We start from the raw sequence: 144,179 nt of genomic DNA on the forward strand, positions 1-144,179 counted from the left end.
TACCAACAGCTTAGTGTTAATTTGCAGGGGGTAATCAGGGTAGTCTAACACCTACCCCCTGCCAGGCCTGTAGCCAACTAGCAAACAGCTGCAACATGACTCCCGGTCAGTCAAATCAGCTGCACCCCTAGTTATGCATAACTATTAGCCTTTATGTAATCAAAAGAGATTTGTTATAATAAATTAAACCATGTGTAAAGTTTTTACAAATAGAACAATTATTTATAGAGACCACAGCATGTTTCATTTTGCAGTAATTTTTGGCATTTTTAGACTGGGTTTAATGGGGTTTCATTGGCTTTTGGAGACAGGCTCAAGTTGAAACTTGAGATTTTTGAGTTTTTAGTATTTGCTTCATTTTAAAACACTGTCTGTTGCTGCTTGGTTTGGGGTGAAAACTAACACGGTATCTCTTTAAATATTTTTTAAAAGAGCCAAGGTCTACACTTTACAGTTCCATGAATGTCAAATTATAGTCTTAACTATGATATGATTTAAATCAATGGGACATTAAATTAAGTTTCATAAGTATGAAACAAAATTTTAATCATATGTGCACTGATACTTGTAAAATAATAAAGAAAGCACTTTTTTAGGAGAAACCTTACCGTCCTATCTGAGTTCAACCATCGACCACTATATTCTTTTTATAAAAATTATTTTCTAAGAAATGTGGTTGTTATTCTCAGAGTCCTGCATGTGTACATGCACGTGTATGCTTTTACGTGTGAAAGGAAGCAACAAAACAACACTGTCCCCATATTTCCAGTGTGAGAGGAAGTTTGAGAGCTGTACTTTGTATTTATGCAGCACACACTGTCTTCCTGAAGACAATACACCTTTCCCCCTGAGTCCTCACTGCAGGGGGGAGCTGCCACATTGACCTGACCTTGACTGTCCTAATGTATCTGCTGTGCCTCTGTCTCTGGATGTGTTGCTCTTGCTGTCACCCTGACAGAATGTGGATAACGCTGTCACTAACACATCCTCTCAGGAAGGGCGTTCAGGTTCAAGCCCGTCATGCTACGCTCCTCCTCGGCTCCTTATCAATGATAAAGCTAATCCTTTAGCCCTGCACATGGCCTCCTGGCCTCCTGGCCCCCCGAACTGCCAACAATGTAAGAAAAGGAACATAGAGGGAAGGGTAGGAGCAAAGGAAGAGGGAAACTGGGAAAATGGGGAGGGGTGGGGGACACAGAGGTCAGCAAAGAGAAAAACAAGGAAAGAGAGGAAAACGACAAGGGCAAAAAGTAATATATAATATATATAATAGCAATTCAGATTTGAAAGTGTCAAGAAAGAGAGCAACTGATGCATGGAAAGAGAGGAGAGGGCTGCAGAGGTGACCCTGGCAGTCTAATCTGTTTATAGATAAGTGTGTTGTTGTCCATGTGTGGGAAAACAGGGCTCTCTGGGATGTGTGTTTGACCTGAGGAGGTGAAGTGTCTTTCTCATAGGCCAGGGGTGAACTCACAGGGACACACAGCACTCACGATGGAGCAGAGTGCAGGGGCAGAGGCCGGGTTTACTGAAGGGTCCTGTAGTTTAGGACATTGTGACATGAGATATAGATGTCTGAAAGAGGAAGTCCTACATTTCCCCAGAAAAATAAACTGCTTTATGTCTTACCTAATCTTCAAAGAGGTCAGAGGATTCACTTGGTCAGCAGGCTTTATAAGAGCAAATGAGGAAGGATGTCAGGGAGAAGGTGATGTGTTTAAATGGTGGCTTCTGTCACGTGTCCTTTAACAACCTCACAGCAAAACAGAGACCACTGTTTAATCTGGAGAAACCTTTTTATTGAATACAAAAACTGTTCAATGAAGCTGCATCTCCTGATTATCTGATTATTTGGGACTTTTCCAGTCCCAGCAACAAAAGATTATTTTTGGCATAAATGCTTAAAAACAGAAAATTGTATTTAGTATGATTTTCTCACTGTACATGTGATTGTATTGGTGAATTTCTTAGTCAAAGGACCTGACTCAAAAAAGATTGATATAAAATTGTAAGGCAATCAATTTGACATTGATATAGCTTTTCAAAAGCAGTATAAAAGAGCTGTGAAATTCTGTTCTCTTCATAAATGGTCTTACTTTTCCACAAACCCTGACTGAAAATTAAGTAGTCCATAAAAGGTAAAAGACAAAAACAAGTATATAATGAATTTCAAACATATGTGACAATAGCTTATCAATGATAAGCACAGTAAAACTCCAGCGTGTATCTCCATACTTAAGTTTTATGCTGTGTTTAGTTAGCTCTTCCTTACATGGTCATAAATCACTTATTCACGAGCCTTGAGGTAAATGAATGTGCCAGGAGAAAAGGGAAAAGTAGAAAGTGTAATTTTAATAACTGGAAAACATACAGTTCGATTCAAGGTGGGATATGAATGCCCCTGTTCTGCTTTGTGTGTATGTCACTTTTCATCACTGCTAATTAGCATGTGATGAAAAGTACAGTTATGACTGATGCAAGGTTAGCAGCTAAAGCTGTCAGCTTTGTAGCTGTGCTTTGTATAACTACAACCCCGATTCCAAAAAAGTTGTGACACTGTAGTCATCATTAATTCTGGTTTGCAAATCATTGAAACACTATTTTTTAAATCAAAGACTTCTTTGCTCCCAAGTCTATTTGAGACAGATTGAGGCGAGGTGGGAAACTACCCTGTGGGCTGATAGATCAAAATTTGACATTCCTTTAGGAAATCATGGATGCCACTTCCCCTGCTTTCAAGAGGAGAGAGACCACACAGTATTTTATCAGTGCACAATTGAAAAGCCTGCATACATGATGTTACAGGGATGCAAAAATTTCCATTGCATGGGTAGCTTACACATATGGAAAGATAACAGTTATGCTGAACAACATATACAGGTTTTGTTTTGGAGCAACATATGCTGACATCCAGACAATGCATTTTTCAGGGAAGACCTTGCATATTTTCAGCAAGGCAATGCCAAACTACATTCAGCATGTATTATAACAGAATGGCTCCATGGTAGAAGAGTCAAGTAGTAGAAGGCCTGCCTGCAGTCCAGACTTGTCACCCACTGAAACCCCTAGCGCATAATTTAATAAAAAATATGACAAAGGAGACCATGGGATGTTGAGCAGATGAAATCCTATACCAAGCAACAATGGGGCAACATCTCAGTTTTACAATTTTAGAAGCTGGTTCCCCTTCTTTGGTTCCCCAACGTTTAAAGAGTGTTCTTAAAAGAAGAAAGAAGAAGTGATGCAACACACTGGTAAACATGCCCCTGTCCATAGAACATCAGTGAATATAATTAGATATCAGGTAACAGTCACTGTTCATTTACTCAAGCATGATGTAGTCTGACTAGATTTTGAGAAAAAGCCCCGAAATACTACAGCCTGTCAGATGTCCCCACACCCACTGCACCTGTACAGGAAGAAGACTTGATCTTGATCTTGTTCCACAGACCTGACACAGGGTAAGCGTGAGAAGACAGCACAGTGTTTTGCATTATATATCTGAACCTCATTAAGTTATGAAACATTTATTTTCTTAAGATATTTTGTGCAGATACACCTAATTATATAACTTCCCTTTTGTCACTGATAATACGTACCCATGTATCCTGTTCTGTGTGTTTTTGTACACTCCCATTCTGTTGTCACGTGTGTGCAGAAGCTTTTAATGAATAAGACAGATGATGTGCAGTTCTTCCACATAAGGGGAAAAAGGTGTGGGCCCTTCGTTGAAATTACAACATGTATCAAAGTGAGTGTATAGTGATGGTGTGATTGAGCGACAACAAAGGAATCAGACAGAGATAGAGAGAGGCAGTTGTGTGAATCACTAATACAGGGGGGTATTTGAAGAGGATAATCCTGGAACGTTTTGTCTGTGTAAGCTCATGACCCTCTCTTTGGTGGACAAAGTTGATCTCACACACAAACACATACACACACACACACACACACACACACACACACACACACACACACACACACACACACACACACACACACACACACACACACACACACACTCACTCACAGATGCCCTCGTGCATACACAAGACACACAGAGGCTGAACGGAGGTTTCCTGCTTCCTGGCTCCCAAGGCAGCTAATTACTGAGCCTTCCACACCAACAAAGGAAAGAGACTCTCTCCATTCAAACATATTAATCCCTCCATTTACTGGCTGCAGCAGAGGCCACTGCAGAGAGAATGAGCAGGAGCTGGTTTCACCTTCTGCATCTGTGTGACAGAAAAACAGACAAAATATGTAGCTGGGGTTAATGTAGCAGAAGTTTACTATGTAAAACAGGAGGGAGAAATGCAAATACATAAGTTGATTTACAATGCTGCTACTTTCCAAGGAAATTCGTCTCCCTGCTGATTTGTTGATGAAGATGATGCCATTTCAACTCATGCTATCTCTTTTACACATGCAAAACCAGGAGCTGAGGGAACAAAAGAGACCTTGGTTAAAGGGGATGGCAGTTTTCATATACATATGTGCTGTTTTCAAAGTAGGGGAGACAAGAACATTTTTGAGGAATAGATTTCATGGATGTTACGACCCTGCAGGTTTCTTCCAAAACTGTCAAACTTGAGCCATCTTTTCTGCCATTTATTGGTCTGCATATTCCCCAGTCTGAAAAAACTACCAAATTCCAGCTGAAAACATCCCTAACTCTGTCCCTGAGCTTGTGATAAAAAGAGAAGTCTCAACATGTCTTTACTGTGTTTTGGAGCAACTTAGGTGAACCCTGAAGGAAAAATGAAGCGTTTCAGCAGCATACTTAACAACCCAGACTTGATTTAAAATTCCTTACCTGCAGTCATTAATTTCAAGCAACTGTACCAAAAAAATCCTCATAACCTTCGAGTAATATTGCTGACATAATTACAATATGTTTATGTGGCATCCTAAAGCTCTCTATGCTTTCTATGCTGGTCAGATTGAATCCTATTTATTCACAACACTGCATGCCTTTGTCCCTGTTTGACATTTGGTGCAAGTGAATTGGCTGAAGTTATTTTTAGTGCCACCTACTGAAATGAATTTGTAGTACAACAGAGCTGGGTGCACGACTGTAGTGCTTCACAAGTGCTGCATGTGTAGACTCATAACAGCACTCTAGGTAGGTAAGTGGGATAAAAAGCCATTCACTTGACTTCATCTACTCCCACTGAAAAAAGGAAGGTAATCTATGTTGTGTACAGTAGAATTGGAAAGAAGAGGAGGGGAGGAGAGGAGATGAGAAGAAAGACTGCATGTACAGTATGTTGCTATTATGAAGAGATCTGTTTCGACTAGATTCCACAGCCTTTAGTCTTTCAGACCTGTGACATTTAATCTCACTAAGACCTCGTTTACTCTGTTCACTGGGTAACAACATTCCTCACTTTAACAACAAGCCTGCTACGCTCTCAGCAGAGTAGACTGGTGTGTATCCATCCATGAAAACATATGCAACACCCCCATGAGATAAACAAGATGCACAAGTTTAACACTGTTGTTTATTTTAAATGTATTATGTGGCAAAATTCAAAAATCCTGTAGGTGTTGGTATGAAGAATTTCCAGGTACTCTGTGATGTTATGTTCCATCAATAGGACAGGTTTCTCAATAAGGATATTTGCTATGCAAATCTGAGGGAACTGTGTGTACTTTCCCGACAGCCGGCAGGTATCTTACTTCCTGGCTGCACGGGCAAGACAGTGTGTAATGTTTACATTGCTCAATGAAACAGTGTAACTTTGTTTTGCCTGCAAATCTTGCTGTTCTATGGCAATTGTGAAAATGGAGATCTTGTGGAAGTGTCAAATGCTTACACTTTAAAAACATACGTGGCATGAATATTGTCCCTGAAAACAAACAAGAAGTGTGCATGACCTCCTGAACAAAGGTTAGACTAACATGATTGCCAATATAGTTCATTTTTTAAAGAAATATCGTACCAAGAAAAACATTCCATTTAAAAAAATTACTTAGTTTTCTCAAGATCTAAGTCAGATGATCGTTACTTGTGTCCCCATCAGTTGCAATAGCACAAAATCAACAGAGACATGAGCCTAAGTTACCTCGTTAGTGTAGAAAATAGAAGCAGCTATTTCACGGTCCAACCTATCAAAGTGATCAGTTTATTGTTTTGTTTCCCACATCGCAAAAAAAGTATCCTGTTATCACAAGCAAACAAGCTTTGTTATAGCAAGATAACCTTATTTAATTTGGGATAATTGGAAAACCAGCTTTGTTATCCAAGAAAACAAGAAACTTACTTTAGATCTGACAAAAACAAATGAAACTGACAGAACACTGAAAAAGTGGATAAAATGATTGGATGCAAGTCTGCGTAGGATGTTCTTAAGAAATGACTGACAGTCTCAACCAGAGCTGAGAAAATCAATCTATTTGTTGAGGTGATTTATGGGAAGAATTTTTGAGCTATTATGATTCACCCTCATGAATATCAGGTCAGGTATAAAGAGTATCTGCCTTTCTGACATATGTTCAAATTATTGTAAAAGTACTGGACTAATGGATAGAGGCATTTTCCCATATCATAACATTTTATAGACAAAACAATAACAGTGTACTCAACTGTTTTATCTAGCTGGCAATATTCCTGTAATTAAGTGCTACTTAGCCTTTTGTATTTTACCACCTTCAGAAATGCTGTTAGAAAACGAAATACCTCTAACTTCCCTTTACCAAACAATCTACCCAGGTGAATATGACAAGAGATGTATTGACATTTCTAATACATTTATCATTTCATGCAGAGTATCGACAGGAGAAAGATTATATGAGATATTGAAATATTTGATTTGATTTGATTTGAAAGTGTTCATTTCGAACATGTCAAAAAATAAATACAGATTTACAAAAGATGAAACACTTTTACAAAGTTTAAGACAAATTTACATTTTGGAAAACATTTTTACATTTTCTAAAACAAAATTACATCAGCAAAACACTTTTACCAAGGCCAAAACAAATTTATATTTAAGGAAACAATTTTACAACCGACGGAACGCTTTTACCTTTTCTGAAACAAATTAACATTTCATTTTTACGGAAAGGGAATATACCAAATACCGTGACCGGAAGTAATCGAGTAAGGGGTCATTTAGTTTGTTTTGATGGAGAGAAACCAAACGGAGATGGACATGGCTTACATATTAGGACATCCTCAGGTCTCAGAGAGAGGTGTCAGACCTCAGATGAAAAAGCATTATGCCTCTGGAAAAGCTCTGTGATATCCCCGCAAAACCTTCATCATGTGACAGAATTCAGATGAGACCGCCTCAGACCACATCGCCTCAGACCACATCGCCTCAGGATAAATGGAGTCAGGCTAAAAGGAGTCAGACTTAGCTGTAAAAGTGTTCCGTCGTTTTTAAAATTGTTTCCAACTTTGTAAAAGTTTTTTATCTTTTGTAAATTTGTTTCCTTAAATGTAAATTTTTCTCCAACTTTGTAAAAGTGTTTCATCTTTTGTAAATTTGTTTCCTTAAATGTAAATTTGTCTCCAACTTTGTAAAAGTGTTTCATCTTTTGTAAATTTGTTTTGTTCTTCAGGGCCACCATAGTAATTAATTAGCAATAAGATAATTATCTTGTTATATAATATTACATTATTATTGTTTACTACAACTTATGGTCATATATATATATATATATATATATATATATATATATATTTTTTTTTTTTTAAAGATTGATAAATTACATATTGTTTTATTTGTTGAGACGTCTATCGAATAACATATGAGTGTTTTCGATGTTTTAAAGGTGTCGATGTGTGCTCTTCACCCCCCACCCCCCCTGACAAAGAGCACCGGTGTTCTGACACCAACGGCAGCACTGCTTCAGACAGTCCGGATCCGGACCTCTCCCCCTGAGTACGCGCTGATCCGCTCCGGATTTTCCCCGCAGCCCACGAATAGCCCAGCTGAGTCGACTGGCAGGACTTGTTTACTGGAGAGACTAGCAGAAAGGAGAGACGGAAAGAGGGGGAACCTGAGGGAGAGCAAGCTCTATACGGAACGGGAATCCAAGTTTTTACACTTGACCCGTCTTTTAAAGTCTTTTTTGATTCTTTACCTCATCGTGTTTTGATATCGGAGACGGGATACTGACTTTCTGTGTGCGTGTGTGTGTTTTTCTTTGATTTCTAACTCCACCGCCGACACTGAACCCTCGTTTGTTTTGGATTAGCTAGCTACCATTAGCTGTTTTTCCCCGTCGGCTCACGTTAATCTGAGAAAAACAGGCAGCGTGGTGAGTTTTCTCACTTCAAAGCAGCGTGCGGGTTCATCAGAGCCGTCATTTTATGGTTTTTCCTCACATGTTGGATGTTGGAGAGGCAGCCTTCACCCCTCAAGTTTTCCTTCTTTGTTTTTTTTTCTCCCCGTTTTTTCTTTATGGGTGTTCATTCGTTTGCGGCGTGGTGGTCAGCGGGGGTGAAGGAGTTCAGAGGAAGGTCGTAGTAGAGAGAAAGCTGTGTCGCTGCTGCACGTTTTTCCTGCACGTAGGAGTTTCCTGGGATGTGCTCCCATCTATCTTAAAAAGGGCGAGCTTCTGAGAAGATACCAGCAAAGTGGGAAAAATAAAAGGGACCTGTGGACTTCAAAAGGAGAGAGCGCAAACCCTGCCAACTGTCCTTCTTGGCTCTGTTCTGATCCATAGTGAGTTCAGCCTGTCTGCTGAAGAGGAGTCTGTTTTTAATGCCGCACACAGGGAAAATACTCTTACTCTTCCCTCATTGGAGCAGTGCATTACAGAGAAATGAGCCCGGGGCCAGTGGACCTCCAAACTAGCCCCCTGAGTGAGGGATATTAATAATACTGTTATTTCTCTCTTGATTTAGTGGAGCACCAAGTGAACAGATGAACGTGGACTGTCGCCTTCACTTATGGAAAATGAAGATCTTTACTCGCACATGTGTTGCCAGAACCCAAGATCACGTTATTTAGTGGTCTGCATTTTTTCCGGGGCTCACATACATCAAAAACTTGGCTGGGGAGGATACCCATAAATTTATAACCAACTCCCCCCGAATCAAGGGGGGCAACCTTGAATTAGTTGGTTACGCTGAACCTTAATTAAAATAATTTTTTTTTTTTATACCTTTTGATATTCAAACATTTTTTTTAGATGAACAATTCTCCCAAGTGATTGGAGTCCTTTTACATTGGGAAGCTTCAAGAGGACAGCACAACTTACCCTTAACTCAAAATGAGACGCTGGACAATAAAGTTGCGAGCACAAATTGTGTTTTTTATCATCTGCACCTGCATCATCTGCCAGTGTGGACTTACAAACGGAGAAAGTGAGTATTCATTTTTTTCAACATTTGTTCCTGTGTGTTTGTAATGGCACATGCGACTGCACAAAGCTCCATCTAACACACTTTAATATTTAAGAATAAAAATACAATCATTATTCACACAAGCGGGAAAATGAACTTTAAAAAAAAACAAAAAAACCAATAATCATTTGTCCACAACTCATACAAGATTAAAAGTGTATTACCTAAGCTTTATGTGGGTTTAACTGACAAAGTTTGATAATAACACAAGACACATACTAAGACACTATTGTAATGGAATTATTACTTTGTATTAATGTGTGATAAGAAAATTTAAGTCTGGTGATACATTGTGTCTCTCAAGAGTATTATTGTTATTTTATGATTAATCGAATTGATACATTTAGTCACGGGACCTCCTATTTCCTCCCCGCGCATGCGTGGTGTTCCTTCAAGGGTCTAATTAAGGGGCTAGTAATTTCTGTTGTCGCGTACTCGTGGCCGCGCGCAAATTATTGATATTCCTCCGTGAAGACATCGCGCACATAATCTCCCCGCCTCCTCGCGTTGTCTCTTAAAGGTACATATTTTAGCGGCCTGTAGGATGAGCCAGCCTCAGGGCCAGATTAGTCACTGTAACTGGACGAGTGTGGTCTGCTGCAGCGAGTCTAAACTGGGAGTAGCAGGATTGGCCCTGTGAGCACAGCTAGGCCTCTCATGGCGACAGACACACATCACAAACAACACGCACACACACACAAACACGCGGTGCGCGCACACGACGCTGCTGCGGCAGGAAACGTAAACAAATTAGCCGCCGACGCTAAGCAGTCTCTTTATAGGTGTTGGATTAGCCTACATTGGTCGTCAGCTCCAGATCGGACCAAAGTATGGGCGTCTTCCTCGCCGGAACATGCTTGCTCCGTGTTATGCTTGCTGAAACATTTAATAAGGTGTAATAAAAAAACGCGTATAATCCAAACAGTTTGGAGAGAGAGAGAGAGAGAGAGAGAGAGAGAGAGAGAGAGAGAGAGAGAGAGAGAGAGAGAGAGAGAGAGAGACTCAATGATTCCACTGTAAAACCATCAATGATCTAGCCATAGTAATATTAGTGCAGTGATCATTTTTAAAACAGAATGCTGTTTTTAGTAGGAGACATAATAAAAGTTCAAATAATCACAAAGTAAAGGAAAATGACTGTTCCCCTTAAAGATTCTATTTAAATCTGACATGTCTCATAAAAGACTTCTCTATCAGAATTACGTTTAATTGTACATTCAAGTTTGAGCTTCAAATTCGGCTCTTCACTAATGTTTCAAAGGAATGTGACAGTTGCAGAGACTTGAATGAAGGAGAAAAAAATGACCTTGTTTCTCAAAATAGATCATTCATTCGACCATGTGAAGATCATAAGTAACTATTATTGTGTTATCTCAGTTTGAATGAATGAATGAAAGTCTCAATGGAAAACATTGTTATTAGATAATGTCTGTAATGAAAGACCATAACAAATGTACAATTTACTTGATTTTTCAAGTGGTTTAACCTGTAGCCTATATTTCTTCTCCTGTGAATTTGATGAAATGTTGAGATTTGATGATAAAGTCCACAAAGTGTTCCAGAACTCAAATGTAGTGTTTGTGAGCAAAAAGGTTAAGTTAGAAGTCATCTTAAAGAAAGTACTAAGTTAGTTTTGGTGCCTTTGATTTCATAATGTTGATGATATTGAAACTTTGAGCTGTATTACATAAAAATGGTTCCCAGTAGCAGATTCAAAGGAAATGTTCTGGCTACTTTACACAGGTCATGTATGCAGACAGAACAGAGGCCCCTTAAAGGGGGTCTTATGAGTCAAGGCTGCTGGTACCCCTCTGTCCCTCCCCCCTCCCTCTCTCTCTCTCTGAGGAAGTGGAGTACATGTCATTGGCTGTTTCTGGCTCCTGATTTACTCAATTCTCTGAGAAGTGACCATATTTGGCACTCTTGAGTTGTTTACACTACTTTGTGAAGTTGGGGGGGTAGGGGGCAACAACCAAAATACTTAAAATATTTCATTCTGAATCCACACGCCGCTGCCTGACATCTCCCCCTGAGTCATGGGAAAGAGGAAGCAGTATTGATGTAAAAACCACGCTGCGGCTGTGATCTGTTGACTGCACTCAAGAGAATGTGATAAAGCTGCGTCGGACAGGCTGATGTTGTTGATTTTGATTGGTCTGTTTGTCATAATTATCAGCAAACTGTTTTCTGAAGTAACCACTGAGCTGTCTCCTGGTCTAAACTCTCGAAAAACAAGTTGTGCAACTGGGAGCCTTGCCCCCTTCTTGTTCCTCTTAGGCTTGTAAGCACAGCTCTGTTGGAAAGGGTCGTGTGCATGTGTTTGCATGTGTTTTTATATATGCTCTCCACTGCCTGCTTGAGTCTCACTTAACCTATGACACATTGACTAGCATACCTAAAGTATCTCTTAATCTGATGACCTGAGTTAAATAAATAAAGCTGTTGTCTTCACATAGGAATAAAAGTTCTAGAGTTATATTTCTTTACTTTACTGATGAAGTTACTTGTTGATTTGTAAGAGGGAGAATAGGCGCCCTCATTTGTGTGTTTGTTTGTAGTCCTCTTGGATACTCAGGCTGTCTTTAGTGAAGTGCACAGTGGCATTTCCCAACAATGCTGTGCATGCTGTGGAATGTGTTTGAAGTGGCCCACCATGTAGGTGCTTGTATGTGTGTGTATGTGTGTGTACACGTATTTCAGTATGCACCCTAGCCACCCTGTGCTGTCTGCAGGATCTCATCTCTCAGCTCATGACCTGCCCACTTCCGGGCAATGTATGTTTTCAGTGTATTTGTGTGTGTGTGTGTGTGTGTGTGTCCGGAGGAGGTGGTCATGCATGAGAACAGTGTGTACTAAAGCAGCAGACCTAAGAGGGGGTTGCTTGTTAGCCCTTTGCCCTGGGTGGCCTCTTTGACCAACCTCACATTCAGGTCATTAAATTAACTGATTGCTTATAGTTGTTCCATGTTGTTCTGTTAAAATTCAGCAAGCGTTCATGTTAGGCAAGGTGGGGTAAACATAACAATTCATGAGTTTGAGACAAATGTCACGTTGTGGAGCAGAGTACCTCTAGTCTACTGAATTTCTCATGTAAAGAACAATAACAAAGTTTACATCACACTTAAGACACTGCAATTTCTTCATCACTGCTACATGAGCATGCCCAAAATCACATACAAAAGTCTGCATCCAGATATGACATTTTGACCTACCATATGGAGCCCTGGAAAAACATACATGGGCCATACAGTCATACCACCTTAGCACAAGCTCGCAGTCAGCTACACCCACATTAGATATCGTCACAGTGGTGGCTAATGGGAGATCTACCAGCTCAAAGGCTTGGAAAGGACAGAGGTGAGAGCAAACTATGGTTGATCACCACCCTTGTGCCATTCAAAAGTGCAATGGTGCCGTTATTTTTCATTACGGTGCCTGCAGGAAGCAGGAGGATGCTGCGGCAGCTTATCTACTGTATGCTGAATGGGACAAAATAGCGGTCAGTCAAATTAAAGAAGAAAAAAAACCTTAATCGCAGCACGAATAATGTGTTAAGACTGACAGCTTTAGTGTATGCATAACATATCAGACTTATGGTACATTACAATAAAGTCAAAGTAATATCCTGTGGTGTTTTTGACTAAGTGTTGAGTATTTGCTTCAATAAGAGTTTTTTAATGATGTTCTTTTAGCTGTTAGCAAGGGCTATGATGCAGATTAGTGCTGGGCGATACCACACTTTTTTGATTCGATACGATGCCGATTACTTTTTTGGCAATTTATTCGATACCCGATACTTTCAGTGATTTATTTTTTTTAATAAAATGCAACCCTTGAAAGACAAGTCCAATGACAAATACTATTAATTTAAAAACTTGAATATGCAAATCCTTTGCTGGCCTTTTTTAAACAATGAAATACATTTAGAAAAACACATAAATAATAAATAATCAACATCCTCTGTTTAAATTTTTTGAGTGGAAAGCTTAAAACAGCCTCTTCACCATGACCACTGTTAAAATGATACTGTGATCATGATGTTACAAAACTTTGGAGTAAGTTACCCTATAAGAATCAGAAGTGACACATGCGCTCTTATTTCGCATTTATTAATTAGTATCGATATTTTATTAGAGTAATCGATCCTCAAATGAGTATCGTGTAAATATCGATCTATCGATACCACAGAATCGATACGCCCACCTCTAATGCAGGTTCAAGTGTTTTTCTAATGCATGTGCAGTGCTGCTTGCAGAGTGCCATAATATGTTTGGTAGTCCATGTTCACAGAGTCTGTAGACAATGGGGGTCATGAACTGAGGCTCCAGCAGCTGTACGCTTCGTTTCCAGTGTTGGCCAGGAAGGCAATATGTACTGCTAAAGGAAATTAACTGGGTGCCTTTTCTAAGTGCTTTCTACTCTGCACTGATTGGTTCAAAGTACCCCCTTTAGCTTCACCTCACTTGTTCAATTTTGTCTGATTTCAACTGACACCTCAGGACCAGGCTGAAAGGATTATTTGGTTTCTGCTTGTGCAAATAGGGACTATTACTATGACCAATGACGAAACACGCTGGAAGTTCGACAGCTGTGTCTGTTTTTTACCCTTTATCAGTTCTTATCCACACATCACCTTTTATCAGTCTTCACATAAGTTTATACCAAAGTAACAGCAACCATTACATAAGAAGTCACATGAGGACAATAACCTCATTGATACTATTGTATTGATGAGTAAAATTTGGGAGACATGAGGCAGCCATATTTTTGGACTGTAAGTAACTGCTTTGTCCTGAAGTGATGTCGGCAAGTTGTTCATATTAAAAAAGCAAGATTGATTTGAAAAGTAAGTCTTAAAGTAAACCTGTTTATGTGACAAATGACATACTTTTTGTGTTTATTCAGTGTCTGGTTGCTGCTTGTCAGTAAATCTGAGCTGCAAATGCAGTGTATGAACACAACGTTGAACTAACCAAATACCTGACTATATCTCTTGTTTTCTTGAAAAATTTCTGTAACATAAAGAGAAAATTTCTATCAACTGATTTGTCTCTATATTTCAAATGAACCCTGAGAAGTCACTCTTTGAATAATGTGGGACCAAAGAGGTTTTCTTCCCCCTAATTGAACAAAGTATCGTGTCAGAAAAAGTGCATCAGTTCTTAGAGTTTAGGAGACAAAAAGCTGTGTTTCTTTGAGCCTAGTCAGTGCCCTTCTCTCTGACTCCCATTCCTAGATAGAGAACTGTTTATGTAAACGTCTGCTCACTGCACAGAAATGTTGTCGAGTTGGGAGGGGATAGATGGAGTGCAGGGATCACACACACACAAACACACACACAGAGAGCGCCGTTACGCCATGCTGCAACAATCTGATTTGATAGCCCTTGTTGCTGTTTGGATCTGCCCTATTTTAACATTTGGTGACTTCACACAGGAAAGTCCAAGTTGCGCTTCAACTGTAATGTGTGGATGAGGTGGAGAAGGGATCTTTTTTTGGAGCCTTTGCAGGCAGAACCAGATGCTAGCTCGGGCCAAGTCCACATGGAAGTAAATTTGAAAATTGATCTTTTTTGGACTAATTTTAGCCTTCCATCCCCAGAAACTTTGATAACCCCCTGAACCAACCTGATGAGGTTGAAGCTGACTAACAAATTAAAATGTATAAAAAGGAATACAAAAGCACAACTGTCCAGCTTGTTTTGCTACAACCTGCATCCAAACTAAAGCACTTTATAGTTATTTTTTGGTAAACAACTGTTAAAACAGTGTATAAGTCTGTGGTTGAAACAACGCAATTCGCAATTGACTCAGTTGCTTGGCTCTCGACCAGTACGAGAGATATTAATGTTATTCTGTTGTTCAAGCATTCCAGCATGACTGCAGACCTTTTATGTAAGCACACAACTTTTTAAACAGTGTTTCCAGATGTATCTACATTAGTTTGAGAGAGGAGGGCTGAATGGTTTATGTCACCTCATGGGAATTTGTATCTGAGCTCTTGTGGTTACACACCATGCCATAATTTGAAGGTCACACTTTGGACTGTTAACGTGCTCATCTCTGTCGGACACTGATCCGTGCACGGTCAGAGCGGTCCCTCTGGTTAACTCGGCTGTCTGATGTCACTGAAAGAAGCGTATTTCCAGGTATATGTAAGTTTTTGTCTTAAAGGGAAAGGTGAAGAAGCAGCTCTTTGTTGTAACAGGACTGTGGAATTGATTCAACAAGTTGAACAGAATCTTTACTTAAAAAAAACCCTGCTTGTACAGAAACCTTTTGCATTTTTTATTATTATTATTATTATTTTTTATTTCTGAAAGATATATTTTTGGGGGCTTTTTTTCCTTTATTGGATTGAACAGCTGAAGAAAGACAAGAAGTGTGGGGAGTGGAGAGTGGTCAGTGGTCATGCAGGAAATGGTCGTCCGGCTGGGAGTCGAACCGGCGACCTCTGCAACGAGGACTATAGCCTCTATATGTGGGACGCTTAGGCCTCTAGGCCACCAGCGCCCCACCTTTTGCATTTTTAAACAATGTGAGGAGCTGCATTTTTTTTTCTGAAATAATTTGATTATTTCCATTAACTGGAGTAATTTAACAAAAACATAAAAATAGGGATTAAAGAACTTAAATGTCCCAGCTGTGCAGTGACAGCTTATTGCTTTCAGTGTATTTATAGATGACGTATGGTAAGAATAAACAAAGCAATTGTTTACCATTAAAATTAGTCTTTATCTTGCATTACAAACAATAAAATGCAGCTAATTTTCTTCTCATAAAAAATACCTCCTCCTTTTCTTTCAATTTTGCCTGCATCCCAAACAAAAACACATCAAGTTTTATTTTCTTTTTAACAGTTAAGCAGAAACATGCAGGGTGTCTGATTGTTTGCATTGCACTGCAAGTGCATAACTTTGTTCAAATGCCACCCCCTCTGTATCTCTATCATGTGTCCAAGTGTGTGTGTGTGTGAGTGTGTGAGTGTGAGTGTGTGTGTGTGTGTTTGTTGGGCTTGAGTGGCTGTGTAACTGAGCCTGATGGGTTAAATTTATTTTGAGGACTGTCATATGACTGAGAAGTGGCCATTTGACACACTGCCAGGTCAGTCTCCAAGTAGTTAATTACACACACATGCACACAGACACATTGACAACTGGTGTTTTGGATAGGAACGGATGGATATGAGGTATAAATGAAAGAAACATTGGTAACAGATGATAATAATGTCATGTGAAAATCCATCCTGGGTGATAGCTTATGGTTAATGTCAAGTTGATTCCCTCATTCTGGTTTGGTAAAGTGAGACAGCTGTTGACCTTTGCAATCACAATCACGTAAATGTAGCCGTTCTGTGCTCTGTGCGTTAAAAAAAGAACTTGGCAGTGGATGATAACCTCTTGAGCAGTTTTTGTAGTTCATTCTGGGGGGGAAAAAAAGTCAACAAACATGCAACACAAGTATATAAGGAGGGAATGGGCCGAATGGGAACTTTTACTCCATGTCTCTGGTGTCCATGCCTTTTTACTGCTGGCAGTGTGTATCTCTCCCTCTCCTCCCATATCTTGGCTCATTCTCTCTCTCTCCCTCCCTACCTCCCTCCCTCCATTTGCTTTTACGTTCAGGGGTAAGAGGGTTCACTCTCATCCACTGATTTGTTTTTCTTTCACACTGCAGATGCGCACAGCCTGCAGACCTGTCCTCTACACACACACACATACACACACCTGCTAATCCAGCTCTGCTCTCTATGCGCTGGGAAAGCCTCCACTTTCAAACCTCTTAAAGGTGTGAACTCCATCCATTTGACACCTCTCTCTCTCTTTCTCTCTCTCTCACTTGCTATCTCTCTCTCCCCCTCTTTGTTTTTCACCTCTCTTATTAGGCCTGCTCACTCCAGCTGAGCCAGAGTGATATTTAGCACACGTACACCTGCATGATGTGAACAACAGCAGCCGGTCACATGGACGTTTCTGAATGTGCTTGTGTTTGCTGCCCTGCGTCCATGTGTGTGTGTGTGTGTCCTTTTATGAGTACTCATGCTTGTATGCGTACGGCGGTGGTGTGTGTCTGACTGGGAGGGGGGGGTCTGTTTTTGTCCTGATGAACTTGCCTGAGATGGGTTACTATGGTGACAGCACTAGCTGTGCTGGCTGCAGTAGGCTAACAGTGCCTTCCCCACCTCTTGTCTAAATACACCTCTAGTCTGCATTGAGCTCACACCCAAGTCATGTGTGTGTTTGAATGTTTGAATGTTTGTAAGACAGAACGTAGGATATTTATTCAGACAAAGTTGTTCTAATTGTAGTGACAGTATTGAGTTTTTGCAGTGTGATTTAGGCGTTGGCCACCTGAGTGCTCCCTGATTGATCTCAACTATAAACCTTCTAACTTACTAGTTTTCTGATGTTGTAATAATTGAGTTTTAACAATAAATATTCTGGAGTGACTCATTTTCTTGACATTTGAATATGAAATAAAATTCAAACTATCTCACTAGTAGGGATGTAAGGATACACACTTAACCCACGATTCGATTCGAATCCCAATTTTTGGTTGACGACACGATTCACTCACAATTCTCTAACGATTTTCAAGAAAACTGGATTGAACTCAAAGTTAAAATAACTATTATTTTATCTCAATTCTCAGATATCCTTGTTGGAAAATTTCAGAACAATTATAGAGCAATGGAAAGTGAACAATTTCCAAATGAAAGTATTAAATATTAAAACAAATAAGGTACATCTCTTTAAATTAGGGATGTAAATTTCAAGTATTCTTCTTGATCGATCTTTGAAAATGTTAACGGTAAATTGTCGTTTAATCATTAAAAAAACGTGATTGGACGTTATAAATAATCTCAGTGGACGCATGGTGAGAGAGTGAAGACTACAACATGTGGATTTGCTGCAACAGGACAACTGAGCAGGATCATATTTTAGACTTACTCGCTTTTTATCCAAATGCCTGTGCGTGGGTTACGCTTTTCTTCGGTCAAGTGGATCTGTAACCGTCTAACCGTCTATTTTCTACATCAAAATAGTTCCAAACTGTGCGGTATACGAGATACCATCTGTCACCTGTGCTTGTTTACCTGATGGTAGAGCATTATAGCAGTGCAGCAGTAGCACTTCACTGGATCTACATCCCCCGCCAGTGGCAGGTGGTTGGACTACAGCTTAGGCACAAAATTAGATTGGCATTTTGGGCCTGCAGTAATACAAATAATAATAGTTAATTTCATTAAGTCTGGTGATGACCAGCCAAAGTGACATGGTTTAATCTGGAAGTCAACTTTACACACACATCTCTAGTTTTGACACCTGGGAATCAAGTCCTCTGCCTCTTCCAATCAGCATTCATGTGAAGGAGTAAATCAATAAATCTCAGTCCAGTGTAACCCTGTGTCTGTTTCATACTCAATAATTAATTCAAACACTGCTTTTCTTGATCCATGATGTTACTGTACATTAAAAAACAATGGTTTTCTTGTCTGTTTTGCATGTGCTGCTAACAGCCTCTTCCTTTTAACACTCTTCAGTACCCTCTAAACTGGTTTGTCCTTTTCACTCTCTGTACTGATGATATCTCATGAATAAGAACAGTCAAAGTGACAGGTCAATTATAGATTATATGCTTGTATGATTAAATTAGGTTTTATATTAACTCTCATCTGATTTACCCTTGTTTGTTTTTGTGTTTTGGGGAGTGAGTTTTTAATCTATGAACAGTCTTTTTATTTATCAATAAGGAGCCCTTTGGCAGTGATGAATGCTCAGTTTTTTTTTGTAGAAATTGCAAAACATTTAGTCCAAAGTAGTCCTCATTTAAACTGAACAAATCTTTATCCCTGTAACTTCAGGGTCCATCCCTTCTTTTAATGATGCCACAAACGTATTCTTATTGATAGGTTAATTAACATGTTTTTTCTGAAGGGGCTTCAATGCATCGAAGTACAAGCAAAGACTCAAGCCCTGCAGCAGGTTGGAAGGATTAAATCTCAGATAAGGAAATGACTGATGCCAAACTGCGTGGCAGATTAAAGCTCATGTGAATTGAGTTGCATGTCTGAATAGCACTGAACATGATAATCAGCTGTATTCTTTGGAACTGAGTGTGGACAACTTGGAACAGAGCAGCCTGTGCTAACTGCTTGAGTGGCTGGTTGTTGCACAAAAGGAGGATCTATAGTACACTTTCAATATAATCAAGGCCTGCATTTAACATCTAATGGTGCGGCTCAGAGAAGAAGTTGTCGTAGTTGCAGATGATAATGTGATTTTGGAGCTAAAAAGAGGAGACAAACTGCTAAAACATGGACTCCAAATGCAACTCGCTCAAATAGGATGATGCTCAGATGTACTTTCAGATGGGTAAAAGCAGTATTATGATGTCTCACTCTGTGTTAGTGAGAGGGTGTGTATGTTCTTGGATAACAACAACAAAGCCTTTAGAGTAGAAACGTATGCATCTGTTATAGCAGAACATTTGGCTTTGAAGCATCCAGGTCAGACTTTTTAAAGTGTCAGAGGAGATTTGTTTACAAAGTGTGTTTTTCTGTACATATGGGGGCGGGTGCATCACATGCCTTTCACTGCTGTAACAGAATTTAACTAGTCATTAGGCGTCATGTTGTTCAGAAAGTGAAGAAAACAGACACTTCGGGACAGCATGGAGTGAGAGGAGAAAACACTCTGGCCAAAATGGAGTGAAAAGGGACGCGGAGATCAAGAGCTTTCAGCCACAGTAGTTTATGAGCCTGCTTCAAGCATTCCTAATTCACTTACAGTTAAAGGGATCCCATATTGAATCATGCCTTGCTGTTAAATGACAACGTAATGAATGGAAGTCATTTTACAATACCGCTGTGGCCACAGACCCTCCACTCCAGGGACCTGTCTGTCAGAGGCGAGGGAACAGCCAGTGATTTGTTGGCCAGGGGGGCCCTTATGAACGTTAACATGACGTCAGTATTCCTCGCATGCCATACCTAGCATGCTCCTGGATATCCTGTACGGAAAAACCAACAAAGGAGGGCAGTGGCTGAAGTTCACTGAGACTCTGTGAGGGTTTTTTGTGGGAAAAAAAACTAACAAGCAGACGAACAAGAAGGAGGAAGAGGGAGATATTTGTCTATAATCAAAAACCCTCATGAAGTGGTTACAGATAACAGGGTATCATCAAGTCAAGAAAGGGATGTCATCCTGAGGCACTGAGTTGTAAATAAAGAAACAAGTTTGAGTCATCTCTTTTTGTAGCCTCTAGGGCAGCTTAGCAGCTAATTAGCTATTTGCATACTGAGGTTAAGAGTGCACATTTCCTGTGTGTATGTTTGTTTGGTTGCCTTGCACCTAGCTAAGGTGTGAGACAAGACCAAGCTGCAGCTGAACTGCTGTTGGAAGACACAGACTCATGAATGTGTAAGTGCAAAAAAACTGCAGCACTTTGAGTGTCCACTTGAGGCTGGCTCCAAAACCCAGGGCAGCCCAATATGTCCCAGCAAAATCAGACATGTTTACAGCCTGGAACAAAAAACTGTGTTGGCCTGTATAGCTAATTTTTCCCAAGCTGCAACCTCCGGTCTCAAACTATGAAGCCCATGCGGAAGTGTTATAAACTGCAATTCATCGAGAATCCGATTAATGCTGGCTGCAGAAACACCGGAAACCACAGACACCAATTAAAAAAGACGATATTTGCAGCATTAATAAACATGTTTACAGCCTGGTTCAAAAAATGGCTTAGTTCTACGTAACTAATTTCTCGTAATAATCGGCACACACTGTACAGGGGATGAATTTCTTTACTAACCTAATTAAGATTATGAGTTTTTGCCCAAATAAGGACATGACTGACTTGACTCCTGGATGGGAACACATAGCTGTTGGCTAGGAGGCTCAAACTCTGCATCTTTACGTCACACTCTGCCTGGTTGAGTTCTGCATTTCCAATATGGCTGCCGCCGTCAATTGGCTTCAAAACAGCGCTCAGGAACATATGGGTGACGTCACGGATATTACGTCCATTATTTATACAGGCTATGGTTTTTCCATTCCTACACCTTGAGTAGTAGGGGAAGTTTTGTACAACTTATCTGTCTTGGTTATATTAAGCCTAAGAGTTAAGCATAAATTCATAGAATTAGGCAGTGCAGCTGCTCTGGCTTAAAGGTAAGTGCATTGTTACTGTTTGCCAGGGGGCTTCAAGCCTTACCATAGGCTGTATGAAACATGATCATAGTCTCAGTAACTTCCCCAATTTAAAAGAGGTGTTTTGAAGACCAATGATGGCAGTTGCCATATTGGTAATGCTGACTCAACCTAACTTTTGGTCAACATAGAAAAAGGCAAGAAGTGGACCTCAGGTGGATATTTGTCCTACCTCACGGCTGTCTGTCAATTAATGCAAAACTAGTGCCATCATTTCCTTCTATAATGCTGTTTGTGGTGTACAATGGTTTACAGAGAAACGTGCTGAAAAAAGCAAAAGTGGCTACTTAAAATGGACGGAGGGACTGAAGTTATGTGCACAGGCCTGAGCAATGGAAAAGGTAGCGGGAGGGAGAGATATGGAAGAAGGAAACAGAGAGGCAGAATGTGTGTGTGTGTGTGTGTGTGTGTGTGTGTGTGTGTGTGTGTGTGTGTGTGTGTGTGTGTGTGTGTGTGTGTGTGTGTGTGTGTGTGTGTGTGTGTGTGTGTGTGTGTGTGTGTGTGTGTGTGTGTGTGTGTGTGTGTGTGTGTGAGGTTTTCCTGCAGCAACTAGTGAGAGCTTGTGGTCTAACAGTGCAGACAAACGGGCCATTAAACTGGCCTGGCCCCTCTGCTCTCCATCCCTCCAGCCTTCCCTCTGCTTCTCCCTCTTGTTTGTCAACTCACCCAACGTCACCCCACTCCATTCCCTCCTTCTCTTTCTCTCCGATTGCTCTTGTACCTCTTTTGCATTCTCCATTGCTCATTCAGCCTTTTTTCTGTCTTGCTTTCTTGCTTGCCAAACTCTCCCCTGCATGTTACATACAGACATTCAAACATATACACACACACACATACAAACAAATGCAGTCTCATTTCAAGGCAGTGAGAATCAAATTATCTCCTCCTCTTTGCAATTTTCTTTATCTGCATGAAATTTTGTTTTCAGCTGTAGCTCAGAGTTGGCAGCTTTGCAACAATCCAGTGAAATCAGTGGGATTTACCATGTAAGGGATGAGATCACTAGTCAATCCACCCCACAGGGAATACCTCAACGGAAGTCTCAAACTTTCTTGAACCAAGGTTATAACTTTAAAGTGAGTCATAGGAACGTGTTTGCAATGAGCTACAGGCTGCACATTGGGCTGCTCACATCTGTCTCCCTTTACAGTCTTCATGCTGATATACTATATAACAAACTACAGCATTAGAAGAAGCAGATGAAGATTGAAAATGGAGCCTTGTCTTGTAGCCACTCATTGACCATACAGGCCCCAAGAAAGAAGACAGGCAGATTGGAAGGAAGAAAGAGAGTCACATGGGATGGAAGAATCCAGAGCCATCAGGCAGGCGTAGCTGGTCCTGCCTCGTGTGTAGATCTCTGGTTTGTGGGTCGGAGTGTTGGTGGGGCCGGGCCCTGCAGCTGCTGCCGTGTGGCTGCAGTTCAAGCAGGGGAACCGAGCCCCGGCTGCCTTCCCGCTCAGGCCAATGCTCACCACACCAAGACGCTGCACCGTGCTCCGCTTGCAAACGTGGGAAGATGAAAAGGAACATCAGATGTTTTTTGTATTAGTCATTCAGTGCTTGTGAGTGTGGTGTCCTCGCTCTCTCTCCGTGTGTGTGTGTGTGTGTGTGTGTGTGTGTGTGTGTGTGTGTGTGTCTGTGTCTGTGTCTGTGTCTGTCTGTCTTGCGCTATATCTTTGGCACAGTCCAGCCTGCAGTTGATTACCTGCTCCTGTTTCATAGTCCTCTGTCTGTTCCTAAATGTTTAGACTATGTCAGGAATGCTGCTCCCCCCAACATGCTTTTTTATTTGTTTGGAGCGCACCACCTGGTTTAGCTGTTTGTAAGGCGGGGCAAGGATTTTTCAGATTTTTTTCTCTGGCTTGTGTGTTACCAGCTGTCCAATTATTTTCCTAGGCAAGGAATATGTTGGTTGCTAATGGTCATGGGTACAAATGGGTCTACTGAAGATCTTTAAGTCTCTCTGTGAAAGGACTTCTCTCTAAAACTAGTCAACAAAGAGCAACACAGCTATAGCAAGCGTGTAGGTAACATGTGCTTTCAGGTTAAGTTACACAAAAAAGAACTGCAGCAGAAGAATACAGCATAAGGCAGAGAGGAGAAGAAAGAGTTTACTGGGCAGTAAGGAAAAACTTCTGGTACTCAGACAATCACTGTTTTTGCTGTACACATGGACTGAGGATTTTCAGCTTCTGGCCTTTGTGTCTTGTGTCTGAAGACAGGGCAAGGAAGTCTTCTGGAGATGTAAACACAGGGAAGCAGTCTGCCAAGTTGCAAGATAAACATGTATTCAATAGTCTTGAAAATCATTGAAAAGTTTAGGCTCTTTTAACAAGTATGCTGAAAACACCTTGAAAATCGTAGTCATCTTGTCTCAGATCATTGCTACATAAAAGATAGATATGCGACATGTTTTACTGTCTGACTACACGTCGCCACAGTGGATACTTGGTGTTTGGGTTGGTGGACATAGACTCGAGGGATCGCTTCCTATCAGGTATCCTGTCACTCCAACAAGATGTCCAACAGCGCCGTCAATGCTCATTCTGCTCTTGTTTCTCCTGCCCTCTTTTTCCTCTCCTCCCTCCCTGCAGCCTTGAGTCCAAGGTCAGACAAAGCTCAGTGGGAGTTAAAAATAGTGAGTCATTGTTTTTAAAAACAAGTGACAGTGACCCGGCACCTTGTCTGCCCCCACCTTACTCGCTTTCTCTCTTCCTCATTCTTTCTCTGTTTATATTTTGTCTCTTTGTCTCCCTCTGTCTGTACCTATCCCTTCCCGCCTCCTTTCTTTTCTTTCTCTCTCCTGTGCCAGTGCCGGAAGGGAGAGCGAAACAAGGCGAGCCAAAGTCACCAGTGTGATCTGATTTAGGCCCTCTCTCTCCTCTCTTGGCCAGCCATCTGACAGCGCAGGGCCTGCATGTTGCTCTTTTCTACCCGCTTCAATCTGCCACAGCCTGGCCCGGTGCCACAGCTGTAACGGGACCCAGCGTTGTGTATTAATAGGACTAGGCCGGCTCCCCTTGCCATGCTCCTCAATGGGAGGCTGAGGCAATGGAGGAACAGGTGCTCCAACCCACACACTCCTTTACTCTGCTTCGTCCCCTCCTTTCCCAAGCTTCCTTCCCCTCCTCCATCCCTCCAACCTTTATCTGATGTCCTCAAACGTGGACGGATAGGTCAGTCACGATGCAGATGCATGTGTTAGCTGCATTGCTCACACCTTGTGTCACTTAACAGGATACTTCAAAAAGTTTTCCCTGTGTGGTTCAAAGAAACAGCACGATGATCTTCTTTCCACTCTTGAAGCCGCCCTCCCCTCTCCACCTCTTCTTGGCTCACGTACTATTATTTCGGTCCTCCACTCTCTTTGTTTTGGAGGTACAAGTTGGTACATGTTAATCAAAATACCTCTCATGCAATTTCTCAGCATCATTTTTCACTGTAGAAGCCACAGCTTGGCAGTGGGCGCTCAGGGAGCTGGCTTTACTTCTCAGGACTTTCCACAGCTATATTAACAAACAAATGCATTTTTCCACTGGCAGCCCACTTGGCACCGCAGCCACATATTCTCTCTCCTGGGGTTTGTTCAGCAACGGAGCTGTTGACAAATCTATAATCAGCAGATCACCTCATCAGAGGCAATGTGCGCCTAAGCTGACACAGAGAGGAAACTTCTCACAGTCCAGAGTTAGCCGTCACCTGGTTTCATGCTGGATAGGTCTGGTTTCACGCTAAGCTAACGGGTGGCTGCCCCTCCACTCTGCTGAAAGGCAGAAGCAGGCTGGTCCCCGGGCCACAGAGGGCTCCACTCTCACCTTCTAAAGCTGCCACCGTGATCCACTTTCTCACCGCCAGCCAGCTACTGTTAGTTGATGCATATTAAATTCTCTTCAGGGAGCACATCTCTAAAAATAAGAGAAGAATCTGTCTGAAATTGTAGCTACACTATAACGGATGCTGCAGCTGTGGGTGCTTGCCGAATAGTGGAGATGGCACTTTCTGTTAGAGATAGCTGTTACATTGCTATGACCTCAGTTGCACCGGTCATATGATGTCATTTGTGGGCTGTGAATATGGGGAGCTTATTCTATGAGCTAATTCTGCTCCATATTTGGTGATGACGTGCTAAAATGGCAGGGAGCTAAACAGAACTGTGTCAATACTTCTTCCATTGACTTGTGAAGGGACTGCATATGAAAATTAGCTTCAGTCTAATGAAACACATGGTAACAATTATGTTGTGCATGGTCCCCTTTCAAAAACATGAGGATAAAAATGATCTGTGGTTAAGTTCATGTTGGAAATATGTTAACCCTTTCTTATGAATGCACACTTAGGATTTATCTTTTAGCTGATTCCTGTGATAACCAGATCCTGCTGACAGATCCCAATGAAAGTACTGATAACTTCCTGTGCCTACTGTAGCTTGGTATTCCCTTAATACATTTCCTTTGGGATCACACCTTTGACTGAAAAGATGAATTATGTTTAAACTTGAGGACTTTTTTCCACTTGTCAAAGTACTTGTGGCTCATGTTTGAAAAGTTGCAGTTGAATTATCCTCCTCTAAAACAGTAAAAAACAACCACACAGGTGATGCCATGTTGTTCCTTTGTAGGGCTGCACTTTTTATTTTTCTTGGTGGATCACGTAATGCCATCTGCTACAGCAATGTGTCTGTTTGTTGACAAGTAAATGAAAGCAACTTTTATCCGAAAATGTACTATTGGGGTAATAAATATTCATCATAAATCCCTTTTATTATGGCGTCACCTGTTACAAACATCCAGGAAGTTGAGATTTTGTGCTGTCCTAGTTTATATTTCTTTGATGCAAGCTTTGTCTGCATGGAGAAGTACAAAAGGAGAGGAAGTAGTTAGATTTTTTTCTCTTTTTAATTTTGATCACACTCCTCACACATGGCTGTATTGTGTCCACAGAACATAGTACCTGTACCAATCCTCCTAGTTTCACTTTAGAACTGAATAGCATTTTGTTCCAGTAACATCAATCCAATCTACACGTCCTGCAGTCACATTGCAAAAGATGCATTTCCTGTTGTTTTTGTTGAAACAGTGTTTTCTTCATTCATTATCATGTAGCCCAATCTTATCTCTGTCTTCTGTATTATCGTCTCTGTTTGAAAAACAGACGAGCAACAGGTATAATGTACCAAATTATAGGAATAACACAGAATCTGTGTGAACAGCAAAGGCAGATAGCTGGCCGATTTATTCGCTAACTGTTGAAGCATAAATGTGTGAAAAGACCTCATAGCTATTCAAGCAGCCACCATGGCAAATGTCTAGAATGTATCTTTTTGAAATTTGTTTTTCACGAGGAGAACTGACTTTTTTTTGAGAGTGTCGGTCTTCAAGATGTCTATGATTTTTTTTATTAAAGGAATCGTGAATATGAACTCATTCACCACCTCTCTCCATCTCCAAGCTTTGTGCTCTGCTGTTTCTGTTTGTCTACCCCTCTATGCACCCCCCTCCCCCCTCCTCCTCCTCCTCCTTCTTTTCTCATTCCTGCTGCCAAATTAAGTGTCAAACAGACAGGGAAGGCGGGTGGATGGCCCACATTTCTCCTATAGAGGTCTACACAGTATGGTACAGTACGTTCCAGACAGTCTGCGCTCTGTTATTCCTTTCTCACCGCTCTGCTCTGATACAACCCTCACCCCTCCATCTCTCACCCCCCTCAGGCTCATTAGCGGCTGATTGGGTTGTTATTGTAATTAAGAGCTCCTGTACAACCAGGGAGAGCACCAAGCTGTCTGCTAATGGGTGGTCCTTTTGGTGGGAGGATGGGCTAGAGAGGGGTCACGGTCATTGTCCAACAGAACCCCCACCCACACAATGTCTACCAGGTTTTTTTTTTTCTTATGTGGGCCTTGTATGTAAGTCATTTCTGTTGAACAATTTGCTTTCTTCTAGATCACAAAAATGGAACATTGTGCAGCAGGTGTCTTTTTGTATAGCATGCTGTTTCTCTGTCTTTTTGTCACATGCTCTTCTCTGATTCAATCAGTCAGAGGCTCATTTTGTTTGTTTTGTTTGGCTTATTGTTGTGATTGTGGCTAGTAGGTAGCAACTAGTGCCCCCCCCCCCCTTCTTGAGCCTGTGTGTGAGCTTGTTACTTGCCATGTAACAGTGGTCCATAGCGGCCCTCCATTCATGCATGTGATCACCAACCGTCCTGTAGGTCCCTTACGTCACTCTGCGTTCCTGCCTTGGCTCAGGTTACACTTTCACCCCCTCTCTAACTCCCTCCCTCCCTCCCTCCCTCCCTCCCTCCCTCCTTCCCTCCCATCATTTTCTGCCTCTCTTCACCCCCTTTTTCCTCGCGACCCCTTTTCCCCCTGACTCAATCTCTGCTCTGCTTTCATATTCCCGCGCTTTGCCTCTCCAGTGTCCCCTCTGCTCCTCTCTTAAACCTGGGTGGAGAGAGGGAGGAGATGGCTCATTATTTTAAATACACAGTGGCTCTCACTCCCATACTCTGTCTCCTCCTCCTTCTCCTTCTCCTCCTCCTCGCGTCTTCCCCATCTGCCCCTCGATGACCCCCTCCCTCCGTCTCTCCCTCTCGTTCCTGTCAGTTGAAAACAAGACTCCATTTTGCGGAGCGAGCTCCCAGCAGCACCGTCTGCTGCTTTCCCCTCATGGCCCACTAACATTTCTTTGTGTCAATAGAGCTTCTCCATCAGGAGACGTGACATATGTGCTCGCCTGTTCGCATGCTGAGTGAGGAGAAAGACCTCATATGTATACCTCCAGTGGGGAAAACACATTAATTGTGAAAAGGTCATGTTTACGTCCTCTCAGTGTGTCTTGAGGATTATTGTGGGCAGAGGTGAGTTGCACCCTGGCCCTGTTGATGTTGCGTAACACAGTTTGTTATGTTGTCGCGTTGCACAATAGGTATCCGGTTAGTGCTGCAGGCTGACAGCGAGTGGGTGGCCCGTAGGCTTGTTTGATGTGTCCAGGAGATAAGGCAGGAGGGGCAGAGAGGTGTAAGGTTGCTGTTATCACTGGGAATAACACCAACTGCTACACTGTGCAGGAAGAAGTGTGTTTTTGTGTTTTGGTTCCTGACACCTTATGTGTCTCATAAAGAGGGTGCGGCCAAGTCAAAGTGACCTGCCTGGGTGAATGAGCAGTTGTTGTTTCAAACTCTAGTTTATCTGATGTGATGCTTAACAGCTCAAATGGGTTTATTGTCTGATTTTATGAGTTGTTTTTGGCTGCTGGCGAAGCTGGCAGCAGGCGGAAGTGTGCAAAGTTGAGCCAGCTTTGGCCACGTCCACACTAGTGTTTACTACTCCTTTGAGATGATTGCTTTTCACTCTATTGTTTGATAAGTGTTTCCTGTAAGTTCTGACAGACATGGCTTCGCAGGTACAGTTTGTCATAACTCCGCTGGCACATGTTTTTTAGACTTTGGATTAACAGAAGGGATTTTCATGCATGGAAAATGAAGGAAGATCAAGAAAAGTAAATGCTGTTCCCACTTGTTGCTATCTGATCAATTTGACCAAGGCTGTGGCAGCAACCGAAAAGTGGAAGTGCCTTTTTTTTATTTATTTATAATTTCCTTTTGTTTAAAAAAACAAAACAAAACCCAATGAAAAGATAAAGTGCTCAGTGAAGAACACCATTTTATCATGCCAACATTTACTATACACATAACCTCCCATATGGTCCTCTTCCTGCATCCACCTCACTGTCCCCCCTGCTCGCCTTGAAGGAGCAGAGGCTTCAGCTGCTCTGCTCCCCAGCTCTGGAACTCTCACCCACCTGACCTCCGTAATACTGACTCACTCCCACATTTTAAATCCAAAGTCAAAACTCATCTGTTTAAACTGGCTTACTCCATCTGACCACAACTCTACAGTCCATTCACTTAAAACTTTTAAAATTGTATTTTATTTACTGTTTGTTATTTAAACTCTGTTTGTTTTAATGTCGTAAGGTGACCTTGAGTGTCAAGAAAGGTACCTATAAATAAAATGTATTATTATTATTATTAATGCTACCAAACACCCTAAGCATGAAGATGGATGGTGGGTAGATGGGCAGCAAGAGCCAGAACAACCCTAGGGATATCAAGTGGGCACCTCCGTTCACCAGTGTTTCATTCAAATAGGCCCACAACACCTTTGGGAGGCTTAATAGTGAGTTAACCCTGGATACCAAAATAGTGAAGAAAAGAGAAAAAAACAAAGCGTGAGTATGTGGGGATGTTAGGGAGAGGACCGGAAAGGCAGGGCCACTTGGCACTCTTAGGGCACTGACCTATTTCCACTGAAATAAATTTAGTGCTAATGTATCAACAAAACTTAAAAAATGCATGTTTATTTAACTTTCGGTTGGAGGCTTCATCTTTTTAATGACATCCAAAGACTGCTTCTGAAGTTGTAACAACATGCCGTCAGTAATGACTTTGTACTACACGTACATAATGTCTTTGTGACCTTTCCCTTTTCAACCGAAAACCCATGTCTAAATAACTCAACCTGTATTTGAAACACACAGTCATAGTAAACAACACAGTTGTATTTGCCAGTTTAGTGATGACAGACTTTATTGGCTGCTGTCCATTATCAGAAGTCTCTTAAACAGTTCTATTGATGTGCTGCTGTTCGGAGTTTGTCCCTGGATTGTTGACATGTTTGTCTCGCTAACCATTAACAGAAAGGGACGTTAATGGGTAGCTTACACCTGGGAAAGGGAGGGGGCCAATAACAACTCAATGGAACCAAGTTGTAACCAGCAAGGATTTGACATTTTTTAAAACTTTTTGACAAGAAAACTTTTCCAACATGAACTCTTTTGCCAATTGATATGAACAGGTTTTTTTCTTTGCATAAAAACATAAGACATTTATCACTTTTTCCTGGGGTTGAAGTCACTCAGGGTGATAGTTGTTTCCTTTTTGAGGAAACAAGTTTGTTACATTTAATTTACAAAATGAATTATCATCCAAACGTCAGTTTTCTGTTGTCTATAGTCATCTTTCTGGGCCATGACAGCTGGAAGTGTAGTCTGGATAAATGAATGGTTTTAACATATGAACAACTAAGTGATTATGTCTCGCCAGTACAAGTACATTATTCAAATGAGTCAGTCTACTGAATTAACAAGGCAGTGTTGAGTTTGTGTGCATTAATGCAAATGTACCTGTAATTTTAACATTGTTCAAACATATGCAGCGTCTGTGAGTGGAGCAGTAAATCTCTTCTCTTTTCAGCAAGTCTGTTCTGAAAAGCCTAAGCTTGCTTTACAAGGTGTTGACTGAAAAGCCGGTTAATCTGGGTGGGAAAACATCTCACCTGTGCGATAATTAATCTTGTGTTGGATTTTCCAAAGCGAATAATTTAGACTAGTCTAAAGGTTAGGAAAAGTTTTTAAAGAAAATAAGAGGTTTTTAATTTGGATAAAAAGAAGTGTCTTTCTCTTGTTTCTATGTTAGAATGTTGATTGCAGTAGAGAGAGCAATATGTTGTTTTTTTAAACAATTTTGGTTCACATTGATGACTAACTACTGGTTGGTTTGTTGCTTTCACTCATAGACTGTATAAGATATGGACGTAGTAACCGTGACGTCACCCATCTGTTTCTGAAGTGCGGTTTTGAGGCCAATCATCGGCGGGAGACATGTTGCTGCTGTCAAGCGTTTGTGACATAAAGAGGCAGGCTTTGAGCCTCCTAGCCAACAGCTACAGTGTTCGTAATCTTAATATCTGCGAAATTGCCACGTTAGAAAAAAATCCCACCCCACAGGGTGTGCCGATTGAGAAATGAGCTATCCAGACTACACTTGTCTTTTGTACCAGGCTGTAAACATGTTTATTCCTGCTGTAAAGATCGTCTTCTTTGAATTGGTTTGTATGTGGTTTCCGGTAATTCAGGAGTCAGCCTCAAGTGGCTCCTCGATGAACTGCTGAGATTTTTAGCACTTCTGCATTGGACTCATATTTTTAGACCGGAGGTTGCCGCTTGCTTTCACTACAGATCACAAGTGAGCAGTATTGTCTCCGTGTCCTCTTCATAACTATGCAAACCTTTGTCGTTGTTTTTTCTTAAGTATATTACTTTTGCCTTGTGATAGGAGTGGCAGGAGTTGTCGATGTTTTATTTTCATCTTAACACCTACAAATTGTAAGACATCTGTCTCCCTTGTTAAGTCATTTTAAAGTGGTGAGAATTACATCAGATATGTGCACCAGCACCAGCAGCATGTCTTTTCTCTTTACATCTGTTCAAGAAACGGTCCCCTTATGAATTCTCCACTCCTCTACTGCGTGTGCTTGTGTGTTTGGATTTGCCAGTGTGTAGCAGCAGCAGCAAAGAAGTATGAATGAACATGGATACGAATTTAGCTTCCAGGCTTCATTTGTGTTAACCCCTTCATGTCTGCTTCATTGAGATCAGACAGAGTCTTACAATAATTTCCTCTGTGGAGAGAAACTGCTTAAGCCAATGAGAAGAGAGAGAGACTATGTCTGTGTATGTGTGTGAGAGAGAGGCTGAGGGAGGGGAGGAGACTAGCAGCCAGTCACAGGCAGCAGGGACTTTATTGAGACTGTTTCTTGAATGGCTCTGCTCTACTTTGTGCAGCTCACCGGTGGTTTCAAGGCTTAAATGGGAAAAAGAAGCATCTGTTGATGTTCCCATCCTTTTTTAAGTACCCTTGCAAATAGAAGACGACTCATTTGCTCATTTGCAAAAACCACAGTCAAGCTAATTTCTGAGAAGCAAAGGTTCCTCAATAAATCAAGTAGAAAAAAACGTGTGAACAATTTGGGTGTCCCGATACAACTTTTTCACTTCCGATACGATACCGATATTTCAGCCTTGAGTTTTGGCTGATATCAATCCGATACGATATCAGCACGAATCATACATACTTTTATTACTTATTCTGTGGTATGGAATGTTAGAAAAGGCTTGATAATGTGATATTACCATAGACTGTATAAAATATGGACGTAGTATCCGTGACGTCACCCATCTGTTCCTGAGAGCTGTTTTGAAGCAAATCGACGGCAGCAGCCATATTGGAAATGCGGAACTCAACCAGGCAGAGTGTGACGTAAAGAGTGAGCCTCCTAGCCAATAGCTATGTGTTCCCGACCGGGAGTCACGTCAGTCATGTCCTTATTTGGGCAAAACTCATAATCTTAATATCTTCTGAACCGTCACGTTAGAAAAAAATTCACCCCCGTACAGTGTGTGCCGATAGAGAGATTAGCTTCGTAGGGCCAAGACGTTTTTTGAACCAGGCTGTAAACATGTTTATTAATGCTGCAAAGATCGTCTTGTGCATGACAAGTTTTGCACTCAGCTGCAACGTCTTTTTCGGACTTAAACGAAAAATACTGCATCACGGCAGACATCGTTCCTGCTCATAGCACATGCTGTTGATGTGAGTGGGCTCTGCATGCTGGATCCGGGCGCTGCTGGATAGAAGTGCTGGAGCGGAGTCTGGAATGGACTGCTTATATCGGAGTGCTTAATTGGAGATTTTAGATGCAAGCCGATATAATCCGATTCTGTTTTTTTTGCTGATATCGGACCCGATATGCGATATCAATATCGGATTATGACACCCCTAGTGAACAACCCCTAAAAATTACAATTTGGCACAAGACTGACCACAAAGAAACTGACGAACATTTCCACTGTTTCCTGAGATCCTTACATCCTCACATAACAATTGTTTGAGAAAAATGAGATTATCATCTGATGAATTAGTGAAAAGCTAGCGCTGTCTCTTACATCTTCCTCCATTTCTTTCTTTTCAGTCTGCCAAAGCAAAGACATCCGGAACAATGTGACCAACCTCCAGTCACTGGAGAACTGCACCATCATCGAGGGCCACCTCAAGATCCTGCTTATGTTTAAGACCAAGACCGATGACTTCCGAGGCCTCAGCTACCCTAAACTCAGAGTGGTGACAGACTACGTGCTGCTATTCAGGGTCTATGGCCTGGATTCCCTCACCGATCTCTTCCCCAACCTGACGGTGGTCCGAGGAAACAACCTCTTCTTCAACTACGCTCTGGTGATTTACGAGATGCTGCAGCTGAAGGAGGTGGGACTCCACAGTCTCATGAACATCACTCGAGGCGCTGTGAGAATCGAGAAGAATCCAGACCTGTGTTACCTGGCCACTCTGGATTGGTCCAAGATCCTAGACTCGGTGGAGGACAACTTCATTGTGGCTAATAAGAACGATCGAGAGTGTGGAGATGTGTGTCCTGGCACGGCTCAGGGTCAGACAATCTGCTCGCAGAATACCATCAATGGACACTTCAGGGGGCGATGCTGGTCACAGAGCCACTGCCAGAGAAGTAAGTGCTTAAGTGTGTGTCAGTCTGTGTTAACAAGATTTAATTGTGGAAACGGAATTTTGTATGTCTTTAAATTTTATACTTTGGATAATAATTAAGGTAAGAAATAATGCAGATCGTATCATTTAAAGCACAAGGAACAGGGACTGATAATAGCTCATTCTGCACTTCTAATGGTGGAATTTTATTTAAACATGTTGTAGCCCCTCAGCTGACAGAGAGACTCCACAGCAACAACATACAACCAACTCAGATACAGTATTTCTGAGCTCACAGTGTAAGACTTTACAACTCTTGCTTCATTCCAGAAAGCAATTTGATCGCTCTCAGGTGTTCCAACCAGCCTGTTTTGCCAAACACAAAAGAAGACTGACATTTATACACGGAGCAGTGGAAAAATTTCCATATCGACTGGCTGTTGTGTGCAAACATGCTTAGTAGCGCCTTCCCTGGCTCCAAAGTGGTCCTTTGAGACACATAATGAGAATATGCACTACAGACTTTTTTTTTCCCCCTTCCAGAAATCAATCGAGACGACAGATGTTTTCATTCCAGATGGTTTATGTAATGATTTCTATGATGCGGAGGGCTGCTCCTAATATCAGCGGCAAGGGGTCGTGGTCTGATTAGCATTCATTGACTGGAGCATTGTGGGCAAATGATCTGTAATTATGGGCTTGCGATCTGCTTGATGTGTGAAATGACCCAACTGCTTTGTCGTGTCAGGGAATAGCAAACTCAAGGGTGGGCATAAAGGGAAAAATAATTGCAATAAAAGATAGATAGTAAGAGTAAAGGGTTGATGGAAATTAACTTTTTTTCTTGAAAAATTCACAGATTTTCTCTCATTTAAGTCAGAACGGGTTTAAGTTTACTTGTTGCTGCAGCCAGCTGCCAAAGTGCCGGCCTGTCAGCCAGTAAGCCAGTCTGTCAGTCAGTCTGTCCGCTGCTACCATAAACACACAGAATGGCTTCTATTGTAAGACACACAGGGAGAATGCTTATTATTTTTTTCAAGGCGATTATAGCTTGTGTTGTTTTTTTTTTTCCCTTCCGTCCATGTGTCCGACATAAAGGCCAGCGTTCAAAGCAGAACGACCTCGGCCATGTTTATACTCTGACATCCACTGTTGCAGCCCACATATAACGTTGGCTCCTCGATTCTCTGCCAGGTCTCAGTCACTGTTGGGAAAGTAATACAGGAAATAGTTCCCTTTGTGTCTCTGTCTCTGCACACACAAACACACACAGACGCTCTCACACACGTACGCACGTACACGAATGGAGTGAGAGCTTTGACTGAGAAAAGATGTACTTTAATGGATAAGTTAAAACAAGTGTAGCATCATAGAGAAGAATTGGGGCCTGAGATTGCAAAGTTTCTTATGTCACATTTATGAGTTAAAAGTTAAACAATAACACAAATTAAAAATGCAGTTGTTATTGACAGTAGATAGAAAAACATGCAGGTTGGGACAAGATTGTGAAGTGTCTGGATAATGCTAAGAAGTGTGATAGTAAATACAATTGAGCAGTGCATAGTGGCGTTAACTCACTCTTTTTCATGTCTCTTTTTTCACGACTAAACGTCCATTAATTTATCTTGGGGTATCTGATTACTAGCTTTAGCTTCATCCGTATGCATCAAAACACAGTAGGCATGGCTATTAAACCCAGCACCCCATTTAACTGCTAAAACACAGCCATATTACGAAAGCGTTGCTTGTTTGGACTTAATATTTGTTCTCATTAATTACGATAAATGCAGCCTTTGGGGGATGTGTTATTTGTAAGTGCTTGTATTGCAATAACAATGAAATTGTGATGAATTGCTCAGCCCTAGTAAATAACTGTGAGTCTTAGAACCACCCAGACCTTATGAGAACAGAAAAGTCCTTCTTGTGATTCTATTCAAACTTATGAATGAAAATGATGAACTTTATTGATGACAACTGAAGTACAACATTATTACATAGACCTGTCAAAGTGTATTTAGGTGGTTAAAATTGGATTTTACTTCTTTGCAGGATGTCGTTTCATAGGAATTGTATAAAATATTAAAAGTGATAAATCATGCATTAACTAAAGTTATAGGAATGATTCAGATGCAATGAAAAATCTAGTCTATTATTTCCATTTAGAGTATTGATTTGTTTTTTCACAACCTTTTCCTCATTCTTCCACTTTTTATGTGGATAGATTGTACTTGTCAAATAATCACCTTATTCTCCTTAGAGACCTTTTTTTTTTTTTTTTACTTCTACAGAGCTTTCTCTAAAGCCTTTAAAAAAAATACCCTGAATATAGGCCCAGGGCTTAATTTCGAGTCAAACGCCCAGACCATTCAGAAAAAAAGCAAGTCAACTATTGAACAGAAGTATGTGTACAGTACTTCAAACAACCAGTGTGTGTACATGTGCCGTCACGTCTCCTGTGCTGCGGATAGGCCAGGGGAGCAGGTACGTTGCTGTGCTTTGCGTCAAATGACTGGCTCCAGTTTACCAAAGAGCTGTGTGTCCAAGTGGGAGCCATTTCTAAAACATGATGCAATTGCTGCCTGCCCCGTTTGGTAGGGGAGAGAGAGGAGAGGGAGGAGGGAGTGTCAGAAGAAGTCAAAAGAAAACATTCTTCATGTGACCACTCTATCTGATTCTCTTCATTCAAATAAAAATGCCATTAACGCAAAATACAGGTCTGCATTGCACTTTTACCACGGTCCCTGAATGCACCTGCGCTCTGGACAGACAGTCAGCTCATGCAACTCTTTGATGCCAAGGAGTTTATCAAGACTTACTAAATGTGTCTGATGTATCACCAAACTGGATTAAATCAAGCTCTGGACACAGAGCTTTTTACGGTAATGGGCTGAACTCTGCCATGCGCGATACAGAGAGCAGATGAGCATAATGACATCCCGTCATGTAAATAAGATCTGTTTAACAAGTTTAAGACCTGATCTATAAGAGAGGTAACCCTTAATTACTTCTGATGTGATCTGGCGCTATATAGAAAAAAAAAATTAACTGAACTTCCAAGGGGGGCGGGTGCCGCTGTTGGGGGGACGCCCTGCCCCCCCAGTATAATGGTAGGGGAAACACTGATATGTGCACGCTTAATGTAAATGTTGGCGTGTGTTTGTGTGTTTGATGTATGTGTGCCTGTCCTCAATGGAGGTGAAAGCTTGACCTCTACATTGCCTATGATGTGCTTTTAACCTACAGCAACCAAACTCTCTCAGATACTAAGCAGACCCTTAACCCTCCTGTTATGTTGCGGGTCAAATTGACCCATTTTAAAGTTCAAAAACCTAAATAAATGATGATTTAATGGTTATTAATGGAGTTAATAATGAGATTTTTTAAATATATCAGGATTTTTTGGGGTTCTGACACTTTTGAATCATTAAATATGCCCCAGGTCAAGTTGACCCAGGAACATTATTGTTAGGAACGAACATAACAGTAGGGTTAATCAGTGCAGTTTGACAAAAGAAGTTTATGTAAAAATTATATAAGCAGTATGTCTAGTGTAACACCTGTGTGATATGTAAGTAATGCAAGTTATGTAAGAATTCCGTTTTGAAACAGCTCCATACCACTCTTACGTAGCTCATTATATATTGAGGTGTTTTAGCCCCGCAGGTCAACATACAGAGGATGAAAAGTCAAGAGCAGTGAAACTCAATCTGAGAAATGTGCTGTCTTTCGGGTGCTTGTGCAGCGGCATACAGTGCAACACGTGCTGGGTGGTGGAGGTTGGTGGTGGTGGTGGTGTCGTGACGCAGCTGTAGGATCTTTAATTAGGGCTTCTGTGAATGAAAACTCACAGTTTACAAAATTAGACCCACTCGTACACACACATGTGCGCGTGAGCATGAAAGACGCGTCACGCCGGTGCAGGGCGGAGGAACATTAGATGGGGCATTAAAGTTTATGTGTGAGTGGAAACTGTGGGGTTGTTTTTGTTGTGCTTTTACAGGGTTCCAGTTGCCTTAGGTAAGAGCCAAGGGAGAGCCTGCATTCCTCTGATCTTACACATGCCTCTTACAAGCAGGAAAACCACTGTGTGTGTGTGTGTGTGTGTGTGTGTGTGTGTGTGTGTGTGTGTGTGTGTGTGTGTGTGTGTGTGTGTGTGTGTGTGTGTGTGTGTGTGTGTGTGTGTGTGTGTGTGTGTGTGTGTGTGTGTGTGTGTGTGTGCGTGTGTTTTTATATGTGTGAACCAAGACATGTCATGTTTAAGTTTGCAGGGCTCTTGTAAGTAAGTCGGCATTCCAAACATGCTGGATAGTATATGAGATCTGACATTTATTACTAAGTGCTATTTTCTCTGTTTTCTAAGTGTGTGTGTGTGTATCTGAGGCACATATGTATTTTGTGTGTATGTGATTTTTGGGTGTTTACAATTCTGCAGGTAGAGGAGGTCAGTCCTGTTGTAGGTTTTGTCAAGTGCACTCAGGCTGCAATTTTCTCAGCTTTTACAGGGTGTCACCAGTTGCTGTGGCTTTGTTGCCTGATTGAATGTTGGTGGTTGCTCGCTTTTTTCCTCTGGACAGCAGTTGTATAACCGCATACTTCAAAGGTGGTAGTGCTGTGTTGCAATGTTGAGCAGAAACTCAGTCGATGCACTTTTCATGGTGAAAAATCTTCTTGAAATCAGAACAATCATCAGCCTTAAGTTAGCAACAGATTGTCACATGTCACCCACTATCTAATTATAATATAATGATGTAATATAGATTGTATAATAAAGAGAAAATATTAAATCATTTAATTTAAAAAAACTAATTTTAAAGAGAAAGGACCTGAATTTATTTGACGAGAGAGAGCTTTGTTTATGTGTGTTGACTCTACACATACCTGTGCTTGCAAAACCCTGCCTAAACACTAGTGGGCAGTGCAATTTCTATGCATGTCATATTGTTAGTTTCTAGACCCCCTACATTTGTGAACAGGAAACCATAGCGACTCTCACCATCTTAGCCGAGCGTATTATGCTAATCAGTGTTTAGCAGCAGTCGATCATACTACAGTTATCGCAAAGATGAAAAGAGAGGAGGATGGCCAATGTCCAGCGATATGGCCAAAATGTTGTAAATGCAGGAAATTATGATGCTACCAAGCGGCAACCTCGGGTCTAAAAATGAGTCCAATTCGGAAGTGCTAAAAACTGCAGTTCATCAAGGATCTGCTTGAGGCTGGCTCCGGAAGTACCAGAAACCACATACACACCATTTCCAAAAAGCTGATCTTTACAGCAGAAATAAACATGTTTACAGCCTGGTAGAAAAGACAAGTGTAGTCTGGATAGCTCATTTCTCGATCGGCTCACACTGTGAGGGGATGAATTTTTTTCTTACGTGGCAATTTCAAAGATATTTAGGTTACAAGTTTTCCAATGAGAGGCACAGCTGACTTGATTGACAGGCGGGAACACTGTAGCTGTTTGCGAGGAAGCTCAAAGCCTGCCTCTTTACGTCTCAAACGCTTGACAGCAGCAATATGGCTGAATATGGCTCAAAACAGCGCTTCAGAAACAGATTGGTGACGTGACGGATACTACGTCCATATTTTATACAGTCTATGGATGCTACCAAGCAGACCAATTGCAGGACATGCGGCCTTGTTTGATGCATAGTTACACATTTGGGGAGGTGAACGTCTGGCTATATGTGCATAGGCTTCTGCGTAAGCTCGGGGCTACAGGGATTTATGGTGCATGATATATGGTGTAAGACATGGTGTAGATTCAACAGAGTATAAAGCCCACTAGAGGCAGATTGCTAGCTGGAAAAAAGAACAGATGACAGAGAACAAGATTTGAAAATAAAAAGAGAGTGGGAGGCAAAACACAGATAGGAAGGAATTAAGGGTAAAAGCTTAGAGACTGTATCCTCTTAAATACTGAAACACCCCAACACTGCAACAGCACCAGAACAAAGTTTTGCGATGACCACGCCTTTATACTCACATATTACACCCCAGAACAATGTAATATTGGTGTCCCAGTGTGCATTTCCCATCATATTACAACAGTTGCGGGAGCATGAGAGACATGACTTGTAAACACACAGCAGTAATGCTGCACACACGCACGCACACACGCACGCACGCACGCACGCACGCACGCACGCACGCACGCACGCACGCACGCACGCATGCATGCATGCACGCAGACATGTGCATACACTCTCTGCTATCCTGCCCTGCTGGCTCCGACACTACACATCACCACTATCTTGCCCACATCCCGCCTCTGTTGCTACACATTACACATTGCAGACGAGACGTAACAGGGGAGTACATATCCCGCTTTGAAACGGCAGTATGTAAGAGCCAAGTGGGAAAGGGAGCAAACAGTGGATCCACTGTTTAGATAAGACTCTATCTGTTTCTGAGGCCTGGCACACTGTGTTCAGCCTCACAGACATCAGCCTGCTCTATGCTTGCACAACTCATAGACACAAAAACACACACACACACACACACACACACACACACACACACACACACACACACACACACACACGCAAGCAATGAGGAGAAAGAGCTTTGTAGGTTAAAGTTCATTTTGCCTGCGCCTACATGCTTTGTTGTTTGCTGTATTTGTTTTCAGACAAACACACGCTGGAGTCACAGCTTCAGCTCCACAGTGACAAAAGCCGACGAGGGGGAAGGTGCCCCCCGCTCTATTAGACGAACGACTTTTAGACCGACACAGTCACACAGGTTGAACCTGCACCGGTGGTCGATCTAAATTGGTCAATGTACGTCACTCGACATGGCTTTGTGACCCGCCTTTGGACTAGAGTTGAAAGCGGGTTGTTCAACAGCACCAGGCTTTAAAAAAGACAGGCCTCTCTTCTAATGGGGAGCAAATTTAGTTTTAATCCCTGAGCGTTAAAAGTTATTTAACTCATTCCCAAAAAAAAGAAGGAGGTGGAGTTTACGTTAGCATATAGCAGTTGAGCAATATGGTGGAACTTTTATTTCCAAGAAAAAACTGATGTTTAGACGATCCTTCATGAGCTAAACGTTAGGACTTGGGCTAAGAGACTGCGAGGAAATACACAGAGAAAGTTCCTGGGCTTTCTTTTTGAATAAAATATTCAGAAAAAATATTTTCATGTGCGTGTCCCAAAACTTTCCCTCTGTGTAAGACTGTTTCGCTTTAATTGTTCTCTTTTGTATTCTTTTACAATTTAAAACCCTACTTTGAAGACGAAGATCTATCCCACAGTTACAGAACAGTTTGTTTCTCTCAAGTAATCAGAACTGATTAAACCCTAGCTGCTAGTCCGAGTTGCCTCGGTAATGAAAATTGTCATTTATGGTATTTTCCGGGCTGTTTATGACTTTTCCATTAGTGTTTTATTCCTCATGCTATCAAATGAAAGTCGACATTCGGTGTGGATAAGACGAGGACCAGATGAAGAGGCCAAGAGGGGAAGAGAAGGGGTTGGGCAAAGCAAAATAAACAGAGCAAAACAAACATGACGGGGCGTTTCAAGTGTGGCTCCCAGGTACACACACAGATGCACACTAAAAAAAAACCACACTTACACTTTCAGATAAACACACACTTTTGGCCAGCTCAGCTAGAGGAGGCTAAAGAGAGAAAGAAAATGACAGTATTAAGGATTGTGGAGCCCAATGGAGCGTGCTGTTGGCCTGCACCCACCACAACCAAACAAAAACACTTAACCGGCCCAGCCACCTAATTGGAGAGTAAAAGAGTCTCCGCTCAGGCTGTTTCCAGACTCACCTCTCTTTTCATTCCTTCTTTTTCTTAGGTTCAGTTTCTACTGTTGCTTCTAATCAAAAGTAAATTACCTTAAGCTGCTGAATAACCATTAAGTGTGCAGTGACACAGGGAACATGAGGAGTGGGTCCAAAAGGGATAAGAGTGCTCGTGTGTAGAAGTGTTACGCTCTCTGTAAAGGGTGTTCATGAATCTCACAAGTAACAGCAAAAGGATGTGTCCTCAATGTTTGTAAGAGTCCCAGGGTCTTTGTTGATGAAGGGGAATACCCTTTGTTGATGTTTTGGCTCTTTTGTTTAAAACCAGCCTTCAAACAGAATTAGTTTTGGACTTGTTTAATAGGGAGAGACTACCAGGGTTCTTCAATTAGTTACTCTCACGACTGAGGCTGCAAATAAAGAGGATTTTTATTCCTTGTTAATCTGCAGACCATTTTCCCTATTTTTCAGTTCATGTTAAAGAAAAACAAACTAAAACAAAGCCTAAATATTCTTCTTTGCTCGTCATAAATGGCAAGAAAAGCCGTAAATCCTCCAAAATGAAGCCCCCAAAGCAGCAAATATCTGGCAACCCTTCTTGAAAAGAATAATAGATTCTTAAAATATTCAGCCATCAATTTTATTTCTATCAATAAATCATCGCGACCAGACACATTATTTATGCAAAGAAAGAAAGAACTGAGTGTGAGGACAGTGCAGAGAAAGTGCAGCTCTTCAAAAGGTGATATTCATACTGTAAGTATAGTGTAAATACTTCAACTGTAAATGTCACACTTTGAGTACAGCAAGAACTGTTACAGGAGTTGATAGTGTGCAATCATGAACCTCTATCTAGATGAGAGGGCTTGTTGTTTATGCTGTGTGCCTACCACATGCCAATCACCTATAGGCACACACACACACACACACACACACACACACACACACACACACACACACACACACACACACACACACACACACACACACACACACACACACACACACACACACACACACACACACACGTTCTCTTCCCTCAAGTGAGCAACCGTTGCAAAGGGCATACCATGAAGAAGAGCCGTGAATACATTCAGTAAATACCGAAAAGGGCATATTTGTAAAATTTGTCTGTCAGCGTCTAAATACGGTCTGAGAATGAAATAAAATAATTGCATACTTCAGACACTTGAACTTTGACTCTAGCGCTTATTCAGTGAGAGGAGAAACAAGCTGGAAACACAACCAATTTGCCGTCTTCTCCCTCGGTGGTTGGCTGCCTTGGAGCTTGTTTTACAGTTTGCACAATAACTTGTAAACACAAAGAGGAATCGAAAATATAGGGTAATGTTGTTGGGTAATTTTAGGGGAGCTACCTAGCTTTGGATACTGGTTGTTATGTTGCCTTTTATATAGCATACAGTATATCTGAATCTAGACTCATGGTTCTGCAGCATGTTTCCAGAAATCAGTCCAAAGTCAAAGAAGTGAATACCAGTATCTTTCCATCCCTCCGCTCGTTTAAACAGGAAAATGTGGGGAGCCAACACATGAGTGATCCTTACTGAATTGTTTCCCATTTCCTCCTCAGGTCCGGTTTCTGATTAAAGCAATATGATCCTGATATCGATACACTCGTAATCTCACACACAGGAGAGAGAGAGAGCTGCAAACATTTGTCCTCATCTCTCTTTTAGTTAACGCTAAAGACACGGCAGTCCTCTATGATTCTGTCCATATGTGACAGTTCAAGTTTACTGTAGTGGTTTACCTTAATCAAACACAAACACACAAGCGTTAGAGGTACCATAAATATCTAATGAGGGACAAAGAGTGAGAGAAAAAGAAAAAAACTTAACAAGAGGGGAAAGAAGAGGCAAGAAACGATCAAAACAGACAGATGGAGAGAGAGAGAGTTAGTAATCGTGCGTTTGTGTTTTCCTTCCTGGCAGCTTGCATCCTTGTTAACAAATCCAAATTAACTTTGATAAGCTGGCATTAGTTTTCTATCTGTGTTTGTGTGTGTGTGTGTGTGTGTGTGTGTGTGTGTGTGTGTGTGTGTGTGTGTGTGTGTGTGTGTGTGTGTGTGTGTGTGTGTGTGTGTGTGTGTGTGTGTGTGTGTGTGTGTGTGTGTGTGTGTGTGTGTGTGTGTGTGTGTGTGTGTGTGTGTGTGTGTATATATATATATATATTTTCCTCTCCCCGCACTGTTCATGCACTGAGCACTGTAGCAGCAGGCAGTGCTAGCCGGGCACCCCGGGGGATCTGGAAAACTCTCTCTCTCTCTCTCTCTCCTCTCCCTCCTCCAGCTCATCAATGAACGGGCACTCCCACATCCTGCTTTACACACAGACACACACACACACACACACACACACACACACACACACAAACACACAAACACACGGAGTGCATATGCGTATAACTAACGGTGCACGTTCAGATGCACAACAAATACACACATGCGCAGAGAGCCAAGTGGAGCACAAGCGTTCACACAAGGCTAAGTAGAGCACGCTGACACTGCTGCTCAGTATTCTGGCAGGCGATTGGCTGTCAGTGGAGATGCGAGTAGCCTTTATTGTGGAGAATATGGGGGCTTCTGAGGATACCAACATGCTGGAACAAGATGTATGACTGCTACCACTGCTCTGAGTTTGTTTTTTTAAAGGTGTGGTGAAGGAGAAAGTCCTTCATGAACAATATGTACCTTCTTTTGCATTTTTTAAAGAATAAACAATTAATTTGTGTCAGGGTAAGACAAGTGGATAACAAGAAAGATACTCCTATACCTTCGTGATTGAGAGAACAGCTTGATTCCCTCTGTGTTCTCCTGAAAATCCACGTGTGCCCTGTGGAGGGAAGCTTTTTGGCAGCCAAGTGGTTGTTAGAGCCCGAGCTGTCTGAATGGACTTCCTCATTACTTCCTGTCTTTGTCCAAAGCACTTCCTACCGCTGAGCTGTATAACCGGGCCCTGGGGAAGGCTGGCAGCAAGTGAGGAGTGTGGAGTTGAGGGATATTATTTACAGGAGATAGAAATGGGCTATAGATCTGCAGCCACAGTGCCAAAAATCAGACAGGGCTGCAGATGTTTATTTCCTGAATTGTTTTGCAGGCTTTCTGTGCAAGCACACACCAGGTTGTAAACCACATTGTAAGAAATTAGAAATCACTGAGGCGGTCAGGATGAAAGGTAGCAGTGAGGATTGTATGAAGTGTTTGTGAGGAAGGAAAGGTACACAACCTTCCTCCTGATTGGAGAACAGAGATCAGATGGCTGCCTGCTACCAGTTCCGACATAAACCCTACACACATTAACTCACTGTCTGATAAACAGAAGCCTCGGTGTCATAAATTGTGAAAAAAGTGAGCTTTTCCGTGATTTCTGATTTCTTGCACTTGTACAACAAGCTCTTACTACAAGTGAATAAATCCACAGCGCTGACATTATTCAGGTACACCTGAAGGACAGGAGAACAGACAATGATTATAAAAACCTCTCACAATCTTTTACAACACAGGAGACGTGCAGACTTCTAACTGAAAACAGAACATACTTGGTGAAGTGCACAAATGATAACTGTGGTGTAGACAAAATACAAAGCTAACCCCAGGGTCATTACACACAGTATCCTTATTTTTCAGTCTTACAAAACAAGTTTTTTATGACTTCTCCTCAAATAACCCTTTATAGTTATTCATAAAACTCAGAAAAAAAAAATCTGGCATTTTGTCAAACAGCTAATCCAAATCTTCTGGTCTGAAAGTCTGCTACTGTTTCGTAAATAATCGCCTAAAGCATTTTTGGTACATGATTTTATCACTTATTTTCCCCTTCTAAATGGATGTTGCCAACATTTAGAAAGTCTGTCTTCCTTTCATGGTTTAAAACAAACAGATGAAAGTCTTCAAACTCACTACATCAAACAGAACTGTGACTATTCCCACTGTTCTATATTTAATATAGATTACTGTGAAACTGCACACAGATGATTTTTCATGTAATGTCAAGTCTGACAGGTGGCTTTTAGTTTTTAAACTGTCGGTATAAAATGAAAGGAATTTGTTTTGAACATTCTTTGAACATTAGTCCCACGTAAGGTGATGTTTCGTAGTCAAACAGACACAGTCTCTACCTGTACACCTCTAACATAAGAAAGCAACCCTGCTGCTTCATCGAGGAGGAAACCTCTGCATGCTCTAAAGTACACGATCCCAGAACCACGTGTTAGAGGCTTAACTTAGTCTGTAACCACTGCTACTAGTATGTACTGTATTTGGAATATGTGATGCTTATGCTCTGTCAAATACTTGGAATTTCATGGGTGGCTTTGAGGTAGTTCGACGGCTGGGGTTTGGGAGGGATGTTTGGACCTTTGAAAAATTTGCAAGAATTTTGTTGTTACATCACCGTCTTGGGAAAGCAGCGTTTCCCACAGGTTGAGAGTGTGTTCGTGGCAGTTTGGGGGTTGTGGAGTTCATTCTCATCTGACACCACCTGACACATGATAAATTATTATTCTGCTTTCTGTTTATTATTTATTGCTGCGACCTTAATGTTTACACCTTGATTTGGGTGTGCGAGAACAGTCTAATGAAACGTGCGTAATTAAAAAAGCCCTCGGTACAAATCATCTTTGTTTTCCTAAAGTTACTTGCGTCCTCACATGACCTCCCCATCCTTGAATTTGGTGCCAAACCCAATTCTTTCCGTTTAGTTCTGTCCAGACCAAACTCACTTCGCTGAATGTCATGTTCTGGACTTTCAAGTAACCGACCTCTTCCTTGAACAGTTTAACTGTGTTCTCTCAGTGCTGAAAAACACAGAGCCCTCCGAGGAGTGCAGCCCTACCCAGCATGTAAGTGTCTGGGAAAGAGGCAGAATTCTCAGTAAACAGGCGCTTTGATGGTGACCAGCTCTCCTGTGAGGGCTGGAATGGTGCAGTCCAGAGAACCTCTGTCTATTTAAGGCCATTTCAGCGACACTAGGCTCAGGGATGGGGGTTTGGTATGGATGTGGGGGTGGGGGGCTGGTTGGGGGGGACAGATGCAGGGGAAGATTATTGGGAGAATGTGACCCCGGGCTGACCCACCCAGGTCGGAGGTGAGCAAGAAGAGGGCAGGGGGCCAGAAAGCAGTGGGCCATTTGCTGGACATAACTACAGGGTAGGAAATGGAGACATTTATGTACACACACAATCACTCACAAGCATTCCAGGAGGGCTGACAAAGACAGGAAGTGCCTGTGTGAAACATGGACAGGTGTGTGCTAAGCAGCAGGAACAGACACAGAGAAACAACGTTACTTTTTCTGTTTCCATCCTCTACATTACTCAACTCTCTTCTTCTTAAACTGTCATTTAGCCCCCTCTTACACATGCACAACACTCTTACAAATTCAAGACTTTGCCTGAGACTGCCGACTTGAATATCTGTCAGCTTTAGACTAGATTTAAGTCTCATTAGCTGTTCTGTTTTGTTCTGTGTCCATTTTATTTTCAGCTCTTTCCTTATTTGACGAGCAAGCTTTGGCATCAGAATCAAGAATCAAGAAAGCTTTATTGCCAAGTGAGCTTGCACACACAAGGAATTTGATGTGGTGAATGGAACACTGGTACTTAACAAGACAGTAAGGACAACAAAATATATAAACCTAAAAACTGACCTTAGAAATTCTAAATAAGAATTTGAATAAAAATGGTGTAGAAGTACTTTTAGGACATAAATCAATGAATTAGCTTAAGCCAGAGTGCAAATTTTAGTGTATAATCTAATAATAAAATATGTTATACAATAAATTACAATATTGCACATGGTTGCTGAGATGTTATACATCTCATGCAGATATTTATTATCTCTCATAGCTGGGCCTGCACCTTATTCTTCTAGAAGTTGCATTTTTTTCGGGGCTCAGACTTAACATGTCCTGTTGGTAGAAACTAGAAGAACTATAGTGAAACCGATGAGATAAGAAGCATATCCACTAAAGCGTAGAAATGTGTGACAAGGGTAACATTTGCGTATGACTGAGCCGAACTTGTCAGATAGATAAGATAAGATAAGTCTTGGTGCCAACAGAGTGTGTGTCTATGTGTAAGTGTCATGCGCTGACATACAGGATGTGACACTTTTAAAGACTGAAGGTTTCAGGTCACCTTTCTGGCTCAGTTTCTACAAAATGAACACATTTGTTAGAGCTCATATTTGATAAACTTGAGTTGTTTTGTTCTGCCTCTTCCGTTGTGTGTCCTGATCACGCCACAACAGTCCCGTTGTACAAAAGCACTGTAGTAAAAACATTAAACCCTCGGCTGCCTGTGCCATCTCCTCTCCCTTCCTGATAGCCTGAGTGGTCATATATATTTGCGAGACTGATATAAAACTGCTCCAGTAATCTCCCTCTCTTTGCCTAAACGCATCCCTTGATTATACGAGAGTGGTGACAGTTATAAGACTGCAGTAAAAATGGCTGCTGCTGCTCCACTGTCATCACTATCTCTCTTGCTGCACACATTTATTGAACCATAGTTAAAAGTTTGCAGCAGAGAATATGTCCACACCTCTTCTCGCTTCACTTCAATGACCTGTTAATCATTTTATCCACATGCTCTGGGATGTGTAGTCTTTTAATGCTGAGAAAGCTCTAAGAGAAATTTCGGACACGGTTAAAACAGATAAGAAGTAGCCTTTCCTTGCCTCTTTTATCTCTCTCTCTTTCTCTTCCCTACTTCTTCTTTCGCTCCACCTTATGTGAAAGATCCTCCTTCTGCTCTCCCTCCCTTCTCCTTTTTTTCCCTTTCTGTCCCTCTGTTCATTTGCTTTGTGCTCTCTCTCTCTCTTCTCTCTCTCTCTCTCTCTCTCTCTCTCTCTCTCTCTCTCTCTCTCTCTCTCTCTCTCGCTGTCTCCTTCCCTCCTTCCCTCCACCTCTTCCTTCCCCCTCTCACACTGTGGTATGCAGACATGCAGGAATTTCTGGGCCTCAAAATGATAGACCAAACTTGTCAGCCCTGGCTCCTGTTACTAAAGATGGCCGCCCTGGCAGTGTGTACTCTTGCGATTGGTGCACGTTTTGAGTTACTCACCATGTGATTGGTCACAACATGTTTGTCCGCAGCTCCTGTGTTTCTGGCAGTTGTGTTAGATTCCTGTTTTTGTTTGTATCAGATACAGTTTTGTGTTATCCGCGACTTCCCAGTGACTATAACTCTTCCTATCTTTTTTTCCTCTGCAAGGTTTTGGCTGCAGGGACACATGCGTTACTGCATGCTGCTGTGTTTGTGTTCTGATGTGTGTGAATGAGGGGCGTGTCACTCCACCCAGCTTAAGAAAAGTGTAAACAAGGGAGCAAACTGCAACACGAGATGAAGACTGTTCAGACTTCATCTAAAAAAACCTGTTTTTTAAATAGATTTCCAGATTATTTAAATACTGTGTGGTCTATGAAATGTAAGGAAAAGAGGGGTGCCAGTTTAGCTTGTGGTTAAATCACTTGCAAAATGTGGCTACACTCCTTAAGCTCAAATCTGACGCAGCGACCTCTGCCCTATGTCATTCCCCTCCTTGTTTCCTGCTCTATCCACTACCCTGTCTCCTAAAGGCACACACAATCCTCAAAATCAACCCATCCCTGTGATAAGTAAATTAGAAAAAGTTAGAAACAAGGGATATACATTTTAAGTATTTTCCGTAATCGATTTTTGGAAATGTTAACGATCAATTATTGATTAATCAATAAAAAAAACATTATTATTCTTATTTGAAAAACAAGGCCAAATACTTTTTTTCCCCCAAAATTATATTTTCTACAGCAAAAAAATGCATATAACTGACGGTATTGAATACAGGTACATGTTTCATACTGATTATCAACGATCAGGCTCATAAAAATAATCTCCGTGGACATAGTCTTATAAAGTGAAGGCTCATAATACTAACAGAAAAGTACTTCAGACTCACAGTGTCCAGTTTTCTGCCTACTTGTTCTTCTTGAGATAAATAAACATCTGTATTCGGTCAGGTGTCCACGTGACGGAAAATTGAAAACAAAAATGTGTGTTTCGACTAATGTCTTAACAATCAATTAATCGATAATCGATTAATTGTGTACATCCCTATTAGGAACAACACAAAAAGTTCTTAAAACTGTAAATTGTTCTCTGCAAACCCGGTTATATTCATTTTGCTAACACAAGTTGAAGAAAACACACAGAAACTAACTGCTGAGCTCAAATTCCACCCTTCACATCTACTGAGCGCGCTCCTTGCATATATTGAAGATGACACTGAGTTGCACCCATAGCTTGTCCTTAATATAGACTATGAGCTAGTCTCTTACGACGCGTGTTTTTGTATCACCAGGCAGAATGACGTCCAGCCCAGCTAATATTTAGCATGCCTTGGCTGCTGCCTCCTCTCTCCAGTGTCTCCTGCTCTGGGCCTTGTGATGGCATTGTTGCAGCTAAATAAGGTTCTGCTGCGGCACTCTGCTCGCTGCCTGTCATCCACGCACGCCGCACACTGCTGTCAGCTGCACACACACATGACAGGGATGAGTCTCACTGAGATGTTTCGCTGGTGTTCTGGATGAACTGTGCTGCACCTGTGTGTGTGTGTGTGTGTGTGTGTGTGTGTGTACACACCTCATACATCATCTGACTTCTTGTTGTGAGATCCATAACTTGAAGAGAGAGTGGATTTTTTTTTTTCTCCTGAGGAATTTTGCTGTCATGTGCTGTCAGTTTTCCTCTTTTAGTTCACCTCTTGAGTGTGTACTGTACCAACACTTGACCTACATGAAGCAGAATTTAGGTTAATGAGATCAACTGGACCCACAGTATTTCTGGTGCGTGGACAGTAAGCATGTGACCCAGTGTAATTTATATCAATCCTGAAGGAGGAGCAGAGGAGGTTAGCAGACACACAACAACACTAGCCCATCTGAAGACCCTGTGCCATAGTGGATTGGATTCTTATCGCCCTTTTACACATGATTGTTGCTGTCATACATCAGTTAGCTCGTCTAGCTCATTTCACTCTCCGGAGGGTTAAATATAGCCAATGAGTAAGACCATCTTTGAACCAGAAGTTCTGATAATACTGGCATTGAAAGGATTACAACAAATACTTGCAGCTGCATATCCTGTACTGGATGCATAGAAACGGTCTGTGAGGTGAAGTCTGACGTCACTTTTCTGCACCCTGCACATTGCGATTTCATTTTCGAGTTGGTTTGGATTTTGTGACAGATTTAGCGGGGCAGATTTGAAAATGAAAAAAGCAGTATCCTTTCCGTTTTCATTTCAGGTATGTTACAAAATGTGCAAACTTGAACATGAAAGTTAAAATGAAAAAGGAAGGATTGCTTTTTCATTTTAGTAAAAAAATGCATATTCATTCTGAACATTAAAAAGCATTTCTGTGAATGCATTTTAATTTTCAAATTGTCTTTTTAATTAGAATTATAATACTTATTCAGGAGGGGCATTTTTTGAAAATTAAAAAGCAAATGTCATTTTCTTTTAAATTTTAATTGTGTAACATAATTAGCATAGCTGAAGATGAAAATTAAAATGCAAATAGGATTATTGAATATTAATTTTATATATGAGTCAAATAATGCACACATATTTAGAAAGTTAAAAAGTATTTCTGTTATTACAGTTTAATTTTCAAATTTGCAACTTAAATATTTCAAATGATAACATCTTTCTACATTGTAAAAACCTGGTATTAACCAAAACCAAAGTCTTTGTATCAGGACCAGTATCAGGAAGGACATTTTCCCCCTAGATTCCTTTAATACTGATTGCGGAGGTTGCTCCTATCAAATAAAACACAAAGGGCAAAAAATAAACAATCAAATAAAAGATATCAGATTATGTTTAGGCAATGCAAAGAATACCACATTACCATGCTAAGCTAATTCCTCTGTGTCCAAAACCCAACACTCATATTTAATATCTGTTCACATTTCATTTCTGCATCAATTAAAAAAAAATCATGTTTATTTTAAAACAGAAGGGTCAGTAATTCAGTGTAGGAGTGATGTTTCAATCAAAGCATGAACCTCTGAACAACCCAGCCTGTCCTTAATGCTTCTTTAAACACAGTTCAAAGTCAGCATTTGGCTGCGTGTGTGCGTCTATGAGTATGTCCATGATTGCCTTTGTATGTGCGACCCCTCTGAGGATTGGATGGCACTGATGGAGGGATGGATGCGGGGAACAGCTTGGATGACAAACTGGGCTCCCGGTTCAGTTTGACGGGACGTATGTCTGTAGGAGGGGGACTGTCTGGCGCTCCATAACTCCATACTGCGGACAGTATGTGCATGTGTAGATTGAGACAGATGCTCCAGTCTCTGCTGCTCATGTGTGCCACTGACAGAGATGAATGTGCCAATAGAGCTTGTGTGGTACTGCGGAGGAATCGCCGTGGTGATGCATGACAATCTTCGCCTGTGCCGGCTGATTGGATGACTGCGTCGCCCCTCCGGTCTCTTATTGGCCAGGTCTGTTGGAACTTGTGTGCTGTGATTGCTGGCAGCCGTTTGATCCAAGCTGCGGTCAAATTAATTAATCATGTTTGTCAAACTGCAAAGAATTTCAAATGAATTTATACATTTTCATGTTCTATTTATGATCTATTATCTCACTTTGAAATCTGGCTTTATGAAGCAGACTGTCGGCTGTTGAGAGCTGCAACAGAGGAATCAATGATCAGTCAATCGCTTTTAAAAGTACATTTGTGCAATGACTTATTTATGTCCTCAAGGTTGCAGAATTCCTCTTACAACTCCCTCAGGGTTGGATTTATATTGATGTATCTATCAATAATCATCATGGTCGTGAATTGATTTATAAAATTAAAGCAAAGGCGCTTCATTTAAGCTGTCCTATCTCATGTCAATACCTTCTTTGAATGCGGTCTAAGACCACATAGAGAGGAAGGTTCTGAATCCTGAGTACAATCTGGTATCTACTTTATTAAAACATAGTATGATTCCCCTCTTTGTGAGAAGTAATATTTGCTCCACACACAGCTACATCAACAGTTCCTTCAGTGAACACTTCCCTGTTCCAGGAGCTGGCTTGGGCTGCTGATAGCATCAATCACCAGTACCTGTTTACTGTCTCCAGTTAACCACTGTCCCCCCAGACCGCCCAGACTCCTCTTTCTGCTCTGATTTAATTGAGCCCTCATTCTACTTTTTAAAATCGTATTACAAAGACACACACACACACGCGCGCCCACGCACACACACACACACACACACACACACACGCGCGCCCACGCACACACACACACACACTCACACACACACACACACACACACACACACACACACACACACACACACACACACACACACACACACACACACACACACGGCTGTTTACCTCTGCCCGTCCAATGTTCTGTGGCAGAGAATCACATCTGTTTCACAGTGGTGTTGTGGTGTTGAAGCATGGATCATATTTAGAAGCTGACCACAAAAACTTGGATCTGCTGCACAGCAAAAACTCAGCGAGCAGCTCGTTCTGGTGTGTTTGTTATTTAGGGATTCCAGCGAGTAAACACAATGGAAGAATTAACACGTTTTCACAAACTTACTTAATTAGGTGTTTCTCTTTAATCTTCAGAATAAGCAATTACAGGATGTACAGTAACACACCTGTTAGTGTGTGGATATGCAAGCCTGTAAATGCTACTGTTCCAGAAACTGCTCCCTACTCATCACATGTGGATGTTTTCTTCCCCCCTCCCTCACACACTTTTCTTAGAATAACAGGCATCCAGTAGCCAGCTGAGCTGCAGGCGGCATCTTCTTTTCTGGGCTGCCTTCACTGTGTTTGCTTTGGCACCATCCGCAGATAGAATTCCTGCTCTGTCTTTTATTGTTTGCTGGATGTGTGTAAATCCGCTCTGGGGCGGCTTTGTGTTGGTCTGCCCCAGGGTCAATAACTTCAGGGTGTGTGATGTTGCACACGTACAGAATACCCTTCACTAAACCTGGTAAACACTTAAAGTATAGGTTGTGTTTTTACGATGTTGTCCTTGTAGTACAGTGTTAACACTGGGGTGTTGGTTCAGGGATCATTCAAGACTCATCAAAATGATTTCAGGTGTTCAACAGCACAACCTGTGCACCTTTATGCAACCACTACAACTTTTCCTCCCCACAAACTCACAATTGAAGTATTTGCCAAGATCTCCTGAAGGTGCTCGCCCTTGAGTAGGAATCTTATCAAAGAGTCAGAACAAAAAAATCTGCCATTTTTAACAGAACTTACACAAGAGCTGGTGCCAAAGCTTGCTGGTGAAATTGTCTCAGATATTCTTTATTGGTCCCCTTCAAACTGACAATAAACACAGATTTCTCCTTGGTTGTTTAATGGATGTGATATTGAACGTAGCTGCAGAAACAGACTCTCATTCAACATCACCATTGTGACTGTTTCTTGCAGAGACAGATCAAGGTTTTGAAAAAGCAGCAACATATTGCTTGATTATTTTATCTACTTCTTCTTGTTGACTGAGTTAACAGGGGTAGCGTTTTCTATGTGGCAAAGGTAGTGTTGTCAGTTTTTCTGTTTACCTCTTGCTGCTTTGTTCCAGTGAAAAGCTTCTTCTCTCTTTGTGTGCCACCCACCCACTCTGTCTCCTGCTGGAGGGGGGCCTCTGTCGACAACACCTGCTCCCCCCAAGGATAAGCAGGGGCCTCTTCCGTCCCTTGACACCTTTTTTCCCTTTTCTAACATATGAGCTGTGCTCCTTATTCCTTTGTCTCATACCTAGTGTACATGTATTATGTATGTGCATACAAGCAAGCCACACATATGGCCACATGCTCTATTGTGGTCGGTCCTTTTCCTGTAGCAGTCACCCCGCTGTTTAAATCCCTCAGCTGGGGGCTTGTTTTTCAGTTAGACCTTTTAAAGAGGAGGCCGTGTGCCTGAGGGTGGCTGAGGACACAGCTCCTGTCTACTTTGTGCCTCTAAGGTCTGCGTTTTGCCCGACCTGCAGCTGTGATATCTTGTGGAGATATGAAATATAAAACAGCATCTTGTGCACTGTGGTGCCCCCTGTCAGAGACCTAATGGGTGTTAGCTGGAAAGAAAAACATGCAGCAATGATTTTATTCTTTGTTTGCTTAATCTAACTTAGCATATCCGGATATAGAATGAAAAAAAAAAGAAGCTACACAACATCCAAAGGCCCTCAAGTCAATAAAAGGGCAGAAGCTAGGGATGCATGATATTGGGATATTGGATTGTTTGCCGATATTTTACAACTCATGTAGTCGATTGCCGATACCGATATTTTTTCCCGCACACCTAATTGCAGAGATCATCAATTTTCTTCTGTACTACAGTACTATGGTGAAACTCTTATCACATTTGTTATGTAATATTCATTTCTTGTGCAAAATAAGAAAAACATTTAATACTTAAAACTGTATATTTATTTATGACAACTGCTTTCAAACAAAATTCATACAAAAAGATACATCCCTCTTCAAACTGGGATGATGCTCTCCCTGAGACAATCATAACAATACCCACAACCAGGGCAAATGTGGACAATTTCACATTTGACAGAAAGTAAACCTAACCTCTGTTCACAGGGAATATGTGAAAAGTGCAACTGTACAGCAATTAAACCCAAATTAAATAAAATAGTTTACTCTTTCACAGTAAATGTGCCTAAATGAGTCAGCTACATGTACCTTACAGACTGCTGCTTAAATTCAAATTTAACTTAACACATGAGCCCAACATGTGTGCAGCAGCCCATTATTTTATCAGTTAATTATATCGGTGGATATCGGCGTGTTGGCTGATATGCAATAGTTCATTTTTAAGCCAATATCGTCCGATACTGATAATGTGCCGATAATATCATGCATCCTTAGCAGAAACATTTAAATTCCTGGTTTGTATTTCTGACATGTCGTCATGTATTTTGTTGTTTGCTCTGAGTAGTCCTGCAGACTAATTGGCACAGGATGTACAGAGTGCATGTGCAAGGAGCTTACAAAACCCATTGCCAATTACTGAGGTGCTAATTTCATATAGATGATTTAAATATTTTGATCCTGCAGTGTCGTTACCAAGCGACTCAGTGTTGAGAACAGATGCATGTCTTTGTTTTTCTACCACAATTACCTCTGGATGGTGTTGGACCAGATGTACTCCCATTGCTGCAGTGCTTCATTTTGCCTGGACACATTTTCCAATCTGCATGAGCTGCTTTTTTTTTTTTTTTTTTTTTTTTTACTTTTAATGTGAAATCCAAGATACAATGAAATAAGATGTTTTGCTTGATCAGAGGCTCTCTTTTCTCATGTCCTCTGGGCCGTACAGTGGAACAGCAGCTCCTCCCTCTTACTCACAGTCTCACACTTTGCAGCTTTGCAGACAGAAACATGCAGTGAGAGACAGAGAAGTGAGAAACGGAGGTTGGTGTTAATGTTGAGATAAAACCCGACTAAACAATTGTCATCATCTTTTTAAGCATTCAGAATGAATTGAGCGCAGACTTGTCCATAATCAGAATCATCTCTGGCTGTCTTTGTGTCAAAGCTCTGTTTTTTTTCTAACACAGGTGAGGTGTCACAAATCGATCCGCTCATGTGGTCCTCTGCATACTGATGGGAAATTGATCCTGGAGAAACATTATTCAAAGATGGATGGTCCTCGTTCATTACAGTCCATCAGTCATACAAGCTCATCTAAGATGATTATTAATGCATTTGTATTACATATGAAAGTAGCTGTAAAAATGGGCAATTAGGATACACCATGAAAGAACATTATGTCTACAGTGAAAATTAAGAGTTCAAACAGAATTCGGACTCCTCTCCCTAAAAGCCCTTCTTAGGTAACCGATGTGTCCACTGTTTAATCTTGTTTTTGAGGAGACGCCCCATGAATTCCTGTTCTGGGAGAGAAAAACAAGCCTGGGGGAGGGGTGTTTGTCAAAGAGAACCGATCAGAAGGAGTGAGTGAGGGATAGGGGGACAAGAAAAGAGAGCTCCTTCCTCTGGACACTTGAATACACGCCATTCAGTTTTTGGTATTTCTATAATTGTTTCCCCTCCTATCGGCCACGTGGCTGCACCCGGCAACGCTGTCCTCCTGCTCTTTCACGGTGACACTTTCCTCTGGTTCTCCCTTTCAGATTCTCCCCTCCTCCTTCTTCTCCTCGGCCCCTTCCCTCCATCCGCTGCTTACTCCGTCTTGTGCATCTGTATCCAATCGATACGTTCAGATGCGTTCCACTGTCACGTGCTGCAACGGCCCTGGCCGCCATTCATCCCTCTTATCTTCACCAGGCATGTCTGGACACAGTGTATGACCAGGGTGGTGGAAGCATCTGTTTGCAGCCTATCCAGCTCCCTATAGGTGCTTCTACATGTGCCATTTGTTTCTGGTTGTTTGCCAGAATGGTGCTGTTTGTTGAGGCTTGAGCAGTCCAAACTTTCATATATCATTGACCTGTAGAGGTACACACGTGCATGCATACCCCCCATCGTTCTGTGCTTGGCGGATCAAAGTGTGTGCTTATGGCAAATCTCTTTAGTCTGTCAGTTATTGAAACTAAGATTTTAATTAGGGGAGGTTGTAGAGCGCTGCAAGCTGCATTAGCATGACAACAGGGCGTGTTTGAAGGGTGGACCAGCAAGCTGATAGTGAGTTGTCAACATGTTAGGATTGTGGCTTTTTATCCAGGAAGTCTCTCTTCCTACTCAATTTTGAAGAAAAATAGCAGCATCCAACACTTTTCAAGCACCTGATCACACAGGTAACTTCACCAGAATCCTTCGGACGCATTAAGAATGATTTATCTTATCATGCCAACACCTTGAACATAGGTTTGTAATCCATGTGAGATGGAATCAGCTTGGAAATGTTCACTCTTGACTCTTGAACTTGACTCGCTTCTGTTTTTTTAAAAATACAGTTGAAGACCTGTTCTCCCACGTACCGCCAGAACCCGGTTTTGGTTCCAGTGCGGAACAAAAGCAAAAAAAGGGAATGTGTTAGGATTGATGGATGAACTACAAAGAAGACCAAACAGAAGCAAAGAGATTGCCCAACCCCCCTCCCCAAAAAATTCCTTTGACCCAATTGAGCCTGAGTCTGAGTTTGCTCTGTTTTGCTCATGACTAACAGTCTCCATAACCAGTCCCTGCACACTAGCTCAGGAGACCCCTGGCAGGTCTTCTCGCCTGTTTTTCTTGGCCGCTCGCTCTGCTGATGGAAAGATGGCCCTCAGTGAGGTCAAACGGAGGCTCCCAACAACTTGAAATGAGGACGGTAACCACAGTCCAACCACTACAAGAGATATTGTGTTGCACCGTGTTTCAGATTTTTCAACCAAAGAACTTTTCATGACTATGAGTGCTTAACCTCATACCAAACTGTTAGACAGTGGAAGGAAAATAATGATCAGTGCCTCATTGTGGTAGCAAAGTAACATCTTGAGGTACCTGATGTGTCAAGTGTGAATGGTGACATTGTCAAAGTTTATCCCTGGCACTTTTTAACATGTCAAGAGATGTAAATACATCTCAGCAGGAAACAGTAACATCACATATGTCATCCTGTAGTTTGGGGTCAGGGGGTCAAGGGGCAGGAAGGGAGGGTTGCTTGGTTTAGAACAAAAGAAAGATACCAGGACTTCACGTGTCTGTGACATGTGACCTGTTTACTGTATTTTTGGAGTGTTTTTAGACATAAGATCAGGGTAACGTGCGTTTGTGACCCATTGTGACCTCCTGCTAATGATGGAGAGTTTCCCCCCCTCTCTCCCAGAATAAAGGGCCTTCCTGAGGCCTTGATGGATGTGAATGGAGAGAGGAGATGGGCTTGGCTATAAAGGAAAGGAGTTGACGGTATGGGATTTGTCTTGCACAGAGAGCAATGGTGGTACAGAAAATGACATCAGGTCACATTTTGAAAAACATTGTCTTTGTTGCTTTAAACAGAAAGCTCTGATTTAATAACTTAACTTTGTACCTTCCTCTTCTCTGTACAAAGTTTTTGCCCTCTGATATTTCTCATAATATTCAAACATTTGTAGGAAAATGTTATGATTTAGTGGTTTTTCCCTCTCCCTGCTCCCCAAGCATGAATGTTCGTGTGTGTGCATACAAGTGTTTGTGTGTGCCTGCCTGTGTACCGTGGCTCTGCTTAGTGCTATGCTGTGAATATGAACTAGGGCAGCGAGCATCTGCACTGCAGCCATCCCTCCCTGGCCCCCACACTGTGCCCACTGCACGGTGCAGCTGGCCAGCGTACACAAACACAGGAACATGAAACTTGTGTGTTAGAGAGAATCACTTTTACAGTCTGTCTTTATTTGTCAGGTTTGATCACCTACATTACTTTATTTGGATTGGACTCTCTCTTTATCTGATGTGAACTATTCCCTCTGTACGGGCATGCAAATTTGTGCTCATAATTTCTTGTACACTTGATGATGCAGCTTCGTTAGTGCATCTATTGTTTCCCTTTCTTTTATCCTTATTTTATGGATTTTGCGACAGGTCATTTGCAACAGGTCTGCAGTGGTGACTTATTTAATCTGGACTTTATTTAATGCATTTTTTTAAATAAATAAGAAATTATTCTGATAATGGGAAACATTTTAGTATCATTTTCATATTGATTAATCTGAAATCTTTGATTATTTCTCCCTTATTTATTGAGTTATTGAGTGTCCTTTAGCTATCAACAAATGAATGGAGGTTGCAAAAGAAAGCAGCACAATTCCTATTTTCCCTAACTGAATTTTTTTTTATTGAATATATTTAGCAAGAATTTTTTTTCAAATTATTTTATTTTATTTTATTTAGCCAATCAGAATCAATTTAATCTCTTAATCTGAGGTAATCTCATATTTGCCTTGTATTTTTACATCATAATTAAAAGCCAAGGCTGTAGCTCCGCTTCCGTGTTAAGTGCAATGCATATCTAGTCCATGTCCCAGTCATAGGGGTCAACCTGAACTCAAAGCCCCTGAAACATTAGAAATCATGGAAGGGAAGAGAGAGAGAGGGAAGAACCCAAAGAAACGGAGGAACATAAGAAAGGAGGAGGAGATCTATGAGCCCTTTGATCACCAATTTTTTCTTTGCCAACTGAGGACACAGAGCGACAGAGTGAGTGAGAGAGAGAGGGAGAGCATTTCAGTTATCTCAGCGCCTTTCTCTCTCTCTGCTTTCTGTGGCTTATATGAGAAGATAATGGGCCATTGAGGCAGAAAGGGAAGGCTTAAAAACACCTAAGTCATGACTGGACCGCCACTCACCGCCGCTGATTAAATTACCGAGATGAAGGGGTATTTATCTGCGCACAAATACAATCCATAAAACTGCACTTAGGAGTGCCCAGTTAAAGATGTCAAATCACTGTCTGCAGTTCTTTGTGGCTATGTGTGTGTGTGTGTGTGTGTGTGTGTGTACTGTGGGTGCATCGAGCCATAATGCTGCAGACACTGAAAACAGCGTTAAGTGTTATTTGATTTATTCAGGCATTTAATTTCCTTTGTGCCACGGTGAAAGTTAAGATTGCAGGCCAAACTTTTTCACTTCATTCATTTTCCCTCTCCGTGGATACGTGGCTGACTGTTACTCGGTGCTCAATGACACTGTGTTCACTGCTCCTGTTTGACAATAAGAGACAGAGAAGGTGTTTTGTTGGTGCACGTGCAGCAGCAGAAACCTAGACTCCCCTGTCAAACAACTCTGTCTCCATCTTTGACTGATGAAAAGGTGTTTCTGTTTGAAGAGACTCCCTCCCTCTCTGCTTCGTGTGTGTTTGTGTGTAAGTGCTTCTTGCTGGTGGTGATGTGAAGGGAAATCATGAGGCTGGTGATGCAGGTGTCTTGCTCTTTAGATGGATGTTCACCCGCTGCCTCTCTCCATCACCTTCCTGCTGTCACCTAACTGTTTGGTCAGCAAAACACACAGGACTTCTCTGTGTGTAAGCGTGTGTTTGTGTGTGTATCTAGGGCTGCTTTTGCATACTTTTGGCTTTTATCTGTGTGTGAGAGAGAAAGAAAAAAAGGGGAAGACTGTCTATTTGCTGCAGCAGTGTGTGCATGTGCGTGCTTGTGTTTCATGTTTGCGTCTGGATGTCATGAAAAGTGCAGCCAACAGCAAATGCTGTGGCTGGTGGCAGTGCGACAAAATTAAAGATGTGGCGGTGCAAAGGAGGGGAGAAAAGACGGATTTGTCGGTGGAGGGGCTGAGGAGGGATGAGGGCACAAATGTGTAGCAGGAGAGGGTGGTAACGACAGATTTGTTGGAGGAGAGAAGAATCGGGGATTGCCGAGAAGGAGCATCAGTGGGACGTATTGATTGTCGCTCCCTCCTCAGCGCCTGTAATGAGATCTAGTGGCTTGAGGAGCAGATTTGTCACCTGGGGTGAGACACTACTGCTGGGTGGGACATAGGGGAGAAGGGAAACAGGCGAGAGTGGGGTGGAGAGAAGAGGAGACAACAGAGGGGAATAAGTCAGGAAGAGGCAAGTGAAGTGCAAAGCTTAAAGGCACAGAGAGATGGAGAGAGTGTGGCGTTACAATCTTAAGATACAAATAATGACGAGAGGGGGATCTAAGAAAATGCCTGTTGGGAGCATGTGGCTAATTACTGCAGACAGTCTCTGTCTGGACTCATCTCCATGGTAACAAGATGGGCCAGCAGGGCCGACCAGCACACAGGAAGACACAGAGAAGGAAATCAATGAACAGACAGACAAAAGAAGGAGGAATAACATGCTCATTAGGCCAGATTCACCCTTTGATTTTGTTTGTCTGCATGTCTGCATACAGTCATGCATGTTTATAAGTCTCTGCTCTCTCAGTGACCCCACACTTAATATTCATGGCTTAAGCAGCTGTCGACAGAGGGCTAAGCTTACATATAAATAAAGCAAGTTTTTGAGTCTTGACTGGACAGATTTGACTGAACAGGGCAGCAGCAGAAGAGATCAGAGAAGGCTGTTTGTGATGTGAGTGTAGCTGGTTTTATGTGACTGTAAAGTCTATAGAGCGCAGCGACAGCTGTAGAAGAAAGGGAGCGATAGCTGGAAACTGTTGCACAGGTGATAAACAGCATGTGTGTTCATTTAACCATGGACAGATTACAATTTGGGAAGTTTATGAACGGGTAATGCTCATACCACATGTCCGGGTAGTCATTGAGGGGAAGTGACATCAGTCTGTCAGTCTTACTACTTTTTTTTGTGCATTAATAGCAAAAAAGATCTCATTTTAAATTGTTTGCAGCCTTGTTACTAACACAAACCGGCATTTTATTTTTATATGGGGAGAATGACAGAATGTTTCTGTTCATGTAAGGGAAACTTGACATGTTGGCGCAAGTGTGAAGATATGTGGAAGGGGTTTGATCATTTACATGTGTGAAATTTTTTTTGTAATTTCTAGATGAATCATAATGTAATTGCTGAACCCATAAACAAAATAGAAAGAAATCAAAATAAGTCAGATGAAAACAAAAACATAAATTTGAATTATCATCTCGTTGCCCCTCAGGTCATGGGATTACAAGCATTTTGAATGCATGTGCTCCCGAAATTAAATCTGTTCAACCTTAAAATATATTTGGAAGCTTTGATGTGAGTGCTAATAATTGAAAAACACAGGAAATGCAGGGAAAAGTTATGTGTATTGTAGTTGTGGTGTTCCTTCATTTTTGGTGAGTGCTACTAAACTTTACGTGGGTGTTTGAACTTTTTGAACTGTGGTGCTACCTAGTAGAAAAGTGAATTTCCAGCCCGGCCCCTAACGCCAACTTTTCTGTAAATATGTTCTTAAACATGATATTCAGGCCATTAAAGACAGGCCATTTGGTGTGTGATGCTCCTGTGAGGGACGCTGGCAAGCTTAAAGTAAACATGAGCTAAAAATGAGGAACACTATAAAAAGACCACTGCATGAACTGTTTGTGAGTGAGACAAACCCTGTTCTCGTTTTGCCAATTCAAGTCATCTGTAACTCAATTCAGCCTGGGCCAGTTAGCCACACAAATTGCTTGAAACAATGGAAGATATGTGGTCGGTGTGCTCTGCCTTCCTTCTCCCTGGATGTCACTCAAAAAGTATTTTATTAGCCAGTTAATATGGAAGGATCTTGTAAAAATCCTGGTCCATTACCTCCATCTACTCCATCCTTATCCAAGCTCAGAAAACATGAACTTTTCACTTTGGATTGAGGTATTGCCTGTTATCTGCCTGGGTCGGTTTGTCTTTACCTGTACACACAAACACAGGCAATATGGTCAGTAAAGTCACTGTGACCCATTAAAGTGAAACAGAGCAGTAAACACCTTATCATAGTAAACCACCCAATCTTGTTATTGAAAGCTGATGAGCTCATTTGATTCGGTTAACACGACTCCCCACACAAAACTGGCCTGCCTTAGACTTTGTGAACGTGCACGAACGTCTTGTCCAAACATTGACTGTTTTAGACTCAGTTGACAGCGTGTGAGTCATACACACTCTGTAAAGAGGCACCATACAGTGTCATGGTTGTCATTGTCTTGGTGACAGCTTTACAGGATTATATAAACAGAGATGATAGAATGGGAGGAGATGCGGTGATACTCCTCTTTTAGCTTGTTATTCCTGACTGTTATCTCTGTATTTACTTCATTCACTAGAAGTGAGGGAGAGAGGACTTCACTGGTTGGCAGCAGTTCACAGGAACTTATTTGAATGTGGGCGTCACTTTTATCACATGGCACAACCTGTTAATAAAATCACAGGCCCAACTGTTGCATTGTCATTGCCACTGGTTGCCCTGGAGCCATGCTAGTTATGGGAGGCTGACATCTGTGAGAGACTTCTGATAAAGATAGAAAAGCTAGTGTATGATTTTCCATGTACTAGAACATACACTCATGTATATGGTTGTCCTGACTTGTGTGATACAACAATCAAATCATTGGTGCCAAATAAGGATATTTTGTGTTCTTCAGTTAATCAGATTTTGTGATGTATCATTATATCATATGATCGACCCCAAGCAGCAACCTCCGGTCTCAGAAATGAAGCCCATGTGGAAGTGTTAAAAACTGCAATTCATCGAGAATCCGCTTTAGGCTGGCTGCAGAAACACTGGAAACCACATACACACCAATTCAAAAAAGACGATCTTTGCAGCATTAATAAACATGTTTACAGCCTGGTTCAAAAAACGGCTTGGCCCTACGTAGCTCATTTCTCTATCGGCGCACACTGTACGGAGGTGAATTTTTTTCAAACACGGCGGTTCAGAAGATATTGAGATTACGAGTTTTTGCCCAAATAAGGACATGACTGACATGACTGACAGGCGGGAACACATAGCTGTTGGTGTGGAGGCTCAAACCCCGCCTCTTTACGTCACACTCTGCCTGGTTGAGTTCTGCATTTCCAATATGGCTGCCACTGTTGATTGGCTTCAAACAGCGCTCGGGAACAGATGGGTGACGTCACGGATACTACGTCCATTATTTATACAGTCTATGGTCATATCGTGAGTTACCCTTCCGTTCCCTCCTCCTACACAGAACCACACCTTCATTCACAAAAGGTTGAAAAATAGAGTCTTAGTTTTGGTCTGTTTTCAGCACTGTGCACACCTCCAGGGCTGCTGTGTATGCACTCAAGCTGAAATCTTGAATCCTAAAGCTTAAAGATTTGGACTATTTCATTTTCACATCTGCCCTTTGCCGCAGCACAGGGGTTTGTCCCTGCAGATAAATGTCTTTGTGTGTCAAGGTAGCGTTGACGAACTCATTGATATGTGGTTAAATCAACAGGTGAGGACGTGGCTGTTGCAGGGGGAAAGAAGTGGGTTTCAGTTAACTTCTTTTAACACAGGGTGGAAATCAAGCTCATGCGTATTCAGAAAGTCTTCTATCACTCACTAACTTTGAATTGATTGAAAATGATGTTAACTCTTAACGACGATGGTGTAGAATTGTTGCTGGGTCTTTGTATTAATCACATACTGAAGCTCTTTGGACACTTCCTTCTTGCTGTACTGAATTCCTCCTGTGCGGCAGTGGTTGAAGGAGTAAAAAGTGCACTCCGAAGAAAAGTTGCAACTGTCCTTCAGAAAACACTCCAAAGCACACTGTAGTATTTCTGAATGAAAATGGCTTTTACGTGGCATAATACTTGGAAAATAGCAACAATGTCTCAACTCTCAACTCTTCTTTGTGCCTTTGCTGCTCACTCATTTGGTCGGTGAAGATGTAGAGTGGGTGGAGCTAGTAATATTGGGATTGGGCTATTTTCACTATACATCAAACACAAAGAGGTCTTGCTAGAATTAGATGTTAATATAATATCCTGTGAGAATTTCAGGCTATATTAATGTTAAGCTGTTTCAGGTGTAGAAGACTGTTATATTTTTAAACTGGAAAAACACATCTGAACTCTTACTCCTCTCCTCCTCACCTCACACTGCCTTCCTCATCTCTCTCCCTCACCCCTCGTCAACTCACCTTATTCCCCCTCCCTTTGCTGTTACTCTACTTTTGGCCATTGCACTCTAAACACAACAGACCTTTGCCTTAGTGTATTTGTATATGTGTGAGTGAGCGCTGTCTAGTGTGTACCCGTATGTTGAAACGTCTGATGACAATATTGCTCTCCCCCTCCCAGCAATCACTGTGTTTTTGTTTACACTCCTTCCCCTCCCCCTGTCTCTCTCCTCTACTCTCTCAGGGCGAATGTCTTACATCAGATCACTTGAAGCATTTATAGCAAAGCTTTTGAAGCTTAGGACTCCCACTGTGGCCAAATATAGTAAACGTGAATCCAGCAGCTGTGTGTGTGCGTGTGTGTGAGGGTTGGAGGATTGTGTGCATGCATGTGTTCTCTTGAGTAAATGGCTCTGGGGTAAAAACGTGTTTGTTATTGTTCCCAGCACTTCGCCTGTAGACAACACTGCCAATTAAAGGGGAGGTTTTATATGTTAAGAGCAGGAAGTGTTGCCGTGTGTGGCTGCACGCTATTGGTTGCCCAGCTTCTCCCATGTTCCTTCCCTGGGGACGGAGCAGCCGGAGCTCTTTACTGCCATGGCCAAATGAAAGGTAAACACAACACACCTTTGATCAGGCGTTGCATTTAAACCCCTTACTGGAACTCTGTATGTGTGTTTGTCTGTGTGTATGTGTGTAGGGAAGCGCCAAGCAAATTATTGAATGACACAGTGAGGTTTACGTGTGTGTGTGTTTAGCTTAATGAGAGATAAGCTCTCCAGGATGCTACCGCCTGCTCCTCCTCCTTCTCCTCTTGTTGTTGAAGCATGTGCAAAATCATCCCTCCATCCATGCCTCCTCCTTCCCTCCAGCATCCCCCCCACCTCCATCCAGGCGGCATGAAAACAAAACAAGGCGTTGTATGAATGAAAGTGGGAGGGGCCGAGTGGCCTAGAAAGGCAGGCAGGCAGATAGAGGGAGAGATAGTGGTGCAGGGCAGGGTGAGGCTGTGGTGGATAGGATGGAAAGAGAGGAGGACAGTGCAGGAGGAGGAGGAGGAGGAGGAGGAGGGGATGAATGAATGAGTGAGCTGACTGGAGCATGTTTGGCATAGCGGCTAGCCTGTGTAGCCTGGCACTAGTGTGAGCAGAATGGAGAATAACGCTGCTGGAGTAGGGGTGTTTTGCTCCTTTAGAGCACCCTGTTTTACTCAGTTTAAACGGGAGAGGGAAAAAAAGGCTGAATAGACATCACAGTGGAAAAATAATACCTGAAAAAAATACAAAAACACTAGAGTAGTGTATTGATTTATTATATTACATTTCTAAAGCTGCTACAGACTCCAGCTGTCTTTACTTGTGGCTGCGATCCAGTCTTAAGCTCCTCTGATTCAAAGAAAGAAGCAGCAGCAGATTTGTCAGATTTGTCTCCTGTCACATGCTGGCTACTTGGCTGCGTCTGCCCCCTGTCTGCCCCAGCAAGGCCAGGGTTAACCCTGGGCGTCTCTCCTCCCCGACATGGAAGAGGCCATTGAATGGCTGCCTCCCCCAGTCAGCAAACACATTGGCTGAAGCTGAGGGTGGATCTGGGGCTGGAGTTACACTCCGGCGTGGATCTCCAGAGCTGGATCTGGATCCGTCAAGCGTCTCAGCCCTCCCCACTCTGTTATGCGATGCCGTGGTCACAGCATGTACACACACAGCAGACAGACGAGAGGGGGAGGGCTGGAGAGGAGCTATGCATTTTTTCTCTCTGGGTCAGAGACGACTCTGTGCAGCGGTGGGTTTTCCAGCTCATTGTAAAGAAAATATATCAGAGCAACCTCTGCATGAACTACCTAAGAAGGTTAGAGAGTATGTTTTCTCTATGTTAGTCATCCTCCCCCTCTGCGTTTTTGACCCCCGTCCCTTTTCGTCATTGTTCTTTTCTTCAGCCTTGTTATCCCACCCCTCCGCTCCCCCTGTCAAAACCCCATCTGTCCTCTCTGCTTTTTACTCAGGCATCACAATGGGCAGCCCTCTCGAGTAGGGGGGGTCCTTGCTGTAGCCTTGGCAGTGAGAGCTCATGTGATGTCCTCACAGAGGGGCATCCACAGAAAGCTGACATACAGTGCTCTTACTGCACATGAAGTACTACTCTGAACCTACTCTCTGTCTCTTACAGTATTTTAATAAACCACAACAATGAACATCTTAGTTATTTTATCTGTGTTTACATTAAGGATCATTTGAATAGCATGGATGTTTATCATAATACACCTTAATGCAGAATCTTCTTGTTCATTGATGCTGCTATTTCCACCTGTTATGGGCTGAAGAGAATCCTATAAATGTGTGTAGCTTATTATTGATCTAGATCTGCGTCTTGCTTTGGTGCTCTAATGTGCAGTTTGCACACGATATCAGAGCTGACAGTATAGTGAGAAACGTGGTGAGAGATGGTGATTAACACGCAGAGTCATGGAGAGGAAACACAGTTGAAGGTTAGGTTGATTCACAAATAAAAGGAAGGACTTGTGTGTCACTGATGGTTTAGAGTTTATCCAGCACAAGGAGCATACATTATTTTTGAAGACACTAATGGCTGCCTTAACTCTAAACTAGATTATTTTAACTGCTCTTATTTCCCTTGCAGATTTCATTTGTCTAACAAAGCGGATGCCAGTCTAAAACCGTACCTTCCGCTTCACTCAGCTCTAACCAACCTCTGACCTATGATAATTTCCCATCTTGTTTGCACTCGGTCAGAACATGGAGTTGATAAAAGGGTCAGTGCCTGGTATAAGCTGAGATCTAATGAGTCTCCTCCGGCTCACAGAAAAAGGCAATAACAACTAGTTTATTAGATCATTACAGGGCACAGGTCAGACCTGACTGATAATCCAATCACAATTGACACTCAGCTGCTTCAACAAATGCTGTTTCCCAATAAGGTCAAATGAATCCCGACATGGGCCCATGACATATAATGTCTGGCCTATTAGCAATTAAGGTTGTTTCCATGGCACTGCAGACAGCTGCTGTTGGTGATCAGGCGTAAATTGTGGGCACTCGCTCCCTCATGGACGCAAGGTGGGCAATCAGTGGTCCTTCAATTGCATGTTTGTATGCAAATTAAAGCTGGAGAGCTGGGGGTGATTTGAGTGTGCTCTAGAATGCTAATTGGTGTTTTTCTAATTGCGTGTTTTTTTGTAAATTAAGCTGAAATATTAAGGCAACCTCTGGGGTCAGCAGCTGTATTGCAGTGTAACATAACCAGAGGGGGAGGTCATGCCGTTGTACCCTGTATTCAACTTGTTGATACAACAATACTCCACCAGGCAGTGCCTCCAGCTAGATATGTTCACACTTTTTTTTGTAACCCATCACAGCATAGACATGTTTTGTTATTTTTGACCTTTGTGTAACCACTTTGTACGGGTCAAAAAGGAACAGACTTGTATTCCCTCACATCGCAGAGCAGTTCCACTTTTTCTTTGATCATATATACATTGAAAGGCTAAAAAGCCCTAAAAGGACTTGCTTCAACCACCTGTTTATAGCTCATGCAGATGTATTCATTTGTGCACACTCACACACCAGACATGCATGTGGTTTCCTTGATGCTTTCAGATCAGAGCAAACCAAAACACCAGGGTTTTTAAAGCTCTCTCTGCCCCTTCTTGTTTTGATGTTTTTTTGACCCTTTAACTGCTGGAGAGAGTGACCGAAACCAAAATAAATGTCTGCTCCTACATTTACATTTTTGCGTCTGCAGGGTAGCTGCACATTTCCTGGAATACCCAGTGTTCCTCCACTTGTCCCTGAACTGCCATGTAAATGTGACAGCCACAATAAAACATGACGTGGATCAAACTCGATATTAACCACCTCTTTCCTTTTCTCCTTCCCTTCTTTTCTCCTCCAGTGTGCTTGGACAACTGTAAGCATGGTGCGTGTAGCCTCCAGGGTCAGTGCTGCCATGACCAGTGCCTAGGCGGCTGTTCGGAGCCCGGTAATGCAAGTAGCTGTGTGGCCTGCAGGAACCTCCAGCATGGGAACACCTGCGTGGAGAAATGTCCTGCTGGATACTTCATCTTCAGGGGCTGGCGCTGCGTCAGCTTCTCCTTCTGCCAGGTTGGTTATCTCTGGCTTTCTTAATGTTTACTCATGAAATATTTAGCTTGGTCTTGGATCATTAATATAGTGAACATGTCTGATTCTGTGCTTAATGTTGTAAATGCAGGAGCTCCACACCCAGTGCAAGCAGTCTAAGAAGCTGAACCAGAACCGGGAATCGGGTTGCTACGAATACGTCATCCACAATGGGGCCTGTATTCCAGAGTGTCCTTCTGGATACACCACCATCAATTCTACTACGTATGTCAATAGTACACACACACACACACATTTAATGCCACTATAAACACTGCTGTTTTATTGATGAGGGTCATCATTACATGATCGGGGGCATGACTGTCACCCACAACAAACACTCCTGCTGTGACTGCAACACAACAAGTGGACTGTGGTCACTCAACACACTCAATAACATTTGCACACAAGAGATGATGGTGTTTGGAAGTTGATCAAACAAAAAGACCTAAGTCTTTGGCCCCCTTATGGAAAGTCTCCTGTCCTCTGTCCTCTGTAGAGAAGCAGCCTGGAAAAATTCTGTATTAGAGGAGCAAAGAAAAGGCAAAACATCACCTGAGTCTTTGTTTGCTGTTAGCTGTTAAAACATGCAGGTTAATAACTAAGTCAGGAGGGACATTCTCAGCTAGTAAATAGGATCAATCCCATTATTATGTTACAACGTGCCTAAAACACTTTGGATGGATGTTCATTATTAGGGCCTGAGCACCTACAAGGCCGGCGAAAGCCCTCTTGATACCCTGTTGATTTAGATTCTTTCTTTCTTTGATTCTTTCTTTCTTTGATTCTTTCTTTCTTTCTTTCTTTCTTTCTTTCTTTCTTTCTTTCTTTCTTTCTTTGATTCTTTCTTATTTTCTTTCTTTCTTTCTTTCTTTCTTTCTAACCCCAAAGTAAATTGACTTTTAAGAGCCTTCAACATGTCCCAAAACTCCCCAAAAGTTGCACATGTATCAGGCCTGGCGAAAAATGCATGCGTATGCTTACAGTTTCAGCCTTGGCCTCATAAAGTGTGGCACAGCAACACTTGCTGCACATCAGGCGCTGGTGCACATCAGGCGCCGGTGCACATCAGGCGCCGGTGCACATCAGGCGCTGGTGCACATCTGGCAGTGGTTCCAGGTGTGCGAGGGCCCGTTCATCACCACTTGCGGCTTTAATTCATTATGTATTCATTTTGATAATGTGTCTTAGTCAAGAGAGAGAGAGAGAGAGAGAGAGATCACATTTTTATAATTCAGTGTTAGGTTTTTCATCTTTCTGTAAATTTTTACCTTTAAGTATTCGAAAAAATTGGGCAAACTTTTAAAATGTGCATCAGGGAACTCATAGTTTGACTTATGTGTCTGTATATGTACAACAACTGCATTTATTTGCACCTATTTCTTCACCCTTAATTTGTTAAAACACACAGCAGCATGCCATAAGAAAGTTATGCGTACAAAGTTTTCATACAGGCATGGTGCTACATCATTTCATATGCAAACAAGTGCTCTAGTTCTAATTTGCTGTAGATGAGTCCCTGGTGTTTCCAGCACATTTTGTTCTCAGTGATCACACAGCTGCGTTAATTGAGTCTCACCAAACCTACAGAAAAGAGAAAATAGCAGAACACTGGAATTTACAAAAGTTTTGTTAAGATGTTAAAAAAACACATTTAATACTTCCACTGAATCTACTTTACACAGACTTTGTGTAGAAGTCTATTCATCTCAGCATGGAGCAGCTTTTGTGTTTTGTTTACTCCAAAGCTTTGATCGTTTAAAAAAACAGTGTTTACCAGTGCACTCAGGATAAATAATGTGCCTTTGTCTTTATGCACCAGATAGATAATTATTTTTCTCTTGAAAGATTTATTCAGCTGGATAAACTTTACAGTCTGTGTGGGACCAGCAAACTATGTCGGGTGGACGTCAGGGACCATTGAACTATGTCTGGGTGAGGTAGGTCACCAAGTGACATCATTTCATGCAACATAATAGCAAATTAGTGAAACGAAGAATGCTCTGGCCACACTAAGGAGAGTTGAGGTCATGAACTCCCGCAACAAAATTGTATCCACACTCAGAAACTAACTGTAGATTGCTGCGTGTGAACATGTCAGCCAGGTGTCAACAATGTAAAAGCAGAAACTGCGTGGTTCTCACCTAGTCCTGTTTAGCACACAGCTTTGTATGCTTGTGCAACAAGGAAGGGCATGACCTTATTTTGCATTCTCGTGCATAGTAAAAGGGAGAAGAGGAGCAAAACTGACTTCCTCCTTTAGCATCAGGAGCTGTTGTTAAATGGCAATATTTAGCAACAAATGCATGTTTGCATTCTTTCGAGACCAGGTAGGAGTTTGAGGCGTGCATGAAGTATGCATGCACACATTTGACCAATGAGGATAAAACACCAAGCAATGGAAATGTGAAAAGCTGACAGTGAATTGAAAAACATTATCATAGGTCAAGTTTCATACCAAGAAGTTTCAAATTTAAACCATTTTAGTCAAAGAGTCAAAGAATTCATTACTGAGGTTTGAAGAAGGAATGAGATGTAGAGGGAGAGAATGGGAACACAGACGAAGCACAGAGGGCTGTATTTCTCTCAGTTTGCTCTGGTAAGGGCAGCCTGTGTGCCGGAGACGTCTGTGCCACTTGGAGTTGCAGGTGGCTGGGTGATTGATGGTGTTTGTGTGTTCCTGGTATACCTGCCTACGTGCATTGTGAGAGCGTGCATGAATTTTGGGCACTTGTGCATGCTGAGCGTGTTTGTGACTTCATTAGCTTGTGCTGTCAGGTTGCTTTTTTTCAGGTGCATGCTGGGTGACGTGTCCACTGTGTCGAGACAGAGAGAGGTGTATATGCATAGAGTTATATTTATTAGGGGAATAACTTCCAATCTCAGATGCACAAAGAGTACACCCAGCGGAAATAGCAGGGACATTTCAACAAGACTTTCTCCAAAACATATGTGCATGTGTGTAAGTGTGTATGTGTGTGCGCCTGTGTGTGTTTGAGAGGGAGATTGACTTTCCCTTGCTTGCTGCCAGCCTGCAGGGATTATCAGGTGCTTAGACCGAAAAGAACATTGCTTTAAATCTCAGTCATACACCCTGAGGCATGAGGCAGAATGGCATCCTTTGTATTGTGTGCATGTGTGCGCTTTACTTATACATGTAAGCACACATTATGTGATAAATAAGGACTTCTTTTTTTATCGGAATTCTGATGCAGTTGCAACATGAGGCGCTCTGTGTGTCTGTTTTGCTGCAATGGTGAGGTTAATGCAAGAACAAGCATCTTCACAGAGGATTAGTCTGTAGAAGCCAGACAGTCAGGCAGACGACACACTGTAAATTGTACATAGGCGCGCGCACGCACACACACACACACACACACACACACACACACACACACACACACACACACACACACACACACACACACACACACACACACACACACACACACACACACACACACCAAGACAAAAAGCAATGAGTATTGACAAGGAGACAGGATGTTCTACAGTTAGGGGTTAAGGAGACCCAAAGGTTTGCGTCATGGTTTTCTGTGACGCTGATGACCTGTAGATTATTTCAGTCCTACCTTCATCTGGCGTCCTTTTTAGTAATTTGCAAATATAAGAATTTGATATCTTAAAGGGGAATAGAATAAGGATACATATGTCACAGTTGGCTCAGGAACAGACAGATAAAACCTTTTTCATTCTATCTGTCTCTTCAGACAGGTAGCTTCCCTCTCTTCACATGTTGCCATCTCTTACATCCACTGCAAATATTTAGCTCATCTTTCCCGGATGCTATGACAGCCCAGTAGTACAGCAGTATTCATGAGTGTGTGTATGATTGCACTTGGTCTGGTTCTGCCCGGCCAGGGTCCAAAACCAAACCCGAGCGTCAGCTGCGGCCTCTGTTCTAGATGCTTCTAACAGACCGTGGAGCCAGAGTCACAGAGTTCAGCCGGACAGATAAACACTGTCCCTTTAAGAGCTGCTGCTGGACCCAGCCTGTCTGCCTGTGTGTCTGTGTTTTTCAGTACAACAGCCCAAAACATTCTCCCTTTTCTACACTGCAACTAGAGCATTACTTTTCAGAGGCTTAATGTACGATTTTCCATGTGGGAGACTGAAAGAGAGACGGAGAGAGAGAGAGAGAGAGAGAGAGAGAGAGAGACATAAAATAGAGAGATCATTACAGTGTGTTTCCACTTACTCAAAAGTCATACAGGGGCTACAATGAATTGGCCTCTGATTGGTGTAAATTATTAAGTGCTTGATAAGACGGAAACAAGGAGAAGCCAGGTGTGTAATGGGTAGTTTGGCTCTTTAGCGTGGACAGGAAAGATCAGACAAGGACCAAAAACAGCACCCCTGGGACTCTGTTTCATGTCACTATGGTGAATGCTGTGTTATAGTACAGCCTTGCTGCTTGAGGGGAAAGAAGGGACATGATTTGAGTGGGACTGTGTAGTCTTGTGTGTGCGTATGTGTGCGTGTGCGTGTGCGTGTGCGTGTGTGTGTGTGTGTGTGTGTGTGTGTGTGTGTGTGTGTGTATCCTGTAGAGGGGGATTATAATAAGAGCTGCATAAACATAGAATTAAATCAGGGTGAGCTTACAAATGGCGGTTCATGCAGAGCTTGCATGGTCGCCGTCGTGAACAACAGCATCCTTTGTTAGCTGCTCCCCGTGCACAGGGACTGCTTTAAAACACGGAGCCTGTTTCGGCTGCTGTTTGATGTCATTGTCTCTTGTATTTTGAGTTTTGAAAACTTGATTGGACTGCTTCAAAATCCTTTACAGCGAGCCCTTGGCATCCCCTGCCTTCATGCACGTGTTTTTGAAGAGAGTAGAAAGTGACTGAGCTTTTTAGATTATACCTGAGAAACATGTAGTGGGTGGATAAGCTTTTATACAGCAGTGTTAAAAGCAATATATTGAACAATAAAAATGCAGCCTTTAAGTTTACATCTAAGGCACACCTTTGCAGTTGAAATTGTCAAGGCTGGTGGTAGTGTTAAAGAGAGGGATTATGTTTCTTTTTAAAGAGCTTCTGGATGAAAAAAAAAAAGCGGTCATTTGTGAATGAAGCTCTGGGTCCCTTTTTCTCTGTGTGGCGGGCGCATGGCTGCTCACTAGACAAGGCTAGCCTTTTGTGAATGAATTTCCTGAAAGGCAGCACTATCAAGGCCTCATTGCTCAGTGTATGAGTGAGCGAGTGTGCGTGTGTATGTGATTACGTGCCCAAGCACTTGTTTGCAGGGAGAGGACGCCACTCATGGAGCTGAGAGGGAGAAACAGAGGAATGCCTGTTGGGAGCTGCAGCTGGTGTTTCAGTCGCGTTGTTTTTTGTTGTCTGTGATTGCGCTGTGTGTGTGTGTGTGTGTGTGTGTGTATGTGTGCATCCGTGTGTGTTCCGTGTAGGACAGAAGTAATTTAAGCAAAGGAACAGAAAGCTCTCTCCCCTCTATCCCCCAGTGCTAATAAAAAAAACAGAAGAGGGCTCAGATGTGGATGAGAGATGCCTAATCTAATTCCCCTCCCAAAAGCCTATGGATTCATTATGCGAAATATCAAATTAATTGAGGGAATTATACAGATTCACCTCTGAGTGCATCAGTTCGCTCATTTAATTGAGTCTGTTTGATTGTCTCTCATTTGCCGTTATCGTTTTGAGGGACTTCACACTCACTGGTGTTGTTATTTATGTCTTTTTGCCACTGTGAAGTAAGTTGTTCAAGCAGAAATTTCATGAATAATGTTATCTCTTTGCTTCAAAGAAGGAATCAATTCACTCAGAGCAATCAAATAAAGGGTATGCTTTTTGTACAAGATCAGTTTTTGTCATAGAAAATGTTAAAAAGAAGTAAAAAAGGAAGAACTTAACCACATTGAAAAGCACAAAGATCCTCACTCGCTGAAGAAACGTTTATTAGCTGAACTCCGCTGAACAGATTCAGCCTTGTTGTTTGGATATTCTATGTCATTCCCTGACTGCCCACGCCACACCAGTACGTCACTGAGCATTCCTCCCTCATACCATTCAATCCTGCCTCATTCCACTTCTGATATCTACACACAGAAACATTCATGGTATTTTCTTGTCCTTCGGTTTGTTGTTTGCCTTTTACCCTAAAGCTTGCTCATGCGAGTACCCGCGTCACATCTCTGGGCGTCCCAACACTTTGCCTGTCATGTGAAAAATATAGTGACATCAGCTGATAGCTCTTGAGAACATTACCGCCTTGGTTGTTTTGGAATATGTGAGGGAAGATGATCTCATGCGCATAACGTGCTTGTTTGTAATAATGTGCATTAATAAAGTTATCTGCTTTCTGTTTCTGCTAGTAATTACTCACAAAGTTACACAACATTCATTAGAGTATCCACAGTCCTAAGAGCTTGTGTCTCTCTGTGCAGGTTGACCTGCTCACCATGCGCAGGCCTGTGTCCTAAACTGTGTGTGGGAAACAAGACGATCGACTCAGTTACCTCAGCCCAGGCTTTGAGAGGCTGCACTGTTCTCCATGGCAGCATGATCATCAAGATTCGAGGAGGGAGTGAGTACAACTACACACCACCACCTGCCGGGCCTCCTGTCCAGGCTCTGCTTCCCCCACTTTACCGTATCTGTCTCCTACCTACCTTCACTCCTGTTTCTCAGCCTCTGTCTGCTTTGTCATTACAACTTTTCTTCTGTTTGTCCAGTGTTTCATTAAATGTGATTATCGCCCCTTTGGCTACCTATGTGACCAAACATCTATCTCCTCGCAGCTAACATTGCAGCGGAGTTGGAGGCTAGTTTGGGCCAGCTTGAGGAGATCACAGGCTCCCTCACTGTTCGAAGAGCCTACGCCCTGGTCTCCCTCTCCTTCCTCCGCAAGCTACGCATCATCAGGGGGGAGCATCTAGAAGCAGAGTAAGTCATCTTTTTCCTGCTCCTCTCCAGATTCATTTAAACAGTACAATATATAGTGTGTTTAATGTCTTCTTTTCTCCTCTCACTTCCTTCTTTCTCAGTGTCTATGCCTTCTATGCGCTGGACAACCAGAACTTACGTGAACTGTGGGATTGGTCCAAACACAACCTAACCATCCATAATGGTCGGATGTTCTTCCACTACAACTCCAAACTTTGCATGTCTGAAATCAGGAAGATGGAGGATGTGTCAGGAACAAAGGACCGCAACCAAAAGAATGATATCGCTGTACGCAACAACGGGGACCAAGCCTCCTGTAAGATAACTTACATTTAAGACTTATGATTTTAGAATTGATATGGTATGATCTCCTGCTTTTTAGAATCCCTTGTACCAAATGTGAATTCAGCAACAAACTGGACACTGGACACAGAAGACTCAGGAGACTCTGACGGCTTACGTTGAAATAGTTTATGTAGATCTTGATCAAGGAGAAATAACATGACAGTACACAGGCAGGAGAGTGCAGTGCAATGCCAAGTCAGTTCTATCAGACAAATGCCCAGGCATGGTATTTATTCCCCCAAAGACGACACTAAAGTTAGATAACCATATTTGGACAATAGGAACACAACAATTCAGAAAAAGAGCTGTGCTCTAGTTCTGGAGACAGTAAGCCGGTCACAACACACAGATAAAGACAGGAGCAGGGGGAGAGACCTTGATTAAAACACTGACACTTGCCCGTCACAGATGACGGGATGAAGTTACTCTAAACTTGACACTTAGACTGAAAGAATAAAATAGATAAACATTCTTACATACATATATATATATAAGATTATGAAAATTCCACAACACCAAATGCATGTGTTAACCACAGTCTGTTCAATCCATTAGGTGAGACCAAGCTGCTGAAATTCACTCTCGTAAAGACAACGTCGACTATGATTATGTTGAGGTGGGAGCAATTTTGGCCGTTGGACTTCAGAGACCTGCTGGGCTTCATGGTTCTCTACAAAGAAGCGTAAGTATCTCACAATTAATCATACAATGTTTCCATACCATGTCACATAAAATATGAAATCCACTGAAGATAAAAGTTAATAGAAGATCATTGTATTGAAATCAAGGGACTTAGTTTAAGAGGTCTGTGTGTTTCAGAGGGTTTCCTCAAGTCTTGAACCTTTTTTTTTTCATTGCTACATACAGCAGATATCTGTACAGAAATCTATACATCCATTATCTTTGCTGTGTTCAATATGTAAAATATCCTCTTATGAGTTAATTTGATGCTGCTCATCGTTCGTTCTTACCTGTTGATTAATTTGTCCTCATCTCTTTCTCCCCACTTGCTGCAGTCCATACAGGAATGTGACGGAGTTCGATGGACAGGACGCATGTGGCTCTAACAGCTGGGCGATCGCTGATGTCGAGCCTCCGCCCCGTCCCACCGAGGCTAAGAAGTCTGAGGATCCGGGGCATCTGATCCGACCTTTAAAACCCTGGACCCAGTATGCCGTCATGGTGAAAACCCAGCTGTCAGCTTCTGACGAGCACCAGGTTCACGGAGCTAAGAGCGAGATCATCTACGTCCGCACCAATGCCTCCAGTGAGTGACATCATGAAAGAAAGCATACAGGCGTCCAGTCAAACACGTGTATGACTTGAGTTGGTGTGGATGCAAGCTTTAATCTTACAAATCCAACTCAATCCTCATTTTTCTCTCATGTTCTTCCTCCATCCCTCAGAGCCCTCTGTACCTCTGGACCCCATCTCCTCCTCCAACTCTTCCTCTCAGATCATCCTGAAGTGGAAGCCTCCCACCAGCCCCAATGGCAACATCACCCACTACCGGGTCATCTGCCGTAAACAGTCCGAGGACAGCGACCTGTACAAGTTTGACTACTGCCTACAAGGTAAGCATCCACAGGGGGCCTTCCTTAAGTCCACCAAAGAAATCAACTGCTGCTCACTGGTCGTGTGTTTGTCTGGCTTTGCCTCACACCTGTCTCTAATGCTCAGGAATGAAGCTGCCTTCCCGCACTCCGACCCACCTGGACAGTGAGGACGAACAGAAGTGGAACCATACAGAAGAACCCACCTCAGGGGGAAGGTGCTGCGCCTGCCCCAAGACAGACAATCAGCTTAAGAAAGAGCAAGAGGAGATAGAGTACCGCAAGACCTTTGAGAACTACCTCCACAATGAAGTCTTTGAGAGCAGGTACACACATCCATATCCGTTTTATTCATCTTTCTTTGTAAATGTAGATGACTCACACTCTTAAACAGCTCAAAGTTTGTGTTCTAGTCAGACACTCTATACCACAATGGCTAATATATAATCTTCAGAGGATTAACAGTGATCAGTCAAAGCTTTGAGAAGAGCTTCTTGCTGTTTGTGATCATGAAGCAGCAACTCTGAAGCCCCTCCAACTAACCAGACCAGATCACTCGTCTTTTGTTGCAGCCCCTAAGACGAGCGTCTCCACTCAGCTCCGTGCCAACTCATTCTTGCCCATCTGTGTCTGTGGCCACTGTGTGTGGCGTTTATGTAAACCCTTGTTTTTGTACAGGGCACAACTGTGGGGGGCTTAGGATGGGAGGTGCTGGTTGTTTGGACCCTGGTGCCCCGACCCTCTCCCGTACACAATAAGACACACACACATACTGCACACACACAGTCTCTCCCTCCACTCCCCTAGGGGAGTGATTACTGTGCCCATTATCATTCATGCCAGTCAGGGGTGCAGTCATGCAGACTGCCATTTGGACACACACAAACACTCAAACTCTCACAAACCTCAGCTGCATTTTGAACCCGTCGACCAAGGTCAGCTCCACGTACCGAGGTGCACAGAGAACTCCTCGTGCTCTCTTTTTCCATCACGCAAAGGGATGCAGGAAGCTTTGTTATTTTTCTCCTACCTGAGTGAGGGCTGGTTCAACATTAACTCAGAGCTACACTTCCTGACAGTGAGGGATAGGCTTCAGTACAGCAGCTCAGGGTAAAGTGCACTGCTGCTCAAGGACACTTTATGTGATAATTTTGAAAGGAAGGAAGTTTTCTTATTTATAGACTTTGATTCTCTCTGTCCTTAAACAGAGGTGTACCGCAGATCTTCTTTGTCTTGATTAGTTTAAGTTTATGGCCTTTGTTGTGCGCTTACACCCATAATCACTGACATGAAAGTGGACTTGCTTGTTGGCACCACCCAGTGGTGAGGGCTGGCAGCTCCTCCAGTAGCTGGTACTTATAGATAAATGACATGCAGTCAGACTTGCTACACTTTGTGAATGTTGTCATCTGCCATCCATCAGTGTAGTTCACATAAAATTCCTCTAACTTTTTCTAACTGCTCTCCCCGTTCCTCTGTTTCTGCAGACCATCCCGTCGGAGACGCTCAGTAGGGGTTGCAAACGGCACCCTCTTCCTCACCACAGCCCCCAGTCTGGTGTTTGGCTCCACCACAGGAAGCCCTTTAGATGACAATGAAGACAAGGAAGGATCAAAGGTATCAAAAACTTTGCACACCTTTCTTTTTCAAACACATGTTCTGTCGTCAACATCGGTGGATGCTGATTTTTTGTTTGCCATCATACATTTCCAGTTATAAGAGAGCAATGATTTGATTTAAATTTGCTTTATTTTGCCGTTGGAGTAACTCAATTTTGTCTTATGTCTTTAGGTGGAGCTGAAGGTGTTTTCAAAGGAGTCAACCGTCATCTCCAGCCTGCACCACTTTACTAGTTATAAGATTGAGATCATGGCCTGCAACCATCCGACAGACCTCAAGCGCTGCAGCATGGCTACCTATGTCAGTGCTCGAACCATGCCCGAGGGTGAGAGAAACTATATGTGTAATTCACATATATGCACAACATCGTCTCATCATTAAGTTGTAATATTCAAGGGGTCAGCTCATCTGTATTGTCATTTTGGCTACTGAGTGTACAATGTAGGCAGACTTAACAGAGCACACACAATGAGCTTCCCCCTCATGTTGATCACAAACTGAGGCTCAAAGTTTCATAACAAGAAGCAGTCATGGACCAAAGGAGAGCAAATCAAGACACGTTTTTTTCTTCATGTCTCGTACCTACAGAGAAAGCAGATGACATCCCAGGCACTGTGACCCATGAGATAGTGACGGCAGAGCCTCCCTATGTGTTGATTAAATGGAACTCACCTCGCTCCCCCAATGGCCTCATCATCCTGTACGAGGTGTTCTACAGGAAGGTTGGAGACTCAGAGGTCAGTATGGAGCATTGCTGGGTGTTAGAAAACAGGACAGAAGTCAGGGGAAGAAGGCGATGATGATACTTAATTATTTTGCTGAAGTGAAAAAGACACAGAGGAGGGGAGGGAGGGAAAGAGCCAGCAGAAATGATTTTGATATCCTGAGAAACACAGCTTAGAAAGGCAGACAGGTGCACAAGAAAGCGCACAGAAAGAACAAGAAGTGATCTGGCTCCACTCTGGGGATTCAGGCTGGCAGGGAAGAAAGTGAAAGGTTCACTGCACTCTCTCACATCCTGTCTTTTCTGTATGAAGAGAGAGGAACAAAGGAAATATTTGTTTGCAAACTCCCAGTGCTCCCACTGTGTGTGTTGACGTTTCTGCCGCACGTGTTTGCATATTTCTGTTTCTTTGTGTCTGCGTGTGTTTCACTGCTCGTCTGCGTGTAACACCGAGTAGGTTAGTGTGTGTGTGTGTGTGTGCTGTTGTTGTTGTTTACTTGCTGGAAATATGAATTCATCCCTCATTGCTATTCATTGCTGCACTGCCTGACCCGAGGAGCCAGTAGCAGCTCTGTTACCATAGTGACAGAGGTAGGAAGGATGACTAGCATGCAGTGGCAGGGATGGACGGGCATCTCAGACGACATCTCAAGTGTGCTGCACTGAACACACCATTCACTCACTCACTGACACACTCCCTGCAGCTGGAACACACTGTACTGGGTTCACTTAAAAGCGCTTCAGAAGGTCAAAGGAAGAGATTGATTTATTGGAGTGATGCAGTACAGCAAGACTTAATGAAAATTATGAAAACTTATCCCAGTTTTTTAGCTTGTCTTCTTTGATATATGCTAAGTTGTTAATAGATGAGCAGTGTGAAAGTTCTTATTTTGGAATCATCCTACTAAGTACAAATTGATACCTCCCAGCATGCACTGGGATTACAAACTTATGGACGACACTCTCATCTTATATGTTATCCTCTGTTTTTTTTCAGTGGTGCAGCTCTTACCAGAATGTTTCCTTTGTAATAATGTATAAGTTGCACATGTTGTTGAGAGTTTATCTGTTTACAAATGTGTGAAGCGCTTCCTCTTGTAGTTTACGAACACGTGGTCAGATCTGCGACATGAAATAAGTGCTTTAATAAAAAGTTGCGCTTAGTTAAGTGAAGTGATTTGTTCAGACTATTCATGGTAAATTTTGAGTCTTTTTTCAATCAATCAATCAATCAATCAATCAATCAATCAATCTTTATTGTATAGCGCCAAATCACAACAAAGGTTATCTGAAGACGCTTTTACAAACATGGGAGGTCTACATCACTCCATGTCAAATTATGAACAGAATCCCAACTTCGAGACAGGATAAGACTCAGTCTTACCCCACCTTAATCCATCATGAGCACATCGCAGTATTTAGCAAGTCACAGCGGCGAGGAAAAACTTCCTTTTAACAGGCAGAAACCTCAGGCAGAACCAGACTCATGTAAGACAGCCATCATGCCTTGACTAAGTTGGGTCTGGAAAGAGGGATAGAGGAGAATAAGAGACAGAGGGAGCGTTGATAGAAAATCAAGTATTCTCAAAATTATTCATGAGAGGAAATATCTTCCAAAAGTGTCATAGTTTTGGATGAATCCACCCGCAACATAATATTTCTCCCCTCATTAGCACTCTGTATTTATCATGATCTCTCATGCTGAGTATGTTTGTTTTTTCTTCTCAATAGACTCACACAGCTTGTGTGTCCCGACCGGCCTACCTCAAGACAGGTGGCACCAAGCTTTCACTTGTTCAGCCTGGAAACTACAGCGTCAGAGTCCGTGCCACCTCCCTGGCAGGAAATGGCTCCTTTACAGAAACCACTCACTTCTTCATGCCCAACCGTAAGCCTGGACACTAAATGTATCTGCTGGACTCACATGTTTAACAGTTATACATCAGTGACACCCATCTGGATGTTCTTAAACTGCTTGCATATTGTTGCCATTGACTCTTTTAAAGCTATAAGATGTATGAAGACTGAAGGAACAGCCAACAACCCATTCAATTAAAACGTGAACTTTGTTGTTTTGGTTGAAAGGATATTTTTTTGTTTTTTGATTAAATAATTAAAGTAAAAGTATATAGATTTTGTACAATTTCATTAAGTTTTGTTTTGATTCATATATTTAAACAGAAAGGCCTCCTTAACTTGCTTTACTGTTCATTTACACATTCTATTTTGTGCAGATTGTTGCTCAAACTCCTCTTTTTCCAAGTGAACCAGCAAATGATTTTTGTGTTTGTTACAGCTGATCAAGGTTTGATTTGGATCGTGATTGGCCCAGTCATCTGCTTCATTCTGTTGCTGATCGTGGGATGTGGAGTCTTTGTGATCTTAAAGAAGAAGTAAGATATGTACACACTTTTGATAAGACATATAGCATCTGTAACCAAATGGTGCTTATTTGTTTATGAAGCAGATGTTGGATTTGAAGTTACGGATCTGCTAGGATAATGTGACAGATTCTACCGCAAGGCCTAAACAAACAGAAGTTAAATCCTCATTCTTTGGTTGTTTACAGGCAAACAGAAGGCCCGACAGGACCTCTCATCGCCTCCTCAAACCCGGAGTACCTCAGTGCTAACGACGGTAAGAAGAGCATCGTGAACTGTTTCTAAAACAAATTCTACCACATGATATGTGAATACATGTCTAATCAAAATGGTGTCTTCCTTTGTTCAGTATACGTTCCTGATGAGTGGGAGGTCCCCCGAGATAAGATCGTGCTTCTCAGAGAGCTGGGTCAGGGCACCTTCGGCATGGTGTATGAGGGAATCGCCAAGGACATCGTCAAAGGCGACCCGGACACACGCGTAGCCGTCAAGACGGTCAATGAGTCGGCCAGTCTCAGAGAGAGGATCGAGTTCCTCAACGAAGCCTCTGTTATGAAAGCTTTCAGCTGTCACCATGTGGTACGACACCACAAACCGCTCTTTCACGCCTCTTAAACTTGCAGCTTAGCAACTAGCTTGTGACTTGCAGAATATTGCAGCCCCATCATCATGTGTAGCAGAAACCAGCATGAACTTGTTGACTCATAGAATCATGGCTCACTTATTGCATTAATGCCCCGTGACACATTAAGGTCATTATGTATGCTTATCTCTGTTTTCCTCCCTGTAGGTGCGTCTATTAGGTGTGGTGTCTAAAGGTCAGCCCACTCTGGTAGTGATGGAGCTGATGACCCACGGTGACCTAAAGAGCTACCTGCGCAGTCTCAGGCCTGACTCTGAAGTAAGTCTTTGCATTAAAGAAGAATCTAGCTGAGTGGAGGTAATCAATACGTTAAATCTATAACCGTGTTTTTGTGTTTATTTCAGAACAACCCAACAGGTCGCCCTCCTCCTACACTGAAGGACATGATCCAGATGGCAGCAGAGATTGCAGACGGCATGGCATACCTCAACGCCAAGAAGTTTGTGCACAGAGACCTGGCAGCCAGGAACTGCATGGTGGCAGAAGACTACACTGTCAAGATAGGAGGTACTGTTTTTTTTTAAATTATTGTTATACTATGTGGTTTATAGTAATTATTTACTGAGCTTTTTATCTCTTTCATAGACTTCGGTATGACCCGAGACATCTACGAGACCGACTACTACCGAAAAGGAGGGAAAGGTCTGCTCCCTGTCAGGTGGATGGCTCCGGAGTCTCTAAAAGACGGAGTCTTCACTGCCCACTCTGACTGCTGGTACGTCTCACCTCACTGTCGTCCCCCTGTATCTGCAGTCCTGCTTTACAAATCTAATGCATTCGTTCACATGCGCTTGTTTGTGTGTTTGCAGGTCGTTTGGCGTTGTGCTGTGGGAGATCAGCACGCTAGCAGAGCAGCCTTACCAGGGTCTATCCAACGAACAGGTTCTAAAGTTCGTCATGGAAGGAGGATACCTGGACCGACCGGAGAACTGCCCGGAGAGGATGTGAGTACACAAATACACACACACATCATGAGAAACACCAGAAAGATGAGATTTATCAGAATAAAAGACAGAGAGAGGCTAAAGCACTGAGGAAAGCAGTTAAGAGGTTAAAGCTTTGTGTTTCTTTCTTCCCTCTCTCAGGCACAGCCTCATGCAGATGTCCTGGCAGTACAACCCCAAGATGCGTCCGACGTTCCACGAGATCATTGAGATGCTGCGGGAGGACCTGCACCCGTCTTTCCAGGAGTTCTCTTTCTTCTACAGTGAGGAGAACAAAGTTCCAGAGACAGAAGACTTTGACCTGGACCTGGACAACATGGAGAGCATCCCTCTGGACCCATCTTCTTACTCACATAGGGAGGAGTGCTTAGGCAGGGACAGCGGGCCCTCGGTGGCCCTCAGGGGGAACTATGAGGAACATGTCCCCTACACACACATGAACGGTGGCAAGAAAAACGGACGAATCTTATCGTTGCCCAGATCCAGCCCTTCCTAACATTTCCTGTTTCCTAGAAGAACTTTTTAAAACCTTCTCCATTTTTCCACTTCCCATCCTTCTTTCTCTTCCAGTCAATTTTTTTCTGTATCCTTCATGTTCCTCGCATCATTTTCTAATGATTTTCTTATTCTTGGGGAACCTTTCAAAAAAACAACAACAACACAGATCTCAGGACTTTTTATTTTCTCACGGCTGCCGAAACACAGGCAAGCAAGGGATGCAAACATGTTGAAACACTTTTTTTACTTCCTCCACAACACATCGGATTTTTCTATTACCATATAACCTATCTATTGTTTTTCACTATTGCCACGTTTCCAGGACTCCATGTGAGGGAAACAAGAAAAAAACTGTGAACACGACAAACCTTAGACAACCAAGAAGGCTGCTCATGCTCAACCTCCTCAAGACTCATCCCTCCCTCCTCTCCCCCACCGATCTGCATTTCCACATTTCTGTGCTTTGTGTTTTTCTCTCCAAGTGAAATCTTGTTACTCAGATAGTGGCCTTTTTGTACGTGGCCTATAAACAAAGAAAAGTGTCTAACAGCGCTTATACTAATTTTTCCTCTTTTTCTTTTTGAACAATGACTTAATCAGTTTGGAACAGTGGGATGACTTGCAAAGACTTGATCCTAGAACAAACATCTATTCCTAGAGGAATTATTTTTGTTTTGTTTTGTTTTGTTTTTGGTTCTGCAGAATTCCAAACTACACACAGATTCATCGGGTGTTTGGTGAATAGTTTTAATTTATTCGCTTTTTTTGTTGTTTTCTCTTTTCTTCTTCTCTTCTTTTCAGTTGTATTTCTGTGTCCTCACTATATGGCTGAAGGATATTTAAACAGTTAAGAATTGGACTAAAGAGTTCCTCAGACTGACCAATAGCTGCTGCTTTGATATATTTTAGTGGGTATAGAAATATATAAATATATAATATATATAGTATATATGGGATATTGGTGCCTATGTACCAATGTTTTATATATAATACATGACATATTGATGTTTTTGTAAATAGTTCATATTTGTAAGATTTTTCATCAGAAGCTTTGCTGGTATTTTTGTTTTGCCAGGTTTTTTTTTCTTTTTCTGGTTTTTAAAATTTTCTTAATTTTATAGCCCCAGAAATCACACTAATCTACCATCAGTGCTCTCTGTGTCTTAGGCCTCCAAAGCCCTGAAATATTGTCAACTCACTGCACCATTTTTTATAAACCTCAGTCCCACTGAGAGCTGTCAATATTTGGAGGCAGTTTTACTACAACAACAACAACAACAACAACGGGGAAAAAAACAAAAACAAAAAAATGGAATAACCAAAAAAAAAGCTTTACAAAAGGGGAATGAGGTCTTTCTAGGTGGATGTGCACCTGACGTGTGTGTCAGTTTCTGTGTCTGCTGTCTCTCTCTCTATTCGGGTCACGCGGGAGCTGAAGTCTTTATGTGTCTGTTATCACAGGTTTGTTGCGTCTTTCACGTGGTTGTTGTTAATTATCAGCGAGGTTAGAGAGTTCGGAGAGCTTCTTCCTTCCGTGATCGTAGCTCTGTGTGTTGGTGATGACTTATCAGTTGTGTGGGCGCTGCTAGGGTCAGGGCAGGGTGAAGAGAACACCACCCACTTTAAAGTGGACAACAAGGCCCTTCTTTTTTTTTAAAGTGTCTTTATCGCAATAGCCCTCATGGTTTAGGGTCAGAGAGCAGTAGCATTCCCTCCCTATCTGACCTGCAATCTGTCATTCGAACGGAAGGCTCTCTTAATTTTAAACACTCTCTTTGTTAGCTTTCCTCTGCACCACACACACCTCCTCAGCTCTCCCCATTGGCTGCTGAGCTCACTGCTCAAAATGGGGCTGCTGGAAATTTCCACGTTTTGTGGTCGAGGGCTGGAGAAAAATACGGAAAGTTCCAACTGTGTTCAGAGTCCACAGCAGGTAGAGGAGAGAGAGAGGGAGAGGGGCAGTCTCTCTGTGCCTCTCTATCTTTCACTGTCTGAAAGAGAGGGAGTGTGTGAGTGATTGTTAATCCTATTATTTTCCCTGCTATCACATGCAGTTGGGTAGTCAGGAGGACACAGTGTGCAGCAGCTATTTTGCTCAGGTCTGACATTACAGGGTTTAGTTGGGACTGCTTGTTCCCTCATCTCCTCTGTTTTTGCCTGCCTGCTGGCAAAGCTGATATCATCAACATGCGCCATCAAAATCAGAACACAGGAAAGACTGTTTCTTGCTCAATAATTGAATATCTGAAGTTTCTCGCCCCTTATGCATTGGAAACATTCCTGTGACCCTTACACTAAGTCTTCAATAGGTCTTTTAAGATCATAAAGTCCTTCATTTGGAGCCCAGAAGCCGCCACGCGTCACACAGCAGATCTAGTCCTCCTCACTCTGTAACCACAGCCTCCGATGACGCAGGTTAGCGAAAGTCAGCAGACATGTAGAGATGAACTTTTTTGTCAATCTTCTGGACACACAGACCGGTGTGGTTGCCAATCTAGCCCGAGCAGCATTCAGCACTTATAGTTTAGCCAAAGTGTCGGCAGCTTTCTGTCAACAACCAGAATCCGCAGAATCGGTCAGAGAAAGCAGAGAAGCTGCCTCCATGTTTTAAACCAGTGCCTTCTCAAACCCAGAGCCACGTTCAGACTAGTTGTAACAGCTAGTAACACACACAGACACACACACAAAGACACACATACATAGACAGGCCTCTGTGCTCTCTCTGTATTCTCTCACAAGGAAGGAGACACGCAGGATCAAACCTGCATCTTCATTCGTGTTTTATGGTTACGACTTTGTTCCTCGCTGTTAAAGTCAAAAGAAGTAACGGGGCTTTTTGCAAACATTTGTAATGTTTCACTCAAGCTTGTTGCCAGCGTATGGTTTGAACACTGATGTTCACCTGGTGCTTTAGCAGCAACACTGTGGATTGGCCGGAGTCTGTCGGCACTTGGATGGGCACCTGAGGTTATGATGTAGATTTAAGCTAATTAGTCTGAGGAGTTACAATCTTGGGCTTTTGTACTTTGTAAATAATCTGTGACATAGTTTGGAAAATAAAAGCAGAAGAAAAAAGATGTATAAAAAAAATTACAACGCCCGTCAGTTTTGCATACATGAAAAATGGTGGAACTCGGCTGCGTCAGACTTTCATACTACTTCCTTTGTCTGAATCCTTACCTTAAAAGTACACTGTTTAAGCTCTTCTTTGTACGTAATCTTCCAGGAACACACTACAGAGTAAACAAACCTTGTTGGACTCGGTATGTAGTATGAAAGTGGGATGAAGTTTTAGTTTCCACTTTGACCTAGGTTGCTTATCTTGTGGTGTTCACACGCATATGCAATTTTTAATTAAGATGGTGCCCATATCTTTGAAATACCAGATATTTATTTTATTATGATCATTGTCATTGTATAAGAAGAACACAGTTAGCTTTTTAGTCGTGCATTTTTAAGGTGTTTGAGAGTGAAGCGATGTAAAAGTTTGTTATTGTACAGCTGGAGTAGCTGGTTGGTGAGCAGCAGGAGTGCTAGTTAGTTAGTAAGTTAGTTAGTGAATTAGTTAGTTAGTTAGTATGTAATTGTTGTCGTCTTTGTGTTTGGCCAGAGTCTACCTCAGTGCATATGGAATAATCAGTCTAAAGAGCCTAAATCATCCCTGTCAGTCATTCAGTACCCATCATGTCTAATGATATCACATAATCAAACATTACCAACACTGCTTATCAATTCCTCTCCCCTGTGGCGTCTTGAAACCCCTCTGCCTTCTTGTTTCCTCAGTTTATGTCTTCTTCTTTCTCCCTGGGGGAAGCTTTCATCCATCCCTGAATTGTGTGGAAATAATTAGTTGATGAGTCCTTAAAATGTCGTCCCTCTGTTTAAATTTCAGAACAAGCTTTCAGGATGTAGAAGTATTATTCCTCTCTTTATAGATTTAAGCCCTTGCACTTATTTAATTTGAAAAATCAGGCAGTAAATTGTCTTCATCAACAATCGTTTTTGTTTTCGTTGTTCGTAAAAATGACCCACACAAAGCTTCCCCTGGGCGCTGGAAGAAGCCGTGTAGCTTTATCCTGCACTCCCCTTTTTTCTACAACACCATTGTGCTTAACTTGTAAAAGTAGTTCTTGGGCTCTCACTTAATATCTGAGATCACTGAGCTCACACCTGGACCCACCTTGACCCTCTAAAAGTCACATCAAAACTGAACCTGTTGACTCTCAGAAAGCCCACCTCCTCTCCGTCAGTCTGTCACTCAGTCTCTAAACAGTTAGCGCTCAAATCCCACGTCTCCTCTGCTCCTTGTTGGTGTGTTTGTTTGTTTCTCTGTTCTGATTTTTGTTGTGTATGTATATTATTTTCTACTGTGAATAACAAGAGATGACCTTTATTTTCTGTCAATGCCATGGATTGGTTATGTTTTGGCTGATCAGGACTCTGACATCTGGTCTGGTTAGAAAAATGTTTTAAAGTGGAGGACCCCCCTCTCTCTCTTGAGAGAAGATTTTTAAAAAGCTGGACTGGGACAATCCTGTGTGCCATAATAACTATTAAGACATGAAATCTAGATTGTAACTTTTCGTCTCAGGGAGGCGGCCTGATGCTTTTTTTTTATTTTTTATGGGAGGATAAATATGATGATTAGGAAGAGGAGCGACCTACCTACCTTTTATCTACTCTGACTGAAGCGCATGTTCTCAGCATCCTTGTGAGAACAAAACAAACGTACTCTCTATTAAAAAATCTACCAAATCTCTCTACCCTAATGAAGCTCTAAAGTGATGTGGTCTGGACTGCCCTCTAGTGGTTGGATGGGAGCATTGCAGGTCAGCGGTGGCAAAGCAAACAGGGCCACAACGACCCACAGTGCCTTGCTTAGACTAACAGCCCACCTGCCCCCCCCTCCAACTTAAAGCAGAACCACCACTGACTGGCATGTCTCCACCACTGCATTAAATAGGAGTTTCATCCTCTGAACATGGAATGAAAAAACAGATATTGTTTTGATGTATTCTCTAACAGCTTGGTCGTAAAATACTGTAGTTCGGATATGACTGATGATTTCTAAAGAACATTTTGAACTTATGTCTCTACCTTGCTAAGCCCTGGCTTGCTTTGTGCATGGAAAATGAATTATCTATACCAGAGAGTAGCTTGATAATTTCTTACTCACTGATTTTGCATCTCATCAGTCTTTGTTAACGGCAGCGACGCCCCAAAGCACATGCAAAAAACCCACAATTCGCAGCAAATGATTGCATTACAAATGGGGTTTTCCGCTTGGACTGACGTCAGAAGTTCCATGACTTTCAAAAAAACAAGAATTGATTAATAAGCTCTTAACTGTAAATAGCAGGAGATCCCCTTTGCCCCTGGAAAACGAAAGCACTTGACTTTAGGGAAGTTTAGGTTTGTTTTGTTCAACTCTGATGACCTAAAACGCGGTTGGACAGAGCATGCTCGTAATGCAGCGCAGGGTGAGAACAAAGCATTGTATGTATTATTGTTTTGTTTAAAAGAAAAGAAAAAAGTATTACATTTTAGAGATGTTGATTTCTATTTTTTTTAGCCAAAGTATGGAGGGCAAATACAATTACTTTTTCTGACTGTAAACTTTTACTACTCTTGTACATTTTGAATTTAACATTGTTATCAATGTGTATATAACTTTTTTTCTCAATTTAAAAGATAGATGTTTTGTTTTACACAGAGCAAAGAGCAGAGTCGAGTCTGTCATTGTATTTAAACGGAGCTGCACAACTCCAGTCTGAGGGCTTAACTCTGTGTAATAAGGCATAAACAGTATGTGGCCTGAATTGTTCGCAATGATCCCTGCTATTGACCCGATGCATGTTCCAAATGGAAGTCGACAACAAGTCGCTCATGTCACCTGCCCTATGCGTAACAGCAGCATGTCACCTGTAAAGCCTTTCTTGTGTCACAGATACGTCACCTGTCACAGATGTTATTGTATGAAACTGTTTCTGACAAGAGACGTGTGTTTAGTTTGAAAGTTTTTTTTCTTTTGTTTTATGTTTTTTTTGTAAGTGAAAACTGGAAAAGACCACTGCACATCCTTTTTGAAGAAGAGGAATACGAGTGATGAAATCCTGAATAAGCTACAAAAATTTAACTGATGGTTCAACGACTTTCCGTCTTTAGATGTAGACTGTAAAGTTTGGGGTGTTACAGGAAGAGGAAGAGAGTTTTTGGGAAATGTTTGTTTTCTTGCCCGGAGGTAGAAGAAAAGAAACAGAAAATAAGACGCAGCAAATAGTTAGCGTTAGCTTTGCATTAAAGGGTAACTAAACCCCCTAGTTTCGGCTGAAGAGTATCTACCCAGCAATTTTTTTAATTTTGCCATTGGAACGTCAATGTATCAATTTGGACAGGGCGTGAGTGTAGGTTATATAGGGTATGATGACAGGCGCAAGTACCAAATAATGTCACCGTGAACTCAGCCAGCCATTAGAAAATCTCCATTGCAGTAGTCAGGTCTCGACCTGCAGATGGCAGTCTCCACACACATTCTCAACACAATTTGAGGAATTTTAATACTTTATGCTCAACTGCTGGGATCAAGACCCACATTGATTAACAGCACTACTCAATCCCTAAATATGTTTTCAGCTAAAAAAAAAAAAAAAATAGCGGTTTGGGGTTTAGTTACACTTTAAGTACAGAAAATAGTGGGAAACGGCTAGCCTTGCTCTGTCAACAGTCACAAATTATTTTACACAAAAAAATTATAATTGAAAACATATCTAAATATGAAATACTCTTAAAGTTGGAAGTGTACAAAGGTGACTTTGTAGTCTTGTTAGAGGGTTTTACACGACCTAGCTTCCCGAATGGGAACAGTAACTTTCACGTTCCCTTTGGTTGCCAGACAATGAGGTTGAGATTATGAGGTTCAGCATGTTTATAAATGTAAACGATTCCAGAAATGATTGCAGGAAAAACATTTTGGTAAGGGCTAACCCATTTCCATTGTGCTAAGCTAGGCTAACTAGCTGCTAGCTTTAGCCTTTATTTGACTGACAGCGAACAAGCGTATTTCCCAAACTCTTCCTTCTAAAGAAGTTCAGCACAAAGGTGATACACCTTCAAGCAATGAATGAATTGAGTACTGTCTGTCAGTAGTGTAATGATGAACTGTTCATATGTGTGTTAGCGATTAGGGAGAGATCCTCCATTGTTTAAAGACAGACAGTGGGGGGCTTGGCCGGTGTGGTGATGACCCTGTTTTTGGGACGACAAATCTGAGGAAAAGCTGCCTCTTCTTCAGTTTTTACAAGTCATCTGTCGGTCCAGTGGTCTGCTCCAGTTTACACACAGATCTCCTCTATTTATCTCTGTCCTGTCCCCTGTACTGTGTGTTGTTCAAAACTATGGAGTCGTGTCTGTGTTGTCCTTGGTTAAAGTCGTTATCACAGCTTTCCTGTCTCTGATTGCTGCTCCTCCTCCTCCTCCTCTTTTCCTCCTCTCTGTGTCCTTTTCTTTCTCTCCTCAGTGCACATAGGTGGTCCCCAGAATGCTGTGTGTAGTCTTGCAGGATACCTCTTTATTAATGTCATTTATTGCCGATGAATATGCTGATGTATTAATTTTTGGGATATGTTGTGTATACATTATGTTGAGACATCAGTGTGTATGCAGACAGCAGGTGTATATGTGTGTATGTACAGTCCGAGACCCGCAACCCGCAGAGATCGCTTCATCCCTCACACTGGATCCAAATGTGCCATTATCTTTATGTATATCAACATATTTAACACACACACACACACACACATACACAAACACACACAGAGACAGAAATACATGCATATTGTACAGGATCAAAAATGTGCCATGACTAAATAAACGCTTGACAATTTATTTTTTCTATGTTTTCAAAGGAGAGCCAAGTAGTGACATGTACAGAAAATGTTGCAATGATATGAAAATAAAAATCTTGCTGTGTGTAAATTATTCAACAATTAACTGTTTATATTAAAATTATGAATAAAATTATTGGAGAATATGTGTCTTTTCATGCTTCTTAACTGTGAGTTTAAACAGATAGACTTCAGTATGTAATGTGGATTTGAAAGTCAAATTTCAAGTAATCCACATTTAAGTAATTGTCACCCTTCAATAATGGATACTGGGATGCAGCTGAAAGCTCTATAGAAAAAACAAAAAGGTGAACTTGAGTGTGGCTGGCTTCTTTGTTTTGATTCATCACCATTAGTGGAAAGAACATTGTTTAACAAAATCATTCAAATCAAATTATGTAGATCACAACTATGAGATCATCTATGAACTTTAGATTTTATATTAGAATTATATCAGTATCTATTAGGGCTGTTAAACGTATTTTTAAAATCCCAATTCACTGCTAAATTTAAATGATTAATACCAATTTACTGCATCTTGAACACATTTAACATTTGATTATTTTGCATTTCAAAATCTGTAAAGCACAAGCAGTTCTTCCCAGTGTCTGAATTTGGAAGCAAATGAATGCAGCCTGTTGCAACCAATTTAACAAGTACTGCAGTTAACTTCTTCAGTGTCTTTTTATCCACAGATTTGACTCCAAATAGTGCTCTGCCAGCTTTTGTGATGCGGTTGCCCTCTGACACCAGTCTAATATGCCACATTTGCACTTATGTGGTGGCTTTAACTCTAGGTAATATGTTGATATTTTGATTCTGTTTGACAGAAAGTGCAAATTACTTTGACTTGTCAACCTAGCCATGTCATAGTTTTGTATTTTAAGTGGAATGTGCCACTAAGAAGTGCAGGGTGTTGTTTTTTTTTCGATCAGTATGGCAGCAGCAGGAAGCAAGAAGGCACTGCAGCAGCTTGATTACTGTGTGCCAGGAGGGACAGAATTCACCTGATTAAACAAAAAAGGCGTATTAATTTGTGACCATAATTGCATTGCAATTAACCCCTTTATAATGACATTCCCACTTTATATCAATTTTTAATGAATCTAAAATACTTATATATAACAATGATGTGAGCCATGAGGCATATTATGTACTTAAACTTTCAGTAATCATCAAACTATTTGTCAGATGTATCTCATTGTGAAGCTTTGCTATAGAAAATGTAAAACAAAGAAAGTAAGTTTTGGCAGCTTGCAGTTAATCCCTTCACTTGACACCTCCCCTGCAGCAATAGTATTATAAATTAAATATAACTGGTAGTATGTAGAAAAGTCAGTCTCTTTGCTGGTAGTCTTGTTTGATTTTGTATCTCATGTTTTATATTTCTCAGAAGCTCTAAACATTGTTTTTAACTTTGGTATTGTTACTTTTTCTTCTTCCATATAAGACATTTTTAGATTTATTCAGGATTCATGATCTCTGCTGCAGCCTCCTGCTGTTTCCCCACACTCCCATCCTTCATATAAGTACAGTCGCATGTCTCAGATCACATGCTATTGGTGTCCCTGCCCAATAGCATATTGACACCAGTTGAGAGAGGTTTCCTTTTTCTTTTTCAAATTATATTCCAAGTTTTAACTTAATCCACATAATTAAAATTAGCTAAACACGCATGGCATAAAGATGCATTTGAAAATCATCACACAAAATCCAACTTGTTCATTTTAATCACAATGCAGAATCTACTCAAGTCTTGCAGAATCACCTAACTGCTTGTTAATTTAAGTGCATGGGAAAACCAGGCCTGGGAACTTGTTCATGTTATAATCTGTGTTCATTCACTCACACAAACACACACAGAACTGAAAATAAATGTGACAGGCAGAGGTACATAATACACAAAGGTGTGAATGTGCAGCACGTATTATATAACTGAGACCACAATAAATGCAGCAAGTTCCTCTGCACGTTTTCTCAAGGGGTCTGCAGGTGTAACAAAAAGCAGTGAAATAAAAGGAGATGAAGAACCTGAGCCAAAAGATCAGACTTATAAACGTCATGAGATAACACAATAACACAATGATGAATTTATTTGCTCCTTTTTATTTTTGTTATGGTAGGTAATGACATGTATCTGAGTTGTAAACACATTACGATGTTGACGTGGTGCAGCTGCATTGTCACTGCAGTGTTGCTGTGCTTCCATCAACTGTGTGAACAGCCACAACATGTTTCAAAGCAGCAGAGGTGTGTGAAAGTGTTATGCGTGGGCTTTAGAGCTGCACGTCTTTTTCAGCTGCTCAGAAAGAGTAAAAAGAGGAAGCAGGGTTAAGATCCTGTGGCCGGCCCTGTGCAGTCAGTCAGTGGACTGTCACAAACTTAAACACAGTCAGACCTGAAGGACTTTAAAGCAGCTTTTCTCCTCGCTCTGGATTTACAAGCTGACCCCTGTTACTTGTCAATAAATGTAAGTACAGTTTATGTTGTTTTTGTCTTTATTCTGAGTTAGTGATCTTCAAATTGCATCTTTTTAAAAAAAATGTAACATCTAAAATTACATCTTGCATTACTTGTGCGAGCGCTCTGCCTTCTCTGTCTGTGGGAAAGTCAGGAGACTTCTCTGCTCGATGTGCAGTGAGCTGAACTTGACGGTTATCTGTACTTACACTTGTGCAAATTAAGAAGCACAACGGTTGCAGTGCCTGTCAGGCTCTGTCTCTGCAGTTGTAGCAGTTAGAGAAACGTTCACCCTTCTTCAGTGATCATTTTTTCAGCGCTTTGTTTTTGCATTTTCACAGAGACTTCACTTGCGTTACTTCTTCATAAGGGATGTGGTGGTTTGTGCCCCTATGACTCAGAATTTAAAAAAACTGCATGTTTCATTGCTCTATGTTGTCATTGCATACTTCCTTCTCTCTTTCTGTCTCTGCTTTGTTTCCTTAAAACTCTGCAATGTTCAAACTGGTCTGGAACAATTAAACTTAACAGGCATTTAACTTTTTTATGGTTGTTATTCGGATATTACACGACTGAACAACTGAAAATAACTTTTATTTACAACACCAAATGCTCCCTCCTGTTCCACCTCATGGATTCATGTGTGATCCCCTTCCTGCACTCTAAATTAAAAATCTTTAAGAAGCTAAAGTAACACTGCAGCAATGCAAACTTGTTCAAATTTAAGTTACATTTCTACATCAACGTGTTTTTCAGTACATGCATTTTAACAGCAAATTATAGCTAATGTATCAAAACACTTGGCCTTTATGACTTACAATTTAGTATAGTAAGCTCACTGTAGTTGAACTGCAGCTGTAATCATTACCCAATGAGGTAGTTTAGTTCAGACATTTACAACATCAGGTTTGGAACCCTCTGAAGATACATTCAGGCAGTATTTACATGACTTGTGAAGAGAGGAGAAGAAAATCAAAGTGCTGCCAAACAACTCTGTTTTAATTAATTTTGTTCTAGTTGTTACTTTTTGTGAAATTTTTAACAAACCGCTGGAGAAGTTAAGAGTGGGGATGTCACGTTGGTGGACCTGCTTGCAACTCACAGATATCTGAAACCTGACTGTTTTTTTGTGAGGACATCACATCACCCTCCACGCCTCCTTTCTCTCTCCCTGCTGTCAACTTCTTTTCTTTTTGCTCCTTTGCTCCTGCTCTTCTCAACTTGATGTAATCCCCAACTCAGCAGCTCCCTATTCCTTGCCTTCCTGCCGTCTCTCTCTCTCTCTCTCTCTCTCTCTCTCTCTCTCTCTCTCTCTCTCTCTCTCTCTCTCTCTCTCAACCCACCCCTCCTCTTCCTCTCTCTGGGTGCCAGAACTCTAGTGTGAGCGAGCTCTAGTCTCAGCTGGCCTCCCTGCTGTGGTGCTGGTATGGCTGAATCTCCTCTGAACCACTCATGGCCGTCCTTCTCCAAACTCTGGATGAAGAGGTGGTCGTTTAAGAGAGGTATGGTGGGAATCAGATTTTTGATATGTAGATTATGCTTCAGGTTGTTTTGATTTCTTGGATAGCACTGAGGAAAGACTGGGTGGGGGCTTTTGTCCGGTAAAGGTGGTGGACTGGATGTGAACTCAGGTGGATGTGTAGGACGCTGTTTATCATTACGACCTGATCTGGGTTCATGGTGACAGTTGCAATACATCAGATGAGAGTGATGACAGTGAGTCATTTCTAACTCTGGTTTGGTGTTCTGGTTACTTGAGATACTGCTTAAATGACACTTAACATAGTTGAAGAGAAACCTCTTGTTGTAAACTTTAAATGGTGTGTAGTTATAGTGTAACCTGTAGCTTAAAACCCTAAATGAACTGTCTCTAAAGGATATTTGGTGAAGCGTTTTTTTATGACTGGCAAATCTGTTAAGAAAACTTCATTTCAGTGTGAGTTTCATGCACATTTTGAACACAACAACTTGTCTTTTAATTCATCTCTCATACCCTCTATCTATGACATGCAGGACTTGAATTTCTTCATGCTTTCTGCCCCCATGCTGTTATCTTTAGAGGACTATAACATGTTTTTCAGTTCTGATATAAAAAAGCTGTGTAGGATGTTTCCATTTTGCCTCTACATGGTTGGTGTCTGTGTTGCTCAGCGCTTTGAAAGAGATGAATTTCTGATCAAAGCGGATCTGTGAGATGACAGTTGTTTTGATGTGTGCTTTGCCCTCTGATCTAACAGTCTCTGTTTTCTCTTTTTTTCACCTGAACCTCACATCTGTCACACACACACACACTCGAACACAGGCTCACACTTGTATACCAGACAGGGAGTAACTCAAGATCTGAATGATCACAGTGACCTTAATCCAAGCACTTTTATTCCATAGGCAAAGTAATCAAATTGTTTTTTTTTAATTTTTTTTTAAAAAAAGCTATAGACAAGTGGGATTGTTATCCTGGCATCTGTCTGACATGTGGGCTCAGTGTATGTGTTTGTGTGTGTTTGTGTGTCAGAGCAAAATGGCCTTAACGACTACATGTATGGGTGTTGAAATGTCTCTGTTGTATCAGCGTCTCTTTTGAAAACACAGCAGTAGACATCCTTTCATTAATCTACATACATTGTGCACGTTGTAAATAATCAACTGACCGTATCTTATGATGCCTGAGGTTCCTCTTGTGATTGTCATGTTGCTGTGCAGATGTGTGTACTGTTCAGAGAGCTTTGTGGTGAACACGTGTTCTTATTTCCTGCTCAGATGTCAGTCAGAAAAGTCCCTCTAAACACTCAATACAAACATGCAGAGAGACACAAATGTGTTATTTACACTACACTTAATGGCTTTTAGATCCCTAAGAATAGATTGAAGTTGTGTTAACTTTGTTTGAATTATCATTCTCCTTCCAACAAACAGTTTTAAGAAACTAATCTTTGCATCACTAAAAATTATTCTTATAAACCTAACCTAGTCCACCATGAAAAACAGCTCAAGTTTTATAAATTAAGAACAGTAGTTGATATACTGTGGGGCATACATACAAGTTAAGTCAGTTGAAAAGAGACATTTAAAATCCATGCTTTGCATTACAACCTATGTACCATCTATTTGCAAAGAATACAGTCTTAAAAAATTAACAAAGAAAGAGTAAGGAAATTCTCAAGAAGAGCAGCAGAAGAGGAATCCCTCCCTAGCCACTTAGACAGAAGCAACACTTGACAAAATGACACGCAGAAGAGTAAATTGCCTAAACATTAAAAGACGTCTATAATGTGAACATTGAGAGTAATCATTTTAAGAGATATAGCCAAGGTGTAACTGTCATTTTGTGATTTATTAATTGATAATTGTCTCTAGTTTTATAGCAGACATCCCTTTGTTATGTGGAGCCAAACAGTGTGGAAAAAAGCTGACACTGACAGTGCCAAAACCATTATGGAGACCACCACACACACACACACACACACACACACACACACACACACACACACACACACACACACACACACACACACACACACACACACACACACACACACATAATGCTTCATCCTTGTGTGATGCATTAGCAGATATGAAAGGCCAACCATAAAAGGCTACAGCGGCACTACCAGAAAGCATCAAGCAGCCGCTGCAGTGTCTGAGTTTACACTTAATATGAGCAGGATACGGACGCAAACAAACTCTCCCTCCAGCCGGGACACTGCCACACCAGTGATTTATTAATATAGAAAATAGATCTACAGTGTTTCTGTCTTTGTGTTTATGTGAGAGCATCTCTGGCTGAGCTGAAGAGGAGGGTGGATGCTGCTGCTTTATAGCCGGACACAGGAACAGGACTCAGAGTGTGGTCTGCCTGCATTTTATCTAATTGCACATCAATACCTGTGGTCTCTAAAGTTAAACAATAGGATCCCAACTGTAAAAGGATTCACACAAAACTAGCTTTGCATCTGGTGTCTGCAAAACCCAAGGGTATGAACAGTAACAAATTCTATTTGTGTCTCTCTTACATTCAACCAGTTTTCATCTGTTGAGAGCACATACAGTCTGTGTTTGAGAGTCACAAGAGAATCTCCGTACAAGCCACTAATTTAAGCTACGATTTCAATCAAGCAAATCTAGTAATTTGCTAGCATACATAGCATTGCAACAGAAACAAAAACAGTTCCGATTTAGAAGATGACCTCTAGATCAGGGGTTCCCAGACTATTCAGCCCGTGACCCCCAAAATATAGGTGCCAAAGACTTGCAACCCCCACTGTCCCTCAAAGTGATTTAATGTAGCTTAATTTAGTTGGTCTGCAGAAAATGAAACTACCTATATGAACATGTGGCTGTATTAACTGTGCCTTATGAATTGACCTACTGCTACTGATGCTTTTGATAATTAACTGTTCAGTAACCCTAAACTTAGGAGTCAACTGGCAAAAAGAAAGGCAGAAAGCTCATTACATTTTCTATTTTCAAGGTTTTATTTTAACGTTAGCTATTTTTGTCAATATTTTTTACTATAATGGGTAAAATGTACTTTTTTGAGATAACTTATAAAAAAAAACGTTCTGGAAGATATCTCACGACCCCCCATTTTTGTCTCGCGACCCCCCAGGGGGTCCCAACCCACACTTTGGGAACTCCTGTTCTAGATTAGCCGTTGTCAACTAAGGATTTAATACAGGTAACAGTGATGAGGGGGAGGAAGGCTTTTGTACATAGCGAAACAGGTTATTGTTTTTATGTTTTTAGAGCTGGTTTAATTCACGGTCTATGTAAATAAAAAAAACTGTTTAAAATTACTTTGTGTAAACCACTAACTTAGTGCAGCATTTAGTATCTTTTAGCCAACAATCAACAGCAGCAGCAGCAAGACATGTTTTCCATTGCCTATATTTCTGTCAAAGTTGGTAGTAACTAAAAAAGTAGGACTGAGGTATTATATGGAACCTATAAACAAGAACACAAATGAGTGTTACAATGTTGTTATGGAACTATCTGTTGGATGTTTAGAGAAAAGTCTTGATGACTTCATATGTCAATGTTTTGTTTAAACCTTGATGTGCTCGGTCACATTGTCTCGCTCTTGAGAACTTACAGAAACCTTTTAATATTCTAATGGTGGAAAATTGAAATTGTTGTATGTTATTCATCATAACCTTTATCTTCACAGGAAAAAAAGAAAGGGGGCAAATGTTTTCAAGGAGTGAATGGAGGCAGCCCTTGTGGAGCCAGGCAGGCTTAGACTGAGGCTTGGGTTCACATGAGTCGTTCCTTATGAAATGAGTCTTATGTAACCTGACGTAGCTGTGGCTCTCCCCTCCTCAGATGGGCATAGTGTGGCTGAAGCCTGCACTAACAGATACTTTAGCAACTATTGGACACTGATACATTTTTAAATGTATTGCAAATATCAGAAATGTAAAAGTTAAACACTTTTTTACTACAAGTAGATATTACTAAGCTCCATATTTGCCTGTACAGTAAATTCCTGTCCCAGAGAATGTATCTATGGAGCCTTTTAGTAAAGGCAGGCAGCTTTTCAGGCAGTTCAAAGCTCATTGATGGAATAATCTACATGGAGACTGATGCAGACTCACCAGTGCAGTGGTGACAGTGGTTTGTGGCATCATGTGAATCCAGGAATCTGTTTAGGCAATGGAAATGTAAAAGAGTTTTCAGTTGGAGGTTGGAGCGAGGATTGTAACAGATCTTTTCTTCCATCTGATACAAAAACACTCAAAGTGATCACACAGGTGTTGTACAGCTGTTAAACTCAGCTACATGTGCATTTTTTTTAAGTTAACACTTTTTGGGACATCTTTGTATCTGATGAACTTTATACTATTTTTTCATTCAGCATCTGAGTGCAAGCCATGTAGTGAGCCCTGTGGTTCTCCGGGAGCTCAACTTGGTGTCCAACCACCTAGCGGGACAGGGTCTTCCTCCTCACTTTCCCCTGCCTCTATTCCTGAGGATGTCTTCTTTGGGAGCAGCAATAAAGATCAGGTAAGGGTCCTTTTTATTGATTAGAGCCATTGATGGTTTTAACTCGCTGTCCTTGCTTGCCATACTAGCACCATACATGGTGCACATTATATCATCCAAAGATTAGCTTGTTTGTTAGGACAGCTGGTAAAGTCTCTACAGTCATCCAGTGTGTGTCTCTGGCTAAACCATTTGCTAATTGGCTAGCTAACAACAGCATTGAGATTCCTTTCCTGGTAGCTCAGCAAAGTTGCTTGTCTTGATATCTATATGGCCAGTTTTTGTCTTTGCAGGAAATATACAACACTAATCCTAAAGTCATGACGCAAATTGGTACAAATGAGTCAATATCTCAAACAACTTAACAACACAAGACCTGCTAATTAATTGAAAATACTACAATTCACAGACTTGTTAAGTTAGTACACTTGACTGCATGAGCAAGCCATTTGTATGATATTTGTCTAATGAAGTTCTCCATAAGATCCCAACAACACAAAAACAGCCAATATGTCAAGTTCACTAACTCAAATGAGATAATTTGACACCTTGTAGACACCTAGCATGGACTACAGAGGCCTCTTTGTACCAAGCATTCAACATGTCTTGTTTAACTGAATGTCAATTTGGGCATTTAGGCCTCCGATATTGGGGATGACTCACTTTTTAGGGCAAAGCAAGGAACTGTAGTTTTCAGCAGGTACTAGCTTCATTTAATAGCCAAGGATTCAGTTTCAAAGTTGCTAGCATGGCTGTAGACTCTTAAGTTTTAAATTCATTTTACATGACTTGAATTTCAGAACTGAACTTCAAAATATCTATTTACTCTATTTCTCCTCTTTTTTAAATACATTTTTCTTTCTTGGCTCCATGCTGGGTTGCAGGATGCATGCTCAGTGGTCAGTGACTATGACTGCCCCTTTGCGGAGGTGAGCAACAGTGTGGAGGACTTGCAAGCCTACAGCTCTTCATTCAAAGACTCTGAGTACTTTAGAGACCTGGAAGGGGGGATACCTGCTCCACAGTCTACTGCATCCACAATAAGCACAGTCCCACAGAGCAAACCTCTTACTGTTGGCCTACAGGAGACTCTGAACACAGACAGTGCCATTAATCAAACTGTACAGACTTCTATGACCACAAACACCCCTCAGGGCCAAGAACCATCTCCCTGTTCCTATTTCCACCCTAAAGAAGAACCTCATCACAACTTCGTGGTCACTCAGCTGAGTCCTAAGTTGCTGGCAGATTGCATTATTGACAGCGGGAACTCCTTAGGACCAGAGGCAGGGCTTCGCTTCATGATTAATCTGAATGGACTCTTGGGATCAATGGAAACAGAAAACGGAATTAAGAAATCAGAGGAAATTAAGAACGAGTCTACGATGGAGGCAGATGGAGAGCCAGACCTGGACAGCTTTCCTATCCTGGTTAGATCCATGTCAACGTCCCGGAGGCACAGCTGGGGTGTCCCTGTGTCTCCAATTAACCTGGGAAGAAGGTAAAATGGATTAAAAGAAACAGAGGGATAGTTTTCACAAAGATGACCATAATCCTACAAGTCATATCTAAATTGTTTCAGAATAGTTGTCCATTGAGATTTGACCTTTCGCTTCAGTGTTTCTTGACATTGCTCATTATAACTCTTGAAAACAAATATGTGCTGAGTGTTTCTTGTGGCTTTCACAACTTCTTAAAAAGTCAACCTTAATTTGGGGTGAGAACATGAGCAGCGCACCAAAATAAGAACAAGCAGCACAAATAACAGTGGACTTAATTTTTCCTGCTCTGCGATTTGTTTTGAGTAATAGAAACATGTCACTGCGTGGTTATTCATTTGCTGTGTGTGACTGTTTGTTTCTATGCTGTGTCACCAGACTGAGCCTGGACACCATGAACATGGACAGTGATGGAGAGAGAGAAGATGATGAAGAGAGAGAGAAAAGTCTTTTCCAGGCCAGCCAGCAGGAGATCTTAAGCTGCACAGACTGTCCTGCAGATGAGATGGATGGACCCAGGCAGAGGGTTCCCTGTCCAGAAACCAGGGTCTGTAGTGTGACAATAAAGAGAAGGGAAAGGAACACTGAGACGATATAAATCTTATCTCAGGACAAAAATCAGTGTCTTAAAGCATTCACCAATTTATTTATTTTTTTAACAGGCTAATGTGATAAAAAAATGACTGAAACACTGCAAAATAGAAACCACTGCAAGAAAGTTACATTAAGAAGTGTTGCTGCTGTATGATAGGAGTGGAGGTAAATAAATCAAACTAATGTAATCTACATTTGTGTTTGTTCTTCATGCTTGCAGGCCAGAGGATTGCCTGGAAGACATCTGTACTCTCGATCCGATATCCTTGCCACGGACGAATGTTCCCGGGCTGCACACATTTCTCGTGTTGTGCAGACCTCCAAACAGGCAGCCAGGGCAGCAGGAGGTGGGGCTGAGAGTTATGACCTGTAGTGCATTTGTTAGTTTATATGTTTTATCTTCAGCAGGCAGCTTTTTTCAAACATATTTGACCCTTTTTTTTATGTCTGCAGCAGAGGAGTTTGACCCTGAGGAAAACCTACATTCTACTGAAGGACAGAGCCATATGTAAGTCTGTACTGTAGTGAATTGTAAACTTACATATCCTTTTATGACTTTAAGGTATGCTTCCCTTCAGTCTGCAGGCAACTCAGGCTTAATGATGCTTGAATGAAAATATACCCATCTGATTTGATTCACAGGAAGCAAATGTTGGCAGTTTGTGTCCTGTTAATCATACCTGCAGCATTTGAATGGTTCAGTACAATAGTTCACACGATGTTCTGTAGCTGTAAATCCTTATAGTCTGGTACAGCTTTCTAACTCCCACGTAACAGGGGGGCTTTCCCACTTCTCTCCTGACATATCTGCTCCATGTCATACATCTGCAAACCTCCTCCTCCAAACAGTCCTCCCTGCTCCTTAGATGGCCTCTCAGTGTATATGTGTACATTTGTATTGTATGTGCATTCTAGTGGTCATGTCAACAAAGCAGACCAGGAGGACGTGTCTCTAAATCACAGTTTGTCACCCAGCACCCAAAAACATTCTCCTCTTCTCTCCTCTCCTCTTTAGTACTCTACTCTGCTCTGCTCTGCCCTACTCTACTTTACTGCACTGTACTGTACTCTACTCTCCTCTCCTTCTAGTACTCTACTTTACTCTACTCTACTCTACTCTACTCTACTCTACTCTACTCTACTCTACTCTACTCTACTCTCCTTCTAGTACTCTACTCTACTCTACTCTACTCTACTCTACTCTACTCTACTCTACTCTACTCTCCTTCTAGTACTCTATTCTACTCTACTCTACTCTACTCTCCTTCTAGTACTCTACTCTACTCTACTCTACTCTACTCTACTCTACTCTACTCTACTCTACTCTACTCTCCCTCTAGTACTCTACTCTACTCTACTCTACTCTACTCTACTCTACTCTACTCTACTCTACTCTACTCCTTCTAGTACTCTACTCTGCTCTACTCTACTCTACTCTACTCTACTCTACTCTACTCTACTCTACTCTCCTTCTAGTACTCTATTCTACTCTACTCTACTCTACTCTCCTTCTAGTACTCTACTCTACTCTACTCTACTCTACTCTACTCTACTCTACTCTACTCTCCCTCTAGTACTCTACTCTACTCTACTCTACTCTACTCTACTCTACTCCTTCTAGTACTCTACTCTGCTCTACTCTACTCTACTCTGCTCTGCTCTGCTCTACTCTACTCTACTCTACTCTGCTCAACTCTACTCTACTCTACTCTACTCTGCTCTGCTCAACTCTACTCTACTCTACTCTACTCTACTCTACTCTACTCTACTCCTTCTAGTACTCTATTCTACTCTACTCTACTCTACTCTACTCTACTCTACTCTACTCTACTCTACTCTACTCTCCTTCTAGTACTCTACTCTACTCTACTCTACTCTACTCTACTCTACTCTACTCTCCTTCTAGTACTCTACTCTACTCTACTCTACTCTACTCTACTCTGCTCTGCTCTGCTCTACTCTGCTCTACTCTACTCTACTCTACTCTGCTCTACTCTACTCTACTCTACTCTACTCTACTCTACTCTACTCTACTCTGCTCTGCTCTACTCTACTCTACTCTACTCTACTGTACTCTACTCTACTCTACACTCCACACTCAGCCTCAGTGTCTTGTTTGTCTTAGGCTGATGGTACAGAAAGTTCTGCAGGAGCTAAAGCTGTACCATGGGTAAGTAAACAGAGGAGGGAGGTCTGCTCGCTCCATCTTCCACTGCTCAAACAACTCCCAGTGTTCAGAGCAACAACAGGACTAGAGTATGACAGAGGGGGGCCTCTGTACTGTTTGGGTGTGTCTACATTTAAGTGCATGCATGGTTTTGGCATGTGTGTTTGCATGTGCCTTTTTCTGCACTGACACACTTTGCCATTATCTCTGAAAGGGGTCTTGGGAAGACTATAGTTTTCAAACTCACCTCAAAGGAAACCCGGCTGATTACTAAGTGAAAACAATATTTTCATTAAGCATATTACACTCTCAGAAAGGATGTATTTTCCACTACACTGTTCACTTGTGCTGTGATAGAAATCCCTCTGCTTTCTTTTAATAGCTGTTAGTTTGGCCAGTTTTCTGTTGAAATGATTTGCTCTCTGCACAGACATCATCTCATTGTTTGTTCCCAGGGCGAAGCAGAGGAACAACAAATCAGAAACCAAAGTTTCAGGAAATGTCACCTGGTACGAGTTCCTCTCTAATGAGTAAGTACATCACTGTTCCCGTATCACTAAAGCTTGATGGACATTTTTTTGAAGTTACTTTAGAGACAGGAAATGTAGAGATGTAGAGAAATGTGATGTAAACGGATGTGGCCAGGAGTCGAACCAGCCACCAGTGATGTATCATTACAACTGTAACTACCTATAAATACATCATGTTATTAATTGCATGTGCAGTGACATCCAACTCTGTAGTCAAGTAAGAGCACAATGACAATTATAAGAAAACTTACAGATGACATTCTTTTTATTTAATCTGCTGTTTGACCAGGAATGAGGAAGAGGAGGATCGCACAGAGAAGGTAGAGAGAGGCACCAAGGTAAAGAGGACACTTAGCTCTCTGAGGAACAGGATGACAGGCTCCTTCAATAAAGATAAGGTAAACTCAAAGCACAGAAACAAGGTGCACAACCCTTGGGGAAATTAATAATTATCATGTTACTTGAACTGCAATAGCACAAAGCCCTAATAAGCAGTGGAAGTTTTTAAAGAGCTAACATAATGTTGCCACATTTGAGTCACAGATCTACCTACGCAAAGCATGTTATACATCCTGCTTCTGATACAGTTATACAAGGTCATGCCAGGACATGCTGTATGTGCCACGGTGAAAGAGAACACAAAAATGCACTAAAATATATATATATTTTTTAAAACCTTGTTTGCTTTCCTTTTTCTCTACAGGGTAAGAATCGAGAAAAAGAGCCGCCAAAGGAAAGAGGGAAGGAGAAGGAAGCCAAAGAGAAAGTGTACAGCAGGAGCAGCCATTATTTGGTGCCGGGTGCTTTCTCTAGCTGTGCCACCTGCTCGCTGTGCAGCAAGACCCTGCAGAAAAAGCATGGCCTGCAGTGCATGAGTGAGTAACACCACAGCCAGGGGTGTATACACACCCACGCTTGTTCTCAGCCTGACACACATTCACAGATGTTCTGTTCACACACACAAATTCACATCTATTTTTGCCCTTGCTAATGCACGCATGCTCATTTGAGCACTTATTGAGCACTCAGACAAACAAACAGGTCACACATACATCAGAAACTGTAATGAACAAAAAGCATAAAAAAAACATTTGGGGACGTTTTTTTGTTGCAACAAATTACTATTAAAGACTTTGTTTTGATACAGTATTTTGCATCCTGGTAGTAATATGGCAGGTTATACCATTCAAATAATGGCACTTTAAATACTGTTTTTTGTTTTGAAGGGTATTTTCTCTCACACCTTTCTTTTTAAATGAAGATGATGTTCCCTTTTAGTTCCTCTTCAAGCAACATCGAAATACTAAAGCATTACATACAAAAACACAGACATTTTATCACTTTTTTCCACACTGCATCATTGCTTTGATTCTTAGTTTGGCACAACTAAGCTCACTTGTTCAATGTGATATCAGACCTATTAACACTGCCTTCCATCAGTTGTTTAAGGGAATCGACAGCATGTCTTACCTTTTCCTCTGGCTTTGAATTTAAATTTTCTTCACATTTCTTGTTTTTTGTTGTTGTTGGATGAACACTTATGATAGGAAAGTTCAATCCTTGCTTTGTTTGGAGGGAGCTAAAAGCTTTGTAGTACATCTGTACAGGGTATTTCAACACTCTGTGGCATCTTTTTCCTCTGCTCTCATACCACAACATTGCAGCCTGCAGGTCAGCTGATAAGCCAGCGTTACCTGATGAAAGACACTAAATAGTGTTTGTGAGTAAAGTACAGGAGACACTTTAAACCAAAAAGTCAAAATGCAATTTGTGAAGTTTTAAATAAGAGTAAAACTTTTCCAGTTCAAGAAACATATAAAAAAGTTGGTCACTTACCAATGAATATCTAAAAAAACAACTATTAAAGGGATTCAATAGGTGGACTGAACTTGGCAGCAAAGGTTGTAGGTATTATGATGCTTCCCCTAGTCATTTAATATTTATTGTATTTGTTTGTACTAAAGTAGTGTTTGATTTTAGAGCTGGAGTTAAACTAGTAGATTGGCATGGCAGTTTTTAAATATGGTATTTATCATATGACTCTAAAGTGTTGTTTTAACTCCATACTACTATTAAATTAGACATTCTCTGTTGATCTTCCATGACCTCCCACTAAGAGTAAAATACAAATGATTTTAAAAAGTGATACTTTTCTACTTCCATGGGGGTTTTTCCTGTTGAGTAACAAACTGATGCATAATCAGTTGAATGGCCTCATGCCACACATCTTTTGACTTTACTGTATTAAGACCAATTTCTCCTAATCCACGTGGTCTTTTGGTTAAGTATTTCACATCAACAAATTAAGTTTCCAACAAAGAATAAGGTAATGGAACTGTCTCTAAAGTCCAATTTCATTTCCTTAGAGTGGACTATTTCCAGCAATATAAGAAGGGGCAGTTAGTCATCTAGTGCTACCACTTTGTTATGTCGTGGCTGTAAATAAAAAAGTTCCCCTACTCCTACTGTTCTGTGGGGGACGAAGCCATTATATGTCTAGAACATTTATAAATACTACACTTTGACTGCACTAGATTTAATGTATGATTGTATTAAGTAGTATGCTTGTTAAACAAAGTTGTTCTGGCATGTTTCACAGGGCACAGGGCACTAAGCATCCATCGTGATTCAGACGGCGCTACTTTCTTTAGACATTAACCAGAAACCATTAACATGTCTTTGTCTCTGAAACGATCCCCCATTCATCAAGCATTGCCGTTAAGGGTGATAAAGTAACATAATCATGCATTTTGACACTTACTGTGCTGTTAATGCGCACACATACACAGGTAGGGTTTCAAACGTAGACTGCATAAAAGGTTGCAAAGGGGTGGGAAAATTTCGGTAAATTTCCCACCCCTTTGCAACCCTACCTGTGTATGTGGTGTGTGGAAAGTTATCCAAGTATAAATATTTGTTTTGTTATAAGCAGACATCCATCTAAAATAATACAATTGTTGAGTGAATGTTGAGTTAAATATTACTCATCCCCCCGACCCAACCCATTAAAAAAAATTAACAAAAATGCAATCCCAACAAAGTCCCATTCAAAATGTTAAATGAAAGAGCCCCTCTCCCTCCAAAAAAGTCCCATTCAACATGCAAATTGAAAAGCATCTTCTCTCAAGCTTCTCAAGCTTAGCCTCTGCATTTTTGCTAAACCCTTTCAGGCAATGGGCTCTTCCTGGGTCTCATCAACATCCTCCATGTACACTTCCTCAACATCCAACTCCAACTCTTCCTCTTCAATATCACTGTCCAGCCTTGTTGAGGATAGCTCTGTGTCAGGCTCAAAGAGCCTCAGGTTAGCCTGAAGAATACCAACCAATTTTTCCACTCTCACATTTGTGAGCCTGTTGCACACCTTTGTGTGTATGTTACTGAGGGATAGGACATTGAGGAATATTGACAAATAGCATAGATATTGAACTGTACTTGCATGAAATCTGGTTGTTTTAGTCAGGATTATCGTAAATATGTTTTCCCCAACTATATTGAAGTTCCATATTAAAGCTGCTGTTGGTAGTCACAGAGTAAACATCTGTTCAGAGAGAGGGACTTTGAACGTCCACACTATCCCTTCCAACCAGATTTCCTCTTAGCCCCCCAACACAGATCGGCGTGTGCAGTCATGATAGTGCCAGACTCAAAACCAATCGGAGGATGTAGTAGGGGCCGCCCCTTAACCAATCAGGACAGAGGATTGAAGATTAGCTATGATCAGTCTGTCATAACCATAGACTGTATAAAATATGGACGTAGTATCCGTGACGTCACCCATCTGTTTCTGAAGCGCTGTTTCAAGGCCGATCGTCGCCGGCAGCCATATTGCTGCTGTCGAGCCATTGTGACGTAAAGCGGCGGGCTTTGAACCTCCTAGCCAACAGCAAAAGTGTTCCTGCCTGTCAATCAAGTCAGCTGTGCCTCTCATTGGAGGACTCGTAATCTCAATATCTTCAAAATTGCTGCATTAGAAAAAAATTCACCCCCCTACATTGTGTGCTCTTCGAGAAATGAGCTATCCAGACTACACTTGTCTTTTGTACCAGGCTGTAAACATGTTTATTTCTGCTGTCAAGATCTGCTTTTTTGAATTGGTGTGTATGTGGTTTCCAGTACTTCCGGAGCCAGCCTCAAGTGGATCCTAGATGAACTGCAGTTTTTAGCACTTCTGCATTGGACTCATATTTTTAGATTGGTGTTTGCCGCTTGGTCATACCGGGACCAAGGGGAATAATAACATTGCTTGATAAAAAGGCATTGGAAAACGCAGAGATTTCTCAATAGTCTCAAATTACTCCACTTACCGATGAGTTCTGATGGGTATTATGACCTTTTCTCCAAACCAAGCAAAAACAAGTAACATTTTTTTACACAATTCCTACCAACAGCAGCTTTAAGAGCCAACATTCATTTTTGTGAATTCCTGGTTTATTCCCGTTAATTCCCATGGAAAGTTTCCAACTTTGAATATTCCCGGACTTTTGAAACCCTATACACAGACATTAGAAAACAAGTGAGTGTCCCTTTAATTTGAACCCAGCCCTGTGGGGATTCAGCCGAGAATCAGCCTGTGGAATGCGTCGTTTGTATGCTGGAGCTTGTTCCCAGTGAGAGGAGGAGGAGGACACAAAACTGGACAGAAAGAAGTATGTGAGAGACTTGTTGCTGCTGATATAAATACCCAAACATATCCATCTAACTTACGGGCAAACTACATAACCCTTTGGATGCTGCTGAATCGGATGATCGTGGGTCTTGTTTGGACGGTAAGAGTCTGGTCTGAGGTCTGGAGCGGGATCAGGTGGATCAGAAGTCCCGTTGTTTCTCTCAATGGACTTCTCGGGCATTAGCAGCTAAATGCTATCATAGCCAAACAACGGCTTGTTGCTCTGTGTTTCTGTAGGCTTTCATTTATTTAGATGGACTGAGTCCGCAGGGTAGCAGCAGGAAGTTCTTCTCAAGTTTCCCCTCGTCTGACTTTATTAAAAAATGTCCAAATGTTTAACCTTGTAACTTTTAACGTGAAGCTAGCTTAATATTAGCCATTCAGCGCTAGCTTGTTACCGCTTCCATCTGAAAAACATGGATAAGCAGCTTTAATTAGCTTATAGTTTAAATATTCGATGGACTAACAAAAAAGAAATACTCGTGTCTGAATGTGTGAAGCTCCTCTTCTGTTTTACTGATTATGTTTTCACTTTGCTGCTGGTTGTGAACTATGAGGCTCAACAGGTGGGAGCTAGCCATCGTTAGCCTGCAGGAGATCACTTGTTTATTGATACAGAGTCAGACCTTCAGTTTTAGTAACCTGCTCCGTTAAAAGGATGATAATTCACATGATTTCTAGTCACTTGGTTTGTTAAAGTCGAAGCGTATAACTGTCTCTAGTATTTGTTGTCCTGTCGACCCGTTATATTTGGCTCTCACACAAGGCTAACCGGTTTAGTATCATGGACTCTGTAATCCTCGTCCTTTTAAATTATCTTATTCTTTGACTCTCCTCCTTTTCTTTTTTTCATACTGAGCTTCTCTCTTACTGGGTCACATGGTGCTAATTGTGCTTGTCAGGTCTGCCGGTGCATAACAGCCCACTCCACTGACTCTGGGTTTCACCCATCTCACCCTGTTAGTACTCCACTCCTACATGCATCACTGCCCTGCCTTCCAGCATGCCTGCCTCACTGCCTTGAATGAGAGTTAAGGTCGGGCTGCCTCCATGCCTCCTCCATATTATTGTGATCATCTAATTATTGGCACAAGTGGGCTTATTGATTAAAACAGAGGATGCTACTAGGCAGTGGATATTTAAGTTGCACTAGAAAAAAGTAGTTTCCTATTCCTTCACATGAATATACATCAGCAGCCTGTTGCACCAGCTGTGTGTAAGATCAATCGTAGCCTAGTTTGAACGTAATTTCTCATTTAGGCTGGAGTTTACACTCCACTAACGTTTTGTGCGTTGCACCACCTGAAATATTTCAAATGTGAGCGTAAGTTACAGTGTAATTCTTACACTTAGCTCCTACTAGGTGTAAAGTCCTTAGAGTACCGGTTGTTGGAGCGTTGTTTTCAAAGGTGGGATGATTTGGAGGATGAGGAGATACAGAGGGTTCTCCCAGCTACATTACGTCGGTGACGTGTTATCTGAGAGATTACATACTTTGAAAAAATATAATGACCAAGATTTGCGCTCTTGAGTATTAACGAATGTTGTAGTTGATCATTTTACCACTTGATTTCACTGTTATTATACACACTGTAGATTAAGGCTTTAGGCTATAGTTATTACCTTTAGTTTGTTTCAGCTGTTGGTCAGTCCAGAGAAGATTAGGCACGAAAGATTAACAATGCATCAAAATTGGTGCTCTCCTCTGATTGGCTGCTGGAAGTGTAAACGTCATATCTGCGACAATGTTTTGGTTAGTTTGGACATTACGGTCTACTAGTTAAGATGAACCTTAAGTCTCTGTGGTGCAACCAAACTATGACACAACTTAAGTTACAAAGCAATGTATGGTTTGGTGTGGACTTTACATCCTAACTTCGGACACAACTTACGCACAGCTGGTGCAACAGGCTGCTGGTATCTAAAACTAGAAAATTATTTCTGCTTTCACTTTCCCCAACCTCTATCTTGTAATCTCTTTACGCCCATCTTCTACAAAAACTGTGACCTTTTTGGCACAAGAAAAGCTGCTATCAGATATTTTATAGTCCACTGACTACAAAGCTTCTTCAGCATCAGTTCTTCTCTCTGTCACTAAATGATGTCGTGGCTTCGCTGGACGCTTCAGAACCTGCTGCAAGTGTTGGTGTTTTTGTCAGTATTGTCTCTGGAAATTAAGAGAAACATCTTACACAGGTGAATGCATGCATGCAACACACGGAAAGTAGGGGATGTCTGTTGTTGACAGCTTTTCAAGGAAGTTATATCTTTACCCAGCTGTTGTGACCACTTTACTTCTCGGTTGGTCTTTACCAGCATTTGTGGCAGCAGGGTTTTTCTATGAACTGCGAGTCACTCGTGGTTTTGAAAAAGGTTCAGTCTGGACAAGAATAGTATGTGGAAACCAAAGAAAGTATTAGCTTCAGCTAGATTTTAAGGGGAGTTTCACCTCACATGGTGGAGCTTCACTGTTTAAAGCTACATTGTGTGGATTAATATGGTGAGTTAAGTGAAAAGGTAGAAGTGGCAAACAGTGAAACACTCCTCATACTCTTAAACTGAACCACTTCTTCCACATGTGAATAGTTCAGCCTTCAATTGGAGATTGCATATCAAAAGTATTGCTCAATTCACAAGCCTATATCTTTGAAGGCTAAGGCAGAATTGGCAGGACGTTTCCCTGTTGTTTTGTAAGTTGTAGTATGCTGTTATAAATGGGTCAAAGGTCTAGATAGTAGATTGTGAAGTTTGTAATGCATACATTTATGTTTGTGCACGGGCAAGTAAACTTATTTGGAGACCTTTTGGAAAACTGTAACTGAATACTGAACTAAAATGTGGACTGAAAAGCAAAGTCTTTAAAAAATATGACGTTTATTTTTCTTAAATTATATTTATATATTGTTATATTGCTGAAGAAGTCTACATCATGCTGAAAACATCCATGATGTGAAGTATGTGCATTTCTGCAATGAATTGGAAACAGCTTGCAAAGCAGCCATCTTGGAAATTCAAGCTGCACCCACACTGAATTTTGAATTTGATAGACTGTGATAAAACAACGTTGAACAGGCATGTTGTCTGAGTTAATATTTCCTTGGAAGGACCCACCCTTGTTCAGTAAGATAAGGTAACTCACTTGAGTGAGTTCCTTCTCCTCACCCATTCTTTGTATCACAGTGGTTACCCAGACGTCACATACGTTCATTGAAGAACTTACTAAACTACATGCTGCTACACGCCATAGATGTGTGATAGGGAAGTCAGCAGTCAGCAGTCGTCGGGTGTGTTGGCGGTTTTGAGGGGAGCTGAGTGTCCCGTGGATCAGCTGCAAAACCACAGTGCAGCTGCTGACATGATGACATGATGACAGGGTGACTGGAAGTTATCACACTGCTCAAGAGTGGCAGAGCGGTCGACACTCATCCATTATGTCCACCTGATAATGAGAAATCCCTCTGACGGTGAAACACAGGCCTGACGTCTGGACAGTGTGTACTTTAATCAGTTGGTTTTGACTGATTGTATCGAGGCGTTGGTATATTTTCACACACATTGCTGCTGCCAAACCCTGAGGTGGTCTGCAGCTGCTGGGAGCCACTGCTGGTTGGCTTTGTGATATCAGCAGACAGTAAACAGTCATCTCGCTTATCTTACAACATTTTTACTTCCATTAAGCAGAAATTCTTCTTTTAAATGCAATTGGAGTGTAATTACTGCACTCCTAAACAGTAATAGTTTACTTTTGGTTTCATCAGCGATGACTTCGAGTAACTTTGTTGCTGTGACCTCGCTTTTTATTACATCTAGAGCTGCTTACCTATCAGGTCCTCTGGACTGTACTTAGTAATGACCTGGCCAGCCTTGCCCTATCAATGCATATGGGCTTTGTTGAAGATGTACTTCAGGCTTGATAGATTTATTACACAGCGAAGACTGTTGTGCTGTGTTTCTCTCTGCCTGAAAGACCCATCCTGGCAGAGAGACTGGATTTCGGCCTGTTTGTTTGCAAAGTGGAAAATTAGGTGATCCTTGGCTCTGGCTGCTTCACTGCTGATGAGTCTGTTGGCTTTCTCACCTCTGTTTCTTTCTCTTTGGGTGATCAATGATCATTCCTCCAGCCTTTAAATCAGCACAATTAAATGAAGATAATCCAACATGTAGTGACATTTCTTTGGGCGTGTTTTTATGTGAGATCTTTCTTGCAAACAATGCAAGACTCTGTGTCTACTTTGGGATTCAGCAGACTTGCACTTGCACTGGTCCAGAACAAAATGTAGCTCTGCTGGATCCGGCTCACAGAGGGACACTGCAACACTGTTGCTCGAGATTATTCAGAAGCCAGTTTCTGTTTTCTTTTCCTTCAGCTCAGCCAGCAACTGTTCATTTATTACCAGATGGAGAGGGGGGTCAGAGGGAGATGGTGAGAGATCATAAGTGATTTAATGGAGCAAATAGGTTAGGACTGGATCCTGTAGTTCAAACACTAGACACGATTATCATACAGTACATGCAACTAGTGTTTATTCCTCATCACCTCAGCCACACACAACAATTACTAAATGACGGTCCATACTGCATCATGCCTACCTGCAGAGAAGAAGGCTTTTGGCCTTTGTCTCCTTTGTGGCAGCACACAGTAGAGGAATATGCAGTGGAGGCTTCACAGGGGACTCAGACTGTACTGTAGAGCAGGTAGTGGAAGTTGCTAGTATGTTGTTCACTGCAGCAGCACCTTTGTTAACAAGCTATGCAGTCAGATTCAAATAATCACCACTCTGACTGTGCTGTGGGTAACACAGGGAATGTAAAGTGGGCTGTGTAGAGGAAACACGCTCACTATGTTACTGACTGTAAGGTTACGTTTTTTTCTTTCCTTTTTCTCAGTCATGATATTTTCCGGTATCGAGTGACCCACTTAGTGTGGTCATCTGAATTCTGCTTTAAATAATGACTGCTTGGGATCCAACTGTTGAACTCGCTAACCCTGTTTCCACTCATCAGCATCTGCTCAAAGGAGCGTCCTCCATTTTTTTTGTGAATATGCATTTCTTTTCTTGCGTACATCCTTGTATGTTTTGCATCGAAGGCCATGTGTTTCTCATCCACGTCAGCCCAGTTTTTCCTGGTTGAGTTGGGATCCGACTTTGCATAGTGATAACTTCATTTGTTTAGTCCCTCAGGGAAAGCTTCTGTTGCCTACACAGTCCTGGCTGCCTTATACAGCATGTAGCCAGGATGAAAAATTGTTTTGTTTAGTCTGTGTAGTAATTGTGTAAAACATGGAGGGGAGAACTCAGTGATCACATGTTTTTCCACAACAGCTCTATATATGATAATCAGCAGAGAGACAATCAGGGGGAGTTTTCATCTTAAGGCGTTTTTTGACCAGAGGAACTTTACCCCTGAACTAAGTGTGTTTCGACCAACGGAACCAGGGCAAAAAAGTAGTTCAGGGGTAGATAATCTCTCCCCTAAAAAGCCCTGCTAGCGGGGTACTACTTTTCAAAGGTCCCGGGGCTTTTGGGCGGCAGGGCCTGCAATGCTGAATGTGTCTGATTGGTAGATTAACCGCAGTGTTTTTATTCCGTCCACAATAACATCACACACGTCTGTGATTCACTTGATTTTTCGTTCTTTACTTTATTCTATCTTTGATTCACTGGGATTCACTTGATTTAGCAGCTTGTAACAGTAGTCTTCTCTCAGCCCACTGCAAATGCGACTCTCCTGGTGTTACGGTTTTAAAAGTGACCCTGTAAACTGGAGACCTTCAGCTGAGTGTAACAGTGTTTGTGGAGTTTACACAGCTGTTGAAACACAGTGAGTTTTAAGATTAAATATCTTCATCAGATAAGTATTTAATGATTGTCTAAAGACGTTTATGAGGGATGGTTCTGGCTGAAAGTCGACAGTTAACAGGGTCATGGTTTAAACCAAAACACCGGCCGATCTCTGCCACGGCTTTTTGAGTAAAAAACAATTTTAAAGCCGTGTTGAAACGTCTTTGCTACTCGTGCTTATCTCCTCTCACGTGTTGATTCAGTGAATCCATCTGCGATGAAATATAGCACCATCTAAAACAGCGCCAGCTGAGTCTCTTCCATGCTAACAGGCTAACTGTTGTGTTGCTCAATGATACCTGCCTGTCCGTCTGCTTCTATGGTGTCTTCTGTGACGAATGGCATTTGTTTTTGTTTTACTGCCCTCTACTGGTCTGGCGGTGTAGTACATTTACCTTTTTTTCCCCCTCCATATGTCACTGGCCTTACACAATCTACCCGGGACTTCGGCCCTGCAGTCGAAACGCAGACAACAATGGCGACACAGAACCTTTTAGTTCAGGGTAAAGTAGTTCTGGGGGCTAAAAGACCCCTGAACTCTTGGTCAAAATGCACCTTTAGACTGACCAGTTGCTTGTTTTTCATACAGGAAGAAAAATAGACAGAAAGAGGAACGATCTAACCTGCCTGATGTGTGTCTGGTATCTTCTAAGTGTAAACAAACATAATCCATTCCAGTTCTCAGTGCATTACTGTCATTAGCCATTAGGATTTCTTACATTTCAAGTGGAAACTGTCATCTGAAAACAAATCTTTGACATTGTAATAGTTGATAACTGCCGCTGAAGAAGCAGCTCTGCCTCCAGGCATTTGTTTCAGCACCTGTGCATTGCTTTGTTTGAATAACAGTCTCTTTTTTTAATTTTTTTTTTTACATCCAACGCTGCCTCCAGGGGTCGTTTGGTTAGTTTTGAAATTGCAAGCTCGGTTCACCGTTTCATTGTTCCCCGTCTACATTCAACCCCAAAGCCTCCTCTGCTGTCTCAGTGTCTGATGTAACCACTGACTTCGTGTTCTTGTTTTTCAGATTGTGCTGTGAACGTTCACAAGAGCTGCAAGTCTCTGCTGGGTGAGTGCACCAGCAGCAGGAATAAGGTAAACAGTTCTTTACTAAGGGAGCAAAGCTAATGAGGAGACAAAGTTGTACCATTACTCCCATAGAGGACTTTAATTCTAGACCTGGTGTACAGTTATAGATTGTCTGACTTTTTCAGTTCTGATACAGATATCTATGCTTTGATTATCAGCAAGCACAGAGTAGCGTATGGATAGTGTTTCTACAACTAACTATGTGCAATAGACTGTTTATTCTTTATTTGGTAAGGCAGCATATCAAATACACCCAAACAGCTGACACTGTAGCTCACCCCCACGCAGGAGAAGTAGCACCCTCCTTCTTCTTTTCAGCAAAATGGCTGCCGGTCATTCTGCTGATTCATGATGTGTCACAAACATGAATGTAGACTTTTAATTTATGGATTGGCCCCAGATCACCTTCATGTCAACAATACCCTATCCAACCTTTTGAGAAGGTATCAGAATCTCCCAGTATATCTATCTAGTTTCATACAAACAAGAGAGCCAGGGTTGTGACACTGCTGTAGGTAGACATATGCTGCTTTTACGGATTTATATTTTCAGGATGAAAAGGAATGTAGTCTAGCTGTTGTTGCACTCTTGATGAGGTGCATTTTGGCTATCCTCTATGGAGCAGCAAAGCCTCCACATATACCTCAGCTGAGCAGCTTAAATCCAAGTTTGGCAGGGAAAGCAGTGTAGTTTTTTCAAGTGGAGGAAGTTTAAGACAACCTGACTGAAGATTACACGCCTCTGTCCACTCATATGAATCTGCCAGAGATGGACTTGCTTGTAAAACAAAGACCATAGCCATGTGAGCAGTCTGGTCCATTAGAGGAAGAACAGAAAAGAGTGTCATCCTTTAGACAGTTTATAATCTATCAAAGCTGATGAAAACTTGAGAGAATGGCCTTGAAAGAACGCTGTCTGTGTTTATTTCCTCCCCACAGAGAGACTCTCTGCCAAGGGCTGGTTATTCGGGATCTTCATTCCTTGGTAAGTAGAATGTGCACATGCAGATAGGTCCCTTGGGAACACATCTGACATAAGGATCTGTTATAGAAGAAGGGTGGAAACATACATTGACGTAATGAATTATGGTTTAGCCCCAATTTGGCTGATTAAAAATCTGATCACCTCTCTGGTGGTTTTCAGAGGATTAAAAAGACCAAATCTCATGATCTCTAGAGATGGAATCATCCTATTGCTGTCTCTGAATGCGTCAAGGGAGAGACAAATCTCCAACAGGCTGTAGGCAGAGGTGATGTGGCAGACAGGTGATTTATTTTGAAAGGATGTCAGATTCTCTCTTTTTCTCCTGTTTAATTGTGACGAGGGCAGGCTGTTTGACTCAGAATAAATGTGCAGTGCATCTTTATTTATTATTATTATTATCAAGCATTCCAACTCAGAAAAATTTGAATCAATGTTAATTGTAACCTTAAGCTGGCTCTGTTACATGTGATCAAACCCACAGGAGACTTAGTAGCAGCACAAGTTAATCTCCTTTGGCAGTTGTTATTCTCTTTTGAACAGCTGGAGTCCTTTCAGCCACACCTCATCTCTGCTCATGTCCTTCTCTGGCGAATCAGTAGCTTGCGCAGGTGTTGGATGAAGGGGTTTTGTTTTTGTCAGAAGAGCGTGAACGGGACGGATCTAGACAGGTGTGTTTCAAAACCAGACTTTTTGCCAGCTTAGTTGACTGATACTAGGACTACAAAAGACTAGCTAGTTTCTCCTAGCTTGAGACTTTCGCAATGGAGCTGGCCGTTACAAAAGGCACAAACCAAACAATAATGGTCTCCAAAGATTGCCTCAGGACTGGGGAATCATCCTCCTCTTCCTCCCAATCTTCCTCCGCCTCATCGCAGGGACTGGTTGGTCCTAGTCAAGTTCGAGTATTGATGCATTGCGACCTGGTGACCCATCGATTTTTCAGATCTGCGCATCAACATAAGACGAAAAAATTTAGGTTTCGCCTCGGGCAGGAACGTCAACTTAGCAAATCATCCTCATCTTCTGCTCCCCGCCGGTCATGTTCCTCTTCCTCCTTGTCATTCACCTCACGCTCCTCTTCCACATCCTCCCATTTCCTCCGTTCAACTGTCTCTCGTCTGTCCTCCCTAGCACTGAAAGACCGGGACAGAGAGCGGGAACTGTGGGGCCCAGCCTCATCACAGGCCCTGAATGGGTATACAGGATTTCTCAGCACCCCAGGCATGACCAATAGTCAGTGGGGACCAAGCACTCAGCTGACCGCCGCCCATACCACCAGCTCCACTGCAGCCCCTTCCTTCAGCCTTGGCCACAGCCTCCATCACCACAGCAGCTCAGGGTGAATACATGTTCTTTGTCAGTTCAACTTTTTATATTTTTATTGAAAGGTTTTTTTTTTGTAAATGAGCTTTTTTAAAATTTCTCTCATTCTTTAGTTTATCTTTAAAAAGATTATATTTGAATGACAGTATTTCAGGGTTACCAGGTTCATAAACCACCAAATATCAGCCTTTGCCCTCTTAAATCTATAATTGTATAAATGTTTGCAGTATCTGCTGTATGTTAATGCTGGATATTTTTAGATTCTCTGCTGCTGGAATACTATTTTCTCTGTGCTATCATAAGATGTGTATTTATAGTTGACATATCAAGGCAAGCTGTCTTTATTAATATAAAAGCCTTTTGAAACTAGTCTAGACTGTTCCCAGAAGTGGACGTTTTTTACTTGTGCATTGCTAAGAAAAGTATGTAGGGAGATGGAAAGGAAGAGGGGGAGAGAAACAAAAGCATAAGGTAGGTGAACACAGGCGCAGACGGCAGGTAGCCATAGATCAGCATCAGTAAGTAGATAAGAAAAGTTCCTAGCTTCTATTGTGTCTAGTTTGAATTATTTTGAACCTTGAAGTGCAAATGTTAGCTTTGTAGGCTGCTAGTTGGATTAAGTGGTATCAGTATCAGCATGTACGCCACCTTGGACCTGTGGTTGTCATCCCTCAGATCCCTTCCCGGGGAGATGGATGAGACAGATGCTCTCCGCTCCAAACGCTGCAATGAAGACGCCATTTCCCTCGCTCCCTCCACCACAGAATCGATCATTGTCGAAGGTGAGTTGGCTAACCGAGGGAGAGGACAGAAGCTGAATTTCAACACTTCCACTTTTAATTGAATTTGGGGAAGTTTTCAGCTGGTAACATTGTTGTACATAGCTTGTTCATTCTCTATGACCTATGGAGCCTGAATGCAGGGTGAAAGTTTGTCTGAAGGGAGTATTCTGGAAACTAGGGAGGAGAGAGTGTGGAGTGTATTTTATGGAGTCAGGGGTGATCTCACTCTCTCTCATTAAGCTGGAGTGTGTGGGAGAGAGAGATGCACACAGACTGGATACAAGGTAGCCACTTAGAAAGAGTTACTGCATCAACTTCCCTGTTCTAGTGTTTACTACTTCATCAGAAATAGACGGTCCCTCATGGGGAGGAGGAGGGGTTTTATTTGGCCTTGTTTGGCCTTGTTAATGAGGTCAGCTGCTGTCAGGAATTCACTATTTCGTTTTTTATTTATCATTTTCAGCACTGCCAAAACTCTTAAAGAAGAGACATTAAGTCAGCAGTGAACTATTATGAACTTGGATGATTTCCAATAAGTTACTTGCTTTACCTAAGGGAAAAATCACTCTAAAGTTACCATTAATCTCTACTATGTTTCTACTGGATTTATGCAGTGCTTTCTTTAGTTTTCTGACCACTCAAAACATGTTTATATTACACATCACATTCACGCCACATTCATACACTGATGGCAGAGGCTGATATGTAAAGCTTCCATCAATTTGTTTTTTTTTTAAGTTATATTTTTGGGCTTTATTTTTTAGGACAGCTGAACAGAGACAGGAAATGTGGGGAGTAGAGAGCGGGGTAAGACAAGGAAATGGTCGCGGCTGGGAATCGAACCGGCGACCCCTGCAACAGGGACTGTAGCCTCTGTATATGGGGTGCTTAGACCGTTAGGCCACCAGCAGCCCCTTCCATCAGTTTTTAACCAATATATTTAATCAACCCGCTCACACACAAATGGCACAGCACTGGGGGCAGTTTAGGGTTAAGTGTCTTTCCCAAGGACACTTTTGGCAGCGGGATCTGGAACACACAACCTTCCTATAGAGAGACGTCTGACTCCATCACTGAGCCAAAGCTGCCTCTTTCACAAACTCTTCACACATATTCCTGATCACTTATTAATAACAGAAATTGAGGATAAACATGTTAAGATTATCTGGAAACTAGTCTGACTAGTTGTCCTCTACAGCAGGGGTTCCCAAACTTTTCAGCCCGCTACCCCCAAAATATTGGTGCCACAGACTTGTGACCCCTACTGTCCCTCAAAGTGGTTAAATGTTGCTTCATACTTCATTTCCTTCAACTTCAAAATTAGTTTACCTACATAATTAACTGTTAGCTAACTCTAACCCTAACTTTAGGAGTCATCTGGCAACAAAGAAAGACAGAAAACTAATGAAATGTAATTATTTCCAGGGTTTTATTTAAAATGTAACTACAATTTTTGTCTATATTTTTACAATAATGGGTAAAATAAGCAAATTTAGATTACTTACTAATCTGGAAGACATCTCGCGACCCTCCATTGGTGTCTTGCAACCCCTCAGGGTGTCCTGACCCACACTTTGGGAACCCCTACTCTACAGACATGATAACTGTGAGTTTTGTGTCATAGATCTATTTAAGAGTGTTGAGGTATTATTACACTGAAATGCACTACAGTTTTTTGACCCCTGTGCTCCTCACCTCAGATGCTCACTACGCAGCAGTGCGGAGTGATCTGGAGTCTGATGCTCAGGACCTCGAGGCAGAGTCATGGAGTTTGGCAGTCGACCAGCAGTACATGAAGACGCACTGTAAAGAAATGGTGAAGAGACAGGATGTGATATACGGTAAGTTTAAATTTCATAGGTCGTGTTTACACCTGTACCTGCTCAATCAATGAAACAGCTCACCCATAGTTTGATGTGTAGCTCATTGATTGGACAGTTCTGGTTAACTGTTATCCTTGCTCATCTGTCCTCATACTGTCACAATGGGAAATTGAAAGAAGATCATCGAAAGGCATTTTAAAATCTTACTCCACTGCATTGAACTCAAACCATTCACATTGATGTAGTGGATCTACATCAATAGTGGTATTTCTCTATTTTAAAACCCTGGTCCTACATTTCCCATAATGCAATTTGACCATCTGGTGTGTTATATTTGTTGAACATTATGTAGCCTTCTAAATATGTCTTCCTCCACACTCAAATGTAATTATTTTATTTTTAAAAGTTGTAGTCTTTATCCTCAGAGGGTGCAAGATTTCAGTGACATCACTTTGCACAGTTGAACTACGAAAGAGTTTGCAGCACTTTTTCACGTATAATAACACTGGAGGACCTTGAACAGACATTGCCTAAAACAAAGCAAAATTGAGAGAAATAGTATCTGGGGGGTTTAAATGGAATAAAGCCCCTAGCATTACAATTCAGTACATAGATTTTTGCATCTCACACAGCAGAACATAAGCTTGTAACTTTATGCCTCCGTACAGAACTTATGCAGACAGAGATGAACCATGTGCGGACCCTGAAGATAATGCTGCGTGTGTACGTCCGGGAGTTGAAGGAAAACCTCCAGATGGACTCGGGTAGGCTGGAGTGTCTGTTCCCCCGCTTGGAAAACCTCCTTGAGCTTCACACACAATTCCTGTCTCGACTCAAAGAGCGGCAGCGAGAAAACCTTGTCTCACCAAATGAGAGAAACTACACTATCAACAGAGTGGCAGACATTCTGATCACACAGGTAAGGGGAGGAAAGATAGTGAGACCAATGAGAAATTGCATGCATAGAAATGACAAAGCTGACAGTTTTCTTTGTTCTCCAGTTCTCAGGTGAAATTGGAGAAAGGATGAAGGACAGCTATGGGGATTTCTGCAGTCACCACACTGAGGCTGTCAGCTACTACAAAGAACAGCTGCAAAACAACAAAAAGTTCCAAAACATCATACGGGTAAGACATAGGAGCAGGCTTCTGATGTTTGGTATCAGATTTTGTCAACCGTGTCTCTGTAGTACAGCATATCAAATCCACTGTAAGTCTGGTCAATATCAGAATTATCTCTCTTTCTCCTCAGAAAATTAACAACCTGGCCATCGTACGAAGATTAGGAGTGACTGAGTGTATCCTGTTGGTGACTCAACGCATTACCAAGTACCCAGTGCTAGTGGAGCGCATTCTGCACAACACTGAAGGTTCAGTTTTTATAACATGCATTTTTATCCAAACTCATGCATTTATTAAAGAAAAAACATCCTTTGCCTCACTTCTCCTAATTGAATTCTGCTGTATCTAAAACTACATGTTATTTTCTGTGTCCAGCTGGGACAGAGGAGCACGAAGATCTGATTCGGGGGCTGAGTCTGATCAAGGGCACGATCGTTCAGGTTGACGCCCTGGTTAATCTTCATGAGAAGAACTCTCGACTTAAAGACGTACACAACAAGATGGAGCCAAAAGCACAGGGAAAAATCAAAGATGGGCGAGTGTTTCGCAGGGAGGACCTGGCACAGGGCAGGAGACGGCTACTACATGAGGGCACAGTCAACTGGAAAGCTGCTTCAGGCAGGCTCAAAGGTGTGATTGTATTATGAAACTATATACCTGACTGATCCACTACAAGAAAAAGTGAAAGAAAGAGGGCTGAGGTCTAAAGGTGTTCTTTGCATTTTTGTCCATTTAGATATTCTCGCAGTGCTCCTCTCAGATGTGTTGCTCTTGCTACAAGAAAAGGATCAGCGATACGTGTTTGCTACAGTCGTGAGTACTTTTGCTTAGTTTCTTATTACCAGTATGAAACCTATCAACCCTGTGTGTGGTTCAAAGAGGAGTACTCGCATAAAGAGCTATAATGAGCTAATATGTGAGTGGGAGCAGAATTGAGTCAGTCATTCCTGACAGCTCTATAAATGTCATACTTGTCATAGATTTAAATACCTTTGATACAAGTTCTTAAATAAGCACACCCTTCTTCTTCACTCAGGACAACAAGCCGTCAGTGATTTCTCTTCAGAAGCTGATTGTCAGGGAAGTGGCCCATGAGGAGAAAGCCATGTTTCTTATTTGTGCCTCTGCCAATGAGCCAGAGATGTACGAGATCCACACCAACTCCAAGGAGGAGCGGAACAGTTGGATGACACAAATACGGCAAGCTGTGGAGAGGTATCCACAATTACACACAAGAAATATGTGACTCCTTATTATTGTTTTTCACATTTGGTGGAAAGATTTGATGTGAAACAGAGAAACTTTAAAGGCACCTTACTCATTTTGCTTCCTCCGTCCCCTCCCATGTAATGTCCTGTCTCTCCTAGTTGCCCTCACACAGAAGAGAGGCTGTTCAGTGAGCAGGAAGAAGCACGCGCTTTCAGGTTCAAAGAATTACAAGGTAACTGCCGGAAAAATTTGCAATGACATTCACTTGAGAGTATGGGGAAATTACATAATGTAGGCCACCAGGGGGTGATCACGAGTCATTTATACCTTTAAATATTGCAAGTGAAAATTTTCTACTGTTTTTTTTAACCTTTGTTTTGCAATTCTTAAAACTATGTGAGCACATTTATATTTTATTCTTTTTTCTACAAAATCTGTTTTATACACCTTTTTGCTGGAATATATCTAAAGAATATTAGTCTGTGTGAGATAAAACCTGCACCCTTCTACATTGACTTCTCTTCTGAATTATTTTGTATCATTATAGAACGACTGGGCCAAAAAGATTCAGTGATCGTCCAGGCTCTCACGGAGAAGCTGCAGCTGTTTGCGGATATGGCCGAGTCTGTGGCAGGTTTAGAAGACACAGCTTCACGTTCCAGACTTCTGCTTAGAGGAGACGCCTCAGACCTCCAGCAGGGGGAGACCCTGCTCAAAGGAGCTATCACTGAGGGTAGGACGATGCTTAGATACAGGGTTATGGTGCTGTGATGTTTACACACAGAATTTTCACCTGTATTTCCTTGATATGCTCTTTGCAGCTCTTTAATAAATCTGTATGTAGAAGCATCATTAAATTTGCTACTGTTACCCTGAACCTTTCAGATATGAAGATATTCTTAATCAATAAAGTAATATCTTATCTTAACCTTTCACTCTGTCCAGTCACCAGTCCTAACTTGCCGTCTCTTTTACATCAGTGGAGAACCTCCAGAACCTGCTGCAATCTGGAGTGAGAGAGGAATCTCCGATCCCTAGTGTGGAGGAAGGGAGCGGCTCTGGGGTTCTGCCGAGGCGAGCGGATACATTCGGGGGCTATGACAGCAGCCCAACCATCCTTAGTAAGAGTGAGTCCTGCACAATCCTCGCCCAAAAGAAGTCTATTTTTTAACAGATTTGCAGTTGTGTTCCAGTGACCTTTTAATGCCATTGAAAAACATGAACCATAAATAAATTAGATACATTTTTAAAAGACGTGTATGGATTTCTTAATTTCTTGTTTTCAAAGCCAACACCAAGAAATAATTTTCCAGGCTGCGATGTTTGTAGTGTTGTATGTATATGTTGATTGGGTCAAAGTAGAACTTGTGATTGTCAATATTTCTGTGTATCTGTCTGGTTTAATTATTTGTGTGTTTGTCACTGTCTGTGTTTCTGTGTGTGTTAATGTGACTGTGCCAGATGGCAGCGTGAAGAAGAACTTTTCTGGCGAGTCCAGAAACAGAGACAGAAGAGCCAGCTCTGACCCTCAGCTCAAAGACCTGTGTGGCAGCCACACCCTGGAGCAGACGGTAAGGCCCCAGCATAACACACACACGGACACAGACACAGACACAAAGACTGTATATCCTTGAGATGAGTCACAGTGTTATGTCCGGAATAAAGTAATAACCAGACGTAGTCATCTGGAAAGCTTCCACATCCTGATGTTTGCTTGAACCCTGCTCTGACAGATCACTTCATTAGTTTATATTTAGGTAAACATTGATAATACAGTGTTCTCATCACATGCTGGTAAATCACAATGAGACTGAATAGGCAGAAAAAATAGAACAGCACGCCTTTTTTTTTCTTTTCTTGAGTAAGCGATTACCGTCATTCAGATTTGTTTTTTTTTTTACAAAATTGTTTACTACATCCTCTCTTAGCTGTAGTAAACTGGTTTGTTTTTCATCATGGGAGATGGGGAAAAGCCCTCCTCCTAAATAAGAGAGCTGATATCAGAAGATATAAATATTGTATGAAAAAGAGGCTTCAAAGAGCAAAAAATGTGTCATGTTTTAAAGTAACATCACATTATTGTGTGGATATTTTGTTTGTGATGTTGTTTCATCAGTATGACCCGCTGTATGTTGTTGCTCAGGTTGATGAAAGCTGCTGCTCTCCTGCCAGATGGAACCGCATTTGGTCCAACCCCTTCCCTGAGGCTGAGGTAAACTCTACCTTTCTAATGTGTCACCTTGTGCTACACAACACCACTGGATTAGGAATTTCATAGCCATGCCTACCAAACTGAGAAGATGTAACCATGGGGAGAACTCTAATCCAATGAAATGTTGCATTGTTGATTAAAATACCTGTGTTTCTGTTTCAGTTCTTTGACAGAGTGCTGATGCTCTCCCAAAGGCTCTATAGTCTACAGGTACACCATCCCCACCACTGTTTATCAAATTGTTGAACAGCTGTGTCAATGTTTTCAAGCATAAATTTTCATGCAACAGACAAAACCAGTGAATTTATTGCTTTTCTTCCACTCCTGTTTCCATCTTCAGGCCATCATATCACAGCAGGACAGTCACATTGAGCTACAGCGGGCCTCTCTGACGGAGCGTGCCTCACTACCTGGCCGCCACAGAGGGAATGTGCTCCTGGAGCAGGAGAAACAGAGGACTCTGGCCTTGCAGAGAGAGGAGCTGGCCAGCTTTCACAAGCTGCAGTCTCAGCACCGGCAGGAGCAGCAGCGCTGGGAGAGAGAGAGGGAGAGGCACCGGCAGCAAGTGGAGGCCACCGAGGCCAAACTCCAACAGAGGGAGGAGGAGTGCAGGAAGCTTGAGGTGAAGTGCCCAGTCCTACCTGAGGGCTGTGGAATAGTTTGAAATGTCCTAAGATGTGTGCAAAAGGCTGAATTCAATTATATTTTGGCTCTGCTTTACATTCCATTGTTCCATCTATTATTTTCTCCTCTGTCATGAGAAGTAATTGTTTTACTTTATAGTGTGTTTGACTTCTTATACTCCCTTTGTGTTAATGTATCAGTTCAGTGTGTGAATGTCCCACACTCACAATTGAAAGTAAGCTTTACCCCTTACTACTACAATCAATATTCAACCATTTCTGGATCTTTTGATGCAGGATCATCTGGCAGATGAGAGAAGGGAACTGGAGATTCAGAGGGAGAAGTACCAGAAGGATTTGGAGAGGCTGAGAGAGTCTACCAGAGCTGTGGAAAAGGAGAAGGAGCGCCTGGAACACCAGAAGAAGATCAAGAGGAAGACAATTGAGGTGCGAAAAGAATGCACAAAATTTGCCAAAACCAAGGTATCACAGCATGTTTTTAGGGAATGAGGAAAGGCTGAGCGTACATTATAAGACAAGGTGGCTTACTTTTCTTGGCGAAGCTGTGATTTACTCAGGCTTATGTACTCAAGAAAAGAACGCTTCATTGACCAACGGTTGTTTAAAATTGTAATCACTATAATTAGCAAGTGACCTTCGTAAAGAATGCTTTTGGAAGGTATAAACCTTTTATTGATGGTCATAAAGATTTCATTACTGCATCTATAAAGTGTGTGTAAGACGGTGGAAATAAGGACGAGGGCGAGGTGATGGCTGAGTGAGGGGAAAACAGGACAGATGGTTTTGTTGACATTTACTCACAGGGATGAGGAACAAGGAGGCATTTTCCAGTGTCCTTCGTGTTTGTTTGTTTTTTGTTATAATATTCCAAACCGTTCCTTACTATTCTTTTATGTTTTTTTAAGAAAAATACTTTGAGCTTCTTATGAATCTTGTTATCATGCATCCTGGCACTCAGAGTCTGAAACACTTAAAGATATATTTAAATGAATCCCATGTAGGATTGTTTGTGTTTACAATCCCACCATTCTTCTTCTCCTTTACCACATTCCTGACTAGGCCTGCAGGAACTTTTATATCTTAAGTTCCGGTTGTCTTCCTGTTAAAAAAGAAGCTCTGTTTTCAGCTCTCAAAGCCTGTTCCATAGACTGTTGTAATGATGAGCACACATACAGCTGATTAAATCTCTGACCACTCAAACTAGGAATCCACCTACACAGGGAGCAGTCTTTCTCCTCACCTCTCTTTACCTCTGTTTCTCCTCTCCCTGTCCTGTGTTGCTCTACTTGTATCCATCATTCTCTCCTTGCAGTACAATACATGCCTTTGTTTGTGAGTTTCATGGGAGAGGAACTTGTAGAAAGACATTGACTGTAATTTCATGCCTGGTGCTAACAGATCTGTCAAGCAGTATCTGAAAACACTGAAAGCTGATATTTAGTAACCTTACTGAGGTCTTAGTAACTACTTGGTAACTACTTCAGTAACACAAAACTTTGCTTCATAGCTGGAGCACGTTGCAGGGTTCACCAAACAAACTGGCAGTTGGCCGACACAGGCGGGACGCTAATGTACATCGTTTGCCCCCTCAGCACAAACTGATCCCAAAAACGCTAGTGAGGCAAGACCCACATGTAGCCTCTAACATTAACGATTAGCTAGCTAACATTTACAGCCACTACGCCTTACCATGTGTTAGCTACGAGTCTATGCCAGTAGCAAATAGCAGTGTACCTTTCTTTCTCTGGTAACAGCAGCAAAGTGTGATCTCTAAAAGGAGAATCAAAGACTTCAAGTTAAGTAAGGGCTTAATGTAGGATTAGGATATTTGCTAAACTGGTAAATATATAGGTCTATAATGACAGAAAAGGTTGAGGGGTGTATTTTCCCCTTGATCACATATACAGTATTAGCTACATTTTGTGCACTTTTGCCCTTGCCCACCCTTAATTTCCTCATTGCCTCAGTGACTACTTTAATATATATTGCCCACCTTTTATAGTAATTCAATATTCCTCTAAAGAGTGACCAGTGTTCTCATCATCACCCCTTACATCTACAAATTATCTGTTAAGACTGGCTTCTTTGTGGCTCTGCTTGGTTGATATTTCAAGAAGGAGAGGAGTATGGACATGAATTGTAGCTTCATTGCCTGAGTCACACAAGTTTCTATCATGTGCCATTTTTCCCGAGAAGTTGGACTGGTCATAACCTGTTAAACCAGTGTCATACTGTTGCACGTGCTTCGAGACGTGCCACTAAGACAATTTAGCTCTTCTCCAGTCATGTCTCAAGTCCCTCCTTCTGCTGTTAGACGTTCTTCCCTTGGTTGAAGCCTGACAGTTATATCTGATGGGCCGGTATTTCTTCATCCTGCACTCTGAGCTTGTAACTGACAGATGACACAACAATCCATTCAAGTCCTGACTTGCTCTCTAAATACAGCTACAGTCCTTTTGTTCAACTGGATTCCATTTTTTTCAATCTTATGCTTCAGGAGCAAAGTTTGGCCTTGCACATCTAAACATTTTTATATCCGTCTACCGTCTCAAAGATCCCAAGATAACAAGACCTTACACTGACGGGCCTTGGTCCTCAGTAAACTGGAGTCTTAACTCAAGTACTGCTGTCAGGAGTTATTGTGTTTACCATCTCATTACTTCATGAGTTGCACCCTGAGCATCTCATAGAGTCTCCTTTTAAAAGACCCTCTGGCTGGAACAGTCGTGATGACTAATACAGGGACCCTGGTAATTGCAGAGGCTTTAAATGAAGCAGTGATGGTGAATGAGACCACAGAGCAGTTTGTTTGTCACATGCACTGCAAGATAAGCAAATTTAGACCCTCATTACTCAGCACCTCATTAAACAGTGGGCACAATATTTGTTTTAAGTCAGCTAAGTAGTGCATTAGTTTGTTTTGTACACATGCAGATGTATGGGGTTGCAGTTCTATACAGCTGGCTCTGCTGTGGGATTTTCTTGGCTGTGGTCATGGAAGATTTGGAAGTGGTTTGTTCCCCCTCTGCGTCAAACACATCAAACGGCTTTTTCATCAGCTGTGACCACAGGATCTGTTCCAGACCCCGAGCCAGCCTGATATCAACAGACATTTAATCACCACCATCCAACATTAAGACTCATCAGCAGACCCGTGGAGCTATAATTAGACCTCATAAAAAAAGGCCATGTCTGCTTGTGTGTACATATGCGTGTTTTGAAACATGTGTAAGTGGTGGCGCAAGAGCGGTGCCAGTTGCGGCATGCCCTGACTTCTGAGGAACGTCTCTTTCATGTTTTATCTCATCTGATCAAAGTCGGCACTGTGATAAGGAATGCGCTGGGCTTAGGCTTTTTTTATTGGCTCTTCATCAGGTTGGAGCCCACAGTCTGATTGCTCAATTAACTTGTAGATTTAAAGTTCTACAGCATGTTTACAATCTAGACGGGAGATAAGGTTTTGTGGATTTGATCGACAATAAACAAGAGAAAGTAGATAAAACAAAAGAGAACCAACTGTATTTAATGGAAGGAAACCTGAAGGGTAGGATCTGAGCTTATGACTATGAGGTCAAGGGTTTCATGCACAGCTGACTGAGAAAGCCTTGAGGGGGAATTGCATCAAAGAATAAGATCTACTCTTCCTTTTGTAACATTTACTTGAGACGCCTTCAGGCAAAGCACTCAACTCAGCAGCAGCCCTTTGCTCCTGCTTTCTTCTCAAAAACTATAAAACTAGAATTCTGCTCAGTGTGAGCAACCACACGAACATGACAGAGGTCTTTGCTTGAACACCGGAATTTGGCAGTACTCAAAAGAAACCTGTAGAAGGGTCAGTCATAAACCTGACCAGTGTCTTCTACACTCTGATATATGTCTTCCTCTCTTTTGCCTCGGTCCCCCAGGCTGATTTACGATGCTGTTGTCTGAGTGTGTTCTTGTGGTCTGGGAAAAAATCTCCACGCTGTAACTTTTTACTCATCAGCAACCTCGCAATGTTCAGACACACCCAGATACCTGTGGCTCACTTCTTCTCTACTAAGCCGACAGCAGAGAGAAATGCCTGCCCTCCAGCTTGCTCTTTACTATACACAATCTGTTGCTGTAGCTTATCTTTATTGCTGAGCTCTGTGGCCTCTTTCAACCCCAGACTGTCAGATGAAACATATTTTTAGCCACTCGTTTGTGCAATACAGAAAAAAACTTTTTTCTTTCTTTCTAGTCGGTTTTGAGTCATCTTAAATGTAATTTAACACATATTAACATCATTTTTTCTTGCTTATGCATGAATACTTTGGTCATTCTCCAGCCAAGCAACAAGCCAAGCATGTATATGTTCACTTTTAATAAGTGTGGCAACTTAAAGGTTTTTGTGTTCGCCTACTATAGTCTTTGTTGAAGTATGATTTTGGAAAAGCACAGTTGATAACTTTTTCATTCATACTTTTTCACATGTAAAATCAAACAAGTCAAAATAGCAGTTAAGTTTTCTACGCGGATTTACAGGTGGCTTCTTTTTTGTTTTTGGACCTGGCACCCAGGGGGCTCTGTATTACTGTTGATTATACATTTATGGTGGATTTTCTTTATTGTGAGGTGTGTCCCTGTGAAGCACGGATAGTGAGTTTAGATTTTAATGCTGAGAGATGTAGGATGAGTACTTAGCAACATCACTGATTCATCACTGACAGATGAGGCGACTAATCTTCACATTGCAAAACCTTAAATGTTCGGAGTCGTTAACTGAGGATTAATGACTTAGTATTGAATCGTATACATTTATAGATACTTCATTTTCTGTCAATGGACTTATAGTATAAGCTCTATAAGACGTCTATCTCCAGGAGAGCTGGCACCAAATCTTTGTGTAAATAGCAAGATTCAAGAGTCGTCCCTCGTCTCCACACATCTTAAATAAACTTGATTTACTCTTAAAGCTGGGGTTGGTAGTCAGATTTAGATACATTTTTTGTCATACTGGTTAAAATGATCTTTATGTCCTGATGGCAATCAATACATAATGTGTTCTTAAAAAAGAGTGAAAAAAAACTGCTATCTACAGCCGGAGTAAACCTGGGAAAACACCAACCAATCACCGTTTTTTGGCTCCCCACATTTTAAACCAATCAAATCCCGTCCAGCCGTTCTGCCCTCCTCCTACGCGTACATTTCCCCGTCTCCTGCCTCTACTTCCCCTGACTCTACTGACTGCCCCTCTCGCTCGTCCTCGGGCCTGTCCCCTCTGACCTGATGAGGTGCTTTGCTCAGGACTGTAGTCCGGATCAGAGTCTAAAAAGCTCTCACCAACAAGCAGAATAATTAATGACGTTCAGTAAGTCCTACAGAAAATATATATTTATTGTAGCGTCCGTCCGGATGCTGTAGTGATGACGAGCCGATTGGTGAACACGTTGATCTTTAATAACCGGTCACTGTCGGCCGTGATCACGCCAACCAACAAAGCAACAATCAATGTTTGAATGAATGAAAAACTTCTCCTCTCCTCACTCCCACTCACGCACTCTACACCTCTCCTGATGCCTTCACTGACCGTCAACACTGTAGGAATTAAGAACATCTACACTGAACACGTTTAGCAAACAGTAGAGCTGTTACAGTATTATATGTATTATAACTTTTCTCCTGATATCGTGTCACCGGTACAACTGGATAATGCGAGCATGATAGTTGTGAGTACTAACAGCAGCCATATTTGTTTGTGTTTTTAACTTTCACTATGATAATGTTTTGCTGAGGACCGGTTTTGAATCCGTCACGATCATATGGTCGAGAATCAGCGGCGCTCGTGCATGTGAGCGGGGGGGGGGGGTGGGGGGCGTCGTTTTGGAGGAGCTCCGAGGGAGGAGGGGAGGGGTTAGACGGAGTCATGAGGAAAAGCTATATTCAAATTCATGCTGGTTTTCCGAGACTACCAACCCTAGCTTTAATGTTCATTGTATTCAAAAACTAATAATTTCTCAAATATAATTTGATTTTGGATTTGACTAACTTTAATGGTACAGTGTTTGCTAATCACAAATACTTATCCTGAACCAGAGCTGCACATTACGACGGCATATTAGGGCCACTTAAATACATTTAAAAAAAATAATTTTCGAGAAAGAAAACTCGAGTTTTAAATTCGGAAATTAATGACTTTAAAACTCGAAGTTTTTGGTTATTTTCTCGAAAATGTACTTATTCTAATTTATTCTTGTTGGATAAATGCAATCACCTCCTCCAGAACAGTGTGCTGCTTTCTTCTGAACAGCCCCAATATCCGATAATGTCTTCTCAAAATCCGGATGCTTACAATAATGTGATGATTCTGGGCTAGAATCAGTATATCTCCTTACTGCTGAGTCCAAGTAGGAAGTACAATTTGATGAGGCTGTCAAGTAGGTCCATGATGCAGTGAAATGGGCAAAGGGCAGCTTGAGTTTGATATCTCACAGATTTACGTCTTTAAAAACTTGAAATTTTTAAGTATTTTCTCGAAAAACTACGACTTTATAATCTCTGAAATTTTGAGTTTTTTCGCAAAAATTTACGACTTTAAAAACTCCAAAATTTCTAATTTGATTTCTCATAGATTTGCGACTTTATGAAATCGAAATTTTTACGTTTTATTTCGCGAAAATTAACTTATTCAAATTTTTTTATTTTCTCTCATAGTGGCCCTAATACGCCGTTGTAGTACATGGCCCGTTCACCTCATTCTTAAATCAATATTGTAAACATTTAACAACCGGTACTTCCTTCCCACTTATCCTGATTGTGTACACAAGGCAACACATTGTGCACTGTTGTTGGAGATATGAATGATATGGGAGTATCCAGGCAGTTTTCAGCATGAGAGAGGGACCTGGCTGTGTAATTAGCCAGGCCAAGTCTGTCATTAAGAGAAGCTGCTGGAAGGCAGCCAGTGCTAATTGTTTATACGCTGTCTGTCAGAGCTGTTTGTGCTCCGTAGCTTCAATACGCTTTACTCCCCTGGAAACCTGCTGTTTGTGCAGCCTAAAGCCGATCACCTTGCTCTGGGAACAATGGAACATCTGTTTTCCAAGATGATAGAGTGCTGGAATAAAGAAGAAGGGGGATTCAGAGAGAGAGAGAGAGAGGTATGGAGACTTTCCCAACTGCAGGGCCTCTTTCTGCCTCAGGTCGTCCCGTCATGCTCTGGAGTTACAGCTGGGGGAAGCTACAGTCTCCACACACACACACACACACACACACACACTCACAGACCACAACAGTCAGATGAGTTTGCCCTTCATGCCTTGTAAAACACAGTCATCATGTGTTCCTCATCTCCCCGGGAAATATTCTGCCTCGTCATCAATCAGTAGCATGTGCAGGCCTTGTATTAGACAGCTCTGTTTAAACTGGTGTGACTAAGATGAGTTTGGTAATAAACTTTGTTATTGTTATATGAACTACATTAGTATTACTGGATAAAGGGCCGGTTGTGTTATCAACCCTGTGATGTTAGTTTTAGCTGATTCATGTTTTTCATTCTTACAATTAAGCAAAGTTGAGTGTGAACAACCCAAAAACTGCTCCAGTGATAGTGTTCATCATGCAGTGACTCTTAGATCTAATGTGTGATGAATATCCATGAGCAACAAACTGGGTCACAGTGTTATAGAAAGGCTTCAGTTTTTCCTGCACGTTCTACTCGAGCACAGTGAAAAGATGCTTCTTGTACTAAGTGTAATGTCGCACATATTTGACTCCCAACACAAACCCCGCACAGCACCATTGTTGCAGAAATCCTCCTGGTGGGTCTAATTGAATGATGATCACATGTGTTGATCTGTATATCATCTGTCTTATAATTAAATGGACAATGCAGTCAGTGTCTTTTGTCCACCCATGTCATGAGAGGCATTTTCTTGTTCCCCTGCTTGTCCAACCGGCCTTCCTGTTTTGTTAGGCACGCCTTTATTTGCACAGGGACTAATAAGGGTTTTATGTTTCCCGTTTTGTGTGTGTGTGTCTGTGTGTGTATGTCCACATTGTCCTTGAGCCTCTTGGAACACATCAAAAGCCTGTTACCAAACTCACCAAACTGTGTGCTCAGCAGAACGAGGCGCATGTGTTTCTGATTCCCTCTTGAGCCCATAAATATCCTGCTCTTCAACAGATTGTGTTTCTGTGATGGCACAGCGTCACATGGAGAAATGATAGAGTATCTGAGTGCATGTGTGTTTTCTGTATTCTCAAGAAGATGCTATGAGCGTTGTTTTTTTATTCTTTGAAAAAATACTCATGAAGAAAAGTGCAAACTTCTCACACACACTCACATATAACATGCACATGTGTCAAATTCTTTGCCACAGATTCAAAACAGATTCTGACCACAGATCTGGATGATTACAGAGCAGAGTTGGGATGGATGCTGTTCTAACATTTCTGAAGTTATAACATGTGTGACAACAGAAGAAAACTTTAGTAACCCTTCAGCAGATAACTAACAACCCCCTCCTCCTCCTCCTCCAGGTTGCTCCTCTGTCTGGCAGTCTAAACGGCGAGCTCCTCATGTCCCCCAGCGTCTCAGACCTGCCCCTGCCTCAGAAGCCCCTTGTGCGTGCCAGCCTGTCCGTGGCACCGGCCGACTACCCAGAGCGCCCAGAGGTGATGCTGCGCAGGGAGCCAAGCTCTTCCACCCTGCCGCTGAAAACTGAGGTGCCGCTCCACCTCTTCAGCACCACCAACCAGCTGCACAAGGCGCTGGGGGTGCAGCAGCAGATCCCCACCAAGCTGGCTGCCCTCAGCAGTGGCAAAGGGAAAGGCGGAAAGATTGGCAAAGCCTCCCATCGCACTGACAGCACTGGTAAGGAGTGAGACCTCAGGCACTGCGTTTTGCCTCATCAGCAAGTTGCAGGGTGGTCCAGTGGTTATAGACACGGTCTTCATTGTGTGTGGTCACAGGTCCAATCCTCAGAGTAGTAAAACACTGAACCCTCGCTCTTTAAAACGGACCAAATACCTTAATGTAAAACGAAGGCAGCCTTCACAGGAGTCTGAACCCGTTAAGGTCATGCCTGTCTATCTCTTTATCTCCATGAAGAAGCGTTTTAAAATCATAATTATAAGTTCATAGGCTATAATCATTCCATAAGTCATATCTGGTAAAAAATTGTTGTAGAGCTAGGTTAACCATCTGTAAAAAAACAGCAACAAACACATACAGAGGATTAGGGATAAGGATATATCGGTAAAAAATCGATACCAATAAGGGTGGATTAAAATCGATTCAACATAATTTGTATCGGGATATTAGTTTTAAACAGTTGAAGGCGCTATCTGCATTATACTACGCTTGTTCAACATCATTAAGTCTCTTGCGCTGTTCTCTCGTCACTCGCTGAGTGGAGGTGTTTTAAGTTTAAAGCATGTTTCAGAATCAGCTGACTGCACACAGCTGGGGGCTGCAGCTGAGTGACTGATTCTGACCCGGTTGCGCTCCCGGCTGACACATGACCGCGCTCACATGCTTATTTTTCTCAATAAGTACGAGTAGACAGAAAACTGAACAGAATCATATTTTGGACTCACAGTTGTCCTGTTGCAGTAAACGTGTTAACATTTTGAACGCCTCAATATGATCCATATCTCTTTAATACTGTCAGTAATATACATTGTGTCGTGAAGGAAAATTTGATTTAGGGGAAAAAAACTCATTTGCCATTATTTTTGACATGGCTTTTTTAATGATTAAACGATAATTGATCGTTAACATTTCCATAGATCGATCACGGAGAATACTTGAAATTCACATCCCTAATTTACAGACATTTACCTTTTTTTTTTTTTATATTTAATACTTTCATTTGGGAATCTGTCACTGATAATTGTTCTGAAATTTTCCAATAAGGTATTTTTGTATGGTGATTTTAGTGTGCATTGGTTTTATTTAAGTTACAACACACCTTAAAAATGAAAAAGGATTACTTTGCTTACAAAGAAATATTAGAGAAAAAATATATATTGCAACTGTCCATATCTGAGAATTGAAATAAAATAATAATTAAAATTTTGAGTTCAATCCAGTTTTCTTGAAAATCTTTAGAGAATCATGAGTGAATTGTATCGTGAACCAAAAATCAGATTTGAATATAATCGTGGGTTGAGTGTGTCCTTACATCCCTACAGAGGATGAGTTCCTCAGAGCTCTTTTATTTGATTGATAGTTGGTTATAACCAAAAAAGAAATTTAGGAACAATTACATATTTAATGCAGAATAATTTTAGGACACCCATCTCCATAGAGTCTGTCAAAGAGCATCAGAGAACCACTGCATTCAGTAAGACAGTTTATTCAGCATAGCTCTGACTTATACAGCTATATACACATATTAAATAAGCTAATGTGAACATGATGTGAAAAGGAGTAGCTTCCTTCTGTGATTCTGGTTTTCCATTATCGATCAATTAGATGATTTGTAACCACACAGCCCTCTAAATGATAGAATAGATTTTTTTGTCTTGTTCCCTGATATTGATGCACCAGCCATCTGTGTCTGACAGGAGCTTGACCTGATTATGATTTAAGTGTCTCATTAGGATCACATTAGCTGTCTTAATCGGGTCAGCTCTCAGATAAATCAAATAGTGTCCTCACAGAGGCTGAGCCGCTCTTGTTCACTAGTGAAATCTGATTCCACAATTAAATCACCTTCTGTCTCCGTTTGTCTCTTCTTTTCCTCACTCCCTCCTCCTCCTCCTCCTCCTCCTCCTCCTCCTCCTCCTCCTCCTCCTCCTCCTCCTCCTCCTTCTCCTTCTCCTTAGCCTCAGTGGATATGAAGCAAATGCTGCCTCTAAAGCTGTCCGCCAGAGACGACAACGCCCTGAAGGCCAAACGCTCCATCAGCCCCCACCAGCAGCTCCCTCTGTCAGGCCCCCCTGCACCTCACTCCCTGCATCACCTTGCAGGTACCATTTCCACCCACACACACACACGCACACGCACACGCACACGCACACACACACACACACACACACGCACTTCCTCCTTTCCTCCGCCAGGATAAACCCAAACACAATCTTCTCTATCTGTGTTTGCATGATGCATTATTAAACCAGTTTCTCACAGACACAATCATGAGACACATTCTCCACCTGGGCAAACCGGACCCCACCTGACTGTGTTCCTCACTAAAGCTCACATTCATGCCCAGCCTCACCCTGTGTAAACACACATCAATTTCACACGCTGCACTGTGATTAATGACAGGCTCTGCTGCTGGCATGTTTAACACTTTAATCCTGGGCCTTTACAGCTACCTCTGCCAAATAAAAAAAACCTGGCAGGGTTTCATGTGATAGATTTCAGTTAGGCTGAGTTAACCCAGCTGTATTACACAGGCACAAAGGGCTAATCTGCTGCTAGTTTTCATGCTATTTCTGGAGTAATCCCTTATTATCTAATGGTCTTTCTTTTTTGTTTCCAACAGATCAGCTCGGTCCTCCAGAGAACATCGTACCAGACACCCAGTCCACCTCCTCCATCAGCAGCTCCCACCCCCCAAGTGTTCAGAAGCCCCCCATGCCTCCTGCACAGCCCCACCCTCTGCCCACCGTGCAGCCTCCCAGCATCCCTCCTCCCCACTCCCAGAGCACTGGGTCCCTCCAGTTCCAGCCCCATCTGCAACCGCAGGGCCTCAGTCCAAACACCCAGGCCCACGTCCAGGGGAATGTTCACGGGCTCACACACAGCCACAGCATGCCGCCACCCTACAAGATCAACACAGAAGACCTCAACAAGGAGGACGTCATCTTCTTCTAAACTCCAGTCTGCAAATGAAGAAGAGGATGGTTTCTGGTCCAGGATGTGCCTGATTTTCAAAGAGCCTCTAACCAGTAATCATGTTGAAAGCTTGTTAATCTTGTGCAGTGCAGTTAAGGCTTGATAAGATTTTAAGTATTGGTACATAGTTGCAGCAATCTATGGAAAAGCATGGAGCCTTTTTCAGCACTACCCTTTAAGAAAGGAACATTTTCATCAAGAAAGATGACCTTTCTGTTTTAAACCTGCATCCCCCCTTTTTGTTTTTTAAGTTGCCTCAGCCTCCTTTTGTTTAACTTATCACAAGTGAAGGAAACCCTTGGCAAAACAAGGATGTCTTGAAGGAGTGTGAAAAGATTTAAACAAAGTAACATCAACCCAAAGACATTAGCTGTGATAGCTGAAGGGGATTTGAGTGAAAGGATCAATGTGAAGGAGAGACGATGAATGATGTTCAGGTCTGGACATTAAGAGAAGCATGAAAGCATGAAGGTGCAACCCAGCCTTCAACATCGTCTTCCTCTTGACCTGCAATCACAAGACATGGTTTGACAGCAAGTCAGAAAAAATCAAAATCTTAAAATATGGACACTCTGCGCGGTGTTTCATTTGCACAGTGTAAATACTTGATTCCAAATGAATGACTGAACTTTTATGGACCACGTGTGCGGTTTGATTGTTCAGTTGTAAAAATAGTGAAGGTTAATTTCATTTGATACTTGTTCTTAATCAAACTTATTACAGATGCCTGATTGTGAAACATGACTCGGTGAGCACATCAGAAACATCTTTATGTAATCCAGGCTGTAACAACGCTGAACCACAACTAAGGGAGCTGTTTTATATGTACACAACCCCTTTACTGTATCTTTAAGAGACATCTTTAGAATACAAATCTGATGCTGTCTTAGGTCAACCGTTGTACTGTTCAAGATGTGTCATTTCATGCTGTATCATAGATTTAACATGTCACTGCTTCAGCAGAGGAGAGGAAATTTGGCCTGAGGTACCAAAATTGACTGTCATAACAAGCGTGCACAAGACAGACCAGTTCAAGATAATAGCCTCCATCGATATCTCCTAAGAGGTCGCCATCTAAGATGATAAAGATGATGACATCAAGCCAAATTGTGAAAGATAGAGACTGATGTTTAAACTGATTCACCAGTTTTGATTAGCATGCATGTTTGACTCTGGTCATTCTTCTCACTCAATGAAGCATGTTGAGCTGTTGGAAGCTTGTGTCTTTACTGGTTTTAAATTCATCAGGACTGGTTCATCTTAGTTAAGCCGGTATATCAATGATATATTTATGAAATGTCAGTTTTAATTGACTATTTGGTCTATTTAATGCTGATCAATTAGCCTGCTCCTATACTTTCTAACAGAAAAACGGTCCTCTGACAGGTGCAGCAATATCAACAATCAGCTGTTGTTGTTCATTCTATTCTCTTTCTTTCTCCACTGAAGAAATACAGAGATGCCTCTCTTATATTCCCCAACTTGTTTATACTTAAGGACCCCTCAAAATCACGAAGGACATGGTACTTTTATTCATTTTTAGACTCGAGAGGGAAAAATGTCAGAAGAGCTTTCTTTCTTTGACCAAATAAGCTGGTCCCTGAAGCTCGGATCACTCACTGGAGTGTAACAGGTTTTCTGAGTGTTGATGTAAATTATGTATATTGTTGTACATACTGTATGTGACATCTTGTACACCTGCTGTCCTCATACGCATACCTGTATTAGGAACAGAAATAGTTGACATCAATCAAGATGCAAAAGTCAGCCAAAAGTCATTTTGTGCATATGTGTAAATACATTTAAAACACACACATTGCTGTGTGTATGTGATCCGGTACACCTCACTTGGATAAACCAGTAGCAGTTTAATGAATCCACAATCAGTCATTCTTTTGTTTGACCTGAAAACAAAGGTGTGCATATTTAATCTCTTGACATGTGTTGATGTAGCATTGAAGTCGAGGTGCACTGTATGTCTGTATTTCTCCTGCGGCTCATGATTGATGTTTCACCAAGATTATGTAGCAGTCATGAAAACTAAATCATCTGCTTGTTTTAGTTGGTTAAACCAAAGACACATGGCTGAATGGGCTCCTGTCTGTACTCTCATATGAAGGATAATTGACACTGTGCTGATTGTGTGGTCATCCACGAAATTTAATAATCTTTAAACATCCTCCAGTGTCCAAAGCAAGTGATTTTTGTTTTTTACAGCACACTGTCGTGCAAATCATATCTCGAGGAGGGTTGAACTTTTGGGTTTGACATTTCATTCTCTGATATAAAAGCTCTCTTTATACAGAGTTCTAATTTGGATCACGTATCTCTTAAACACAGAGGGATCTAAACAAAAAACTGGTGCAAGAGCACTTCAGTTCCATTCCATGACTTTTCATAAAAATCAATGCCACTGTTTGTATCCTCTCAAGTCTTATAATGTTGTTTTATTGTGCTGAAACGTGTTTGCTGTTTGAAAACTTGGGAGCCAGTCAGTTGCATCACCGTGTGTTTGTTTGTATCTGTGTGTGCGCTTGTGCGTGTGTGTGCTCGCCATGAAAGAAGAAACGCAGTGGAAACATTCCAGAGCAGCTTGTTTCCATTAGCGTTCTTTAATACTGACCTGCATACTCACATGTTGGACCTGTAATTTGTATATAATCATGGACTTCTCTTAATTCCTCGGCCAATTTTACACTAGTCACTTTGGATAGTATCATACTTGAAGGGGAAAAATGAATGTTTATAATGCTTATTATTATTGTCTGTGAATTTTTATTTACCAAGAGCTGTCTAATGACATTTGTAGCACACAGCAAAACTGATTTTTGTACCGTTTTATTTTATTCACTGTGAGATGTTAGAACGACCTGTGGACACAAACTGCTGCCTTAGAGAGAGTTTAGTAATAAAAAGTCTTATAATTATTTTTCCTGTGTATTTATTGCCTCAAGTTTTTAATCACACCTAAGAAAGACTATGTTTTTGTTTCTCTGCATATTTGGATCATTGGTGTGCAGGCAAAAGCCAATGCCAATGGTGAATATTTCCCATTCAAGCAAATTTGTATTTACAGGGATTTGTTGCATTTTTTCCCCCTCTTGCCAACCACCACATGTAACGTGTAATTCAGCCTCATTATTTAGATCTCTATTCACTGCTTGTCAAAATAAGCCTGACCACCCAATTAGCTAGCACCCTACCCATGCCTCCATGTCTAGGAGGTGCAGCAACAGCGTTATTGACCCTGTATTTAGACGGCCTAATAACAGTCTGTTCCCCAGACAAAGCCTTATTTAAAGGTGCTGTGGTTGTGGCTGTTTAGTCCCTCTGTAGACCTTCCTGGGAGCAGGGCTGTCGGTTCCTGCCCTTATTGTCATTGTGCCTGAGAAGACGCTACAGTAGTGGCCACTTTTTATTGTCTGCTGTCATTAGTGGCTTTCCTCTGTCTCCTCTCAACAATTATTTTTCCAGGCTACTTCCCCTGTGGAGGGACGCAGCATTTTACTCCGTCTTTGTTTCTGTCTCGTTCCTTCCAACGCTCTGCCCATTTTCATGCCTCCCTGTCACTTCCCCTCTCATCCAGCGTCTCCAATCCTCCTCAGCTCAACCGCCTCGCAGCTCGGAGGCGTTCTATGTAATCTGGTTTGCAGGAAATCAGGAGTCTTGGCTGTTGCGTGTGAGAAGCCCTTCTCACCACAAACTTAAACAAATAGATCATACTCCACAGAGAGACGTGCAGACGAACCTCCCTGCAGACTCATAAAACACTGAGACAAATGTTAGTTTGATAGACTCCGTGTCAGCAGTTGGTTTTTATTATACTTGTTTTTACTCTTCCGTTCGGATCTAGCACGTTGGCACCATGAAGGTTGGACTGAGAGAGTAGGTTTTATGGACTTCAGCCAGACCACTGTACATCACAGTGCCAAGCAAAGGTGGCTCAAAGCAATGAAACTATGATTTGACCCTTTGTCTTGCTCACAGAATAATAAGATAAGGTAAGATGAGATAATATAGTCCTTTATCCGTCCCACAACGGGGAAATTTAAGTGTTACAGCAGCAAAGTAGACAGTGCAACAGTATAAAGCAAACAAGCATATCAAATAGCAATTATTAAAAAGATATTAGCAATTAAAGTTAAAGAAGTAGAAATAAACACATCTTCCGACATATATACACAACTAAATAAGTAAATTTACAATACCAGTGACGTGGTGAAAAATGTGCACAGACTTGTAAGCATAGTATAAAACAATGTACAGAACAGAACTGAGCAGATGAGTAGAAAAATGTATTGCACATGTAAGAAAAGAGGGATGGGTAATTATTCCACGTTAATAAATAGGGGAAATATTGCACTTAAGTCTGTTTTGGTGATGTAATTGCTATTGGTTATAAAGTCTGACCACTGCAGGAAGAAAAGACCTGCGGTATCTTTCTGTGAGACACCGCGGGTGAAGAAGTATGGGGTCTAATAATGCGTATCATGAGATTTTACCTTTTGGCAAAGGCTAAGGGATAGCAGCAGTAAGGCTATCAAATGCGGCTCAATGCTAATGTAACCATGCTACCAGACTCTTCATGACAATGTTGGCATAATAAGAACTAATATTCA

General features: G+C 41.7%; 2 protein-coding genes across 3 annotated transcripts; both read left to right on the plus strand.

The window, feature by feature from the left end:
• The first annotated feature begins 7,869 nt into the window (after positions 1–7,869).
• On the plus strand, positions 7,870–92,966 carry insrb (insulin receptor b). Its single transcript, XM_034707035.1, has 24 exons — positions 7,870–8,678; positions 8,861–9,322; positions 33,385–33,933; positions 69,083–69,291; positions 69,401–69,534; positions 75,731–75,870; positions 76,085–76,229; positions 76,331–76,545; positions 77,130–77,256; positions 77,591–77,841; positions 77,981–78,148; positions 78,255–78,453; positions 79,615–79,744; positions 79,919–80,072; positions 80,336–80,484; positions 82,203–82,359; positions 82,768–82,864; positions 83,041–83,108; positions 83,202–83,431; positions 83,643–83,753; positions 83,840–84,002; positions 84,081–84,210; positions 84,305–84,439; positions 84,581–92,966. The coding sequence occupies exons 2-24, from the start codon at positions 9,229–9,231 to the stop codon at positions 84,933–84,935; spliced, it is 4,110 nt and encodes a 1,369-aa protein (XP_034562926.1). The 5' UTR covers positions 7,870–8,678; positions 8,861–9,228; the 3' UTR covers positions 84,936–92,966.
• Positions 92,967–95,145: 2,179 nt separating this feature from the next.
• Positions 95,146–142,489, plus strand: arhgef18b (rho/rac guanine nucleotide exchange factor (GEF) 18b). 2 transcript variants are annotated; one of them, XM_034711117.1, is made up of 31 exons: positions 95,146–95,290; positions 101,132–101,280; positions 102,144–102,760; positions 103,137–103,305; positions 103,573–103,699; positions 103,806–103,860; positions 105,975–106,049; positions 106,339–106,447; positions 106,753–106,924; positions 117,589–117,656; positions 118,589–118,634; positions 119,766–119,973; positions 120,633–120,739; positions 122,440–122,580; positions 123,231–123,481; positions 123,564–123,689; positions 123,814–123,931; positions 124,059–124,313; positions 124,420–124,496; positions 124,720–124,898; positions 125,051–125,124; positions 125,440–125,625; positions 125,873–126,019; positions 126,354–126,463; positions 127,036–127,104; positions 127,267–127,314; positions 127,445–127,726; positions 128,025–128,174; positions 136,251–136,584; positions 138,543–138,686; positions 139,208–142,489. In XM_034711117.1, exons 3-31 carry the CDS (start codon positions 102,393–102,395, stop codon positions 139,537–139,539), a joined length of 4,527 nt encoding a protein of 1,508 aa, XP_034567008.1. In that variant the 5' UTR covers positions 95,146–95,290; positions 101,132–101,280; positions 102,144–102,392; the 3' UTR covers positions 139,540–142,489. The 2 variants fall into 2 exon arrangements, with proteins under 2 accessions (XP_034567008.1, XP_034567000.1); XM_034711109.1 differs by lacking the exon at positions 95,146–95,290 and adding an exon at positions 96,658–96,782.
• The last annotated feature ends 1,690 nt before the right edge of the window (positions 142,490–144,179 follow it).

The sequence above is a fragment of the Notolabrus celidotus genome, chromosome 2 (genome assembly GCF_009762535.1).
Source record: "Notolabrus celidotus isolate fNotCel1 chromosome 2, fNotCel1.pri, whole genome shotgun sequence".
NCBI classification, from domain to species: domain Eukaryota; kingdom Metazoa; phylum Chordata; class Actinopteri; order Labriformes; family Labridae; genus Notolabrus; species Notolabrus celidotus.

What these genes read in the sequence shown, in the direction of transcription:
- insrb (XM_034707035.1), top strand. Translation starts at nt 9,229, where the DNA reads ATGAGACGCTGGACAATAAAGTTGCGAGCACAAATTGTGTTTTTTATC. An exon ending in ACCACCATCAATTCTACTAC is followed by an intron (nt 69,535 to 75,730) that starts GTATGTCAATAG and finishes CTCTCTGTGCAG; the next exon opens with GTTGACCTGCTCACCATGCG. An exon ending in GTTTGACTACTGCCTACAAG is followed by an intron (nt 78,149 to 78,254) that starts GTAAGCATCCAC and finishes TCTAATGCTCAG; the next exon opens with GAATGAAGCTGCCTTCCCGC.
- arhgef18b (XM_034711109.1), top strand. Translation starts at nt 96,707, where the DNA reads ATGGCTGAATCTCCTCTGAACCACTCATGGCCGTCCTTCTCCAAACTC. An exon ending in GCACCAGCAGCAGGAATAAG is followed by an intron (nt 117,657 to 118,588) that starts GTAAACAGTTCT and finishes TCCTCCCCACAG; the next exon opens with AGAGACTCTCTGCCAAGGGC. An exon ending in GAGACAGGATGTGATATACG is followed by an intron (nt 122,581 to 123,230) that starts GTAAGTTTAAAT and finishes GCCTCCGTACAG; the next exon opens with AACTTATGCAGACAGAGATG.